Below are 144,179 nucleotides of genomic sequence, written 5' to 3' on the forward strand. Positions count from 1 at the left end.
ATGACTTCAAAAAACGAAAAAAAAATGGGTTTGGGATCCACTATATCACATTACGGCACTAATCAAATAGGAAAAAAATAATAGACAACTTTGTATAACACAAAATTATAAAATCAAGCATTTAGTGCACTAATAAGTGCTCAAGAGTAAAGTATCTTTATCTGCCGTAGGAGGTCTAACTACCTTAAGGGCTCACAAGTGGTCCCTGCCCCAATGTACCATACCATAAAGTACCTATTTCACAACTTGCAAAAGTTGTTTGCAATTAAAAACCATGTTGTTAGTATGCAATTACATACATCCTTTTAACTGAAAAAAATTTAGTTTTTAAATCTTGTTTTAAATTACTGATATGGTTCAAGTGGAAATCGGTGGGACTACGCATTTTATCAATGAAATTAGATATGTCTCAGACACTACAGAAGCCGCTAACGATAAAATGTTTTAATATCGCATTAATCATTGTATATTATTCGACGGATATTAGTACAGTGCAAATAATAAGACGAGAATTTTACAATAATGATAATAAAGAATAAATTTAAAGGTTTTTCTACTTTAATGACAAAAAAAGAAAGCTCATTAGCAGAAACCAATTCAAAATTATTTTGCACATCATATTTGAAACATTATTTGGTTGAAAAATCTCATTTTTGTTGGCACAAAAATATATTAATTTGTCTGGACTAAATTACAGTTCTGTTATCTTATGTGGGATATGTTACTATCAACATTCATACAGTGTTGCCAAACTGAATTTTGATATTTTGGGTGTAAATTTTTCCACGGATCTCCGAGGGTACAATACCCAACATCATTAAATTTTCCATCATTTTGAATTTTCAAATTGTAAAGTCAAAGTGTATTCAAACAAAAAGAAGCAAGCCACGGGAGGTTACCATAAATAACAATCCTATTCCCATAACAACTGTGGTAAAATATCTTGGACTCCACTTGGATGAGAAACTGACATGGAAGACACACATAAAAGCAAAAATATGCCAACTTAATCTCAAAATCAAAAATATGTACTGGCTACTCAATAGAAAGTCCAAAATATCACTTGAAAACAAACTGACCATCTACAAATATATAGTAAAAGCGATTTGGACATTACAGATTGAGCTCTGAGGATGTACCTACCAAGCCATCTCATATCAAAATATTACAGTCATTTCAGTTCCAAGGCATTTCGTATGATATCTGGAGCACCTTGGTATGTAACAAATCTAACCTTATACAGAGATCTAAAAATCCTGTAATAAAAGATTTAATATCCTCTAGCCTGAATAAACACAAAGAACAAAAATCACATCATGGCAATCTGTTCATAAGAGCCCTATTCGATCCACCCTTGGAAGATAGAACATTGAAACGAATTTGGCCAGAAGACTTAAGTACTTGAGTGACTATACAGAGAAGCTAGCACTGATGGATGGTACCTAACATACGCATACTACAAAATATAAATTATTTACTTATTACTATAAAAATGTTAGTGTAGAGTAAGTAGATTGTAAATTTGCAATTATGTAAATAAATAAAAAAAAATTTAATGTCAGATTCAGATACTGTTCGGGAATCCTTATTTCTTTATTTTATATTGAATATCATTTTAATATTTAATTTATTTCGGGTAGAATAAGTTTTAGATAATTTAATAATTATATTTAGTGGCTGTTTTCTGCCCTCTTTAAAAATTATGCAGAATAACCTTGTGTGTCTTGTAATTTAAATAAATGCTCAATATCAATTTTTACTCATCCACAAGCACAAAAATTGCTTTGCGCATCATATACAGACATGCTCTGTTGAGTACCTTAAGGACAGAAGATACAACTTCGCTTCATACTTGATTTTAAATAATATGGTTCCACAAGCTGTACGCAAATTGCTTACCTTAAAATTGGTGTTCTTTAGGATTTGGTAAACTATGCAGACCCAAGGCTGACTACTCAATTCATCACTGCTCCTTTTAATGGACTCTTTCCATGGAATTCACGATGCATGTGCGATGCGACAATACCATCAAATCACGAAAGGTTTGGAATTCGAGAGTTCTTTCACCATTGAAGGCTTTTGTGATTTGATGGTACCATTGCGTTGTATGTGCATTGTGAATTCCATGGAAGGAGTCCATTAAAAGGAGCAGTGATGAATTGAGTAGTCACCTTTGGGTCTGCATAGTTTACCAAATCCTAAAGAACACCAATTTTAAGGTAAGTGATTTGTGCATAGCTTGTGGAACCATATTATTTAAAATCAATCTTTTTTCAAGTTTTCATATTTCCCACAGTTTTCACACAGATACAAGATAATCCAAAACAAAATATGTAGAAACATTTTTGATCAAAGCAAAATGATGAATTCACTGATATTTTAAAATTGTTTATACAAAACAGCTTTTAATGTTTAAATAATTAATAAACAATTAGCGGCTAAATGTGTGAGTCGAACTTTTTTCACTTTAACATACTTATTTTATAAACTAACAAAAAAGGTTTTGGAAAAATATAAGCTTGTTTGATTTTTTACAAAACAATGCATGTTTTTGATCTACATTGACTTCCCTATAAAGGGAGCATTTAGGATGATATAAGGCTTTGATGAACTACAACATTAAAAATAGAAGAGGTAGTGGTTAAATTCATGTATGTAAAAAGGTAATGAACAATTAAACTATTGTGGAGCAATCTAGAATGTTAAAAAAAGGTAGGTAGTAGGTTCATGGAATCAATTTTAGTTGGTAGGTTTATGAAAGTAAAGAAAAGTGAATGTTATTTCTAATAAAATAAGATCCATGGTAATGAGTTAAGTCAACAGAAAAATTCACATAATCAAACATAAAATTTTAAATGGAACTAACCTCTTGTAGGGAAGAATATCATCGTTTTCAAAATATGGTAAGTCACTCACAGGATGTTGTGTCCATCGAAGGGTAGTAGTATTTAACACATGTACATCCATAGATGTGTACTCCCGGGAGTTTTCTCCAGTGCAGTATCCCCCAAAAGAATAAATTTTATGACCCACAGCAACAGCTGCATGGTTAACTCTCTTGGGGCCACCTTCTAAGCAGGTTATCCAAGGCATTCTTACCGTCCAATAAATATTCCGAGTGACTTTCAAAAATTGCTGTGCATCTGACACAGTTTAGATAGGATGTCCCTTTAATAACACAATATCTGTTTTTATATTTATATCATTGTATTAAAAACTTTCTAATTTAAGGGCGATTAAAATCAACGAGAATCTAATATACATTGCCGACACAAAAATTCGCGACTACAACACTATGTAGATGTAGACTAATATCTAGTTTTTAGTTTTATATTTAAATAAAAAACACAACAACTTCTATCTTTCCCATTTGCTACGCAATTAAACGATCATGGACGATCAAAAAATCAAAAGTCAAAAATCGACAAAGTTTGACAGGAAACTGACATTAGTGACATGTGCAGAGAATAGGGCTTTTCATCGATTGTCATTTGTTTCGAGCTTCTGTCAAATGTCGTATAATCCGTGTATACGCTCTGAGCTTCGCTGGTGTCGCTCCTAGTGGATTATAATTCAACTTTTACCGGTAATTTTTAAATTTATTATTAAATTGATATCGCTTAATATTTACAACGCTAAAAAGTAATTAAATTGTAAAATATTTTTTTAAGATTTTGCTAATCATTTTGACGTTCTATTGATGAAATATTAATTTCTTACTTCAGATACTTTCACAATTATCGTGTAGATGGCGCTAAGATTAATTTATAATTACATATTACGGAACATTAAAAAAACGTAAATTGAGTATTTAAAACGTAAGTATATTTAAGGTAAAAATATATATCACAGCTTTGACCAACTAATATTTTTTATAATTAATGTTTTTAATTTTAATTGTAATTTAATCACTTAAGGCTGTATGACACTATGCATTTTCTTGTATCATTTCTAATATCGTTTCTGATATGTCAAAAAAATGTATAGTGTCATACACAGATACAAGAAACGATATCAGAAACGATACAAGAATTTGTGTCAGGCACAGATTCTTGTACAATAACTGCGCCAATTTCTGCGCAAAGAGCAAAAACGTAAAACCTGCTGGTAAAACTTCTAATAAATGTCATAATGGCGGCTTAAAATGAGATCATATGATTTATGTCTTGATGAATTTATTTGTGTTTTGTAGGTATTATTTATAAATATTTTATTGATACTTAATATACCGTTTGGTATGGACTACTGTTCTACTAATAACCATATATTTAGAATAACTTTGGGTTTCATATTGCATAATTTTTTAATAGAGGAAAATACAATAAGTTCCAATTTGGATCAAACTGAAGATAATTATAATGCAAATATTTTAGCACAAATATCAAAACAAAATAAAAAACACAAATAATCAACAGTCAACGTAAAATTTCTAGTTATTATAACATTAAAATATTTGTTTTTAAAAGTTTATAAATTTTATAAAATCCTTAAAATCAGCTGTAGACGCAGTACTACCATACCAATGGGTGCGTTCACCAGACCAGTGCGCTACGTCAGCGCTCTGAAACTGTTTAAGATTTTTCGGGTGAACGTCACGTCAATTTAGGCTAAACTTCAACGTATTGACGAAGCGGTCGCCATTTTATTGAACGTAGTATTTGTATCGCTTCAATATTGAACGTGTTTAAGAAATATATTATAATGGCGCGATTATTTGAAAATATTTATTTTACAATGGTTTTAATTATAAAGTAATTGAAACTTAGGAGATACATAATTGTATATGCTCACGAAATTGTAAATTTGTGTATTAATGAACAATATTTTCAACATAATTCATATTTACGTGATAATTATTATTTATTTATGGTGGTTCATCCAATGGTTCTGCTCTGCCAAGTCCAGCACAGCCAGCAGCACCAAAAATTATTTCTTGTTCATTTCATTCTCAAACATCAATAAAGGTAGTATATTATCCATTTTTGAATTAAATTTGTTTAAGATACGTCCAATTTATCGTTGAACGATAAGTATAATAAATCAACAAAAACAACGAATCTCGTTTTAGGTTAGGTTCATACATAACACAAAAAAACCAACTATGAAAGTGTCAAACGGAAAAATACCATTCACCAGACTAAACGTAGTTTTACAGCGCTGCAACATAGCTGTTTAGTTGAAACTTAAACCGATTATTTCTGGTGAACGCAGCCAATGTAACGTGACAGGGTGACGAACAACATTTCGACCAATCACGTGCCGAGTTTCATACAGTTTTCGATACAAGAACTTGCATAGTGTCATACAGGGCACAAATGTACGTACAAGAAATGATACAAGAAAATGTATACAAGAAACGATATCAGAAACGATATTAGAAATGATACAAGAAAATGCATAGTGTCATACAGCCTTTAGACATTTATGTCAAATTTCCAGTAAACGTTTACAGACTTGTCACTACTGGCGCTCGTGAATTTATAAATATCCCCTCTATGTACGAGCTCACAGCGTATAATACTAATATACACGGATTCATAGAGGTATATATTAACATAGAGGGAGCCTACCTTCCGCGCTTCCTGACGACAAGATCCCATGGACTGGTTTGCTGCATCTCTTTCTAACACATTGTATCGAAAATCTATGATGACATTCAGTGTGAATATAGGCACGGAAGAGGAGGACAACTGTAGCAGCTTTACTATGCGTAAGAGTGAAACAGAACTAATCCAAATAAAAAAGATGGTGTCGTCACTTCGCTCTGAAAGACACTCTCTCTATGCTAATATATAACTCTATGACACGGGTTATGCAAAATATGACAGAAGCTCGAAACAAATGACTGTGAATGAAAAGCCCTATTTCAGAAGTGTATACTAGCCCGAGGACCGTGCAGAAAAGGTGCGTCCAAGGCCCAAGGTGCACGCTGGTTTTCGGAGTCAGTTTCGGAGTCCGTGTGCGAATAATCCATCGTATTTAAGCGGGCCTGACCAAAGTGCACCTGCGCACTGACAACTGTATACAAAGAGTTATTCACACACAAACTCGACGCTGACTCCGTGTGCGAATAAAGTTGGATTTATAGTTTGACGTAGCGTAGACGTAGACGTAACGTAGACGCAATGGAAAAGTTCAACACCGAGTTTTGTGTACTCTTGTTTATAAATGAACGCAAGCGCCTGACGGAACATAAGAGAAACGTAACGTAACGGAAGAGATGACCAACTTTCATCTTTTACAGTGCGTTTCTTCCGTCTGGCCAATCATAAGGCAGAATTTTGTTCTGTCACTCAAAGTGGACCCGCCCCGCCCCCTCAAACCTTGTGTTGTGTAAAAAGTTGATTGTCAACATATTCGAATTTTGTTAATTATTTGTTAATACAATGGATGTTAAGTTATTAATTTAATAAAAATATATCATAGAGTCATTTCAATAATTCAGATAAATATGAGTTGTTTATTAGCCTAATTCGTGGTTATCCACACATACTATACGATAGGTAAATCCAATAAACATTTAAAGACCAGGAAATGAAACAAAATAGTTGGAAATCCCACGGCATGCGGCACCAAAGAGCATACTTTCGTTTATTTTATAATCCATGTAACACACAAAACAGATAAATATTATAACAAATAATAGTAGGGAGTTTTTGTGCACACAAATACGTAAACGTAACGCATCTTTTTGACATATACGCTTGCGCATTAATGGTTGAACTCCCGTATCGCGATACGTATTACCTAAGGTTACGGGCTGGTACGTTAGGTTCATACGCATCCCTATCGAGCCGAAACTCACCGAATGCACACGAGGATCTTGCCCAATTACCTACCAAATGAACATTTCATCAGCGTACTATCCGTTTATAAACATTTTAAGGTTATATTGGTTATTGGTTTAGTCTATTTGAGTAAAATTATTCTGTTTGTAATTGGAAATTGGAACTTCATAATAGATTTAAAATTTTATTGTTTTTAAGTTGTCTATTAATAAAGCAAAACAAACAAATCTTGTATTAATTTAAGAAATACAGAGTGATCACCACAATTAAAAACTAGATAAACAAATGACCTAGTTTCAGTAAAATTTTCAAATAAATATTACCACACTAGTTACATTATACCTACTGGAATTCTGATGTAGGTATACAATAATTTACAACTAAAAAGTAGGTATAAACAAAAATAAAAAAATTTTAACCTAAGGAAAAATAATATTTTTATATTTAAATAGAAGCAATTAAAACCATACAATTTCATTATTCATTTATCTTTTTTTACATTTGTATATTAATTGTATATTGTGTGAACATTGTTTTATTATTTTGAATGTCAACGGAATTTAAAAGCGACTTTACGATTTGCTTTACGTTACGTTAAGGCAGTTACAAAAACTACCTATTTTAACATTCATCCTCTACGACACGTTAGTTGCTTTACGTATACGGAGATGCGTACGTTACGTAGCAACAAAAACTCCCTATTATTATAAGTATAAATAAATAAACACAAAGTTTGTTTACTGTTCGTATAATTTATAGGCTATGTTGTTGAATTAGAATTAAGTCATTGTTTACTCTTTCTACTCATGCGCAAAAATTCCGCTACGTCGATCTATAAATTGACATAATAGGGAGTTTTTGTGTACACAAATACGTAAACGAAACGCATCTTTTTGACATATACGCTTGCGCATTAATGGTTGAACTCCCGTATCGCGATACGTATTACCTAAGGTTACGGGCTGGTACGTTAGGTTCATACGCATCCCTATCGAGCCGAAAGTCACCGAATGCACACGAGGATCTTGCCCGATTACCTACCAAATGAACATTTCATCAGCGTACTATCCGTTTATAAACATTTTAAGGTTATATTGGTTATTGGTTTAGTCTATTTGAGTAAAATTATTCTGTTTGTAATTGGAAATTGGAACTTCATAATAGATTTAAAATTTTATTGTTTTTAGTTGTCTATTAATAAAGCAAAACAAACAAATCTTGTATTAATTTAAGAAATACAGTGATCACAACAAGTAATAACTAGATAAACAAATGACCTAGTTTCAGTAAAATTTTCAAATAAATATTACCACACTATTTACATTATACCTACTGGAATTCTGATGTAGGTATACAATAATTATTTACAACTAAAAAGTAGGTATAAACAAAAATAAAAAAATTTTAACCTAAGAAAAAATAATATTTTTATATTTAAATAGAAGCAATTAAAACCATACAATTTCATTATTCATTTATCTTTTTTTACATTTGTATATTAATTGTATATTGTGTGAACATTGTTTTATTTTTTTGAATGTCAACAGAATTTAAAAGTGACTTTACAACTAAAAAGTAGGTATAAACAAAAATAAAAAAATTTTAACCTAAGAAAAAATAATATTTTTATATTTAAATAGAAGCAATTAAAACCATACAATTTCATTATTCATTTATCTTTTTTTACATTTGTATATTAATTGTATATTGTGTGAACATTGTTTTATTTTTTTGAATGTCAACGGAATTTAAAAGTGACTTTACGATTTGCTTTACGTTACGTTAAGGCAGTTACAAAAACTACCTATTTTAACATTCATCCTCTACGACACGTTAGTTGCTTTACGTATACGGAGATGCGTACGTTACGTAGCAACAAAAACTCCCTTTTCTTCCGTCTCCAGTCCGTTTCTTACGTCTACGTCTACGCTACGTCAAACTATAAATCCAACTTTACCCTTCCTATAGGGCTTTTCATCGCTTCCCATTCTTTACCAATCACCCTGTATAACAGAAGCTCGAAACAAATGAGAAGCCTTGAAAAGTCCTATACAAAGGGTTTTAGACATATGAGCCAGTAGAGGTGAAATTTGCTAATCATTTTAGGAAGATTTTTTGCGGTTACGTGGAAGAGCGCTTCTTAGCTGGTGTTTCTAGGAACATCATCTAAGAGCGAACGTCGCCTTTTGCTTTATTATAATTATTACTGTTTGTCTAGTTTGTATTTTTTTTTTGAAAAAAAAGCAATAAAGTCATTATTATTATTATTATTATTATTATTAAGATAAGAACCTGTAACTCAAATAGTAGAATCAACCTAAAAGAGAAGGTATGAACAATATGCCGTCACTTTTTAGTGGCACATGCGTCGACAGTGGCGCATCAAACTTTCCACTTATGGACGGGATAAATAAATTAAAAAGTACCCTCTCCTTTCCTCATTACCAGAATTCGTTTTTTTTAATTTCTATGTGATTAAAAAAGAATGTGTGTGTACTTTGTACGCACGTAAGAAGTTATACTTCTATTATATGATTTCAACGAAATTAATATGCTTTAAACAGTTTATTTATATTTAATTTAAATATTAAACTAATTTTAATACTTACTACTTCTCAAAAATTTCTCAAAAAAAAACACAGTGCCAAAAATTAAAAGAATAAAACACACATAAACAAACACATTAAAAAATGCCACAAATGATTTCTGAACAATTTAGGAAAAATTTTTAACTAAATACGTATTTTCTGAATAAAAAATTATATAATAAACTTACAATCATAAAATTTATAAAAAAAAAATAAAAGTTTCCATTGGGGTTAGAACCCGCTTATCAGCGCAGTTAGTATTGAAATTGATTCACCTTAAACTTTTACCCACGGAGACCACGTGTCATCATGTGCGAAGATCAACTAACTAAACGGATTAAACTTTTGACGGTTCTGAATTTAACCAAATTATTTTGATTTTGAATTGAAATTATTTAGAATTGAAAGAAATATTAGAACATACAACAAAACATAGAGTAAGAAAACAATATATTAGGTGAATATTGATAGAAATTTTGATGGTAATCAAATTATGTAAATCAAAGCATTACATACTATTTTAGTAGGTTCTTTTTAAATTTTCCAAATAGGTAGGTCCTACCTATGAAATTTTTTATTGGGATACTGAAACATTTACAATTATTACGTACCTGCCGCTTTTAAAAACTATTTAAAAAGTGACTACAATATTCTAAACTTGCATTTTTCTCTGCTATCATAACAATAAAAACTAATAAACAATGCTAATATACACAACATTAATTCGTTTATCCAAAATCTCCGGTTATGAGATGTTAGCACCTCATTGATCGAATTTCGTAAAAATAATTATACCATCCTTTTGCTCACGGTTTGTACAGCAATGATCACTAGGTTTCAGATTTTGATCACCTGTAGTTTATTTTTTATTAAGGGTTGAAAATTCAAGGACGAAAAAAAAGATGTTGGCACCTCATTGATCGAAATCTTTAAAACAAATGACTGTATTCGATAGGAAATAAAGCGCTGAGCAATGATCACCTATTTTGAACATTGATCAGGCTTTTTTTGCACTGAAAATAATTATTAAAGTTGCAATAACATTACCACGCACGCGCAGTCCATTAAAAATTTTATATCTAACAGGAGCCCAGTTCTTTAGCGCGGTAAAAATTTTAAACCTACTGTGAAATCAGTGCCTTCCCGAGTTTTGCTAAATTACTATGTTACGGCTAGTATTTCTGAAATATATTTATACCATCTGAAAGTTAACAAAGTGCTCACGAAAGGACACACATTTCCAGGGTTTAGTCATTAGCAGATAATTTTGTATTAATTATTTGAAAAATTTTCAAGGACAGTCACTCTTCCATCTCATCAAAATTCTTGCAAGCTTTTTACTCTTCGAACGAATCTTTTTCTTACAGTGTTGCGCGATTTTGAATAAGTAATAAATTATAAGTTCTGACCTAGAAAACTCAGAATTGATTTTTTACATTATAATCACACAAAGCGGTTATAGTTAAATTTGTTGCTATCTAGAGAATGTAAAGATTATTCGTGATAATAAGAATTGTAATATATTTCTTTGTTGTGGATATTAGGACTAATATAATCCAAGGAGACTAAGTCAGATCACACTATTGGCAACTGAGCATCTTAAAACATATGTCTTATTATATGCATTGTTGTCAGGTCTAAAAGTTACTTTTTCTCTTAGAGTTTTTTATACCTACCTAATAATATTATTATAATTATTATACTATATTATATTATATTATATTATATTATATTATATTATATTATATTATATTATATTATATTATATTATATTATATTATATTATATTATATTATATTATATTATATTATATTATATTATATTATATTATATTATAATATAATAATTATACTATCATTTTTTAAAAAGGAATTTCTTTTTTTAAGCAATGATACTATTATATAAAACTGGTGATTTTTTCCTTCGCCATGCGACGGGGGATACAATCAATTGCCCTGTACAGTCGCTGCACTCAATTTTTTTCTGGCATCCTCTAATTTTATTTGACAACCAACGTTTTCTGACTCGTACTTTTTTTTTTATTTTATAACTATGAGAAAGACTGGATTGATTTGGCTAATTTTGATTTTGAAATATTTTTAAAAGTCGTGTTCTCACCATAGATATAATAACACAATAGATTAGGCCAGGTCCGAAAAATAGCCTAACGCGGAGAAGTTCTGGTCGGTGGTCTATTTATCTCTCTTTACCGGCGCTTAGCTTTCTCTCTCTAGCATATGATGGCTGCCGCTTCTGTGTCACTGTCGTTCCATTAAACCCACCTCTTGGTAGATACGCTCACACTCGCACGACAGACAAATATAGCTAGACTACTGTACTTAACCCGCGAGTAGTCACGCCGTTAGATAGAATCTCACATTATAACATTTTTCGCGATAACTTGATGAAAAATTTTGCAATTTTGAAAAAATTTCGTAAGTGCCTCGAGGAAGGGTGTAGTAATACGTAGGACTTTTTTTATTTTTTTTCTTCTTCTTCTTTTGTGGAAATTATGGCTATGGGGACAGTAAATTAGCTTTAATAATTGTTATAAATAATATTTTTATTATCTGGACCAGAATAATATTTCATTGTTTATATAATATAATAGGTACAATAAAAAGTATTTTTCAACATTTACTCTGCGATAAAGTTTAAAATTCAAAACCCTCCAGTGATTGACAGACTCCTAAGCCTAAAAAGACTTTGGCCAGAAGACCAAGCTGCTAGGTCAATTCCAGAGAGTCGTCAATCGTCAATGGACGACACCTGCCACAAGCCAAGAACTTATACCATATAATTACGGGTGATTCCATTTCAAATCACTCAATTTTGGATCAAAAAAACTTTTGGATCTCCGATTTGTCTGAAAATTTGTATATATATAGCATCTGAGAGATGTAGAAATAAAACATTTAAGGTCGAATTGTCTTCTTCTTCTTTTCTCAAATTGTTATTTTAAGCGATTTTATAGTGATTTTGTATTTATTTAAACAAATTTGCATTTTCTATCGTAAAGTATCAATGGAAAACATACTATTTTAATACAAGGGACTCAAAAATGTCATTTATGTGGCATTATAGGTATAGGTAACAAGTTATTTGGATTCAAAACAGGTTTTTGATCAAATTTTATAGTGTAGAAAACGTTAAAATACCGTCATTTTCCTTCATTTCCAAAATACATCATAATCGATTTGGCTGAAAATTTGCCCACAGATAGCCAAAACATAGGACTTTAAGTGGTTAGAAGGATTTGAATTATATTACAATAATAAAAAAGTTACATGCAATATCATGGTCAAAAATATAGGCGGTTACTGTAAGTACAATTAACTCAGAAAATATCGACCTCACGACAAAAATTTTTAAAAAGAAATTGTAAATACGATTTATTTTTAACAATTTCAGTTTCTACCATTTTTGTGGAAAAGTTAAAAATGGCGGAGATATTGTGCAAAAACGGTTCTCCTTTAAAATCAAGATGGTGGCTAACGTAACGGAGGAATTCATTCGCGATTTTAAATTTAGACTACTTTTGACCCCCCTAAAGATAAGAAAAATAAAATTTTGAGCAGCTCGGCATGCAAGGTCAAATGCTATCCCGACTGGACTAATTATACTTTTGAGTATTTTGAGTTTGTATTGTAATGTAATTCAATGCTCCTCCTAGCGGCGCCGCTTGGTACACTTCGCGTCATATAAAACTGGTACACTTTTTTTCCCAATGTAAACCTGTGTTCAGACTGACAATTATTGTTCGTGAATCACTTCGTTGTTGCCATCACAGTTAACGCAAATACAAAACGCAAAGATAACGCAAAAAAATATCGTTTAAAATGTATATTTCGAATAATTGTAATACATATATTTAAATTACACACTTGTTCACTGTAAAAGTTATTCATTTTGTATTAATTTCAAATTAAATTTTTAATTTTTCCAGTGTGTTTTATGTATTCTACACAACTTAATGCAGTTTTGTCCTACAATTTACGAGAAACCAATCACACCTCTCGATTTGACATTAAACATAATAATTTAAAGTCATGCCAAGATTTATTATCTATCATTATTTTTGAATTGAAATATTTTTATAATTATAATAAAAACCGAATCAATGTATGGAAGTCTTATTCTTTATAAAATGTGGTGTGTTCGTTGGAGAATTGAGTAACGTAACTACTGAAGGAAATGCACAAATTTATTGAGATGTTAACAGTTAGAGATACAAAACGATACTGCCTAAATTAATGAATACAAACTACATATTTCTTAAAACCTTTCATAGTCCATGAACATTTCGCTGACACCGCGAAATTACAAGCGTTGGTGTTTATCATGTCACGTAGTCTAAATATTGAAATATAAACACACACAGTGGCGTGCTCGCCATAACATGGATACTTAATTTAGATGACGGAAAATTACAATTGTTTTAGTTTTTAGTGTATTAAAAAATGCGGTCTGTCGCACAGCCCCGTTTTTACCTAGTTTGATATAATATTTTCGTTGAACTGGCAACTTTTCCCTAGAAATTTAAATGACACTTGTGACAAGATCAACTTACACAACTTGAAAAACACGATTTTCGTTTTTTGACGCGAAGTGTACTATCGTATCTCGGTTAACAGAATCCTGACTCTTGGTCGAAATTTATTTTTATTCATTTTGTCATTCCCCGTTAGAGGATAGTCTAACCACACTCTGCTGCAGATATTTTAATATATGCAGTTCTTCTTCGTTTCGAGTTGATTCAATTCAGTCTACTTGCATAGCCTCTTTGATAAGGGGTAGAGACCCCGAAACACGGTGTCAGAGGATGGCAAGAGACTCGAATTGAATCAAAACGAAAACGATTATTTTCTTTTCTAATTCAAATCATTCTAACCACTTAAAGTCCTATGCTTTGGCTATCTGTGGGCATATTTTCAGCCAAATCGATTATAATGTATTTTGGGAATGGAGGAAAATGTAAAAATAGTTATTTATGATCATCATCATCATTGGCTCGACAGCCCTTTCTGGGTCTTGGCCTGTTCCAGGATTCTTCTCCACTCTGATCTGTTTCGTGCTTTTTTTCTCCAGTTTTTTATTTTTAAGGTTTTTATATCATTTTCTATTTGTTCTAAATATCTCAGCTTCGGTCTTCCTCTTGTTCTTTTTCCTACTGGCATCTGTTTGAATATTTTGTTTGGTATTTCGCCTTCTTCCATTCTTTCTACATGTCCCATCCAACGCAGCCGTCCTATTTTAATGAATGTTATGATATCTGGATCCTGGTATATTTCGTATAGTTCAAAGTTGTACCTTCTTCGCCAAATTCCATTTTCTTTTGTGCCCTTATATATGTGTCGCAAGATTTTTCTTTCAAAGGTGGCTAGCAATGTTTCCTCTCTTTTAGTGAGTGTCCAGATTTCTGAGCCGTATGTGAGTACCGGTCTTATTAGGGTTTTGTATATTTGGCATTTTGTTTTCCTTGCGACGTTGTCTGATCTTAGTTGCCGAATTAAGCCATGGTAACTTTTATTGGCAATAAATATTCGCCTCTTCACTTCCTCTGCTACGTTATTATCAGATGTGACTAGGGATCCCAAGTATGTAAAGTTTTTTACCCCCTCAATGTTGTATTCTCCTATTGTTATATTTTGTGGCTGCCTTATTTCTGTGTTTTTACTTACCTGCATATATTTTATTTTGTTCTGGTTGATTTTCAGGCCACTATTTTGTGCAGCTCGTTCTATTTGATTGAATGCCTCTATCATTTCTCTTCTTGATCTTGCGATTATGTCAACATCATCTGCAAATGCTAGTATTTGCACGCTTTTATTAATTATTGTTCCTCGAGTATTGACTGTTGTGTCCCTCATTATTTTCTCGAGTACAATGTTAGTCCCTGGCGTAGTCCCTTTTTCACATCTATTGTTTCCGTTAGTTCGTTTTGTATCCGGAGTTATTTATGATATTAATATTAAAAGTACACGTTTAAAGCACGCATGTGAAAATTTTCAGAATGAGCGAAGCGAGTTCTGCAATTCACATGAGTGCCTTAAAAATGTACTTTTTAACACGCATATCATACAATATTTTTTCTACAAACGTAATTACAGGGCAATATCCACAAAAACTTTTACTTGAACTTGACTGACATTCCATTTTTATATTTTTTGGACATTACATCAAAATTGCCTATACGGTCAATACGAACTGCAGTGCCATATAAATTTTAAAGCACTAATAGTGCCTTAAAGTTTAATGATCGTATGGAGTGCTAAAAATTGCATTTTTAACACGGTTGTAGAAAAACGATATTTAAACGTTTTATACACTATAAAATTTGATCAAAAACTGATTTTCCATCAAAATAACTTGTTATAATGCCATATAATGATATTTTTGAGTCCCTTGTACTAAAATATATTTTTTTCATTGATACTTTACGATGTAAAATGCAAATTTGTTTAAATAAACACCAAATCATGTATAATCGCATAAAATGACATTTTGAGAAAAAAAAAGAAGAAGACATTTGACCTTAAATACTTATTTTGTATTTGCTGTCTTTTTCTATAACAAAAGTTTGTTATTTATAGAAAAAGACAGCAAATACAAAATAAGTGATTGATGTGATCGTTCATGGGGCTTTTCATTCAGTCATTTGTTTCGAGCTTCTGTCATGTGTCACATAATATTAATATATCAACGTCATACGTTATTGGTATTGCCAATGATACAAACCAAAGACGTATTACGTAGATATATTAATATTATGTGACACATGACAGAAGCTCGAAACAAATGACAATCGATGAAAAGCCTCTTTCTACTTTTTTACATATTACACAGCAATTTTTTTGTATGTTTGTTAATAAAGACAAGTTACATTTTCCTACTATTCTTTGTATGTCCTGGTGGCCGGTGGGAGGGGTTTTAACACCCAAACCACCCCCTGGGTGCGCCACTGGTGCCATTAGTATGAGATTAGTAACAGCCATAACAGGATGTTTCTGTCGCAGCTTAAGGTCTGTTAAGAAGACTTATTCTGTCTGTCGATCTCACTCTATCTATATATTTAATATCGTTCTGTATTTTCTTGTTTGATAAGATCTACGTACCCAATCGTCATTATTATCATGCACAATTACCTTTTTGGAATCCCTAGTTTGTCCATAAATACCTATATAAGTAGTACACGTTGTTTTTTAATGCAACCACATTTTAAAAATTACGTTTGTTTTCTGTTATCCACCTTGTTTCAAAATATAAAAGATTGAATATAAGAAATAAAACAAAGCAGGATTCGTCCTTTAAATCGCTGATACGGTAGCGAGGTTTGATAATTGCATTGCAATTTGCAACCCAGAAAATAAGCTAGCTTCCAAAATAAGCAACTTGTTACAGAATATGTTTGTCTTCAATCAGAATTGTATTGATAATTTTCAAATAACAAGTTCAATAGTTAATTTCAAAGTAAGCTGCTTATTATTACAATGTTAATAAATGCTGAAAGTTATACCTACTAAGTGAATAAAACGTTAATGGAAGCCATCGAGATGAATTATTACATATTATTTATAAATATTTACTTAAAAACGTAACTTATTTCAAACAATTTTATACTGTATTGTTCTGAAGCTATTTTCTTATGGCAACTTAGGATAAAACTCCAAATAAATTTAATTTCACACTTAAATTGTGGCTGATAGATAAATAAAATAGTAAATTATAATTGGTTTAACGATATAATACTGAAACTTAGGCAACAAGGCAACACTGTATAATCAGCTGTCTATCAAGTTAGCCAACTTGTACATTCATAATAATCCAGTAGAAGGGATAGAACTATTAACAGAGAGAGAAAAAAATTACTTCTAATGCAAATTGTTGTTACCATCAGCAGTGTTGCCTGAGTTTCAATATTTATTTAAATCAACGAACTTGGTTGAAATATTACATATAAATGTAAATATTTACAAGTTTATCTCGATGGCTTCGATTAATGTTTTTTCCATATTATATATAAGTTCACCATTTATTAACATTTTAACAATAAGCCCCTTACTTACAAATTAACTATCGAATATATAATATATGTATTTATTAAACCGATTAAAGGCAAATTATGCACCTATATAGGTATATTTTTTTATTTTTAAAAATAAAATGCAAATATTGAGCATAGTTATTTATTAATATTATCTTGCCCAAGCATACTTTCGATCTAAGTATACCTTCCCAGAATGCAGACATTTACTTAAAATTAACGATACAAATAACATACACTGGACAAAGGACAAACAGATTAAAATATTTGAACGAGATAACATTGTTCAGAGTTTGGTGGTAAAAATATACGGTGATGAGTACATTAATAACTGGCAAAATAACGGAAAACATATTACGTTGTGAAATAAATAGATATGAAACCAGTAGAGGTGGGAAATTATATATAAAAACCTAGAAATTTACCTTATATTGATAGTTTGGCCACGTATCGGAGTCAAATTATGACAGAATTTATAAAATTTTCCTGCCACAGTTTGACTCCTATACGTCGCCAAACTCATCCGATACGTCTTAAGGTGAGAAACTATGAATATAATGTAAATTTATAGATGTCTATTGATAATTTCCCACCTCTACTAGTTTCATCTCTTTTTACCTCTCAACGTATTATGTTTTCCGTCTTTTGCGTTATTTTGCCTGTTCTTAGTGCACTCATCATACTGTATACCTATTCAGCAAGAATGTTGTTATTATAGAAACTAGCTTCAACTCAATTCAATTATCAAACCTTGCTTACGCATGATAACGCAAAAGATTGAAAACATAACACGTTGTGTAATAAAAAGAGTTGAAACTAGCAGAGGTGTTAAACTATCGATAGGAACCTATAAATTTACATTACATTACATACTTCACCATCTTTAGACAATTTTAGTATGAAAGGAGTATGACAAGCAGAGATATGTAAAGAAAATAGATCAGGCTAGTCATATGCCACTCAATGCATCGGGGTGTAACGCCGATATCAGGTACGGTGGTCTAGCTATCTTTGTCTGTCGTGCGAGTGTGAGCGTATCTACCAAGAGGTGGGAATAACGGAACGACAGTGACACACAGGCGGCGGCCATCATATGCTAGAGAGAGAAAGCTAAGCGCCGGTAGAGAGAGATAGATAGACCACCGACCCGAACTGTTCCGCGTTACGCTATTTTTCGAACTGGCCTAATCTATTCTGTTATATCTATGATGGCAAGTGCCACACACAATTTTATAAAATTCTCCTGTCACAGACGTCTAAAGGTGAGAAACTATGTAATATAAATTTAAGTATAGCTTCCTATTGATAATTTTACATCTCTACTAGTGTCATCTCTTTTTATTTCACAATGTGTTATCTTTTCTCTCTTTTACGTTATTTTGCCCGTTATTAGCTCGCTCATCACTGAATATTTTATAAATTCTTGGCTTGTGGCAGGTGTCGTCCATTGACGACTCTCTAGAATTGACGTAGCAGCTTGGTCTTCTGCTTCTGGCCAAAGTCTTTTATAGGCGTCTGTCAATCATTGGAGGGTTTTGAATTTTAAACTTTATCGCAGAGTAAATGTTGAAAAACACTTTTTATTATACCTAATAAATAAACAATATTTTAAACTTATTTTTATTTATAAACATATTTTCCGTATATTAATTTTCGATATTGTCAAAAATAGAGATATTCTTGAACAAGGAGCACATTATTTAGACACTTTCTATACAACTAATAACGCATTTGATATCTGATGAGATTCAATGTATAGAGTAGGTATAGAGATCTTCTTCCTTACGTGCGGTTTCATAATCAGTTAAAGTGGACTTTAAATTTTAAGTTGGTAACCTTATCATATGGGGCTTTTCATTCACAGTCATTTGTTTCGAGCTTCTGTCTTATGTTGTATAATCCGTGTATATTAATATTGTACACAGATTATACAACATCTGACAGAAGCTCGAAACAAATGCCAATCGATGAAAAGCCCTATGGGTAAATGTCAATTTTAAAGTGTTAAACATCAACAAAAGTTCACTTTAACGTTGACATTTACCCATATGAATTATTGCATTGATAAAGGTAATATGAATAGTCTCCCGTTTTATACCGCTCACGTGGCTTTGGGAGTATAGCAGGGTAGTCTGCTATTGACTCCGTGCGTCTCCCCTCTACTTACAGTCACGTGACACGCTGTCAGATTTTGTCAGGACGTTTTAACATTGAGTCTTATGGGATTATTTTGTTAAACTTGAATATTTTATTTTGTAGTGATAATAACCGAATACAATTGTTAGAATTCATTAGTTATTAATTTATACTGTAATTTATAGTGCATCAAAAATATTTTCTTTTTCGTTAATAAAGATTTATTGACATAAACTGCGATAGTGAGGTTATGTATACAAAATCAAACTGATAATCAATATTGGAAATAGAAGAATTTATATCAGATTAAGCGCGTTTTTATTTTCTGTTTATATTAATACATAATATCACTAGCGTGACACGGCATTTTTTTTAAATGTCTCATTTAAACATACACAAAGCGTCCTGATAAAATTTCAAAAAACCGCCACCATGAGCAGGTCGGTCGATTTTGTTTTGACACTTTGTTAACGCTCAGAGCGAATATCTAGGGCCTACGGTATACAAGGAAGGTAACACCTTCAACCACTTTCAACAGCGTGCCACGCTTCAACTGCCTATTATTACCCCTGGTTTTACCCAAGGTACTCATTTTATTCAGGCTGAGTCGACCTGGGGCCTATAAAAATTTTAAAAATGTCTAGTTGTTCTTGCCGGCGGTAGGATTTGAACTCCGGACCACCGGCACGCGAGCCAAGCACACTACCGCTTAGCTACGCCGGCCCCGACGTAGCCTTAGCCATTTATTTATTAGCCTTAGCCTTTATTTACAGTATCATGGCCTTAGCTATTGATAAAGGTACCAACTTAAAATTTAAAGTTCACTTTATCTGATTATGAAACCGAGCGTTAAGTCGTGTTCTCACTATTAAATAATTTGATTAAACAGTTTGAGCAAACTCCGGAAGTACGTCAAAGTGGCGTCACAATTGCAGTTTGTTAAAATTTTAAAATCTGTGTTCTCACTATCAGTCTAGTTTGATCAAATTTTTTTTATTGAGTTGTCTAACTTGTTTGTACTTTACTTAAAATTAAAATTTTTCATTATTATCCTTATTATCCACAATGAAAACTCAGAATGTGACGTCACTAACTTTCAGTTTGCTCAAACCAGATTGATCAAGTGGACCGTAAAGACCGCGTCCCACCATCAAATAATTTGATCAAACTGGTTTGAGCAAACTGAAAGTGACAGTTAGTGACGTCACATCCTGCGTGTTCATTGTGGATAATAATGAAAAATTTTAATTTTAAATAAAGTACAAACAAGTTAAGGCTCCGTCTCACCATCAAATAATTGACAGTTATTTGATCAAACTTGACAGTTAGTGACACAAAGTGACAGTTAGTATGTATAGTTTGTGTCACTAACTGTCAAGTTTGATCAAATAACTGTCAATTATTTGATGGTGAGGGGGCCTAGACAACTCAATACAAAAAATTTGATCAAACTAGACTGATAGTGAGAGCACAGATTTTTAGAATTTCAAAAAAACTGCAATTGTGACGTCACTTTGACGTACTTCCTCAAGTACGTCAAGTTTGCTCAAACTGTTCGATCAAATTATTTGATGGTGAGACGCGGCCTTGATAGTCGTGACGTCAAATCAATGTTGGCTACTCTGAAAAGTTTCCAAACAAAGCAAAAATTCACACGTGGTGTTTGTTTTGGTTTTTATAATTGGAATATATTGCTTATTGTAAGATGTTTAATTTTTACAAAATGGTAATGTGTTGGGTGTTGGGTACCCGTGATTGTAATCAATGCTCATAGTATATTTCCCACCATATTTCCATATAGGACTGGTTAAGAACCTGAAGAGCAGTAAGTACTATGTAGTGTGTAAATCCTTGATTTTGTGTAAGGACATTTATAAAATTAAAAGCAATATGATTGATATGACTAACAAGGATTGTGTCTTAAGAAAAAATGTGCAGATTATTGTTAAAATAAAATAAAATTAAAATGGATTACACAAATCACGTGTATAAACAATTCACAGACGTCAAACCTTTGCTTTGTTTGGAAACTTTTTGGACCTTTTGACGTCGCACTATCACGGTTCATTATTTGATAGTGAGAACCAGAGATATGTCAACAATAGATCTGGCTAGGGATATGCTACTCAATGCATCGGCCTCCTATTGGGACCGTGCAAGTTCGGCAAAGCGACCTCTATTTCTACGCTCTGTACTTTTATTCGCACTTTTAATTATATTGGCCAATTATATTAGTCCTGGTTGCTGGATAATTGTCAAGACCATAGTCCAAAAAAATAATAAGAAGAAAAAATAAGATGCAGGTTATGTTTAGCAAACGTAAACAATTGTATGTAGTAAATAAAATCAGTTATTAAAATGCAATACTGCAAGCAAAATACAATTAATTAAATTTACCTTTATATAATAATTGCATATCATATCAATATTGTGGAGAAATATATAATTTTTCTGCGTCAATGACAGAAGGTATGAAATATACGTCAATTTGACAATTTCAATTGACAATATCAATTATTTAAGATAGTTGCAATATTTCTGCGCGACTCGCGCACGGTCGTTTCTCGTTTCCCTTTCCAAGTACTTGCACACCGCGAATACTGTGGCATCGAGGGGTAACCAAAGATATTATACACATAGATTTGGTCAACTCCGAAAAATAGCGTAACGCGGAGCAGTTCGGGTCGGTGGTCTATCTATCTCTATCTACTGGCGCTTAGCTTTCTCTCTCTAGCATATGATGGCTGCCGCCTCTGTGTAAAGGCCGCGTCTCACCATCAAATAATTTGAGCAAACTCCGGAAGTACGTCAAAGTGACATCACAATTGCAGTTTTTTTGAAATTCTAAAAATCTGTGCTCTCACTATCAGTCTAGTTTGATCAAATTTTGTGTATTAAGTTGTCTAACTTGTTTGTACTTTATTTAAAATTAAAATTTTTCATTATTATCCACAATGACCACTCAGGATGTGACGTCACTAATTGTCACTTTCAGTTTGCTCAAACCAGTTTGATCAAATTATTTGATGGTGGGACGCGGCCTTAACTGTCGTTCCATTACTCCCACCTCTTGGTAGATACGCTCACACTCGCACGACAGACAAAGATAGCTAGACCACCGTACTTGATATTGACGTTACACCCCGATGCATTATTTAGCATATCCCTAGCCAGATCTATTCTTGACATATCTCTGGGTGTAACGCCAATATTAACCCGGAAGTAGTCGCGCTCACTTCTGTAACGTGAATAGTCGCGTGTTAGATTCTATCTCAAAATTGGAATTTAAATACGGATTTACAACAAATTTTTATTTTATATTATTTCTAACAATTATTAAAGCTAATTGGCTGTCCCCATAGCCATAAATTCCACAAAAAGAAGAAGAAGAAGAAATAAATAAATAAAAAAATCCTACGTATTACTACACCCTTCCTCGAGGCACTTACGAAATTTTTTCAAAATTTCAAAATTTTTCATCAAGTTATCGCGAAAAAGGATAAAATGTGAGATTCTATCTAACGGCGTGACTACTCGCGGGTTAAGTACAGTGGTCTAGCTATCTTTGTCTGTCGTGCCAGTGTGAGCGTATCTACCAAGAGGTGGGAGTAATGGAACGACAGTGACACACAAGGTAGATTATTGCATACTATCTATGAACCTTGAGTGACACAGAGGCGGCAGCCATCATATGCTAGAGAGAGAAAGCTAAGCGCCGGTAAAGAGAGATAGATAGACCACCGACCCGAACTGCTCCGCGTTACGCTATTTTTCGGACCTGGCCTAATCTATTGTGTTATTATACCTATGGTGAGAACACGACTTCTAAAAATATTTCAAAATCAAAATTAGCGAAATCAATCCAGTCTTTCTTATAGTTATAAAATAAAAAAAGTACGAGTCAGAAAACGTTGGAGGTTGTCAAATAAAATTAGAGGATGCCAGAAAAAATTGAGTACAGCGACTGTACATGGCAATTGATTGTATCCCCCGTCGCATGGCGAAGGAAAAAATCACCAGTTTTATATAATATTATCATTCCTTAAAAAAGAAATTCCTTTTTAAAAAATGAAAGTATAATTATTATAATATAATATAATTATATAATATAATATAATATAATATAATATAATATAATATAATCTAATATAATATAATATAATATAATAATTATACTAATATTATTAGGTAGGTATAAAAAACTTTAAGAGAAAAAGTAACTTTTAGACCTGACAACAATGCATATAATAAGACATATGTTTTAAGATTCTCAGTTGCCAATAGTGTGATCTGACTTAATCTCCTTGGAATAAAATAGTCCTAATATCCACAACAAAGAAATCTATTACAATTCTTATTATCACGAATAATCTTTACATTCTCTAGATAGCAACAAATTTAACTATAACCGCTTCGTTTGATTATAATGTAAAAATCAATTCTGAGTTTTCTGGATCAGAACTTATAATTTATTACTTATTCAAAATCGCGCAACACTGTAAGAAAACGGTTCGTTCGAAGTATGGAGACCTGTAAGAAGGAGTGGAAACGCAATGCATCGTTTGTGGGCTAACTTTTCAACCTCTAATTCAACTTTCAGCAATCGCCGCTAGAGGCGCAAGTGTTCGAATAGGTAGTACAAAACTAGAGTCTGTAGCACCAAACAAAAAGAAATTTCGCAAGGCTATGATTGGCCACAAAATCCCGGCTTGCGATTGGTTAGAAAGCTGACTGTGATCATAAGATAATATAACCTACAATTTAAATTTTATTTGACAGTTGTTTGTTGTTTTAATGTCTGTGAAATATTCAACAAAATAAACAAAATATAGAACAATAATAATAATAATTATAATGATTTATGATTTCCTAAAGAAATATATGCTTTAGAAAGATGTAACATATTTAAATAGAAAATGAGATGTAAAATCTTGAGAACCCAAGAGCTGCATATGTCTGAAAGCAAAATAAATGAAACTGAGGGCATAGATGTAGATAACATTTTACTGGTAAGTAATGAAATATTTTAGAGGTATAAAGAATTTATAAAGCCTGTCACATTAAAAAATAATTGCTTGAAATACAGAAATTGCTACAGAAATGTTAATTTTCTAATCAGATATACTATTTTTAGAAAGACAATGAATAAAATATCACTGAATATGAGAAGATAGTTCATCAAAAGTTGGGGATGTTTAAGAAGAATTTTGCTGCATCGAACAATCATAATCGCTGCTGTCAGTCATACAAAGTAAAAAGTAAACTGCGAAAGTTTAGTCCTATCAAAATTTAACTATGGTGATGTTGTGTATGGGCCATTCCACAAATATACGTCTGTTCCAGACCATCGCGACAACAAATATTTTAGTGTGCAACATAAGAAGGACGAAAGTAAATGGCTCTAAACATTATTACAATAAACAAGAATGTAATTTGCAATTTAGTTTCGTACTTCTTATGTTGCACACTAACATTCGTTGTCACGATGGTCTGGAACAGACGTATATTCGTGGAATGGACATTGTATTCGATCAGATGACAGAGGAAGAATTCGGGGGGTTCAAAAGACACCAGCCTATTTGTCACAAATTTAAAACATGTAAAATGGTTGAGCATGGAAAAGAGAAGATTTCTACATGCTGCTTGTCTGTTCCACAAAATTATCAAAAACTAACTACCAACATATCTTTTTAAAAAAGTTATACAGTGATGAGCGCCCTAATAACCGGCAAAATAACGCAAAGGTAGGAAACATTAAGTTGTGAGATAACAGAAATGAAACTAGTGGAGGTGGGAGATTTAGCGATAAAAACTTATAAGTTTACATTTTACTTATTGTTTCCCACCTTCAGACGTATCAGATGAGTATTTCAACTAAAACTGTCACAGTGGCAGTTGCCAAACTCGTCCGATACATCTAAGGTGGAAAACAATAAATATAATATAAATGTATAGGTTTGTATCGCTAAATTTTCCACCTACACTAGTTTTATTTCTTTTTATCTCACAACTTAATTTATTACACTCATCACTGTTTATAGAACTGACATAAGAGGCACAGAGCAACAGTGGCCTGACACCAAAAAAACGAAGTTTTGAGATAAATGCAATCTTTTCATTCATATTTACATTGTGCTTATGGGATGATGCTACAAATTATGTAACGATATTTATCCAAATATACAGGTAGGTTGTGTAGGCCCTTGTTAATCTGAAGATTTACGCCCGGTTTCATAATCAACTTAAAGTGAACATTAACTAAAGTTCACTTTAACGTTGACATTTACCCATATGAATTGCATTGACAGGGGTACCAACTTAAAACTTAAAGTCCACTTTAACTGATTATGAAACCGGGCGTTAATGTTGCTACTTTTATTGATGTATTAATCTAAAAATGCTCAATTTGTGCTTTTTTTCTCTTGCTTAAGATGAAAAGTCTAGGTGCTGATTTCTTGAAATCGGTACCAACTGATCTTCAGCATTTTTTTCTTAGTATTTTGTGCATAGAGGTATATCGTCATCGTCAGAGCCAAACCTCATATGTACATTATTGATAAAATCCACTATTTTTTTATTTATAATTAAAACATAATACAGTCGAACCTCGATTATCTGTCTCTCCATTAACCGTCACCTCTGTTAACCGTCAGGGTACATACAGAAGTTGTATCGACTACATAAGCAAAACTTTTAATGGAAAAAAACAAAAAAAAATTAATTTGATTTGTGATGAGGACACAAACGGCTATCCATTGCTGACAGATAAAGAAATCGTTGAAATGGCAACAAAGGCGGACCAAACAGATTCAGAAGCTGACACAGACTTGGAATTTGACTGTAGCTATGTTGATGAACTTATTGTAACTGACAAAGATTTGCATAAATAATCTAGAGAAGCTGCATCGAATATGCAATAATTCATCAAGTGGTATTCTCAACAAGAAGCCAATAAAGTAGATTCCATGATCTTATGCCGATTAAGAAATTCAGCTGTCGCAAAATGTGAAGCAACAGTAAAACAAACAAAAATTTCAGAATATCTTAAATCTATTCAATTGTACGAACACAAATCCGTCTTATATTGTCAAACAAACCATACAAATGAAATTTGAGAGTTGTACTGTGAATTTTTAATTTTTTTTAATATTCTGTTAACCGTCTTTTCGATTATCCGTCATACCATTGGTCCGGTGCCCTGACGGATAATCGAGGTTCTACTGTACTGATATAATCTTCTTAATATTATTTCTAAATTTAAAGAGTATAGTACTTTTTAACACATTTCAGCAAAATGATATTAATTCTGATAAAGATAAAAAATATATGAGTTTTTTTCATTTCCTGAAAAATCTCACAACATGCACATATGTACAAGATTTGGCACTGAGGCCGACGATATATGAATATATTTTATCATGTTATATTTTGTGTATTGTTTGAATTTGAACAAAAAATGCAGACCTTTATTGTTATTATTAGATGCAGATATTTCCTCTTGTATAATATAGTAAGACAAAACATTGAATATAACAAGTGTTACCAAAATAGTTCAATTTCAAATTTTTATTTTATTATTGAATCCTATGCAGGAACAATGTTGTAAATGCCAAATCAGATTTTGTCGACAACTTGAGAAAAATATGCAAGTAGTAATGATTTGAAAAAAGGATCTTTATGAGGATAACATGATAGACTATAGGATGCATCAAGTAAAGTCTTTTAATATTCCCAATGCTCGGCAGTACATTATTTTGCACATGTAGAACTTTGTTCCTGGAAAACCAACATACAACTATTGTGGTTACGCAAACATTGTTCCAGCATGGGATTCAATTATTTTCATAGAAGACACAATTTTTTCAAGACATGACTACTATCTGATGTATCTCTTTTAATTTGAAAAATGCCAAATGTAATATTTAGTCAAATTCTTAGTGTTCTGCACACACATACACACACTTTGTCTAGATCTAGAGTGACCCGTAGCTATTTTTCCACTCTATTTATGAGTTAAAGATTAAGGACAGGTTGTTCTTCCAACATGTTTATTCTTTTCTTGAACCAAATGAATTGAGGTTTGTCAGGGTTGACAGCTATCTTCCACTACATAAACTTTATTAAATTAAAAGCTTCATGTAGATTTGTCGCAGTACATACTTCATTTTGTATATTTGGCAGCTATTAATGTATTTCATACATACAGAATTGCAATAATCGTGGCAGTACTAGCTGTTCTCATGTTTTGAATAAATATTATAATTTCCAACTAATAACATATTAAAATAATATAATATCACCAGGGGTTTTCTGTAGCTTGTAGATTATAATAATATGTGTAAGTATAAAGCACTATTTTCCATAGTTAAAAATATTATTTTATGTAAAGTTTTATGAAATAAAAGCACATACTTATCTAAAAGAAATTTATTTTATTTTACAAAATTTACAAAAAGTACATCTTAAGTATATTTTGAAATATTACATAGAATGAGTAGAGAATGAAAGAGCATATCTATTGGAGAATACACAGGAATACTGAGAACAAATAGAGAAGCAGGGATCTATATAAAGATGATCAACTCTAGGAACTCATTCACTAAACCCCTAACAAAACAGAAAACAACCTGATATACTTGAAAATTAAGTCAGACTGGTGATCAAACTCAAATTTAACAAACCACCAGGTCCAACAATTAAAATACTTTGAAGATGCTATAAGACCAGATACCTACAGAAAACATGGAAACACTCATAAAGAAACGTAACTAGAAAGCAATAGAAAATTTTAAATATTTGTTTACGAAAACTAAAGATTGGTTCCTACAAAATAAATTTGTGTACAATGAACAAAAGCAAATGTAATACTGTTTATAGAATAGAATATCTTTAATAATTCATTTAGATGACAGTGTGATATACCTACTGCCATAATTAGCGAAAACACCATATCTGCATAGACATCACATTTGAGTAAAATCGATTTTTGTTTAAGTATTTGTATACATTTACACAAAATACGGCATAAGATGCAGTGTGTTTAATGTGTTTTGGTTTAACTTACGTCATTTTTAGTAAGCAAATAAGATATATATGCACATTTGGGTTAGAAAGAAGTAAAAATTTAATTTTTGCAGATACAGTGTTTTCTCTAAGCACAGTAGTATAGGACAAGCCATATATGTAGTTACATAGAACATAATCAACAAGTCATACAGGACAATTATATAAAACATAATCAACAAACTATAAATTAATAAAAAAAGATATTATGCAATATAGAGCGTCTCTGAACCCGTCGGTCCTCATTCCTTGTAGTCTTTTATTAAGTCAAAGTAATCATTTAGGTTGTAAACACATAATTTGATCAAGCATGATTTTAATTTATTTTTGAATATTATTTTCATTTCTCATATCAAGTGGCAAACAATTGTAAATTTTAGATCCTGTAAAATCAGGACTAGTATCAAAAAGAGTTGTGAAATGTTTACACACACGCTTATCAACCTCCCGTGCCTTGTCGTGTAATTATGATAGACAGAGTTGAGAGTAAAATTTTGAAATTTAGTTTTAACATGAATAATGCACTTATAAATGTATAAAGCATTTAAAGTCAGTCTTTGTTCAATAAAATATTTACATGATTGTCTATTATCGATAGATATTAAATATCAATCTAAGAATTCTCTTTTTAGTTACAAAAACTCTAGAAGAGTTTCCCTACAAGACAACATTATAGGCTATAATATGACTCATATATTATATGAGTAAACCAATGCATAGTACACACTTATCAATTGATTGGTATTAAATAGAGTTTTCAACTGAAGGATCGCATACTAACCCTTATTCATTTTTTTGCAGACTTTAGTAATGTTTTCATCCCATGTCATATTACTTTCTAGAATGCTACCAAGAAATACTGTTGTATCACTAAAAGGTATTTCCTCAGAACTAACTGTGATCTTATAATCATGGGATGGCTTACTGCACGAGTAGCACTGCATACAAATAGTTTTCTTTGCATATACATATACCATTAAAGAGTTCATTTTACACCAGGTTGTAAATTCCTGTGCTACCAAGTTAATTTTGGATATGAGTTCTGACTTCAGTTGAACAATAATTGTTGAATCATCTGCATAGAGACCTGTATGATCTGCAGTTAAAAAATTTATCAAATTCATCATTCTCTTTGCCTTATCCCTATGCGGGTCGGCTTCCTTAATAATCTATGTTGGGATTATTTGTGCTTTTCAATTATCCATGCTAGGTTCAGACATCATTTCATTCTGTGTTAGTAATTACTGTTTGTGTGCTGTGGTTATAACACATCTTTCTAAAGCATATATTTCTTTAGAAAATCATTATAATTATTATTATTATTGTTCTATATTTTGTTTATTTTTAGTGGATATTGCACAGACATTAAAACAACAAACAACTGTCAACTAAAATTTAAATTTTAGGTTATATTATGTTATGATCACACTGAGCTTTCTAACCAATCGCAAGCCGGGATTTTGTAGCCAATCATAGCCTTGCGAAATTTCTTTTTGTTGGGTGCTACAGACTCTAGTGTGTTACTAATACATTAGCTCTTATGGACTTATTTAATATTTAACTCATTTTATTTTTGTTTTTAGCGTAATTAGACATTAATTTATTGGTGGATTGTAGCTGAATATGTTTTATGCCAAAAATAAATTATTTTAACCTTATAACATATCGACGTGTGGTAAAAAGTGTATTCTTTTTATACCATTGTAGATGGAGATGTGACATCAAATTTAAATTTGTCATTACTTTAATATGTAGGACAGCTTATTTTGAAGCGGAAATATTTTGTCACATTATCTAACTGCCACATTTATATAATACCAATGGTATTTCAACTGCAAATTAATTTTTTAATATCTTTGTAACTGATATTAAAAAGTTTGTTTTGAAAAAATTGACTTACTGTACGTAATTGTTTTTAAAAAGTTTAAAAAGTTATTTAAATAATTTGAAGTTTATTGATCAATTCTTTTTAATTATTCTTTTTATCAAAATTTAAACTGCTTTTTCTTTTGAATACTTCATTTATCTATATTCTGAAAGCTTACCTATCAGATGTTTAAATTTAGTTAATAAAAATATATGTCTATAAACTACGCAGACGATAGTCTGACTTTTATAAAATTAATGTTAATTTTTGTGAAATATTTTGTCTCAAAAAATGTATTGTTTCGACAGAAAAACTTTCAAGATCCTCCTACTATTATCACTATAATTTTCAGGTTAAAATAAAAACCAATAATAGGCACAAACTTTATTTACACCGAAGGAAATAACATACAAACGAATAGGTTTAATCCACGAACGTTTTAAATAACATAAAGACAAATCTTTATAAAAAGTCTTTATTAACTTCATGAAGTTCCCTTTTGAATTTTTTATCGGAACGATAACTCGATATAAATCCCGTTACGAAGCAAGTTCTTTTAGTGTAAGCTTTCTTGGCACTCATATTTAAATAATATTAACCACCAAAACCAATAATCTTATATTAACTACGAATAATTAATTATTTTCGAAATTTTCACATTCACTCCAATGCAAAAGTAGCATCTATTTCTACGCCACCGCCGCCCTAGCGAGAAACCAAGCAAACAGGCAAAATCGTGTACAAAAATTTCAAGGTCGTCCTATCTCGATTCCTCTCCTCTGTGTAGGTCTCCATAGTTCGAAGAGTAAAAAGCTTGCAACAATTTTGATACTCGATTCTAGATCCTGACCCGAATATTAGCGGCGTGTAATTTGTGTTGATAAACTTGAATCGCGAAATGGCCTGTTTATTATCGGTGGCAATTATGTAGTTCACTTTTTCAGCAATAAAACGACACTAGCATTTGTTTCAAGCTCTATTTTATTCTTCCAAGAAATAAAGTCATCATGGTTGGAAAACTCTATTGTATCCTATTGCATAGGAATGCTATGAGAAGTTTCATAATGTTTAATAAAGTCCTTTTTAAAAGTTGCATGATAATTACACACAGAACATTTATGATGAAATGTTTTAGTTTCTGCATAAACTGATACATTTGTGTGCACTTTTTTGACATGAAAGTTTAAACTTGACTTATATCTAAATTGTTTATCACAATGTGTGCACTTATAGACGTTGCCTTTAAGCACTTTTAAAGGGGCAATTGCATCCAATTTGTCGGGATGCGAACTTTTTACATGTCTTTTTAAATCATGTTTATGTTTATACACTTTTTCGCATTTCACGCACTTATTAATTCTTTCCACACCTAACATTTTCGATGTCAAGAAAATGAAATACATACTCAAAAGCAAACACAAACACACAACTGTAAACAGTAGAAATGATTGAATCGGAAAATTGATCTAACAGCTTCACTGTTCAATTGGTAATTATACAAAGAGTCTACATTCTACCACATCCAATAATATTTTAATATTAAATATCATGTAACCGCAGTAAATATCGGTTTTTATTATCACTAACTAGTCTTTTCAGCGTTTTAAATAACTCAAATTTCGTCGATGTTTATATAGGCAACCCAAATTACACGCCGCTACCCCTCGGGTCAAGATTTAGACAGAATCATTTTACTCGGACCGAAGAGTGACTGTCCTTGAAAATTTTTCAAATAAAGAACAGAGCTCCTGTTAGATATAAAATTTTTAATGGACTGCGCGTGCGTGCTAAGGTTATTGCAACTTTAATAATTATTTTCAGTGCAAAAAAAAGCCTGATCAATGTTCAATATAGGTGATCATTGTTCAGCGCTTTATTTCCTATCGAATACAGTCATTCGTTTTAAAGATTTCGATCAATGAGGTGCCAACATCTTTTTTTTCGTCCTTGAATTTTCAACCCTTAATAAAAAATAAACTACAGGTGATCAAAATCTGAAACCTAGTGATCATTGCTGTACAAACCGTGAGCAAAAGAATGGTATAATTATTTTTACGAAATTCGATCAATGAGGTGCTAACATCTCATAACCAAAATCTCCATATTGAACAATTATTGACAGATGATTTTGACACCCAATCAGATCCCGTATAACTTTTATACGCTCTGAGCTTCGCTGGTGTCGCTTCTAGCGGTTACTAATTTAACTTTCACCGGTAATTTTTAAATTTATTATTTAATTGTTATCGCTTATTATTTACAATGCAAAAAATTAATTAAATTGTAATCGATTTTTTTAAGATTTTGCTAATCATTTTGACGTTATATTGATAAAATATGAATTTCTTACTTCGGATACTTTCACAATTATCGTGTAGATGGCGCTAAGATTGATAGGTTGATTTATAATTACATATTACGGAACATTAAAAAAACTTAAATTCAGTATTTAAAACGTAAGTATATTTAAGTTAAAAATATATACCACAGCTTTGACCAACTAATATTTTTTATAATTAATGTTTTTAATTTTAAATTAATCACTTTGACATTTATGTCAAATTTCCGGTAAAGGTTTACAGACTTGTCACTACTGGCGCTCGCGAATTTGTAAATATCCCCTCTACGTACGAGCTCACAGCGTATACTATACTGTCTGTGTGCGCATGCGCGCAGAATTATGAAATTTTACTCTCAATCGCGCCTAAAGAAGTATAACTTCAAAAATAAGACTCAGCGTAATTTTAACCCACCACCCATTTTCCTTCCCCCACCGTCAAATACTTCATTTTTCGTTTTTATTTTTTTTACGTGGGACGCAATCAATTTTTAAATTTCAAAAAATTCACACGCATAGGTTGAGGCTTTTACTAAACATGTCTATTTTTTATAAACGTGTCTATTCTTCAAGTGCCATCTTCGTTCCGAAGGTTGGCGATCATCATGCTATACGTATTTTCGAAACTGCTGACCGAAACAATTCGTTGTTGCTAGAGCTATACCATTCCCGTAGATTCTTTAGCCAGGAGTTTTGTCTTCTTCCTATGGACCATTTTCCTGCTATCTTCTCCTGCATAATTATTCGAAGCAGCCCTAATAGCACAAGGACGTCCAATGGACGTCCATTGGACGTCCTTCACGGACTTTAGGGACGTCCATTGGACGTCCGTTTTCGTCCGAGGAACGTCCTTTATACGTCCTATTTTGGTCCAAATGTCGCGCTACCGAACGTCCATCTAAGGTCCGAGGGGACGTATATTGGACCTTAATCGGACGTAATTTGGACCTTAATCGGACGTCCTAGGGGACGTAAATTGGACCTTAATCGGACGTAAATTGGACCTTAATCAGACGTAAATTGGACCTTAATAGGACATAAATTGGACCTTAATCGGACGTAAATTGGACCTTAATCGGACGTAAATTGGACCTTAATAGGACGTAAATTGGACCTTAATGGGACGTAAATGGGACCTTAATCGGACGTAAATTGGACCTTAACCGGACGTAAATTGGACCTTAATAGGACGTAAATTGGACCTTAATCGGACGTAAATGGGACCTTAATCGGACGTAAATTGGACCTTAATCGGACGTAAATTGAACCTTAATCGGACGTAAATTGGACCTTAATAGGACGTAAATTGGACCTTAATCGGACGTAAATGGGACCTTAATCGGACGTAAATTGGACCTTAATCGGAAGTAAATTGGACCTTAACCGGACGTCCTAGGGGACGTGAATTGGACATTAACAGGACGTCCAATTTTGGTCCAAATGCCACGTTGCCAAACGTCCAATGGAGGTCCACTTAACATCCGAAGGGACGTTCGGTGGACGTCAATTGGGCCTTCATAGGACGTCTTAGTTTGGTCCAATGTCTTGCTGCCGAACATCCATCTAATGTCGTGGGAAATAAAAAATATATTTTTTAAGGAACTTATATTACATCTTATATTAAATTACAATTATTGGATATTACATTATTTACATTAAATTACAATACACTTCTCCAAGAAATTAACGCACCACCTTAAATATGGGGTATTTTTGATGTCTCGTATTTCCTAAACCTGTTGTTTCATCTAAGTGATTTTTTTATAATATTATAGCCTAGGCTATAGGTTACCTCCTTAAGCTTGTCACGCACAGGGAGCTATGCTGTAATATATGTACATTATATCATATCGCTCTCTATAGTAATGAGTGAGCCTGCAGACAGGAAACAAATGGTTCCGTATGTACAGGCTCACTCATTACTATAGAGAGCGATGTGATATAATATATATTACAGTATAGCTCCCCGTGCATGACAAGCATAAGGAGGTACTTAACCTATAGCCTAGGCTAGAATATTATAAAAAAATCACTTAGATGCAACAACAGGTTTAGGAAATTTGAGACATCAAAAATGCCCAATTTTTAAGGTGGTGCGTAATCGGCTGTATATACAGGGTGTAACAAAAATACAGGTCATAAATTAAATCACATATTCTGGGACCAAAAATAGTTCGAATGAACCTAACTTACCTTAGTACAAATATGCACATAAAAAAAGTTACAGCCCTTTGAAATTACAAAATGAAAATCGATTTTTTCGATTATATCGAAAACTATTAGCGATTTTTTATTGAAAATGGACATGTGGCAGTATTATGGCAGGAATATCTTAAACAAAAATTATGGTGAAATTTGTGCACCCCATAAAAATTTTATGGGGGTTTTGATCCCTTAGATCCTCCCAAACTTTTGTGTACGTTCCAATTCAATTTTATTATTGTGGTAGGTACCATTAGTTAAATTCAATATTTTTGTTTCTTAGTATTTTTCAGATAAGGCAGTTTTTATCGAGTTGCGACTTCTTTTTTAACATGTCTACATAAAAATTTTATGGGGGTTTTGTTCCTTTAAACCCCCCAAATGTTTGTGTACGTTCCAATTAAACTATTACTGAGGTACCATTAGTTAAACAGAATGTTTTTAAAACTTTTTTGCCTCTTTGTATTTTTTCGATAAGGCACATTTTATCGAGATCTGGCTTCTTTTTTAATATGGTTCAAAATATACCTAAAAATGTAAAGCATAAATAAGTCTGCATATTATTACCAAGTCTCCATAATCGTACTTAACCATATACAAATATGTGGTGGATTTGACAAATATTCAAAATATTTCGATAAAAATTGACTTTTCGAAAAAGCAATAAGAGGCAAAAAAGTTTTTAAAACGTTGTGTTTAAATGGTACTACAATAATAATTAAATTGAAACGTGCACAAAAATTTGGGGGGGTTTAAAGGAACAAAACCCCCATAAAATTTTTATGGGGTGTCCAAATTTTACTATAGTTTTTTCGTAAGATAGTTGCAGCCAAAGGGCTGCAACTTTTCTTGTGTGCACATTTGTACTAAGGTAAGTTAGGTCCAATCAAACTATTTTTGGTCCCAGAATATGTGATTAAATTTATGACCTGTATTTTTGTTACACCCTGTATATATCTACATACTTCGTCTAATTTACTAACTGTTGTGCGTCATCCTCGTCGTAGTCTGTGAGGTCGCATGATACCAACACGACATATTTAGGCGGTAGGTGTGTTCTTTTTTAGAATCACTTTGCTGAGTACACTGGAAATACAGACTCTAGACATATTTTATTATATACGCGTAGAAATAATATTTGAAGATTTCTATTAATGTTAACCTAAAGAAATACACAATAATATGTTTCATTTAATTTGTATAAATGGATTATAAAGCGTTTTTATGAAGCAGATTTGTTCGGATCACACTGTAACTGTAATCGAACGAAGGTGACATTTTAGAATAAATTGGTAACATTTATTTGACAGTTGTGGTGATGACACTTCATATTTGTTTATATTCTTTACTATAAGTATCTGTTTTATTTATTATATTTACTGTCTTTATTATTTACTTTACTATAAAAAGATCCTCTACTATAAAAATATAAATTTCAACTAATTTTATAACGACTTGGAATAATCATCGTGGTATCTGACAACTTTTTTAGTTGTTATTGTAGACATACTTATACAAAGAAACCTACCGGCTTTTTGCCAAGAGTTCGGAGCCGTTTTTTAATTATTAACAATGCAGTGCAAAAACGCTTGCACGCAAACCTTAAAAGATTATAACTTAATTCTTGTTCTCTATTTCTTAAGTTTTTACTTATTTACATTGAATATTAATTTGTTTTGTTGTATAATCCACGTTTACAATAATTATGTGATATATTTGATTTAAAATGGATTCAGGATCTTTTTATACTTTGGCAACTATGTCAACTTAGATCTCTGGCGTAGATAATGACATGCAACAGTAAGTAAATTAGATGGACTGTAGGTTATATTTGGTTCTTGGGACATCAAAGTATATTTTTTAGACATTCCCTGGATATAGTCACAGATGTGACATACCTCCGATTTGTTTTTTCATGAGTCTTGTAAGAGAGACTAAAAACTTTTTTTATAGTCACCTCCTGTTTTCATATATTTTTTGACATGTTTTGTAGTAAATTCAACTATCTATTTACTACAAAACATGTCAAAATTTACATGTGAAAGCAGATGATCCTAAAAATGGTTTTTCTTCTCCTACAAAATTCATGAAAAAGCAGATAGGAGAATTATTGTACATTACAATTCTCTGATGTTTGGGAAAAAGGGCTTAAGTCAGAATTGCACATCGATAATGTTTTGATGATTTCTACAGTACTGTAGTAGATTCTACTGTACATACAGTTTACATCTACAACAGTTTTTTTCTGGTCCAGAAATCATCAAAACATTATCAATGTGCAATTCTGACTTAAGTCCTTTTTGCCAAACATAAAAAAACAATCTGGTCATAACTGACCAAGGAGCAATTTTAATTTAACCTAAATGACTACTGTTTCTTAAAATGAAGAGCTTACCCCATAGCGTCTCTTATCTAATCTAACAAGATCGTGCACTATTCTAACATACACAGGCACAGCACACAAGCACTATGCTCCGTTTTTCACTATCACCTATCACTCAAACTAGTTCAAAAGGCTTTGTCCTCTTCAATCTTCTAGTTTGCCCAGTAGTATCGAGGAGCTGGATTTCCTCGATATTCTTGAACTTATGAAGTTGTTCAATTGCTCGTGTTGCTCGTGACTTCCTGCTATCTTCTTGATATTTGTTGATAAAGTAATAACTTATTATGCATGGACAATGTGGACTTTCTTCCAACTAGCCAATACACTTTTTATATCTCTCTTTTGCCTTTCATAGCCACAAGGCTATACATTTCCTTCTTGTTTTTTTTTGTAGACCACTTTCAGCTGATTCTAAAAAAAATTAAAATGAACGGTAATTTTTCTATTCTTTACAATTAAAAATCAAAAGATATAGATACTATTTACAGGTAATAATATGCATGCATAAATGATTCGTTTCAAGAATAAAGAAAATTGAAAACGGATTTTATAATACTTACAAAATTGTTTAAACAAGAGATCCAGCCAGATCCCAGAGCAAAAACTAGCACACAGTACAGCAAAAAAGCCACTAATTTCCATTTCCCACACCCCCTTATCAATGCATTTTTTTCCAATCAAAATTTTTACTAAATTTTTAGGTTATCGGTTATCTTACGAAAATGAAATTATATGAAATGTGATGACCAATGACCACGCGACGCTACATAGATATTCGCGCGGCAAATTTGAAAATGAACGCAAATTGAACAGTAAATGGCCTCTAAAAATCTTGTAATGGACAATTTTACCCCTCCAGGAAGACATTGTACATAGAATATCTTGTGGTAACTTTCCACCCATAATTTAATCAGATAGATGTTCACGGAAGAGAACGGTAGTACCTACCTACATTCCTGGAATGTTTTGTGTTGTTAGGATTAAACTTTTATTTTATTTATTCTTGAATATTTCCTATTGTTAAACATTGTAACCAATAATTTACAAATAAGATTTTCTTTACATTACATAAAATCAAAAACATGTTTTGGATATTAAACTATAGTTTATAATTGTAATAATTGTATATACAATTTTGAATTAAGATTTAATCTTTTCGATTTAAACTACAGTAAAACCTGTGTTACCGGCCCCCTGCAAACACCGGCCACCTGTACTAACGGCCAGTTTAAAAATTCCGCAAACCAATTACAGTAAAACTTGTCAGTAACGGCCACTAAAAATGAAAAAGCTATTGGCCGATATAGAAAGGTGACCGGTATTGCCAGTTTTTGTAGTCTAGATATAATTGGTTTGGGGAATTTTTAAACTGGCCGTTAGTACAGGTGGCCAGTAACACAAGTTTTACTGTATATCTAGACTACAAAAACTGGCAATAACGGCCACCTTTCTATATCGGCCAATAGTTCTTTCATTTTAGTGGCCGTTACTGACAGGTTTGACTGTATTTCATTAACGTAAAGTTAACGCCTAAGTTAATATTTTATTGAATTATTTTGCTATTTGATCCCGTTAATTGGTATAATGTGTCCAATATAATATATAAGCGTTCATAAAACGTCCGTATTTCGTCCAGTATGGACGTCCAAAGGACGTTCAACGTCGGACGTCCATATTTATTCCGTCCGAAGGACGTCCAACGTCGGACGTCCAAAGGACGTCCATATTTATTCCTTCCGAAGGACGTCCAACATGGGACGTCCAAAGGACGTCCGTTTATAGTCCATGGACGTAAGGACCAAAAATGGACCTATTTTGGACGTCCAAAGGACGTCGTGTGCTATTAGGGAGTTCATATCTTTCGCCTCTTGTAATGTGTCCCAAATATTCCAGTTTTCGTTTTTTGATCGTAAATATGACTTCCTTTTCTTTATTCATTCTTCTCAAGACCTCGACGTTTGTGACTCTCCGTCCATGATATTCTCAAGATTCTGCGATACATCCACAGTTCAAATGCCTTCAATTTTTTGATATCAATCTTTTTCAGCGTCCATGACTCCATTCCGTACAACACTCTCTTCATTTTAGTGAATATCGATCTGGCTTTTTCTATTCTTATTTTGATTTCTGCTGAGATATCGTTGTCTTCATTTACAAAAGTGCCTAAATATTTGTATTTGCTAACTCGATCGATAATTTTATTGTGTAAATATGCCAGATTTTGGACATTTCGTGTTGGTTTCGATATTACCATAAATTTACTTTTCTTTATGTTCACAGATAGTCCATATTCTTCGCTGCAGTCTGCTATCTTATTCACCAATATCTGTAGCTCTTCAAGTGTTTCTGCGATCAGAACGATGTCGTCGGCAAATCTCAGATTGTTTAATCCAACACCATTTATTTTAATACCTATGGATTGCTCAGAGAGTGTTCGATTCATTACGTCTTCGGAATAGAGATTAAACAGGGTTGGTGACAGTATACACCCTCTTGTCTCACACCTCGCTTTATTTCAATTTCTTCAGTGGTATTATTCTCTACTCTCACTACTGCTTTCTGATTGTAGTACATATTTGCTATTAGTCGGATGTCTCGTTTATCTAAATTCTTTTCTGCCAGGAGTCTGATTAGATGATCATGCCACACTTTATCAAAGGCCTTGTTATAATCTATGAAACACATGAATACATCTTGATTTATGTCAAGACATCTTTGAAACGTGTAGGTTGAGTGTAAATAACCTAATTTTTTTTATTTTTTGAAAAAAGTGTATAACTTTAATTTATACAGGTTTAATGCAGGCTGCATTTAATGTTTTTGATCTTGTTTAATACAGGTTGTTTCATTGGGAAACGGAAATACTTGAATGGCGAATAGAGGTCACTGAGGCGGTTGTACATATACCACATTTATTGCCTTACCGATTTTTATAACCTAGTTACAGGGTGTTTTATAGATTTTGCCCATTTCTTTCTGGCCCCATAACTTTAGAACCACCCTGTATATTTTTTTGATATTTGGTACACATATGTCTCATTTAAAACACAAACCACCGAACTACTAATCACAAGAAAAATCCAGGTCCGGACTAAAAAAAAATTCTTTGCGACCTTGAAACAACACCCTGTATATTGAAATTTTTAAAATCCTTTTGCATATTTGAAAAGAGCACAAAAAAATAAGTTTAACGGTTCGCTCAAATTTTTCGGCCAGACAATTTAATGACATTAATTTTGAAATTTTATTGAAGTTTTAAAGAACTTTTAAGGCCGCGTCCCACCATCAAATAATTTGATCAAACTGGTTTGAGCAAACTGAAAGTGACAGTTAGTGACGTCACATCCTGAGTGTTCATTGTGGATAATAATGAAAAAGTACGAACAAGTTAGACAACTCAATACAAAAAATTTGATCAAACTAGACTGATAGTGAGAGCACAGATTTTTAGAATTTCAAAAAACTGCAATTGTGACGCCACTTTGACGTACTTCCGTAGTTTGCTCAAACTGTTTGATCAAATTATTTGATGGTGCGAAGCGGTCTTTAGAGTAAAGAGTAGGTATTATTAACCTTTAATAATAAATTATTAAAGTTAATGAACAAATACTCATTTTAAAAACAATCAATACCTATTTACTACATTAGAACAACCCATTTACTAATCACAAGAAAAATCCAGGTCCGGATTAACAAAAAACATAAAGTAATTGTGACCTTTAAACAACACCCTGTATATTGAAATTTTCCAAATGGGTTTGCACATTTGAAAAGAGCACAAAAAACTGAGTTTATAGGTTGGCTTTAATTTTTTGCGCACAAAATTTAATAACTTTAACTTTGAAATTCAATATATTGAAATTTTTTATAACTCTGAGATTAAAAATAAGGTATTACTGGTATTAGTAACTTTTAATAATAAGTTAACGACTAAATACTCATTTTAAACGTAATTAAACGACCTATAGTAATCAGTTACTACATTGGAAGACCCATTTACTAATCACAAAAAAAATCCAGGTCCAGATTAACAAAAAAAATATAAGGTAATAGTCACCTTGAAGAAACACCCTGTATATTGAAATTTTCAAAACCCGTTTAAACATTTGAAAAGAGCATAAAAAACTAAGTTTAATGGCTCGCTTTAATTTTTGCGCAGACAATTTAATGAAATTACTTTTGATATTATATCGAAATTTTTGTTAGAGTTCTTAAAAATTTCGGCATAATTGCAAAATTAAAGTCATTAAATTGTCTGCGCAAAAAATCGGAACGAACTATTAACGTAGTTTTTGTGCTCTTTTCAAGTGTTCAAACGGACTTGAAAATTTCAATATACAGGGTGTGCTTTCATGATCACCATCACTTTAAATTAAATTTTTTGGGTTTTTCCGGACCTAAATTTTTGTTATGATTAGTATGTGGTCGTTCCAATGTAGTAAATAAGTATTAATTTATTTTAAAATAAGTATTTGTTCATTAACTTTAATAATTTATTATTAAAAGTTAATAATACCTGCTTTTTAATATAAGAGTTCTTAAAAACGTAAATATTATTTCAAAATAAAAGACATTAAATTGTCTGGCCGAAAAATTTAAGCGAACCATTAAACTTTGTTTTTTGTGCTCTTTTCAAATATGCAAAAGGAATTTTAAAAATTTCAATATACAGGGTGTTGTTTCAAGGTCACAAAGTATTTATAATTTTCTTTAGTGCGGACCTGGATATTTTTGTGATTAGTAGTTGTGATGGGTTGTGTTGTAAATGAGAAATATGTGTACCAACTATCAAAAAACATACAAGGTGGTTCTAAGGTTATGGGTCCAGAAAGAAATGGGCAAAATTGATAAAACTCGGTTATAAAAATCGGTGAGGCAATAAATATGGTATATCTTGAAACGCCTTAGTAACCTCTATTCACAATTCAAGCATTTCCGTTTCCCAATAAAACACCCTGATGACTTTCTCTGAATGAACTAAAACAAGTCCGATTACTAGTACCGAATTACAGCAAAATAACATGCTACGGGTGCTGAGGAAAAGAAGGCTAGGGCAGCTCTATCAATTACATTTCACTTCCTAAAACTTGGTCCGGCATACTCTGTTAGGAGTAAGCTAATAGAAATAAATAATAGTTTTGATGTAAAACGAAAACTAGAGACGTCTTATATTTCAATTAATTCAGAGAGTGCCATAAACAAATAAACATCCTAACCGGTTTCCAGCTCCTAAAGTTATCATCACGATATGAGAAATCAGCACCGTTACTCCCTGCTGGCAGTCCATATTGCAAGGTAAGATCAAAGGTAACCAAGGACCGGTAGAAGGAGAATATCATGGCTGCGAAATTTGATAAATTGGTTTAAGAAAACCTCAATACAACTGTTTCGAGCCGCAGCTAGCAAGGTTATGATTGCCAATATGATTTCCAACATCCGAAACAGATAGGAACCAGAAGAAGAAGAAGCTATCATTAGAGAGTGTATGTATGACTTTCTCTGGATGAACTAAAACAAATCCGTCTGCTAAAAGAAAAGTCAAACAATAAGGAATGCACGACAATTTTCCCCTTTTTGTCTTATTCTAAATTTGAAAAAATATATAGGAAATAATCAGATTTTTGTGACATGCCATTCCTATAAGGCTTTTCTTCATCGATTATTATTTGTTTCGAACTTCTGTCATATGTTGTATAATATGTGTATAGTATTAATATACACGGATTATACAACATATGACACAAGCTCGAAACAAATGACTGTGAATGAAAAGCCCTATTACAGCGAACATTTTATTAGCTAAAATTAGTGACGATTTTAAATATGACGTCTGTATTATATTTGGTGAGATTGTAAATGGTAACTGACGTCTGTCATAATATTGGAGGTTAAATATAATGTCAAATGATTGTTTTCAAATTATATTTTATTTAAAAAAAGACTAAGTTTTCACTCTAATGGCATATAAAACAACATAATGCTATTCTACATCCCAGCAGAATGAAAACAATGGGAACCTTCTCTGGTTACACCTCCGAGGCTTCTACAATTTGCAAGCCATACGGATGCTGAGACTAAGGAAGATGAGGGAATTCTACAATTTACAATTCACGTCCCATCTGCTCAGCGCGGTAAAGTTCCAACGAGAATGGTTCCCTTCGTACTCAAATCAGAGTATATGTAAATCAGAAATGAATAACCATTTTCAATTTCGTTGCAAAACGAAAATACAGCCGAACCATATCCCAGTCCAATCAGAGAGTGCAGCAAGCACCTCTACCGGTTTCGAAACTTATGAGTATCTCATCAGGAGGCACATCGGAGGTGTAACCAGAAAAGGTTCCCATTGTTTTCATTCTAGTGGGATGTAGAATAGCATTATGTTGTTTTATATGCCATTAGAGTGAAAACTTAGTTTTTTTGCTAGCAGTTGCCGCTAGAGCATCTATGCCATTTCGTTCGTTGCAATCCGGGACTGCACGCTGGGGTCTGTTTTGGTTGGATCAGAGAGAGCAACATATGTGCCTCCTGATGAGAGACTAATAAGTTTCGAAATCGGTAGAGGTGCTTGCTGCACTCTCTGATTGGACTGGGATATGGTTCGGCTGTATTTTCGTTTTGCAACGAAATTGAAAATGGTTATTCATTTTTGATTTACATTTACTCTGATTGGAGTACGAAAGGAACCATTCTCGTTGGAACTTTACCGCGCTGAGCAGATGGGACGTGAATTGTAAATTGTAGAATTCCCTCATCTTCCTTAGTCTCAGCATCCGTATGGCTTGCAAATTGTAGAAGCCTCGGAGGTGTAACCAGAGAAGGTCTCCATTGTTTTCATTCTGGTGGGATGTAGAATAGCATTATGTTGTTTTATATGCCATTAGAATGAAAACTCAGTCTTTTTGCTAGCAGTTGCCGCTAGGTCTATGCCGTTTCTTTGTTGCAATCCGGGACTTCACGCTGGGGTTTGTTTTGGTTGGATCAGAGAGAGCAGCATATGTGCCTCCTGATGAGAGACTAATAAGTTTCGAAACCGGTAGAGGTGCTTGCTGCACTCTCTGATTGGACTGGGATATGGTTCGGCTGTATTTTCGTTTTGCAAAGAAATTGAAAATGGTTATTCATTTGTTTTTTTATATTTTATATATTTAGTTTATATTTTAACGACAGGTTATTTTTTAACCAACTTCACTTCCCCTTCCCTATTCTTGATTGGTCTAATTAGGTTGGTAATAGTTTTGTCAAAGAATACTTACTATTACTGGTCTATTAGGTTTTGTTGTACGGTAGGTTTAGTTAGACGTTAATTTTAAGAAATGTTGCTGGCTAAATGGTCACAGTTCCCAAAGACCATAAAAGAAGAAAAAAACAAACAAAAATCTTACATAACCTTCTATAGGACATGACTTTGACACTTATATTACAGATAGTTATTTTTGTTTCACACTCTTAAAGAGGAAGAGTAACAATGTAGCCGGTAATTGCTGTGGTAAATACATATAGGTTTTTTATTTGGAAACAGCGCTTTGCTGATAAACTTGACGGTAGCGAAAAAACTAATATATGAGGAAAAATTTGCTGAAGTTGTTTGCCGTCAAGTTTGTACCGGAGGGTTATGATGTCATTAAATATATGACGTGTATTCCTAATAGTACTTTTCAACGCTTCTCATTTGTTTCGACCTTCTGTCATATGTCGTATAATCCGTGTATAATATTAACATACGAAATATGACAAAGACTCGAAACAAATGAGAAGCGTTGAAAAGTCCTATTGTTTGAGTTTTTAGTTTAGTACTGAATTACAGCAAAATAACATAATACGGGTGCCGTGGCGGCATCTGCTCACAACAATCGAAAGTTTTAGTTTAATAAAATTAAAATAAAACTTTTATTGAGACCAAGTTTCTGGTAACGCTGTCGCGGTTTCTATAATTTGCAAACCATAAGAATGCTGAGGAAAAGAAGGCTAGTGGAGCTCTATTAATTGCATTTCACTTCCTGCCTGCTCAATGTGGCAAAAATTCCAACGAAAACTTGGTCCCGCATTATCTGTAAGGAGTAAACTAATAGAAATAAATAACAATTTTGCTGTAAAACGAAAACTCAAGTCAAGCAAGTCAAATAAGTTTAAGAAAAAGAACTACACTGAAATTTTTATTAAGAAGCTTGTATTGAAGATTGCTTAGATTGTATCGAGTTATTTTGAGAATTAAAGTAAACATACAGAACAACAGCAGACAGTCTAGCTTGTAAATCTTGTTGACTCAAATCGTGAGCCCATTCAACTCGTCCCCAACGACCACTCTGGTATTCTTCTTCCAACCTCGACAGCAATACTGCTTTCTCTGGGCTTATAAATCTCTCAGTGGAAGCCATGGTTAAAACTACTGACTTTAGCGTATCTACTCCATACATGAATCCTGAAAAAGGTGATGAATGTTAAATTATCTTATTTACTTAGGCAAAATTAAATTATCTTATTTACTTAGGCGAAATTAACATATAATATTAAAAACACTTTGACAGTGTAATAAGGGAGGAGCTAATTAATGATATGAATCAACTAGGCATTCAAGAAAAACTAGTAAGTCTCATGAAAATGACGATGAAGGAATCCAAGGCACGAATCTTAACAATGGAAGGCCCGTCAGATGAAGTACAAATGGAGGTAGGTGTCAGACAGGGAGACTCCCTGTCAACAATATTATTTAACATTGCCATAGAGGGGGCAGTAAGAGCAGCCAAAATTATGGGAACTATTATCGAATCTTCAGCCCAACTGATAGCGTATGCAGATGATATTGCACTGGTTACTAGAGATTTAAAAACCATGCAGAATATAATATTAATACTAGATAAAGAAGCAAAGAAAAGAGGGCTAGTAATAAACCAAAGCAAAACAAAATACCTCAAATGCTCAAGAGAGAATACGATCATCGAGAAATAAATTAAGCTTGGTGCATATACATTTAAAAGAGTTTGCAAAATACCTCAAATGCTCAAGAGAGAATACGATCATCGAGAAATAAATTAAGCTTGGTGCATATACATTTAAAAGAGTACACCGTTTTAAATACTTGGGAGTGATGGTGAATGGCAGAAGCGATAGAACGGATGAAATAAATGAACGCATCCTACTGGGTAATAAAACCTACTGGAACTACCAAAAATTCTTGAAAGAAAAACACATTAGTAAGACAACAAAATTAAAAATTTTATAAGACTGCAATCAGGCCAGTAATCACCTACGGTGCAGAGACGATGTGCCTAACACAAAAAGATGAAATGAGGTTAGAAATCTTAGAGGGAAAATTCATTCGACGAATAATGGGACCGGTGAGGATAAGTGTAGGCGAATTTAGAAGATTAACCAATGGAGACATTAAAGAAGTCATCCAGGGTGAAGACATAATCAAGTTCGTGAAGGCGCAAAGGCTCAGGTGGCTGGGACACACAAGAGCTAACCCAGACTCTACGCTAAAGCGAATAACTGGCTGGAGACCAACAACAAAGAGACCAAAGGGAAGACCCAAAACAAGATGGAGAGATCAAGTCTTAGGAGACATAAAGAAGCTGAGAATCTACAATTGGAAGGAGCGTTGTAGGACACAAAAGAATGGAGGAAAATTGTACACAGGGCCAAGTCACACACGCTGCTATAATAATAAAATACAACAGCGGACTGATTCTCCGCAACAAATGAGTCAGAGAGCCCAAAAGGGCGGCAAACACTCCGCCAGGAGTGAATAAGCCATAATGATGATGATTAAAAACTACACTTGAGAGCAAAAAAATCGACCCACTCAATGAATTATGCACGTTAGATGTCTCGAAATTCCTAAACCTGTTGTCCGAGTTGAATGGTTTTTTTAGTATATTATAGCCTTATTATTAAGAAAATCCATGTAATAATATTGTTCCCAGACACGTAAATGTCATTTTATACCGGGTGTAACAATCATAATGTGTTTTTTTCTGGACTATGCGACGGCCAATGGCAGCTATGTACGCCGTTGCTCCCGCTTGGCGGCGCTAGTGTAGTTGGGGGTAGTTTTGACAATTCGTGAGGTTTTTATATTGTGGTTTTGTTTACGATTTAATAAATAATAAATTATGGCAGAAAAATACGGATCTTGGGCTGTTTGTGCGTTGACAAACGAACTGAGAAGGAATGCTAGAATTACTGGAAAAAAGGAGGCCCTTATCGAAAGGTAAACTACATTAATCACCGTCTTAATGTTTTATTTCTATAGCTCAGACCAAAATAAAAATATTTATGTTGATCTGAGCTTTATAGTGAAGTATTCGATTTTTTACAGTCAAATCTAGGGGCAATACGTAATCTGTTTCCACAAAATGTTTATTGCAGATAAGTGCATTTATTGTCGGCACATATTTATTCCTTCTTATTGCCACAATCCACTTTTTTCATATCAGAATCTCTTTGAGAAACCTGTGACCTGATGTTCTCGATAAGCACAAAGGCACAGCACAACATTTTGGCATTTTATTTTCTCAAATTAAATTCACACAGCGAAACAAATATGCAATATTTACTTATAAATCACTGTGTTCAAGAGAAAATCTAAATAAAAGTTGATCGAACCCCCTATTTTTTTTGCTTTTATGCTAGCAGTATCCCTTGTAGATAAAAAATACGTCAAAATTAAAATCGGCCACGGGGCACTTTTTTGCGCATGCGTAAAAGAAGATTTTTTCTATTTATTTTTCTGTTTTTTTATTTTTCTTTATCTGTATAATCAGATTTTCATATATTTTAATATGTGTGAGTATGTATATGACATGTATACACACCCACACATATACACACAGACATACACACACAAGTATACCGGGTGTTGAATACTCAAACGGGTCATAGGAAACAAAGGGGAATTCTTAACTGTTGCATTCCTGCTTCCCTAATTATTTTAAATCAAAAGTTATGAGAAACTATTTGTAGAGGACTAAAATCTGTAGATATTAAAAACAAATGTTAAAATTGTTCTACGAATTAAACACATTCCAAAATTTTGCAAAAACCTTAAACAATTGTCACAGTATTAATAGTCCAATTGACCTCTAAAGCTCACGATTTTACCTCTAAACTCTAAAAACCATACGAACTAGCTGAATTTTGCTAGGAATATCAATTTTGGGACCCCAAAAAAGATTGCCACTCCTACCTCCGAGCTTCCCCCTAAAAGCACCCGTCTTAGAGGGGGAAACCGAAAATTTCATATTACCAAGAATATGTTTACGCCGTATAAAAAAACTATTTAAACAAAATATAGCTGAGATTTTGAACAAAAATGTTTGTTAGCATTTTTTGTGCAGAATGAACCTTTCTTTCAGAAGCAACGCTTGAAGCGACCGGCGATTTTAAATGTCAGTTAAGCCCCCTTTTGACAAAAATCCAAATGCGTTTTAAAGATAAAATATGTTCAGCTTTGGTGTCTAATTTTTGCATTTTGTAGCAAATGAAGTCAGTTTCTGTATAGCTGTTAAATAAATAAACATTACTCGATTTTTACCACATTCTTTACGATTCTCATGAGATCAATAAAATTTATTATTTCTATTGGCTGGTTGCTTTGGAGTTTCCATTATTAAAGCACAATCTTCAAATCTTCAAAAATTCGATTTTGAGTTTTGGCAACAAATATGAGGCATTTAAAATATGCCTAAAACACGCTGAATTTAAACTTTCACGTAACAAACGATCTAAAAAGTTGAAAACTGCTTCTGTTCGATAACACAAGTAAGTTTTTCGAAATTAAACAACTTTAGTTACAAATTCCACCCACGTCTACGTGGAAGGATTTTCCCTGACGTGAGATCATTTTTGTAATGTGATAGTTTAAATTTAGCGTGTTTTAGGCATATTTCAAATGCCTCATAGTGGTTGCCAAAACTCAAAATCGAAATATCATGTTAAAATTTTGAAGACTGTGCTCTACTCTAATAATGCAAACTCCATACCAGTGAATGAAAATAATAAATTATATCGATCTCATGAGAATCTTAAAAAATGACTTTTATATATGTCGTTTATATAGAAACTGACTTCATTTTCTCAAAATGCAACAATTGGATATCAAAGCTGCACATTTTTTTTATTTTAAACCGTATTTTTATTTTTGGTAATAGGACACTCTGATCAAAAGATATCGAATTTTTACCGTCGATCTGATACAAATTATATTTAAAAAATTGAGTTCGCGCGCTTAACTGACATTCAAAATCGCCGGTCGCTTCAAGCGTTGTTTTCAAAAGAATGGTTCATTCTGCAGAAAAAATGCTAACAAACATTTTTGTACAAAATCTGAGCTACATTTGTTGTTTAAAACATTTTGTTTATACGGCATAAACATATTTTTGGTAATATGAAGTTTTCGGTTTCCCCCTCTACGAGGGGTGGTTTTAGGAGGCAGCCCGGGGGTAGAAGTAGCAAACAGGTTTGCATCTTTTTGGAGTCCCAAAATTGATATTCTTAGCAAATAACAACTTGTTCATAACATTTTTAGAGGTCAAATCTGACTTTTAGAGATCGATTGGAATACATTTTTGCAAAATTTTGGAATGTGTTTAATTCGTAGAACAATTTTTACATTGGTTTTTAATACAGATTTCAGTCCTTTACAAATAGTTTCTCATGACTTTTGATTTAAAATAATTAGGGAAGCAGGAATTCAACAGTTTAGAATTCCCCATTGTTTCCTATGGCCCGTTTGACTATTCAACACCCGGTATATTTGTGTGTGTATGTGTATGTCTGTGTGTATATGTGTGAGGGTGTATACATATCATATACTTACTCACACATATTAAAATATATGAAAATCCGATTATACAGATAAAAAAAAAACAGAAAAATAAATACAAAAAATCTTCTTTTACGCATGCGCAAAAAGTGCCCCGTAGCAGATTTTAATTTTGACGTATTTTTGATCTACGAGGGATACTGCAAGCATGAAAGCAAAAAAATAGGGGGTTCGATCAACTTTTATTTAGATTTTCTCTTGAACACCGTGAAATATATTGATTTGAAGAGTTTGAATAGATTGACGTAAGTTAACGTGACCTCCAACTATACAAGCGCCACCTACACTTAGCTTTCCAGATTAGCTGCCATTCAAAGTCCGAAGTTTTACCTGCTGTAAATATTCGGTTACAGTTCGTGAACGTGAGGTCTTGCATTATCGTGCATTAGCAAAATATTGTTACCAATATAAGGAGCCGATAGCATGGTAGCTAAGTCTTCACTATATAAGATCACTGCTTGAACACACTCATAGCGGGTCAAATTCCTTGTAGCGCGTTCCATTTCCACCAAACAACAGAAAAATACGGACTTAATTGAAATTTAAATAATAAATCTACTAATTTTCACAACAAACCAGACACTTTTGACTGTTAATAATTTGACATCCAATAAATTGTTAATTTCTCATAGCCTACCTTAGGCTTGTTTATTAAACTAAGCAGAAAATAAGGATTTATTGATGAAAAACATGGCTAGTTGTAAACGTACCTAACTTTTTTATTATACAACACAAGCAAATTAATCAAAAAAGAAAATGTTAATAAAGCCCAAGGCTACAATTGAGTTTTAATTTCAATATTTTATATACCTATGTTAGAATATTACACAGGGTGTTCCGAACTTTAAGGAAAAACACAGTATGATTGTTACACCCGGTATAAAATGACATTTATCTGCTTAGCAACATTTTTATTACAACGGTATTGTTAAAGAATAAAGGTTATAACATATTAAAAAATCACTTAAATCGGACGACAGGTTTAAGAAATTAGATACATCTAACGTGTATAATTCATCGAGTGAGTCGATTTTTTTGCTCTTAAGTGTAGATTTGTTGCAACCTAAATTAGTCGAGGAAATGAAGCTGGAAAAATGGCAAAACCTCGCAATTTTTTCGTCCAACATCGATTTTTACAAAAAATTGGGATTAGGCTCATTTCACCCTCTAGTTCATTTTCTATATTGAGCCGTTGTACGCTTTTGGTTTTTTTAGGGTGAAAACCATCCCTAATTGTAAAAAATTATAAAATAACATTTTAAACTTTAATATTGTCAACATTTGCTTCTTATTAGTTACATAATGATTGTTTTGTGCTTTAAGATATAATATCACAATATTTCAACCCTTAAAATCACCCTTGTTTGAGCTGTATATGAAAAGTTTACTTATCCTAAAAGAATAATTTCGGCTTGCATCAATTTATATAAAAATTTGGGGTTAGGATCATCTTACCCCGTACTTCATATTCTTCTATATCATGCTCAAGGGCGTTGATTATTTTTAGGTGCGTAAACTACCCTTATTGTCAAAAATTATATAAAAAAATTGTAAACTTTAAACTTCTCTATAAAGGGACTATTCGAATTTTTCGAAAAAAAAATTAGTTTTATAAACATAGCTCCTTCATTTTTGACGATAAAAAGTTTTTTCAGTAATAGTTTTGTAGGATTTTTGAAGAGTAATAAGACTGTGTAAATTAAATTCTGTAAAATCCCTTAATTTTTAATTGAGGTGGGTTTAAATGGCTCGAATAAGGGGATGTTTGCTCGTAAATAGATGTTTTAAACAGCTATATCTCGCTAACTGTTCACTGTAATGAAAATCTATGCATAAGGAAATTTTAGCTATTAAAAAAGCTACAATTTAGTAGTCCATCATTTTTTTCGTATCTCCAGTATTTTCGGAGATATTTTGAAGAAAATGATAAAAAATGCAAAATTGCAAAAAATCAATTTTTATTTAAACTCCAATTTTTCTAATATTAGACCTTTTAAATAGGTCAAACTTCTTGGGTGTATTGATAATATGAATATAAAAGGAATTACAGAAAGGCGAAGACCAATTTTTAGTTACAAGGGTAGTTATGGGGTTGTTTTCACTGTTTTTTTCGTAGAGAAAAACAGGTACCGACTTTTTTTTATCATAAGTTGCCCAATTTTTATGCTAGAAACTTTTTATTATTATTTTTTGAAAGATCTTATTGTATGCTTGAAAAAACATCATGTAAGTTTTTCTGGAAAAATGCAAAGTTTTCCCGTTATTTGGCTTTGATTATTTGAAATTATGCATTTGACGAAAAAAGCTAACCTTTAACATGCTGTATCTCGGTTTGTATTAGTCGTAAAAATATTAGAGAAAAACAGTTTCGTTTGTTACTAAAAGATACAATTTTGACACCCACAGTTTTTTTGACTAAATGCATATTTTTCGAGTTATTCTCAAAAAACCCTCTAAAAAAGTCGATTTTTCCGTTGAAAAGCTGTTACTTTCAACCACGAATAACTCGAAAAATATTAGTTTTACGAAGAAAATGTAAAAAACATTTTTTTCCTAAAATTACTTTTTACATCGATTTACATGGTTAAAATGTAATAAAAAATTCCCACCCCCGAGATGGGGTGGCAACTACCCCAAGGTTTTAGCGTACAGCAGCATGATATAGAAAATAATCCTTACACTATTTTCTACCTTCTGTGAAAATTTTAAGTAAATCCATGCTGGACGAAAAAATTGCGAGCCAAAATGCTCCATTTCCTCGACTAAATAGAGCGACAAAAGTTTTATTCGAGTACAGACACATTCGCAATTGTCACGGGTATACTTTTCATCTAGAAAGACGTCTTAAAACTTTTAGTATTTTGACTCTTTCGCATTTTGTTTTTATTTGTGTGGGTATGGTAGTACGGTGGTTGTTAGCCCCGATGATGGGGTTGATTTGTTTAAACACTATTTACCAGAATATATTTATTTAGAACACTAAATACGACAGTAACTAGTTGGTGGACAACGTCTCTGATCTAACCACGTCGATGTCTGAATAATGAATAATCTCTTCTTTACTTTCTCCCTATCTATAAATAAATCGTAATTGTTTTGTTATGATTGACTATACCTGAATGTGACCGTGAAAATACTAATAGTAACATAATTGCTGACTTCGATGTTTTTAAAACGAGTGGCCTACATTGCAAAACCAATATCACCCATTTACGTAATGTAAACAATACATGTAAATAATATTTGTTTGAGACTTCAAAAATTAAATCGATATGGATTACTCTTATTGTTTGGATGCTAATATAAATCCTGTACATGGGTATAATCTAATCGATCTTATCTTCTATAATAACTTCATTTGCTATCTGCATAAACGAACGCTAAATAAACCTCGACTTTAATTTAAAAACCCCGTAATTACATGTTAGAAAAATTTGTTTTAATAGTTGTTAAGTATATAGATTTACGAATTGTAGGGAAAAACGTTAAGAAAATTGAATACACCCTCTAAATTAAAAATACAAAATTATAGGCAGCCCCTAGTTCGATCATCTGAATTCCTTGCATCGCAACACAACAGTTGGGCATAACTAGGAACAAGCTAGCGTCCATCGATATGTGTTTTCACGTCGGAATCAGAAACTCGTACCTATTAGGTTTCTAGAATAGGTATTTGACTGGAATAGGTTCAGTTTCAACCTATTGTCCCATCCCTAATTAAGAAAGCTCTAAATGAATTTGTATCCTTACCATTGACCGCAGCAAAGTTATGAGACGTTAAATGTTTGAGAAATTGCGTCTTATCCTTTTCACTAGCTGTTGGTATATCCATTTGAACTGATTTCTTTAAATTCACTCCATACTTTTCATTGAACCATTGGATAATCGGATCCCATTCTTGAACTTGAAAACTAAATAACTCTTCATCTTCCTAAAATTTATTTCTTTATAAGAAATGAAACGTAAATATGGGGAAAGTTAACTGCTTAACTAACAGTATTTAATATTGGGAAGAACAAAAAATAAATAAACAAAAGTTAAAATTTGATTCCAAAAGGTAATAATAATACAGAAAGAAAATATAATACCAAAATAAACCGGATGATAATGGCTGAATTGAAAAGTGATGGAAAAGAGATAGAAACAAATAGGAAATAAATGAAGATAAAGGAAAAAAGGAAATTTAAAAATAAAAACATGGAATAAAATGAGGCTTATAAAATTAAATATTATTTGGGAAGCGGCATAATTGACCAACTAGATCCATACATAGAAATAAAACGCTGAATAGCAATGACTTTAACCACTTCTCTGAAAAAGAAAACATTTCTTTGCAGTAACCATCTCAGTTTCGAACTAAGACAAAGAATAATTAAGCGCTTTTTTTTGGTCTGTATTTCTGCATGACACAGAAGTATGGACCTTAAAAGTATCAAGAATGAATCGAATTGAAGCATTAGAAATGTGGATTCATATACGGATGTTGAAGATACCTTGGACGGCAATGAAACAAAGAAGTACTACGGAGGTTCAACAAAGAGACTGTTAAACACTGGATAATGTTTTATATTGGGCATATATTGAGGAGAAATCGATAGAGAATGCTAAAACCAATTCTCAAAGGCAAAACAGAAGGTCGGAATGATATAGAAAACAGGTTTCTTGGCTAAAAACCATTCATGAATGGAGTCAGGTATCAAATCCAGGACAATTATTCATGTTGCAGAAGATCGACAAGTCTTAGCAATAGTAATTACAAACGTCAGACAATTCTGATATAGCACGCGAAGAAGAAGTGTTGACAGAACCTAAAAAACTGAGACAAGATATTCAAGAAATTACCTACCAAATCTGATTTAATGGCGGAGAAGATAATAGAGTTTTACGTAATGGTTTCGTGGTTAGTAAAAAATTAAAAAGCGTAGTCATTTGAGGCCTACATCAGATATATTGTGTACTTGACGCATTTGGAAAATGCAAACATACCAATTGCATTAATATTAAGACAAAAGAAGATCGTTTGAGTGAGAACTTGTGGTTTATTTCCATTAAGTATAGTAGTTAATATAGTAATGTTTGAATAACGGCAATTCGGTCAGTTGAAAGAAAACTCTATTTGTTTTAAGTCTCAATATTTCGTCACTATTTGGTGACTTCTTCAGGAGAAAACTGCAAATTTATTAATATTAGACATGCACAAACTTAAATATTTCGATACTTACAACTATAAGAGTAAAAATTTAAATTTCTTTAACATTATTTTGAAAATTGATTTAGAAAATGACAGATTTTATTTTGACTTATTGGGGAGTTATGGAAACTGCAATATATTTTATATTAATAGAATGTTATCTGATATATACAATTTTTAGTGAATAGGTCAAAGTAAAAAAGGAAATTATACATTTACGAAATTTTAAGGTGGAAAGGTAATAGTAGAAAACTAAGAAAGGACCTAGAGTAAGTTAAATTGATTTATAAAATGTAATTGATGGTACTTCATGAGTTAGTGTAAGACTGGTATTTAGAAATTTAAATAAAATTGAGGTAGATTAACTATTAGAAGATAAATTGGGTAATTTGTTTATTTAAATGTTATGTATTAGTTAGAATATTACAGTAGATATTACTCAAATGGTTAGTGTCAGTCTTATAATTAATTGATTCTGGAGTTTTGTTAATATATACCATCTCAAGGAAAAGTCGCTTTTTATAATTATCAACTTGTTCCAATATTTTTACATTATTAAAATCAAATTTATGTCCTGTATTTATGTGGTGATCTACTAAGGCACAACAGTTCTTTCTTATATTGCAGTCACTTTTATGTTGAGTGACACGTTGCTTAAGCCATTGTTTACTTTGACCAATATAACAACCTTGACATCCAATGCAATTTATTTTGTAAATTATGTTGCTCTTCAATGTGTTTGGAGTATTAGCTTTAGTTTTTGAGAACAAACTTGAATTTAGAAGTGGATTGTACTTAACTAATTTGATGTTGGGAAAAGTTTTCAAAAGTGGGACAATTTTGTCTGTTAAAAAAAAAAAATTTAAAAACCACTTTTAAAAACTTTTCCCAACATCAAATTAGTTAAGTACAATCCACTTCTAAATTCAAGTTTGTTCTCAAAAACTAAAGCTAATACTCCAAACACATTGAAGAGCAACATAATTTACAAAATAAATTGCATTGGATGTCAAGGTTGTTATATTGGTCAAAGTAAACAATGGCTTAAGCAACGTGTCACTCAACATAAAAGTGACTGCAATATAAGAAAGAACTGTTGTGCCTTAGTAGATCACCACATAAATACAGGACATAAATTTGATTTTAATAATGTAAAAATATTGGAACAAGTTGATAATTATAAAAAGCGACTTTTCCTTGAGATGGTACATATTAACAAAACTCCAGAATCAATTAATTATAAGACTGACACTAACCATCTGAGTAATATCTACTGTAATATTCTAACTAATACATAACATTTAAATAAACAAATTACCCAATTTATCTTCTAATAGTTAATCTACCTCAATTTTATTTAAATTTCTAAATACCAGTCTTACACTAACTCATGAAGTACCATCAATTACATTTTATAAATCAATTTAACTTACTCTAGGTCCTTTCTTAGTTTTCTACTATTACCTTTCCACCTTAAAATTTCGTAAATGTATAATTTCCTTTTTTACTTTGACCTATTCACTAAAAATTGTATATATCAGATAACATTCTATTAATATAAAATATATTGCAGTTACCATAACTCCCCAATAAGTCAAAATAAAATCTGTCATTTTCTAAATCAATTTTCAAAATAATGTTAAAGAAATTTAAATTTTTACTCTTATAGTTGTAAGTATCGAAATTTTTAAGTTTGTCCATGTCTAATATTAATAAATTTGCAGTTTTCTCCTGAAGAAGTCACCAAATAGTGACGAAATATTGAGACTTAAAACAAATAGAGTTTTCTTTCAACTGACCGAATTGCCGTTATTCAAACATTACTATTTAACACAGTACGGTCGATAATATTTGTACAAATACAAGTAGTTAATATAAATATAATATAAATATACCACAAGAAAATGATATCAGAACAGAAAAGTTTGTTATAGAACTCCCAGGACCTCATGCTCATTAAAGGAATATTAAGCCTAGATGTACATGGCCCAAAGAGCTAATTTAATATACAGTAAGCGCCACTCTAGTAGGCACACGGTACCTATGTAATTACTAGGCTTATGGGCTAATCCCATGTGACTTTCATGTCTGTCATGTTCATGTTTTCACATGTGACTTTCATGTCTGCCATGTCATGTGACCGTCATGTCGTGTACATACGTCATGTATTTTATACTTTTACTACCGTAGTTTTAACTTTTACTACCATAAACAGTGTCATGTTGAGCGAAGTGATGACACCAGCTTTTTTTTGGATCATTGTTGTTTCACTCTTACACACAGTAAAGCTGCGACAGTAGTCCTCCCCTTCCTTCCTATACCACCACTAAGTTTCATGTTAAGTTTCTCGATACAATGTGCTAGAAAGAGATAGCATCAAACCAGTCCCAGAGATCCTGTCGTCAGGAAACGCGGAAGGTGCGCTCAGTCTATGTTAATATACCTACAGTGATGAGCGCGCAAATAACCGGCAAAATAACGCAAAAGATGGAAAACATTGTGAAATAAAAAGAGATGAAACTAGTAGAGGTGGACATTATCGATATAAACGTATAAATTAACATTTCATTACACAGTTTCCCATCTTTTGACGTATCGGAGGAGTATAAAAACTGTCAATGTGACAGGAGAATTTTATAAAGTACTCCTGTCATAGACGTCTAAAAGGTGGGAAACTATGTAATGTAATGTTAATTTATACGTTTATATCGATTCACTAGTTTCATCTCTTTTTAATTTTAAATTTATTATGTTTTCCATCTTTTGCGTTATTCTGCCAGTTACTAGCGCGCTTATCACTATAAGTCCATGTTTACAACTTAAACACATGACAACAATTACAATAACTATAAACTTTAAATATAACTGTTCTACAAACTGTCAACTTTCTATGTTTATATACATTTTATGACCTTTTAGACGCATAGATATAATACTAGGGCAGTCCGATACGTACTTAGCCTATCTTGGGCAATTTGCATCCATTTTGACCCAGTGTGTTTCTTCAGATCATCTGACCATCGCATTTGTGGCCTTCCCCTTTTTCGTTTGTGGTTCCATGGTCTCCAATGTATAATCATCTTAGTTCATCTTTCATCCTTCTGCCGTAGGGTGTGTCGGGCGAACTTCCATTTAAGCTTTGCTACTTGGGTAGAGATGGCCCCACTACCGCAAATGAAGTGGAATGTCATTTAATGCGTTCTCGTAGACGGCTATTGTCAAAATTTCAGCCAAATCAAAATTATAGTATTGTTGTGATTGCGTGTGAAAGTCAGCGTCCGCGGATTTAAATAAAATGGAAAAAGAGCAATATCGGTCGGTGATTCGATTCTTGTTTTTGGAAGGGAAATCACCCACCGAAATGAAAGAGCGCTTGGATGCTGTGTACGGTGACTCTTCTCCTTCGATGGCAACTGTCAAAAATTGGTTTAATTAGTTTTAACGTGGATGAACGTCGTTTCTGATGAGCCACGCGCAGGTGTCCCGAAAATGGCTACCACGGAGAATAACGTGACAAAAATCCACGATCTTGAATTGACAGATCGCCGACTGAAGGTGCGCGAGATAGCTGACACAGTAGGCATCTCAAAAGACCGCGTAGGTCATATCCTGCATGAAATTGGTCATGAGAAAGCTGTCGGCGCGTTTGCTCACTTCAGACTATAAGCGCAACCGTGAGACCACTTCAGAGCAGTGTTTCACGCTATTCAAGTGTGATCCAAAGAAGTTTTTACGTCGTTTCATAACCGTCGACGAAATATGAATTCACTGGTATACACTAGAAACCAAAAAACAGTCAAAAGAGTGGACAGCACCCGGCGAACGTGCTCCGAAGAAGGCGAAGACTGTCCAATCGACCGGAAAGGTAATGACCAGCATTTTCTGGGATTCACAAGGTGTGATCTACATCGACTACTTGGAGAAGGGCAAAGCGATCACAGGGCCCTATTATGCCGAATTATTGGGCCGATTCGACGCCGAATTGAAGAAAAAACGACCCCATTTGGCAAAGAAAGAAGTGCTCTTCCACTATGACAACGCACCGGCTCACACCTCCGCCGTCGCCATGGCCAAATTGGTCGAATTGGGATACGAACTGTTGCCCCATCCAGCGTATTGTCCAGATTTGGCCCCGTGCGACTACTATTTGTTTCCAAACTTGAAAAAGACACTCGCTGGGCAGAAACTTAAGTCGAATGAGGAGGTCATCGCCGCCACGGAAGCCTATTTTGCAGACCTCGAGATAACGTATTTTTCAGACGGGTTAAACAAGTTGAAGCATCGCTGGGTCAAGTGTATCGAGCTAAAAAGAGACTATGTAGAGAAATAAATTGCCACTTTTCCAACATTTTCCTTTTTCTTTTGTAGGCTAAGTACTTATCGGACTGCCCACGTAACTAGTAGATTAGGCAAAGTATGGGCCGCTCTGTGCATCGAGGTGTAAAGGCTGTATGACACTATGCATTTTCTTAGTATCATTTCTAATATCGTTTCTGATATTAGAAAGTTATACATATTTGATCGGATAGCTCAGTGCGACTAGCGGCTGACCCGCACTTCACTTCGCCGTGAGGTACGAGAGTTCAAGCCCAAGCCAGGCCATCGGAAAAACAAAAAGGCTAACGCGTCAGTACAAAATTCTAAATATGAATCTGGCGCTTAGACTGGAATATGCGGGCATCTGATCGACCTATGACGGAGCAGTACGGCAAGGGATAAGGGCTTGCGGCTCGGTGATACTCCCCCATAGATCCCTACCGAAGGGCGTTGACGCCTAAGAACGGTGTATATACATATATATATTTTCTTGTATCATTTTTTGTACGTACATTTGTGCCCTGCATGACACTATGCAAGTTCTTGTATCGAAAATTGTATGTAATTCGGCACGTGATTGGTCGAAATTTTGTTTGTCACCCTGTGTGACGTTACATTGGTATGGTAGTACTGCGTCTACAGCTGATTTTAACGATTTTATAAAATTTATAAACTTTTAAAAACTTATAAATTTAACATTTTAATGTTAACCAGAATTTTTACGTTGACTGTTTGAGGTTGATTATTTGTGTTTTTATTTTGTTTTGATATTTGTGCTAAAATATTTGCATTAGAACTATCTTCAGTTTGATCCAAATTAGGAACTATTGTATTTTCCTCTATTAAAAAATTATGCAACATGAAATCCAAAGTTATAGTTTGAACTTTACTAGGAGCTAAATATATGGTTATTATTAGAACAGTAGTCCATATATTTTAAATAACTATTTACATGGGAAATAAGCCACAATTAAATTGAAGAAAATAATTTTATTAACAATAATTTTATTAATAATACCTACAAAAACACAAATAAATTCATCAAGACATACTGATCCCATTTTCAGCCGCCATTATGACATTTAGATGTTTTACCAGCAGGTTTTACGTTTTTGCTCTTTGCGCAGAAATTGGCGCAGTTCTTGTACAAGAATCTGTGTCTGACACAAATGATTGTAACGTTTCTGATATCGTTTCTTGTATCTGTGCATGACACTATGCATTTTTTTGACATATCAGAAACGATACAAGAAAATGCATAGTGTCATACAGCCTTAACGCCAATATTAAGGATTGAGTGGTCTAGCCATCTTTGTCTGTCACATGCGCGGGATTGCTTGGTTAAAAGAGATAGATAGACCACCGATTGACTGCTCCGCTTACGCTTTTTTGCTCAGTATGCCTTGTCTACCCTTAATATGTCTATGTCTAGATGTTTCTAGATATTTCAAGGTTATTCAATGACATTTCGAATATTCTCCAAATGAATACTTCTTCTTTTACGTCAAGGGACTTTTTCTACGTAGGGTCAATATTTTTAGTTCTCGACATAAAAGTAAACAGTGCAACAAGTGAAGGGTTCAGGACTGTATTAGCTCAATGTACCCATGTGTCTACTAGCGTAACGGTTACTGTATAGGTACATTTATAAGAGTAATTATTAATGTTTAGAGCTACTATAGTTTTACATTTTACTTTATACTTACATTAGCCTGAAATAGGACAGTATCAGTATCCAAGTAATTTACAATATAATTGGCAATATCATATTTTGTCAAGTTATTAGGATTGTCCATGGTGGTATTACACAGAGTTGTCTAAAAAGATAATATATTTACATATAGACAATGTATGTAGTTAAGTAAGAATTCATATTACATTAGAACTATCGTGTGGTGTATTAATAAAATTTTACATCCATTCTACTCTCCCATATAGTTTCGACACTCTGATAATGAATAAGTACTGCTGAGTGGTATAGCAGCAGTCTTCAAATAAGTATTGTAGAAATCCTGTAACTGTATTCAAAAATACCTGTGATAGCCAAATTTCTAAACGGGAAGTAACTCAAGAAGAATATGGTGTAATAATGTAAATAGTTAGTAATATCAAATACATTAGACGATAATACATCCAACTCCCACAGAAAACTGGAAGCACGTTGCCACTAACGCATCTGTCGGCAAGAGTTGAACTACGTTTTCTCAACGTAAACATACAAATTTAATTTTGTTAATTTTTGGATAATTAATTGGCTAATCTTGGTAAATTGTGTTTGTATTTTTACACAAAATGTCTTATAAAATAGGTTCGATAAAATGGATTCTCAGCAAATACCTAGGATGGCAACAAAATTAAGTAAAAAGTGTATTACTTTGCCTCCATTCACCCCGATGAGAGGGCGTTTAGCTGCAATTTCTTTTTACAAGAAGGCTAACCCCAAACTGTATAGGAAATTTATTTTCTATTATTAGGGCTAAGGATACACCTGATAGGGTGAAATTTAGGTGTAACTTATAAAGGGAGCTTCAGATAAAATTAATGATATTAACAGGTATTTTTAAAATTATATACAAGAGAGTGTTGAAAATGTTAAATATAATTTAAAATTAAAATGTTACAAGAAACTCTCCAAAATGTATGTACCTTCCTGAAAATTGTCACAAAACTTTTATAGATATGTATTTTGATCTTTTAATAAAAGCGTATTATGTTAATAAAATTAACGACAGTAAAAAGGAAAAATTATGTAAATTAAAAAGAATATAAAATTAAAGAAAATAGCTCACAACTAAATTTGTATTTTGATTTAATCCTATAAAAAACCTTTCTTTTAAATGCATAGTTTGTGGTTACAACCCATACCACTAGATGGCGCTATTTTGTTTGATCCCGAAAATATATTATAAAATGTCAAGAGTTGTATGTATTATCGTCTAATGTATTTGGTAATATTTATAGAATATGTACTAATAATAATCTTATTACTACAAAGATTACGGTCCTCGGTCAAAATAAAATAAACGATTATTCAGAACATTCAAATTAAATTAGTAGTTACTCAAAAACTTCGAACTTAATGGAAGACAAGTGCAATCTGTTAAACCTGAAAGAAGATTTTTAGGTTCATCTTATAATATATAACAAAGAAGCATGACACATAAAATTCTCGTAGGTAATATTAGAAAAATTCGTAACTCTTAAAAAATGAATCATATGCTTACTTGCTTACTTTAATTTAATAAATACATGAAGTTTTCAAAAAATTTAAATGCAATAATTTGAAGAAGAACGAATTCAATAAAGAGTTATGCAAATGAGTCCGTCTTTGACAATAAAAACAAAAATATTCTATTTGATTTGTTAGAACTCACTTTAAAAATAGTTGAACCCTGGAGATTATAAATATGTTATGAAAAACCAGGTATACGCTTGGGAATGATGCAGAATAAGGTTACTTTTACCCTCTGTAAAAGACCCTTCACCCTTTCTCTTCTCATCAGTAGAAAGACAAATGCAAGCTTTCTGTTCATGAAGTGACTTCGTCTCAAGCGACCATTCTCCTTCTTTTTAAAATATTCTTCCCATTTATTTAGAAGATTTATGTAATTTGAGCCACTTTCTTTATCAAATTTTATTACTAACCGGACCATATCTGATATATCTTGATTGAAATATGATTCACGAAGAGCTAATAATTTTTGATTGGGAGCGTCTTCTACGTTTTGAAAGGATATATAATTCCCAAATTTTCGTCTCCAGTCCTTGAACTGTAAGTAAATTAAGATTTCTACCAATTTTTCAGGACCAGCCACGGCATTTGATAAATGTAAGTTGTAGTTTATACTGTTAGTCAACGTTTTTAAACTCTCAGCCTCTTCTACTATTGAAGATGTTGCTGCGGGGTTATCAGTCGAGACAACAGTAGTTTTTGATAAAAGTACTTGCATCATATCTTACAAAGATTTGATGCTATCTTGTGTGGAACTTACAAAATGTTCGAGAATTGTAATCCGATCATTGGAACTCTTTTCTTCATTAAAAGACATACTGGTTTTGGTCTTTCGTTTTGGCATCTTCTATTTTGTATGTTTTAGAACTGCGCCATATGTTCGTTAAGTATATTTTATTTAATGGAATAGGCAGGAAGACAATTAATGCAGCCACGATACAAGAGAGAGGTCCTAGAGAGAGACAGGCAAGGTGCTGGAGACTTTGACAGGCCGTGTAATTTGAGTTGCCTATATCAACTTAAACGGGGAAATATAAAAGTAAAATTCTAAATATAAAAAAAAGTAACATAAAAACATAATCAAGGACTTCTTCACTTTATATAAAACAGTCAGTAATTTAGTATTTAAATAGTTTTAAAATTATTTAACTCCCAAATACTTTAGGAAAGTAGGTATTTGTTTTGATAAATACAAATAACAATTCTGAAAAGTATTTAAACTGATTTAAACACCAAATATGGTAATCTGTACTCTATTTACTCTGTAAATACAAAAAGTATTTAAATTTTGAAATATGTACTGCCAATCAGCCCTGAAAGTTAAAATATGAGGTCCATTCAACGAAATGTCAATACTGATTTAATCGGGTCCATTTATATAGGCAACTCAAATTACACGGCCTGTCAAATTCTCCAGCACCTTGTCCGTTTCTCTCTAGAACCTCTTTCTTGTATGTTGGTGGTAATCTCGCTTCACTATTTGAATGGGACAGGGCCATTCCATCCGTATTGACAGTTCATTGTTAATGACACTGACAATCAACAAACTAAACTAACCTAAGTACATAGTATAAATCTAAATATATATTAACTATAACTACAGTCAACAATCAACATACAATCAACAGCAGACGACGCACATAGGGGTATTTATTTAATAAAACCGGACAAAAGTCGAAATCGGCAACTTAAATAAAACCCTGGCTAAACCTCATTTTCCACTACCTAAGTAACCGACCCATCTAATGGTAGGTATAAATCAACCTCCTGGTGTGCACCTCTCAGCTAGGTCAGTTGGAACTTAGTTCTTAGCGAAATCGATTGCTTTTGATCTCGGCGTTTTTAGTTTCTGTGAATTTTAAATTTAATACTGTGTTTTTCTGTAGAGAAGTTTAGTGGAAAAACTTTGTGAATATGGCAGAAGAAGATATGTACTCTATTTTAAAATTACAATTGAATGAATAATTAATTATTTTTCATATTTAATAGTCATATAATAAAAGTAATTATTTTGGTATATATTTTTACTTAAATTTATCAAACAGCAGTGTTTTTGTTAATGTGTCGGGTCTTGTCGGGCTACAATTTATGCATAGTAGTACTAATAAACTTGTTGGCTAACAAACAACGTTGTTAAATCATCCGCCTACTTCCGCCATTTTGTTTACTCCAACTACATCTCATGAAGAGGATAGCGACGATAATACAGATCAGGAAGAAAATAAAAGCGAAGAAGAAGACGATTAATATTAGCTAAACAAATATTTAAAATATATTATAATGTATGCAAAGTCTAAATACACTTTAATTATGACTATTTGTTGTGTTACAGTCTTATTAGACTTATTTCAGTAACTCGTTCTTAGTAACACTTAATCCCTAGAATGCATTATGCTATCAACACTTAATCCGATTATTTGCATAAACAATTAAATAAGTTCAAAATTCAAAGCATATTAAACAGGTCATTATATATAAAGTATTTACCTGACCCAAACCCAGCAATTAGTCTAAATGTACGAAATGGCAGGTAGAATAAATTAAATTTACGTTATTATAGTTTTGTCCGGTTTTGTTACCCAAATACTCCTATGTGCGACGTGGAAAATTTTTACGCAACTTTGGAGACAACACTCGACAAAATATCAAACAAAGACATTGTAACGATAATAGGCGACTTCAATGCCAAAATTGGTAGAACTCAGCTTGATCATCATATGAGATTCACCTTGGGCCCATTTGGTCTTGGGGAAAGAAATGAACGAGGCGATAGATTAATAGAGTTATGTGGCCAAAGAATGTCTGTAATGAATACCTACTTCCAACACCACCCACGAAGACTCTACACTTGGAAATCCCCGGGCGACAGAACAAGAAATCAGATAGATTTCATAATGATCAATTCAAGGTGGAAGTCCTCAGTTACTAACGCAAAAACTTATCCAGGTGCAGATTGTGGAAGCGACCACCAACTCCTTGTAGCTGTATTCCGAATATGTTTTAGAAACAAACACAAACCCACTCCTAGAACTCCCAGGTTTACAGAGACTGAACTTTTAACTTTCAAAGAAGGAATAAACCCAGTGTTAACTGAGACAAGTACTACCCCCATAGATGATATCGAGACTTTCTGGGGAGGTTTTAAAAGAGATATATTAGATACAGCTAAGCAAAGTCGCCAACCCATAAAAAATAACAGTCGTAAACCATGGATCAGTGACCAAACATGGAAAATTATAGAACAAAGAAGGCAACTTAAAGTTGGCAGTTTTGATTTAAACGACTATCGAAGCGTATCAAGAGAAATCCAAAGAAATTGCCGGAAAGAAAAAGACAAATATGTGTCTAACATTTGCCAGGAAGTAGAAATCCACTTACATCGAAATGAAACAAGAGATCTCTTTCAGAAAGTAAAGTTACTGGCTCGGGAATTCAAACCCAGAAATTACGCTATAGAGGATGAGACAGGTAATATGGTAGGCGATATGGATGCGGTTCTGGAGACTTGGAAGAAATACTGCACAGAACTCTATAAAGCTGAAACCTCTAACATTAATCATATAACAGCACTGCAAGTCTCAACAACAACCCTACAACCAGATATTCTAAGGTCTGAACTCGATGAAGCCATAAAACACCTTAAAAGAAATAAATCACCTGGTTGCGATGACATCACAGCAGAACTTTTACAGAACATGGTCTCCAATTAATGTGGAGACTGTGCAATCATGTATGTAGAATCGGTAAATGGCCCAGTGATTGGTGTACCGCACTATCTACTCCCATTCATAAGAAAGGCGTAACCACAAAATGTAGTAACTACCGAACCATTTCACTAATTTAACACCCAAGTAAAATTCTGTTGAGAATCATCAAGTGTCGCATGCAGACATACCTGGATAGACAAATACCACAAGAACAGGCAGGCTTCGTGAAGGGTAAAGGCACAAGGGAGCAAATTCTTAATATGCGACAACTCATTGAGAAAGCACGAGAATTCAAAATTCCGATGATCATCTGCTTTCTAGATTATCAGAAGGCATTTGACTGTGTAAACTGGACAGTTTTGTGGAAGGTTCTACATGAGATGGGGATTCCTGATCATCTGTCAGCTCTGGTGAAAAGCCTATATGAGAACAGTGAAACCAGAATAAGAATTGAAAACCATAAGTCCGATCCTTTTAAAATAGGTAGAGGAGTCCGACAAGGATGTATATCTCCAAGTCTTTTTAATTTCTATGGGGAATATATAATGAGAAAAGCACTCGGCAAATGGAATGGCGGTATTTCTATCGCAGGAAAGAAGATCTCAAATCTCAGATATGCAGATGATACAACATTAATAACTGCATCCGAAAAAGAAATGTCCAGCCTGCTGCAGCTAGTGGAAGCCGAAAGCAATAGATGTGGTCTCAAGATCAATAAACAAAAAACAAAAATTATGATAGTAGATTATTCAAATTCACTTCAGACAACAGGAGCCTTAGACCAGTTTGAAGTGATTAACGAGTTCAATTATCTAGGATCTTACATCAGTAATACAGGATCTTGTGAAACAGAAATACGTAGGAGAATAGGCATGGCCAAAAACGCTATGAGTCGATTATAGAAAATCTGGAAAGATCGCTCCTTCGAAAGGTCGAAGAACACCAAAATAAGATTAGTATGTGCCTTAATTTTTCCCATATTTAATTACGGATCCGAAACATGGACAATGAAATCGGACGACAGAAAAAGGATTGACACCTTTGAAATGTGGTGCTGGAGAAGAATGCTTTGGATCTCATGGACGGAACACAGAGCAAATCACTTAATTCTCCAAGAGCTTAATATTCAGTCTAGACTTTCCTCTATTTGCCTCTCCACCGTCTTAAAATTTTTCGGCCATATTGCAAGAAGAAGTGATGATAATTTTGAGAGACTTATAATTTTGGGAAACGTTGAAGGGCGCAGAAGTAGAGGTCGCTCACCTACTCGATGGACGGATCAAGTACAGAAAGCCAGTGGAAAAACATTCTCTGAATCAATGAGGGAAGCTCAGGACAGAAGCCGATGGAAAGAGATAGTTGCTCGTATTATAGGGAATCACGACACTCAACAATGAGGAAACGACTGAGGAGGAGGAGGCATTAATATGAAAACTATAGGTAGTAACTTGGAAGTATCACATACCAAATGCATTTTACTTCTAATAATTTTATCTTTCTGAGAATTCCATTCTGTTGCCACTGCTAATGCTAAAGCTTCACTCTCAACTGCAAAAATATTTCCCTTGGGTGTTTTTAACTTCCTTTGATCAAGGGTGATCTCAAATTTACCATCACTACGTAATATTCCAGTATTTTTATAAAATCGTTTGGGTGGAGTGGCTGTAAATAAAAAATTATTTAATTATTTGTTAATAAAATTTTTATTAATATTATAACTTTTAAGAAATATTGCTAGATAACTATATAAATAATTGACATTCCGTTTATTTAATTTCCACTTTCTGAAATCTTTGAGTCTATAAATGATCTCAAGAATAAACTCAGTTATGGCCCTGATAATATTCCAACATATTTCTTAAAAAGATGTGTCTATAGTTTATCTAAACCGTTACATGTATTATTGAAGTTATCTTTGAGACTACATACCTTCCCTAGTAAGTGGATAATTACGTATTTTTTATGGGAAATAAGCCACAATTTTACTAAAAAATGAATTTATTAACGTTTCGAAGCCCAAATCGGGTTTCGTTGTCAAAATACAAAATACTATTAAAATAAAACAAACATGTTGTTGCTAAGTAAAAAAATTCTTCTAATAATTTATTTAATCTGACTCATTTATATTGGCAATTCAGACGTATATTATACATTTTAAAGTAGAAGACTTTAAAATGATATCGCCAATATTTATGAGTTGCGTTCCTGGGACGACTTTACTAAAAGATAGTTCATTCGATTACATGAAATCAATCCCAACTCAAGAATATCCGTCGCAAAAAAATCATAGCATGTGATCTGTCTTTAAACAGACAACCAAATGCAACGATGACAGTAAAATTCTCGCGTTAGAGATTCCATAGTAAATCACGAGGGAAAACCAGGAAAAAACCTCGTGATACTATCCCGACATCGTAAGTATTTGGTCTTACATTTAATCTACCTTCAAAAAACTAATACCAAATTCTGACTTTAATATGTTTAAATTATAAATAATATTAATATTACATAAATATACAATAAGTAATACTAAAATATAAAATTTGTACTAACTCGATATGTTATTGACTTACTAATCGTGGTATTTTCTTTCTATTGACTTCCTCTTTCAGTATGGGTAACCACATCCTACTGCATTCTACCGAGGAATTTGCGACACAATTGGTTTCATTTAGCATAATTAGAGCCGCTTCTTTGATTTTTCTCTTCTTTGGAATCTCTAACGCGAGAATTTTACTGTCATCGTTGCATTTGGTTGTCTGTTTAAAGACAGATCACATGCTATGATTTTTTTGCGACGGATATTCTTGAGTTGGGATTGATTTCATGTAATCGAATGAACTATCTTTTAGTAAAGTCGTCCCAGGAACGCAACTCATAAATATTGGCGATATCATTTTAAAGTCTTCTACTTTAAAATGTATAATATACGTCTGAATTGCCAATATAAATGAGTCAGATTAAATAAATTATTAGAAGAATTTTTTTACTTAGCAACAACATGTTTGTTTTATTTTAATATTATTTTGTATTTTGACAACGAAACCCGATTTGGGCTTCGAAACGTTAATAAATTCATTTTTTAGTAAAATTGTGGCTTATTTCCCATAAAAAATACGTAATTATAAAAATGCCACAAGGAAATAGCTTCAGAACAACTATAGTTTATTTTTTAACCAGGAGGAGTAACCTAAAAAGACAGATTCACACCCAAGAAAGTCACTAGAATAATAACCAAATACATCTTCTGTTTTGGTTGATCTAGTCGGCCCTCAACGGTAATCCATAAATATTATATTAAATTAATACGACGCTAAAGAGTTCCAAAAACAACTGCTTTTTATATAAAAGCAGACTAACAATCTAAAAATTAAAGGAATCACACAGAAAACACAAAAACCGCCGATATAACTTAATTAACCTATGAAATGTCACTAGTGTCAAAATTTGATAAATGTCATTAGTGTCAAAACTTTATAGCAATGGAGTAAACTTGGCTGCGGTTGGACCAATTACAAACAAGCAATACAGCGCGGTAAATTTGAATCACTTCTCTTGGTTAAAAAACAAACCATAGTAAGTGGAGTGACAGTTATACAGGGTGTAACAAAAATACAGGTCATAAATTAAAGTGCATAGTCTAGGACCAAAAATAGTCCGAATGAACCTAACTTACCTTAGTACAAATATGCACATAAAAAAAGTTACAGCCCTTTGAAGTTACAAAATGAAAATCGATTTTTTAGAATATATCGAGAACTATTAGAGATTTTTTATTGAAAATCGACAAGTGGCATTCTTATGACAGGAACATCTTAAACAAAAATTATGGTGAAATTTGTGCACCCCCTAAAAATTTTATGGGGTATTGTTCACTTAAACCCCCCCAAACTTTTGTGTACGTTCCAATTAAATTATTATTGTGGTACCATTAGTTCAATTCAATGTTTTCAAAACTTTTTTGCCTCTTAGTATTTTTTTGATAAGGCAGTATTTATCGAGATGCGGCTTCTTTTTTAATATGTTTACATAAAAAATATATGGGGGTTTTGTGCCTTTAAACCCCCCAAATGTTTGTGTACGTTCCAATTAAACTATTACTGCGGTACCATTAGTTAAACACAGTATTTTTAAAACTTTTTTGTCTCTTTGTATTTTTTCGATAAGGCACCTTTTATCGAGATGTGGCTTCGTTTTTAATATGGTTCACAATATACCTAAAAATGTAAATCATAAATAAATTTTCATAATATTACCAAGTCTCCATAATCGTACTTAACCATATACAAAATATGTGGTGGATTTGACAAATATTCAAAATATCTCGATAAAAACTGACTTTTCGAAAAAGTACTAAGAGGCTAAAAAGTTTTTAAAACATTGTGTTTAGCTAATGGTACTACAATTATAGTTAAATTGGAACGTACACAAAAGTTTGGGGGGGTTTAAAGGAACAAAACCCCCATAAAATTTTTAAGGGGTGTCCAAATTTCACTATAATTATTTCTTAAGATACTACTGCCATAAGCATGCCACATGTCTATTTTCAATAAAAAATCTCTAAAAGTTTTCGATATATTGGAAAAAATCGATTTTCATTTTGTAACTTCAAAGGACTATAACTTTTTTTATGTGCACATTTGTACTAAGGTAAGTTAGGGTCAATCGAACTATTTTTGGCCCCAGAATATGTGATTAAATTTATGACCTGTATTTTTGTTACACCCTGTATAATTCCGGTATTTAAAAATGGTGACAGAGACAATATAAAAAATTATAGGCCTGTTGTTATGTTATCTGCCATCCCAAAACTTTTTGAATTAATTCTAAACAAATATCTTACTTGGCACTGTAGAAATCACTTGATTAATGAGCAACATGGATTTAGGCAGGGTAAATCTACGTCTAAAAATCTTGTTCTGTATTATGATTACATTGTCAGGGCTTTCGAAGATGGGTACCAAGTGGACTCCATTTATACTGATTTCTCGAAGGCCTTTGACACAGTAATCCATTCTTTACTCATATTTAAATTAAGATGTATTTACTTTCCTGAGTGGTTTCTTTCATGGTTGGGTAGTTATCTTGATGAAAGAGTTCAGTTTGTTTTTATAAAGGGTTCACTTTCGATTCCTATCTTGGTCAGTTCAGGGGTCCCACAAGGCTCACATGTGGGTTCTCTTCTCTTTAACATACCGTAATCTAGGTTTTATTACAAGAAACTTTCGAGATCTTTCCGTACCCACATATAGAATTTTATATCTTACTTTCGTCCGTAGCATCCTGTCTTATGCTTCTATAGTATGATCACCATACTATTTTAACCATATTTACACCCTTGAAAAAATTCAAAATAAGTTTCTCCGGATATGTGCTTATAGATTAAACTTGAAAAATATGACTTTGGAGGAACTAAGATCAAGGCTAAATATTAGTTCATTGGAAAACTACAGAACTAAACGTGATTTCATTTTTCTCTATAAACTACTTGACCATACCACTGACTGTTCTTATTTATTAAGTCTTATCAACTTTAGATGTAGCACTAGAATTCTTAGCGACATGCCTGTATTTTATATAAAACACTATCACACAAACTATGGCAAATTCTCTCCAATTAACAGGATTCGGACACTGGGAAATGACTTTAGTCAATCTTATGATCTGGTGGATATAGAATCTGTACTGCCCGACTGAGTATGTTAGGAATCGAAGATGAGTGACCTTTACCTTTACCTTGGAGTCTTCATTTCATTTTCATTTGAATTTTCAGCAATTGTCATTTTAATAATATTTTCAGGAAATTTAAGTTACTTAAATTATAATCATTTGTTTAACAATATTTAATTATTTAATACTTAGTTTAGTATTTGTGTTATGGTTAGGATACTTTATTTTTGTTAAATTTTTGTAAAATGGGGACATCCCGTTTTCTTGTGTCATGTTTCATTTAGTATTCTGTTTATATGGGATTGAGCCACAATTTTTGGTGCAATGAAAATTACATTTCTTAATTAACTATTGTTTGAGGTTTTAATTTGCACTCCGAAATTCGTCATCAGAAAATTAAAAATCCTAGTCAATAAAGAAAAATGCGTAGCAAACCCATCAGCAGAATGCAACAGGCATTGGTGACCAATACTAAAAGAAGAAGTCAAGAACAAGAAAATACCAACCTTAGCCGAATCAAGAACAGACCATTGAAAGTCTCATACCAAATACATATGCAACAAGCAACATAACAAAATATAAAATCCAGGAGCGGGAAAAATATATCGTATTGAAGATCAATAGGTCACTCACTGTCTTTGACTCCTATCAAAGTCATGCACAGCGAATGTGTTAAGGTATGTATACATATTGTACTCTGCTCCGCGCGCCATTTACGCGCAGCATGTTTGTTAGATTAGTATGTGTTTTCAAGAGGTTCGAACAGAGCTATCTGCTACAATAAAATAATTTTGAAGTCTATGGTTGAAGATCTAAAGATTGAGGTAGAGACTTAAGTGTGCTAATGAAAAATCCTTACATGAAAAGGATAATCAGATTTGTGATCTAAGGAAGACTATTGATGAACTGAAATGCAACTCCAATGCGCCAGGTTTGCCATTTGAGGAAATGTTCATAGAAATAAATGATAGAATTGTAAAATCTAACAATATTGTTATTCAATGTTCCCGAATTGAATTCTGTGAATATTGAAGATAGGATAGAACAAGACAGAGCCAAAGTCGAGGAAATTATGAAACAAATGGGAAAAGATGAAGCGTTGGAGGATTTAGTGAAAGTTGTTCGAGTAGGAAAGAACACGGGTAGTAAGTCTCATCCACTTAGAGCTATTTTTTCCAATAATGGTGTTGTTAAGGACATTTTAAGGAATAAGAAAAGACTACAGAATTCAACAACCAAAATAAATAGTGATCAAACAAATATGCAAAGGGATATGTTCAGTAAAGCTTGGAAAGAATTAAATGACAGACAAAATAAAGGCGAAAAAGACATTGCCATAAAATACAGAAATTGTGTACCAAAAATTGAATCATTCAAGAAAGAATGAAAAAACTAATTTCATCCCCATTACAAGTTTATTGTCAGAACGTCGGAGAACTTCGTACAAAAATTCAAGATCTGATTAGTTCTATTTTATGTTCTGATTATGACATTTTTATATTTGTTGAAAGTTGGTTACACGAGGATATTTTAGATAGTGAAATTAAAATACCTTCATATAGAACTTTTAGATGTGATCGTGATAATAGTTATAAGTCAAGAGGAGGAGGTATTTTGATTGTTGTTAAAGACTACATTAAGGTAACTGTGCTGAAACCCTTGTACAAATCTATTGAACAACTTTTTATTTTATGCTCATTTGGTAAAGAAAATTTTATAATTAGAGGGGTACATATTCCACCAAAATCCGTAAAACAAATATATGAACAACATTGTTTATCAGTCGAAGATATATCCCAAAGGTATGATCATCATAAGACATATATATTCGGAGACTTCAACCTTCCGGAAGCTTCATGGGATAACAATGAATCAGGTGTCCTGGTGAATTGTCCTCAAGGTTCACATGCATTGTACTTAGCTGAGTTTTATGGGTTCTTGAATTTTTTCCACATGATTAATATTCCAAATGAAAGAAATGTGTTTTTAGACTTAATATTTACAAATGTTTGTGATTTACAAGTAGCAAAAGCTTCAGATCCGATTTTTAAAAATAGTTATCATCACATAAGTTACACTTACAATATTAGTTTGTGTGAATGTCAAGGTAAGTCATTAGAATATACTGAATTTTATCATGATTTTGTAAACGCAGACTATGAAGGTCTCAATAACTATCTTTCAATGATACCTTGGGAAGACCATTTGAATTTGTCAAATGTTGATGATAACTAACTTTATATCTTATTTTTGAGTCATCATTAAAGACATCAGTTTTCCCAACTTTATGGAAGCACTCTTATATTTGCCCAATTTTTAAATCAGGTAATAAACAAGACATAACAAATTATCGAAGCGTTTGTAAACAATCCTCTATACCAAAACTTTTTGATAGACTAATGCATGATCAATTAAAATTTTATTTTAAAGAGCGTCTAATACACAATCAACCTGGATTTTCTCAGAATAAATCAACTGTAACAAATTTAGTACTCCTTGAACAAAAAATATTAAACGCGTTGGAGAATAAAAGTCAGATGGATACTATTTATACTGACTTCTCCAAGGCATTTGACAGAGTAGATCATAACATCTTATTAGGAAAATTAAATGCTTTTGGCTTTAGTCATCAATCCTTACAATGGTTCAATAGCTTTTTAAGAGACCGCACACAGCAGGTGGGAATAGGTTGTTTTAATTCAAATATAATTCATGTGACATCAGGAGTACCTCAAGGAGCTCACTGTTCACCTTTATTATTTAATATATTTGTGAACGATTATTTATCAAGAAGATTTAGACTGGTTGAGTATTTGGTGTAAGAATAATATTTTGCATTTAAATGTTGCTAAATGCTGCTATATAAGCTTTTTTAGAGGTAATAAAAAATATGATACTTCTTACACAATTAATGAAAATGAACTGTCTTATGTTTAAACAATAAAAGACTTAGGAGTCACATTTGATGAGCAGTTGCGTTTTGTGCAACATATAAATAATGTAACAGTAAATGCATTAAAATCTTTGGGCTTTATCATTCGCAACTGTCTGAGACTATCTGTATGGGCTTTAAGAACGGTATATTATGCTTTGGTTGTATCTAAAGTGGAATATGCATCTATTGTATGGTCTCCACAATACCAAGCTCATTCTACTACGTTGGAGAGATTGCAGAATAAATTTTTGAGATATTGTGCATACAAATTAAACATACGCATTACTAATCATTCATTGAATGACGAGAGACTTCCAAAACAATGTCTGGAATGGCAACCTCCTGAACATCGGAAGCGAGGGAGACCGAAAGTTAATTGGACCACCGGCATCCGGAAAGCGATGAGCGCGCGAGACCTCAGGGATGACCTGTGGCAAAATAGGAAGGAATGGAATTTGGGAATCGGACAACGCCGCAAGACATTCTAAACCGATCATATATATATATATATATATATATATATATATATATATATATATGAAAAAACAAAAGATGTAGATCCTTGAAACACACTCAGTGATCAAAAGATCCACAGGTACTGGTTTGGACGACCACTCGTATTTTTTTCTTATATTAAGATATATTAATTATATTTTATATTTTCTTATATTTCTTATTATATTCTTATATTTTTCATTTTTCCCAGCCCGAAGTAGTGGATGTGTGAATTGTTCGTAAGGGGATTTTTCCGCATTCTCTATTTCATTTGTTTATATATATTGTTAAGATATGTAAAATTTGAATTAATATGGTTTCGATCTTAATATTTTAGAAAAGTTAAAACATATAATAAAAATATACCAAAATTCATTTCGAAGAAATGAAAGTCAATTATCTTTGGATGGCCGTAGGTAAACAAAATTTAAATAGGGATTAAGTATTTTCTTTGTACAGTTAGTATGATAAGAAAGTGGTTATGTGTTTGGACAATGAGACCGGGTTTCCCAAATGGACTTTTGCGGCGAGGGAACAATTGTATTTAGAAATTTAAATGAATGTAATCTTTGTTTAGATATTAAGAAAGGAAAAAAAAACCGATTGGCATGTAATTAGTTTTAGGAAATTTCTAATGGTAGGGAAAATTGGTGTTTGTTATCTGAAAGGTAGATGGGGATAAAATTGAGGAACTCGGATTGGTGAAGAAGGAAAAAGGAGGGGCTAGGTATGAAGAATGGGAGTTTAGCGAAATGTTAGAGGGTGGAAGAAGAGTCAGTTGTTAAATGATCGTTAAGTCGACTAGTGGTGATCTCTAAGAGTCTCCTGAAGTAGTAAGGCAGATAAGTGAATAGTTGTGAGTTTGTTAAAATAAGTGTCCTGACGGAAGCTCATCACGTAAAGCATTGTAAGTTATATTGTTCTACTTATATTCCAAGAGTCACCGTTGCATGCCGGAACGAGAAATAGATTCAGTTTATCGAGAGGAGAAAAGGCTAGCATTGTTTTTTGAAAGATACGTGCATCTGTAGGGGGTCATTAATGACAATAGGCTTGCAATAATTTGTTGCGAGATTGCTGACTACATAGGGGGCTGCTAAGAGTAAATTGTTGGCGACCAGAGACAAGAATTTGGACAACTCATCATCCGAGAGACAGTTTTATTTTTTTTGTAGAATTATTCATAACGCAAATTTCAATAAGTACTTTAGATAGTGGTAGGGTTATTTCAATAATCAGAATAGGAGATATTATTTTTAGAGGATATTTTGAGGGTGAATTTATTTCAATAGATGCTTTTGTACCATATATGTGTTTTATTCCGTTAATCTTTGACCTTATTTATCATATGTAAAGCAAAGGAGATATTGAAGCACGAGAATATAAAACCCTGAGATTAGAGCATTAAATAGTGTGATTAAATCATAAGTGCATCATTAAAATTAAATTTAATTAATTAGTTAATTATCTAATCAAGTGCTTTGAGCACACCGATCTTTGAATATCACATTAACTGGAGCCCAGAACGTGGTGGCTTAAAAATATCGCAGCTTTGCATTTGATGGCAGGGAAAGAGATAAGGAATAACTACAGGTGATCCAGAGATAATTTGACAATTTTTCCAGGTGTAAAAATAATTTTGATTTATGGATTGATCGTAGGTATTTGATATTTACTGCCATTGAATTATTTGATTTTTTTTTACCAATCGTACATTTGATATTTATTTTGAAATTTACTGATTGCATATTTGATATTTGTGGAGAAAATTTATTAAATTTGGGGAGAAATATTTGTCGTGTTCTGCAACTTATAGAGTGTTGTAAAATTTCACATTTGGCGGGGACAAAGAAAACAGTAACGAAAAGAAACAACATGTCGACCACAAGGAGGCAAAGCAAAATGCAAGAAAACAGAGAAGAGGAAAAAATTGTTGAAGAAGGATTGGATAATGAAGGAGATACAACGATTATGGAGAGAAAAGAACAGGAATTAACAGGAATAGAGAAACTATTGCAACTGATGCAACTCCAATCACAACAAATGGATAGAAATCAACAGGAAACAAAAAGGACAATGCAAGAAAATCAACAGGAATCAAAACGAGCCATGGAAGAAACACAACAAAAAATAGAGAAAAATCAACAGGAAGCAAAACGAGCCATGGAAATAACACAACAAAAAATGGAAGAAACACAAAGAGAAATATCACAGAGAATAGAACAGAAATTGGAAGAGAATGATGGCAAATTGGAAAAGCGTTTGGAAAAATATGAAAATGAAGTGAAAGCCTGTTTAGAAAAAGTTAGAGAAGAAACAGAAAGGAAACTGAAGATGCAACGAGAAGAAATAGAAACTAAAATGAAGAATATTAAGACTGTGCAGAAGATGGAATTAGAACAGTTAGAAAGCAAATTTGAAAATGCAATACAAGAAGACAGGCGAGAAATAGAAGAAAAATTTAAGCAAAACGAAAAACAAATTGCGGAACTCAAGAATCAACAGAATTGTGGAGAAAGAAGGGAAATGATTATCCTTGGTACAAGCGACGCGAAAATACAATTTGGAGGGGATATTAGAAAAACACACCCAGTACCATTTGTTAAAAATTTGAAAACCAAATTGCAACATATTAGATATTTTGACGACTGCAAAGAAACAATTAGAAACCATCTGAAAGAAGGAGCAGCGTTATGGTATGAAAGTAAAGAAGATGAGTTTGAAAATTGGACAGATTTCGAAAATAAATTTCTCAACTATTTCTGGGGGAAAGTTAAACAGAGGGAAATCAACCAAGAGCTACAGAATGGAAGATATCACGAGAAAATGGGAATATCGGAAGAAAGATATGCTTTGCAGATATATAACAATTCCAAATATCTAGACTACAAATACTCTACCGAACAACTGGTAGAAATGATAAGCAGACATTTCGAAGAAACGCTGGAGGACCACGTGATTTTGAGAAACTATCAAGATATTGATAGTTTGTGCCAATTCCTTCAAGTAAGGGAAGCAAAAAGAAGAGAAATGCGAAACAGAAGACAACATGAACAATATAATGGACCGGCAAGAAGGTATCAATCAAATTATGACCAGAGAAACCGACATGCCCAATCAACAAACGAAGATAGGCCGAGAGAATACCAAAATTACAATAGACAACAAAATTATGATAACAGGAATCACGCAAAAAATAGAACATATGAAAATCACAACAAAAACAGAGATGCACAAAATCCTCCGACTAGGAATACGAACGAACAAAGGGACGGTAGAAACAATCAGAATTTCCAACGAAAAAATAGAAGGGAGATGAATCATGTAACAATAGAAAACGAGGAAGAAGATGTATGCAATGAATCCAGACAGGATTTTCAATAAAGCATCCACTGAACAAACATAAACAACTCTCCGGTATATTTTGTCATCCGAGAGAGTTTATACAGTTGGCGGGAAATGAAAGACAAAGTTCTAATTCAAATTTAATATTCTTAGATGCATTTATAAAACATAAAGCGATTAAAATTTTGATTGATTCTGGATCGGAGATATCGTTAATCAATAAGAAACTAGTAAAAGAATTAAATTTGGACAGATTTGTGTATAAAATTCCTAGGGTTGTTTTAGTGGGTGCAAACAAAAAAAATTGACGACAGTAAATGAAGGTTTGGGAGTGCGGATCAGAGTGGGAGACAAATACTATATTATGCAATGTGTGGTGATCGAAGATTTAAACCATGATATGATAGCGGGAATTGATGAATTGAGTGAAAAACATATCACCATAAATTTTTCGGAGAATCAACTGGAAATCAAAGCAGAACCAGACAACATAGAAGAAGAAACGGAAATAGAGAGGAAAATAATTGTTGAAAAGATAAATGAACAGGAAAAACATAAAGAAATCAATATGACTGTAGAGGAAAAACCGAAAGTACAAGAAAAAAATCAACCAGAAAAAAAAAGAAGGAAGAAAAAGAAGAAGAGTTCAAAAAGAAAGAAGGAAAACACGGTGGATACAAGAGAAAGACAGGAAATCGAAGATACGGAAGAATTGTCGGCAATCGACGATAAAACAGAAAGGAAGCAGGAAGAAAAGGAAGTTCTCATAAGAGAAATGAAAGCAGTAGAAACATGGTGCTCGGGATACCAAATGGAAATTGAAGATAAAAAAAACAGAAGAAGAAATAAAGGATGAGGACAGAGAAGAAATGGCAATAATGGACGAGAATCCAGAATTTTATGAAGAAATATTATGGACAGTGAACACATGCGAACAAAATGAGGATGAAAGAAAATTAAAATGTGGAGAAAACATGGAAAAGGAAGTAGAGAAGATTCTAGAAAATTATGGAGATTTGATTAATGAAGAAAGCCGAGTGGCTAAAAATTATGAACATTCTTTTAAAGTTAAAAACTTAGAAAATTTTAAATCAAAGACATATCCAATCCCGTATAAATACAGGCAAAGCGTCGGACAGGAAATTGAAAAAATGATCGAAGACAAGGTGATAGAAAGATGTGACTCTCCATATATCAACCCGATAGTATGCGTTAAAAAATCGAGTGGTGATTTGCGATTATGTTTAGATGCAAGAAACATTAATTCACACACAATCGCGCAATACGAAGCGCCTTTGAACATCGAAGCCATATTTGGACGAATCACAGGGTCACACATTTTTTCCAAAATCGATTTGAAACATAGTTTTTGGTTAATACCTTTGGCAGAGAAATGTCGAAATTATACCGCTTTTTCGATCGACGGAGTGGTATACCGATTTAGGGTGGTACCATTTGGCCTACAGAGTGCATGCGCTGCTTTGGTTCGCGCATTGAACACAATCTTAAATAGGCATGAAGAATTTGTTGTACATTACATAGATGATTTATTAATTTTCTCACCAGATATAACAAGCCATCTACGACATATTCACACTGTGCTAGAAGAACTGGATCAAGCGGGATTGAAATTAAATATTCAAAAGTGTCAGTTTTTCCAAAAGGAAATACTGTATTTAGGATTCAAATTAGACACAAAAGGGATTAGTCTTGCAGAAGATAGAATCGAAATTATAAATAACTACGCTAGGCCAACCAATTTAAAAACATTGCGGGGATTTTTGGGAATGGTAAACTATTTCAAAAAACTAATACCAGACATCAGCACAAAAGAAATACCGTTGATAGCATTACTTAAGAAAAATGTTAGGTGGAAATGGGGAACGGAACAAGAAATGGCTTTCAAAAATTTAAAAGGAGCTTTCTCCACAGCTGTAAGAGTACACCACCCAAGATATGATCAACCTTTCATTCTCCGGACCGATGCTTCCATAACAAAATTCGCAGGGGTGTTATCACAGATCCAAGACGATGTAGAGGTGCCAATCTGTTTTGTCTCCCGTGTAACCAAAACATATGAGAGAAAGTACAGTGTTACTGAATTAGAGTTCGCCAGTGTGTTATTTTGTGTAAATAAATTACGGTTTTACCTACTAGGGGCAAAATTCACCGTTGAAACAGACCATGCAGCTTTGGTACATATAATGAAAAATAGGCTGGTAAATAATAGAATTCATAGGGGCATTCTTTTACTTCAAGAGTATGATTTTGAATTTAAATATATCAAAGGAACTGACAATATCTTGGCTGATGCGTTGACGAGAGATGAACAATTCCGCAAAGAGGACCACAAAACTCTCCACGTTGGCATGAACATAATGAGAGAAGAAGCAGGCTTATTTTCTTTGGCTCAGATCAGGGAAAATCAGGAACAACTGGATGAAAGAGAAAAGCAAAGGGCCGAACAAGAAGATAACTTATATTTTAAGAGGGTCGATGGTAAAGAACTATATGTAATCACGGAACAGATGGCAAAAGAAGTTTTAGCAAAATTACACTGTGACAACGGACACATTGGAAGCAGGAAGGTGTGGCTTATGTTCAGGGAGAACTACATTTGTCGACAGGACTATACAATAGCCAAAGAGATGACTCGAAATTGCGAGACATGCCAAAAGTGTAAAAGTAAGAATTTCAAAAACGAAAACATCACAAAAAACGTCATAGCTCGGAAGAAACTGGATATTGTCGCCATTGATATGTTGAGCGATTTAATAATAACAACACAGAGGAATAAACACATATTAGTTATGGTGGATGTTTTCTCAAAGTATTTAAAACTGTACCCATGTAGAACCACGAAAGGAGCTGAAATACTTCGGAAGATAGACGATTTTATCGAAACAGTGGGAAGACCAGACAATATTTTGTTGGACAATGCGACATACTTTAGGAATGACCGTTTTAAAGGGGAATTAAGAGAGAGAGGCATAAATACAAAATTTGTAAGCATCCGACATCCACAGAGCAACCCATCAGAGCGTTTTATACAAGAAGTCACAAAATTTCTAAGAATTGCTGCGGAAGAACATCATCGACATTGGGACAGAAAAGTGTTTGAAATAGAGACGTATTTGAACTGTGCACCAAATACGGTTACCAAGGAGACGCCTTTATATGTAATGAAAGGAACAATGCCTACGAGACCGTGGGAAGACACCGCCCCCAGACAATACGAAGAAGTGATCGAGGTGGTTCAACGAAGATTGAGACGAAGTGGAGAGAAATATCTCCAAAGGCAAGAGAGGACCCGAAGAAGAAGGCCGGTTACATTCCAGAAAGGGGATAAAGTTTTAGTGAGGGCACTGAGGGTGTCCAATTTACAAAATGGTATTTGTGCTAAATTGATGCCGGTATTTGAAGGTCCATATAGGGTCAATACGGAAAATGGGGTAAATAGTTATGAATTAGCGCATATAGAGACAGGCAAGATACGGGGTATTTTTAACATTCACGACATTTATAAGTATCATGAGTAGAGTTTGGTAACATAATGGAATAATTTGATCCTAAAAAAAACTTGTGTCATTTAAATAAATAACAGAATTTTTTCGGCAAATCAAATGGCGGGGAGTTGTTAAGATATGTAAAATTTGAATTAATATGGTTTCGATCTTAATATTTTAGAAAAGTTAAAACATATAATAAAAATATACCAAAATTCATTTCGAAGAAATGAAAGTCAATTATCTTTGGATGGCCGTAGGTAAACAAAATTTAAATAGGGATTAAGTATTTTCTTTGTACAGTTAGTATGATAAGAAAGTGGTTATGTGTTTGGACAATGAGACCGGGTTTCCCAAATGGACTTTTGCGGCGAGGGAACAATTGTATTTAGAAATTTAAATGAATGTAATCTTTGTTTAGATATTAAGAAAGGAAAAAAAAAACCGATTGGCATGTAATTAGTTTTAGGAAATTTCTAATGGTAGGGAAAATTGGTGTTTGTTATCTGAAAGGTAGATGGGGATAAAATTGAGGAACTCGGATTGGTGAAGAAGGAAAAAGGAGGGGCTAGGTATGAAGAATGGGAGTTTAGCGAAATGTTAGAGGGTGGAAGAAGAGTCAGTTGTTAAATGATCGTTAAGTCGACTAGTGGTGATCTCTAAGAGTCTCCTGAAGTAGTAAGGCAGATAAGTGAATAGTTGTGAGTTTGTTGAAATAAGTGTCCTGACGGAAGCTCATCACGTAAAGCATTGTAAGTTATATTGTTCTACTTATATTCCAAGAGTCACCGTTGCATGCCGGAACGAGAAATAGATTCAGTTTATCGAGAGGAGAAAAGGCTAGCATTGTTTTTTGAAAGATACGTGCATCTGTAGGGGGTCATTAATGACAATAGGCTTGCAATAATTTGTTGCGAGATTGCTGACTACATAGGGGGCTGCTAAGAGTAAATTGTTGGCGACCAGAGACAAGAATTTGGACAACTCATCATCCGAGAGACAGTTTTATTTTTTTTGTAGAATTATTCATAACGCAAATTTCAATAAGTACTTTAGATAGTGGTAGGGTTATTTCAATAATCAGAATAGGAGATATTATTTTTAGAGGATATTTTGAGGGTGAATTTATTTCAATAGATGCTTTTGTACCATATATGTGTTTTATTCCGTTAATCTTTGACCTTATTTATCATATGTAAAGCAAAGGAGATATTGAAGCACGAGAATATAAAACCCTGAGATTAGAGCATTAAATAGTGTGATTAAATCATAAGTGCATCATTAAAATTAAATTTAATTAATTAGTTAATTATCTAATCAAGTGCTTTGAGCACACCGATCTTTGAATATCACATTAATATATATATATATATATATATATATATATATATATATATATATATATATATATATATATATATATATTACTAATCATGATTATACCTATATTTTAAAAACACTCAACATGAATTTATTAAAAACTCGACGAGATAACTCTGATTTGGTATTTGTGTTTAAATTAATAAATGGTTTAATTTGTTGTTCTGAACTTCTCCAATCTATTAATTTATATGTTCCCTCCAGAAGTCTCAGACATGTTGATTTGTTTTATATACCTTTTCATCGAACAAACTATGGTATGCATTCGCCCATTGAGAGAACACTAAAAATTATAAACGAGAATAACTTTGAAATGTTTGGTGTCTCCTTGGCTGCTTTTAAGATCGGATTAAAAGAGCTTGACAGGTACTTTTTTGTTTATTTTAACTGATTTGTGTAATAGATGTAATATGTGTAATGGATAACTATTAATATTTAATTTTTGTTTAATGTGTAATTAAGATTTATTTTACTCTAGTTTAGTAGAAATTACAGTGATTGATTTTATACTGTATATTTTGTAATGGGGGTAATCCCGTATATAAATAAATAAATATTTTATTAAAAAACAAGACTAAGTTTTCAATCTAATACCACATAAAACAACAACAAAAAATGCTGTTCCACATCCTACCAGACTGAAAACAATGGGAACCTACTCTGGTAACACATCCGAGGCTTCGACAATTTGCAAGCCATAACGGATGCTGAGACTAAGGAAGATGAGGGAATTCCGTTATGGCTTGCAAATTGTAGAAGCCTCGGAGGTGTTACCAGAGAAGGTTCCCATTGTTTTCAGTCTGGTAGGATGTGGAATATCAATTTTTGGTGTTGTTTTATGTGCTATTAGATTAAAAACTTAGTCTTTTGCTAGCAGTTGCCGCTAGGGCATCCCTGCCATTTTGTTTGTTGCAATCCGTGACTGCACGCCAGGGATTGTCCTAGTTGGGTCAGAGAGAGCAGCAGATGTGCCTCCTGATGAGAGACTAATAAGTTTCTAAACCGGTAGAGGTGTTTGCTGCACTCTCTGATTGAACTGGATTAATGATGCGGCTGTATTTTCTTGTTGCAACGAAATTGAAAATTGTTATTCATTTTTGATAATATTTTATTATTTACAATATTATAGTCTGCCTAAACAAGGTAAGTGCCAGTTAGCTTATTTTTGCTGTACTATGTTGGGTTAAAGGCACAAATTGCATGTGATGATTGTACTTAGCTGTCAACTTAGTGTGATATTGTACATAGACAATAATTTGTAGAGATGTACATTATCCTTCAGTAGAAGTCTATACCGTATGTCAAACATGCTATGCAGTGTACAACGACAGCCCCATGCGAACTAAATGAGAGTTACTTTACTTTTTCGTGCCTGGATCTGACTACAGTTTTTCCGCCCAGTATCGGGCTACGTCCACACCCTTTGTATTTGCGAGCCATATACAGTGGGTGATCATATTATTAGAGCCACCTAGTAAAATTCAATGTTTTAGAGGAAGGGTATATAATTGAGCTGTATCATATATTAATGGATTTGTTTCCATTTGGCTGTCTGGTTACACTTTATGAAAGTGCAATAAATAGTCTGACAATAGTGGCAACACGCATGTGTGGCAATGCGTGACTCAGATGCCATTGTTTGTCAGTGCTGCCCAGCCTAGCATGCAACTCGTGTGCCTAGTATTTTGTATTCTTGGTGTTTAGAGTTATAATAAACTTTGCGAGTTTCCATTGCTCTCTAGTGATATTCTGACAGGCCTATACTATTTTTTGTGAAGTTAGTAAAAATTGCGCGTTCATTACACTAGTGGTACCAGAACATCATGGGAAATCCAAAGACATCTCACCAAGGGAAATAGCAGAAATAAAACTTTAATATTCAATACTAATCACTCCAACAGAATCATAACATCCATTTCTAGAGTTTCAAAGGCAACGTGGACTGTATAAAGAAAAAACTTACATACCGTTATTAAACAAAAGTAAAATTTTCTGAGGTGGCTCTAATAATATGATCACCCACTGTATCATGGAGGGTGCATTTTGATGGGCAAAGTCTGCATACTCTCAGATGCTCCACGTTCTGTATTTCCCCACATTCACAAAGTGCGCCGTTACCTGTTTTGACGTCCCATTTAATGAGGTTCTGTTTTACAGGGGCAACACCTGTGCGTATGCTGTTGAGTGTCCACCAGGTTCTCCAGTCAAGGTTCATTCCATTAGGTAATTCTAGATGTAGGGTGAACAGTTCGGGTGGTTCAATGCTACAAGTCTCATAAACTTTTTCCTTGATTTAAGTCGGCTGGTTCGTGGTGGTTCATCAAACCCGTATAATTGGTGCCTTTCATAGAAAGTTTGCCTGAACTTCTCCACATATTGTGAGGCGCATATATGGTCGTCTGGTGATGCGAATCCAGCTGCCCGCTAAAGTAGGGGTAGAGGGGTAGGCTTCATCAGAAATTCTAAATGAGAATTTTCTGACAACGTTGCCACTCTTCACAACTTTGGCCATGAAAGGTAGTATTAGGCAGTTACTTGTAGAGAATGATCGCTGTTAACTGCTGCGAAATACTAAAGGAGGATTTATTTATGATAATTCACAGAATGGCAAACCCACTTGCAATATACAACCATACTGACTCTAACATTTTGAAACGGAGATTAGACTTGTTGTTATCCAAATTAAATGAAGCATTGTATTGATTACAATTTATGTACTTAAGTACAACTAAAGAACTGTTACTTTCAGTTTATTGATAAATAAGACTGGAAAGATAAAATGTTTTATCATAAGATAGGAAAGGTACTTTTATTCAATATAATTTAATACAAATTTAACCAAATCATACATACTTTGTTATTCTGTTGAGTAACACATCACACATCTTGAAAAAGGGGTCAGAGTCAGAGCTGTAAAATTATGAATACAATAATCAAAATTAAGAATTCTTACCATAATGTCTATAGTAATTATTAATCCTAGATCTTTTAGAACTAAGTAAAGATTCAGTTGATAACTTAAGTATTCTAAAACCTTTGGTGATAACTTCCATGGTTATATATTACTATTTAAAAATTTCAATTCTATTTCACATTCACAGTTTATTTCACATTTCACAAAAATACATTGAGGTTATGTATTTGTTATGGAATGATAAAGGTGGACATATGGTGAATAATACCAATTCCGTTCCGCAACGAAAAACACAACAATTTTCACGACAGGTGAAACAAGATCAAAATTTAAATAAAAAGAATAGAAACATTAATTTAATGTGTGAAGAAGAGCTTATATTTCCAAACAAACCAACAATGAGCAAAAATTAATATTATGAGAACCGTACTTAAATTATTATGAAGATAATACCGTATAATACTATAATTATATAACAAAACAATTATTGCAGAAAATAAATTAAAACCAACGACATCAACACATATTTACACATGATCACATCACAACATCGCAGACTGTCACAGCTCCAAAATATTCGGTGACAACAGTTTTTCTAAGTGTCTGTCTCTAATAACCACAAAATATTATGAACAACAAGAAAAAGAAGAAGAACAAGGTTATTTTTATATTTTTATAGGTTAGGATTCAAACATTTAAAATTCAAAATGATTTCTTCAAAAGTAAGTAATTTAAAGTATACACATAAATGAATGCTGATTTCTTTATTTTAAGGTTGTGAAATGTTTACCTTCCCTTTTAAAACAAAGAGCACCTAGTTGTATCAGCGCTGTTCGCAACAATGCTACTGTTCAACAAGAACCTCCAAGGATAGAAAAAAGTAAGTATACTTTTAATTTATGTACTTGGATAATATAAATGTGACCATAATGCGTCGATTAAATGTATACCCAATTTGTATTATGAAGAATTCTTTTATTAAGACAAAGCAGTTTATAATAAAATATAGTGCAATTTTTTTAAGCAGGTAACATGTTTTCTTTCTTCTTTATTGACTGGATTTACAACTCCGAGTGAGTCTTTTCCGCATCCGTCTTCTATGATCTTATGTTTCCATTTTCCACTCTTGTACCACAATCCTAGATAAATTAGCCTCAACATTATCCTTCCATTTTTTTCTGAGACAGCCAACTGATCTACTGTCTGGTCCCTCAAAAAACACTGTCTTTAACACTCTGTCTTCCTCTGATCTTTCCACATGACCTGCCCATCTTCTCCGGTTATCTTTTATAACAGCGTTTCCCAAACGGTGGGTCGCGACCCACTAGTGGGTTGCAGGCAGATTTCAGATGGTTAGCGGAGTGATTCTTACAGTAGCTGAATAACATACATATATATCATCATGGGTGAGGGATGGGTCGCGAATATGAAAAAACATCAGAAGGTGGGTCGCCAGACATAAAAGGTTGGGAACCACTGTTTTATAATATAAATGATAGTTTAAATCTCAGAATGATATTTTGATAGGAAAGTGAAGAAGGCTCCACAATGCTGAATTGGTGACTTGCATAAATTTTTAAATATTAAAATAATATTAAAAAACATAAGGTAACATGATCTTAAAACGCTTGCATGCGAAAAAAACAAATATTTTTAACCCGTACGCTAATTATGGCGCTTTGAAAATGCTATAAAATTCAAATATCTTAGGAGGCTCTTGAACATCCTTCTATTGGTCTGACGTCAGAGGCCACAGTCATCTACATCTACGATTAGGTATTACGGGTGTATTACATTTTAATCGTATTTAAATGGATATTACCAGCTATTATTTGTATTCTTGCATAGTTCTACAATCAGTTTATTTACTTTAAAGTCAAAGGACATCGCACACATCTTATGGAAAATATAATTTATTTATTTATTTATACGGGCAAGCCCAATTCGGTAATACATTAATAAGATATTGATAATTACAGTGTTGAATATATAAGAATAAAATGAGAGAGTACAAAACATTTAAAAAGACATGACAAAGTAAAATAATTACAAAACATTAATTACTAACAAATAACAAGGTTATAATGTCACTCAAATTCAATAAAATTTATACCAATAGATTCGTTTTAAATTAACGATCAAATCTTATCATTGCGCCAACTCTCTATTTTCAAAAATAGGAGCAGAAATTGATATAAATAAATCTGAAATCAAATGGGTAGGTACATAAGTTAGAGAGAGAAAAAATATTTTAAAATACCCAGATTTTCGGTACTCCATAAATCAGCGGATTAGTTTCACTAATCCGCTTAGGCCCAGCGGGATTTAAGCTGTTATGAATAGCACTCAGAGCAATAATGATTGTAAACTAACATTTTATGGACTCCAAAAATGTGATTTCGATAAACTTTAATTGCAATTTGCGCCGTAATTAATCATAATTAAGAGTTGGCGCAATGATAAGAATTGATCGTTATATTAAAATGAATCTAATCGTGTAAATTTTATTGAATTTGAGTGACATTATATTTTCCATAAGATGTGTGCGATGTCCTTTATAAATCTTTAGAAATTACTAATGTGTTTATAACGTATAAGTATTATTACTCACGAGGGTTTTCAAAAGAAACCGATTAAGTACAACAGTTCATTTTAATCGTCTTTAATTGAAAATTCCTACGTATTATTTATGTTCATCTTATATATTGTAAGTAGTTCCCCAATCAGCTTAATTTCAAACTGAAATTGGTACCATTATATGTATTATAGTAAACGGTTTTCCCCGTGGGTTTCATCTACCTAACTCTAATCGAAGGAGTTCGTATATCCTGGAAAAGATTATGGTGTAATTTGCATAATAATAAAGAAACTAAATTTTTATGAAGTTTATTATATTTGATTGTAATGTTTATTAGTACCTACTGGAGCCTTTCATTATTGTGTTCAAAGCCTTCTGAGAAAAGATTATGATGATTAGCAGACGTCCCGATAGCCAACAAAACCCTTCTTTACAAAGTTAATAATACGCATAAATAAGAAGAATCATTATTGTAATTTTACAAGTTAATTACTTTATCATCTCAGCTTATATGGGCCATTCCACGAACATACGCCTGTTTTGGATTACTTCGACAACGAATATTTTACTGTACAACATAAGAAGTACAAAAGTAAATGACGCTAATAATTATTCCAATAAACAACAATGTAATTTGCAATTTACTTTCGTTCTTCTTATTTTGCACAGTAAAATATTCGTTGTCGAAGTAATCCAAAATAGGCGTATGTTCGTGGAATAGGGTATACTCACACAGCATCCCTCGGTAGACTGCAAGCTATAGTAGAAACATGACTGTAGACCGCATACTATAGTAGCACCAATACTTTTTAGTTACTCTTACTTCTATTACTAAGTTTTGTTTATTTTTAAGTTACTTGTTTCTTTTTTCAACACAAGAAACGACAAAAGTAATTTCATAAAAAAGAACTTTTTGATGCATCCAGGTGCATCCAGGCACTATACAGTACTTATATTGTGCAGATTTGTTTTCCATTTTGACAAAGTATATTACACACTAAATACAATAACATAAATACCGAGCAAACGTCACAGTTACTCGACACGCACAACTGGCAATGGCAAACTGCATTCAAAGCAAACGGGCGAAAACGATAAATGTGGCCTGTGATGTCAGACTCAAGCTCGCGCTTTTGAAGTTGTTTGAAACGGAAATTTTAGGCGCGGAACTTTGATCAGATGTTGTACGTACACTATTCATTGTTAAGACGTAATATTTTGAATATAACATTTTTAAACATAAATTAACAATTTTATGCAAAAAAATTTTTTAGTGCAAGTTCCCTATTGGTGACTGTATGGTACTGAAAACATTCTTAGACATATGTATGTTGATTGTCAATTGAATCGCTTATTGTATAACGGGAATAAGTCCACTTTCATATGAAATTAAAGTGAGATATACATTTTGTTAAAACAATGTCGACGGATCAATTAGTTTGTAAAGGAAATTTGTATCTCTCACTGTACGTGAAATATCGCACGATAAAATTTTTGTTGAGCGTATAAAGGGAACTAGTCAGGGACTGATTACCTTTATACAATAATTCTTGTGGCGCCACCATCGTTTGTGGCACTTTGTTGTTTAATTTATTACTTCGGTTAGCTTACATTAGTTAGTCTTACGATGTATTTTAGGTCTTGTTTGTAATAATAAACATTTTTTTATAAATAAATTAATAATTTAACTGTAGAGAAGCAGCACTATTTCGTCTTTTATTCATTGATTGTATAAAGGAATCAAGTCCCAGCCTTTAAAAACGACTTTTTGACCTTAATCGTTTTCAAAGCCAAGTTTGTTGTATCACATGTCACTCTACTAGTCTTCTTCTACATTTCATCTGTAGAACAAAATTTGATAGATCATCAAGTTTCTAAACTGAAGAGTTTTTTCGTTTTTCTCAAAACTAAGTATTGTGGACTTATACCCTTTATACAGTAAGCGCTTCAATTATAAGTTTAACATAATGTTTGCAGTACCATACAGAGTCACCAATTCAGCATTCCAGCACCTTCTTCACTCTCCTTTCAAAATATTGTGTCTAACAACGTTTTCAGTGCCATACAGAGTCACCAATTCAGCATTGCAGTGCCTTCTTCACTCTCCTATCAAAATATCATTCTGAGAACTGTCCTTTCAAATACCAGCAGCTTATTTATACCGCTGTTGTAGAGTCCATGTTTCACTTCCATATGTAACAACTGGGCAAATAATTGACATATACAGTCTTAATCTAGATTGTCTTTTTAGCAGCTTGGATCTTCAGAAAATGATAATAGGGAGTATAATGCTCTATTCCCCACACCTATCCTTGCTGAGATTCCTTTTCTAGGTGGTTCCCATCTATGATTACTGCCCCCAAGGGGCATTCATATACAACGAGAAATATTGAAGATTTTGACATTACAAAAACTAATAAACATAGCATAATGACATCCTTGTTTTACAAATGTATGAATGAATGTAACCATCTTCCCCCCAGTGTTAAGAATGCAGTGACAGTTAAAATTTTTTAAAAGTTACTGAAAACATATATTTTACCTGGATAAAAAATTAATAATTTTTAATAAGTCTATGTGTTGTATATTGCATGTATTGTATATTGTATGTTACATTTAATTAAGCAAATTCATATTTAAATATTGTTATAGTCGGTTCGCTAAACTCAGACGCAACTGGCTAGATATTTTAGTCGATATTTTTTTGTTTTTTGCTAATTTTGAGTAATTTTGCTAATTTAGAAAGTTGCGTCTGAGTTTAGCGAACAGACTCTAGTAGGATTTCTATTTCAATAAAGTATTTCAGATATTTAAAACCTTTTACTACTTCGAAGTTGTGATCATTAATAGCTATGTTCTGCCTAACTCTTGGTCTTGGTTTTTTGGTTATTAACATGTGTATTTCATCTCCCCTTCATTACAATATTTTATGCATTGTATATTCTGTGGCCAAATTGAATAATAATGGTGATAAGTGGTGTCCTTGTCTCTGTCCTGATGTTTTACGAAATGGCATCGATGTTCTGTTTCCTATTTTTACCTGTGCATATGATTCTGTCATGCACATTTGAGTTAGCTTCACTAATTTTCTTGGTATTCCCATTTCTAGCATTGCTAGCCATAGTCTGCTTCTTTTTATCTAATCATAATGCTTGCTGGAAATCTGTGAAAATTTGGGTATACATCTTGGTTGAACTCCCAGTTTTTTTCTAATATTTGTTAGATCATAAATAAGTTTTCAGAGGTAAAATATTCTAATGTTATCAACTATTGCATTTTTGATATTTCGAGACTTATTTATGCTTCAATTATACAGAGTGAGTTTTATGTATGGAAACCCTCAACGATCTCAGAAACAGCTTTCACGATTTTTATAGATTTTGGTGGGTAGGGGTTTTCTAATATTATAGTGATAATTACATTGTTGCCAGATCTTCCGTTATTCTGGAAATCTAATGAACTTTCTTATTTCAAATGGAACACCCTGTATATTTTTTGCGTTTTAAAGTCCTTAAGAAATACTGATTATTTTTGATGTTATATTCAAAATTTTAAACAAATTTTAAGATCAATTTTTTTGGCCCGTGTAGACATTATTTTACTTTCATTGGGAACAAAGAAGATCGTTTGCAATTTTTCTGTAAAGTTAATCGGTTTCGAGTTATAAACAATTTAAAACTGAAAAAAAATCGAATAATGACGATGTTCAAGGTTCAAAAACACAAATAAAAAATATTTTTGAAACTGCGGAGTACCCAAATTCAAGCTAAACTCTTCTCCTAGGGGCTTGCTATAAAATTTTTTGGGACGTTTTATTCTAAAACATTGCTTTTTAATAATAGTTAATTATTTTGTATTTTGACAACGACACCCCACTTGGGCGTCGAAATGTTAATAAAATAATTTTTTTGGTAGAATTGTGGCTTATTTCCCATTGAAAATAGTTGATAATAGTTAATGAAGCGCATATGAGGGGACGGGCCGATCGGGCTGCATTAACAACTAAAAAACAATATTTTAGAATGAAACAAGCTCAAATTACTTATTGGTAACTGATAAAATTAGGCTTGAACTTGAATTTTATTTGTGTACTTCGCAGTTTCAAAAATAATATTTTTGATTCGTATTTTTGAACCTTGAAAATCGTCATTATTCGCTTTTTTCAGTTTTAAATTGTTTATAACTCGAAAACGATTAACTTTAGAGAAAAATTACAAAATAACTTTTTTGTTCGCAATGGTCCAAAGAACGTAAAATAATGTCTACCCGGGCCGAAAAAATTGATTTTTATAATTTGTTTAATTTTTTTTTAATAAATGTAGCAATAACTCCGAAATTATGGCCTTTAGGTATAGGGAATATAACATGAAAAATAATCAGTATTTCTTAGGGACTTCAAAACGCAAAAAATATACAGGGTGTTCCATTTGAAATAAGAAAGTTAATTAGATTTTCAGAAAAACGGAAGATCTGACAGCAATGTAATTATCACTATAATATCGGCCGCATTAAAAAACCCCTACCCACCAAAATCTATAAATGTCGTGCAAACCGTTTCCGAGATAATTCAGGGTTTCCATACATAAAACTTACTCTGTAGTGTTGGTATAATTACAAGTATGTAGCTTGTTAGTAAGCAGGATAGACACTTTATGCAGTTTACCTAGAGGGAAAAATCAATTGCAGATGTGGGATTCACATGCAGTAACTCAAGAGCTCAATTTATGATTCCATGTATTAAGGATGGAGTATCTGTTTGTGCATTCTTTGTCGAAAGAAGCTGGATGTGTAGGTAGGGGGAATGTGATCTGAGTTCAAGATATATGCATATGTGGGAAAATTTTAGGCAATCATTTAGATTGTGGGTTTAGAAAAAAAATTCTTATCAATTAGGTCATTTCTATTGTCTGTTAACTAAATGCCTAAGTACTGCAGTCTTGCCACTTCACAATTAAAAGTTACTCTTTATAATAAGAGAATCAGCTCAAGGTTCAGAATTGTTTATAGAATGTAGGATGATATTCAGAGGCGGCTGTATCAGACATATCAATTATACGAGGCCCCCGACATTCAGGGGCCCCGCGCGGCATGTTGAAACAAAAGTTTTATTTAAAAAAATTGAACAAAATTTCTACAATTTCACTCTTAAAACGCCTTGAAACAGTGTGTATTGTTTGGATATCGACATTTTCGTGTAATGGATTCTTTATCTTTCTTATTATAAATTGTATATACCTATGTATATCTATTTGATGTCGCTCGCCGTTATTCCATAATAACAGAGCTTTTTTTGTTTTCAAGCTACTTTTCATTGTCCATTCACCGTTGGCTGTGTGTGAAACACTGTATAATGTATAATGACAAATTGCAATTTTTGTAATCGCTATACCTTTGAATATTTTTGAAACAGTGTGTATTGTTTCGGTATATTTGGCTGTAATCTATTCTTTATCTATATATTGTATTTATTTATATAAATTTCTACTGAATTCGAGGTATTTCTTCTTCGAGGTAACAACTGGTTAGAACAAATAATACTGACTTTAGTCTCACATACATTGTATGTGGGGTACCACATTCTTCAGTATTGGGTCCTCTACTTTTTCTTATCTTTATAAGTGACATCTGATCTGATCTATTTACAAGAAAAACATGGTCCGATAGTAATATTTACTCTCTTTTAAGGTAGATAAGACAGTAGCATTATTCAACCCTTGCTTCTTAAGAGGAAACAGTAGCGATCAACAGGTAGCAAAACGCGTTCCAAGATTGCGGCTGTAATTTTGAATATTTTTTCGAGATATTTGGCACACATATTCGTAATATAATTAAGAATGGCGGTACAGAGCCCAATTTGAAAAATATATTAATATGTGAAAATTACTCTGTAATTAAACACAATATTAAAAAAACGAGCCTGTACTGCCATTAAGAAGAACAAAAAAATACACTTTCTTCAAATAAACTTTTTTATCCGATGCCTAGATTTTGTCATTTTGGAACTACTAAAATTTTTTATTTCATTAGTAGTTCCAAAATGACACAAAATCTAGGCATCGGATAAAAAAGTTTATTTGAAGAAAGTGTATTTTTTTGTTCTTCTTAATGGCGGTACAGGCTCGTTTTTTTAATATTGTATTTAATTACAGAGTAATTTCCACATATTAATATATTTTTCAAATTGGGCCCTGTACCGCCATTCTTTATTATATTACGAATACGTGTGCCAAATATCTCGAAAAAATATTCAAAATTACAGCCGCATTCTTGGAACGCGTTTTCGCTACCTGTTGATCGCTACTGTTTCCTCTTAATAACAGCCAGATTAGTACCGTTGATTCTGTAAAAATTTTTTAGTATTTTTTTAAACAGCAATCTTAAATGGCCCCTTCTTATCGGATTGTTGAGTAAGAAACCAGCCTCAGCTTGCTATGCAATAAGAAATAACATATTTTTCTTTGTTCGAGTCTCATCTCCAATATGATCTTCCTTTTTGGGGTTCAAGTACAGCTGCCCAATCGGATATTATTTTTAAATTACAAACAAGAGCAATAAGGTATCTGTTTGGCCTGAAAAGAACAACACATTGCAGAAACTACTTCCAAGATTACGGAATTTTAACACTTCCTTCTATATTCTAGAAACTGTTTGCTTAATTTGTTAACACCTACATGTCTTTCCAGCAAGACCTAATCATGACTACCTACTCCACCAGAAATTTAACCTTTGATATCTATTTACCGATCCCGTCTGTCTACTGAGTCAACCATCAACATACAACATATATCCATCCCCTTTACAACTTAAATATTCAACACCTTTCCCCAAGTTGCGTAAAATGACAAAGGCCTATCTATCTGAAAGACCATATTATTCGACAGAGGAGTTTCTGAATGAATAATTAAGAAAGTACAGTTACCTTTATGTACAAGTAACTAAATCTATATTTGTGTGTGATAGGGAGAACTTATTGGTTCCTAAGGTTGTATTATGCAATTTGCAATTTATTTAAATTTTGCAATATATTGTTTTTGTTATATTTTGTAGTATTGACGATTTATGTAATTATTGTAAACTGTATTTGTTGTTTTTTCCTGCTCTTTGTCTTTGTACATAAAATTTTAAAAATTTCAGTGACGGTAAAGTATATTTCTATTCTATTCTATACAAGCGTTTTTGCTGCTTTTGTTGAACATTTTTTTAATACTATCCATTTTTTTAATACTATAAAAGAGCCCAGCGACAAACTTTGATAGGGGGCCCCTGTAGGGCTAGCTACGCTACTGATGTTATTGTTATTTTTTTAATCACATAATGCCATAAGTGAAATAAATACTTACACCCAAGATTGCACTAATTTTTTGATCTTGTGAAAGTACTTTGTGACTTACTTAATAAATAATTTAATTATATAAAAAATAAGCCTTGCGGTATATTTCTAATGATAATAAATAAATTTATTTTTTTTAAGCTATAAATGCAGTTCAGTTGTTGGGAAGGGTTGGAGCAGATCCACAGAAAAAGGGCACAGAACAACATCCTATAGCAGTATTTTCCTTAGCTACACATACAAACTACAGATATGAATCAGGAGAATTTATGCAAAGAACTGAATGGCACAGAATTGTATGTTTTAAACCAGGTCTTCGTGAAACAATCCTGAACTATTTAAAAAAGGGTCAGAGGGTTCATGTTAGTGGTAGAATAACATATGGAGAAGTCAGGGGTGAAGACGGGAAGCCAAAAACAACAACAGCGATAGCTGCTGATGATGTAATATTTTTTAATTCCAACCAGTAGATAAGATCTGTTATAGAAGTAAGAGCACTTATTTTGTAAGTTTCAAATAAATTTTTTTAATCTGTTGTAGTCTTTTTATAATGTATACAGTGCGGATTAGCCAATAGACATTCAAAAAATCCCGAAAGCACAGCTGCCTTAGATTTTAAAATTATATCTTGTATTAGACTTAGACTTTCATCATACGGGATATCTTCCAACCAATGTACAATTGTATTGCTCGGAAGAAACAATTTCTTGATTTTGGATAGGTAGTTGGGTTCCATAGATGTTCGAGCATGCTGGACCTCTCCTTTTCTCTATATGCGGCTGCCTCCCAGGGGATCATGGATGGTGCGATTCCTGCCAGGTGGTACGTACTATCTGCGGGAGTTGGTTGCAAGCAGCCGATAATAAGCCTGTATGTTTCGTAGAGTGCTACTTGTGTCAGATGGGGGAGGCACACTCACTGGCAGGGAAGCTGTTATTGTTCTTACGACTTGTGGTTTAGCGCCCCAGCTTGAGCCTTTAATTTTGTGTAAGATATTGTTTTTGCGTTGACTTTCATCTTGGTGTTAGGATAGTGTTGTCTATATATCTTAGAGCTCTATTTCAGGTGACACCCAGATACTTTGGGTGTGGGCAGTGCTTTAGCGGCGTTCCTTTCCATGTGACGCGCAGTTTTCGGGATATGTGCCTGTTACAGAGATGAAAGGTATAGACCTGGGACTTTGCAGGCTTTGGGGTGAGTTGTTTCTGGCCGTAGAATCGATCGATCATCTCTAAGCCTCAGTTAGCCTCTCTTCAACCTAATATATAAAGTTGGTAGTGTGGTTAGGTATTGATTCGTCTTTGGTGAACCTTGTTAAAGAGAGTTGTTCTGTATTGGCCACCTGCTCCTCCTATCCTGGAACTCCACAAAGAACATGCGGTTCGCTAGAAAACTCCCGATTGCTAAAATTAACGTATTATAATCTTTAGTAATAGAATATATTTTTAGGAGGGGCAAAAGAAACACAACTCAGGCTGCAGGTGTTAAACTGTATAGGTAAGGGCGGACGTAGGAATATTAAGTAGATAGTGATGAAAATGTAAATATTTCTATATAAATAATGCATTCCCCCCCCCCTTGTAAATATTTCTATTCCACTAATATCTCTGTATTTTAGTAATAAACTTATACAATCTTACCTTGTGCAAGAGAAATCAACACGATGACTTTCAAAATAAAATGGATCAATTTCAATCACTCATCAGAAGCCCTCAGGTAGACTCTAGCCTATTTTATGGGAATGCCGAGAAATCAACAGAGTGACGGAATATAGCAGGGTTACCCTTGTGTGAGGTTACCTGGGAATATACATAGGTACAGCTATTAAAGGACTGATAAACTTGCCAGAAGCAGATATCCTGCAAAATACTCCGATTCGTCGTCTTCCTAATGTATCTGTCCATGAAAAATGTTGGCGATCATCATGGCAGTCTTTATCTTGACTGCAGCAACACGGAAATGTTGTACATTTGTGTTGAACCAGGTTCTGAGGTTCTTTAACCAGGATGTCCAGGATTAACCAATTTTTTTTTGCAGGATGACTTGTAGGAGGGCTTTTGTGCATTGATTTTGCATAGGTGTTAGAAGTATTGTAGCCTCCGAGATTTTATGGTGGTCAGTACCTCTCGGGTTTTCTTCATTCTTCTGAGGACTTCCTCATTTGTCACTCGGCCAATCCACGGGATCTTAGGTATTCTCCAATATAACCACATATCAAATACTTCCAATCTTCTGCACATATCTTCGTTGAAGTTCCACGATTAAACATAAAAAAGGACAGAGCTTTACCATGAGCTTTGTCTTCTTTACGGTCATATTGAGTCCATATTGTGGACTGTAATACGTGACTTATTGTTCATAAGGATTTGTAGGTTTAAGCTACTCGATCAGTACTGTAGTTGGTAAGCAGTAGCTGGACTGCATAAGCTAGTAGAGTTTCCAGAATGGGAGATGTACAATAAGCCAACTGGTGGTGGCAGTACGACCGGTTTATAACAGAAGCCTTCCATAAAAAGCGATTGTAGCCATATAGAGAACCAAATATCATAAAAATACTTAAACTCAACATATTTAGTGTTCGGTAGATGTTTCAAAAACGATGAACGAAGCAACACGGAAGAAAAAACGTTTCCTGGAAGTAGATCTACATTTTATTTAGCGTATGGCTACATCACAGGTTCATATATATACATATATATAAATTACAAACAACAGTAAATACAAAAATATTCTACAAACAAACATCTAGATTATAAATATATTCGATTGACTCTTTTGTAGCAACCAGGAAATCCGAAGGGTTGCCGTTATAGGATCTAATCGGGCATTCCTCTACCATGTGTTTTACTGTTTGCCTTTCGGCGCCGCAGTCGCAATTTGGTGATTGTATTTTTCCCCACCTGAAAAGTGAGTCGGAACTTCTGCCACAGTTCGTCCTTATTCTATTGAGTGTGGTCCAAATTCCTCTCGGTTGGTTGAAGCCCTCAGGTTTGCTTGTAATACATGGCATGTTCCAGTTAGCTGGTGCAGCGTTATTCTCCCATTGTTCTCTCCACCGTTCAGTTACATTAAAGTTTTGATCTACTAGCCTTTTTGCTGTTTTTAGAGGCGGGTGTCTTGAGCGGAGCCTATTTATGTCTCTGGCGGAAGTTCCGACATGGGAGCGGAGCTCAGGATCAGTATTGATTTTTGTAAATTCCCTGACAAGGGCATGTTCCCGGCGGATGGGTGGTGGAGCTATATGACTCAAAGCTGGTAACCAGTAAGTGGGCGTGGCCTTGATTGTGCCCGATATAGTTCGCATGGCTTGGTTGAGTTGGACATCAACACGGTGAGTATGTGGACTGTTTATCCATACTGGTGCGCAGTATTCCGCTACGGGGTATACCAGTCCTAATGCTGTCGATCTAAGTGTGGGTGCTGAGGAGCCCCATGTAGTGCCGCAGAGCTTTTGCAGGATGTTGTTACGAGTTCCGAGTTTTGCAGCAGTCTTAGTAAGATGCTCTTTAAAGTTTAGCGTTCTGTCAAGTGTAACACCTAAGTATTTTGGGTGTTTATTATAGTTAAGGAGTCTGTCCTCAAAATGGATTTGAGGTTGATAGTTGGCCATCTTGTTGTTCAAATGGAAGCAGGACACTTCTGTCTTAGTTGGATTGGGTTGCAATCTTCATTTGCGGAAATAATTCCCTAGGGCATTTAAATCGTTTGTTAGAATGCGTTCAGTGACCTCGAATTCTTTATGACTTGCGGCAAGCGTCCAGTCGTCTGCGTATCCAAACTTTTTTGATGTGGTTTCTGGCATGTCTGCTATGTAGAGGCTGAAAAGCATGGGAGCCAGCACGGATCCTTGTGGAAGTCCATTATTCAGTTTTCTTTGGGTACTAGTCTTGTCTCCCAATATAACTTTAAAACATCTGTTGGATAGCATGGCGTTAATAACCTCAGTGGTCTTTCTGCATGGGATTATTCGCATTAATTTATATATTGCCCCTTGTCGCCACACAGTGTCGTAAGCAGCAGATAGATCGATGAAGACAGCGGTTGTTTTTAATTGCTTTTGAAAGTTTGATTCCACATAATTGGTCAGGGCGAGTACCTGGTCTGTGCAGCTGCGGTTTGGCCGAAATCCTGCCTGTTCCACTGGTAAGTGTTGGAATATGGTTTTGCTGATTCTATTATACAACAGTCTTTCGAATAATTTGTATACCATACTTAAGAGTGCGATGGGGCGGTAGTTTTTCGGTGAATTATTACTTTTCCCTGGTTTTAAAGTGGCGACGATTTTTGCATTTTTGAGTTGGTGGGGGACGTTTCCCGTTTGAAGGATGTCAGAAAAGAATTTTGCGAGCCATTGCCTAGTGAATCTGCCGCTATGTTTGAGGAACTCAGCGTGAATGGCGTCGAAACCCGGCGCTTTTCCTGTTTTCATTTCATTTAGGGCTTGCGATATTTCTTCATGCGTAAATGGGTTGGAATATTCTGTTGAGGGTGCAAGACTAGATTTTATGGTTTTGAGGTGTTTTTTTACTTTAATTGTATGTAAACGATTTTGAGGTGCCCTAGAGGTTGACACTATGTGCGTAGCTATTTGGTCTGGAGTTACTAGGTTGGTTTGGCGAGCGGGTGGGTTGCTACTTCCGAGTTTCCGTAGTAGGGACCAAGCTTGTCGACTTGACTTCTGAAAGTTTAGGTTTTCTACTGTCTGGGTCCATTTAGATCTACAGTAGATCTACAAGTACTGGGAATAACAACATGGAGAAAACTGGTTCTGAATGGTGAACGCTGGAAGCATATTTTAAGGTAAGCCAAGCTCATTAACGGTTGTACTGGATTGTGGTTTGAACGTATGTCGTGAAATTTTTAAGTTTAGAACAAAATTGCGTACAGAAGTAATTTCGAAATCTTGATATAGTATATAGGTTCATTTTGGATAGTTTATACAAAGTATTAAGAGCCAACATATTGTTTTTTAATAGAATTCAACATAGTGTGTTACCTATGTCTTGCACTTGATTCACAGACCATAGGTTTTAACAGCGGACTTTACCTTATGCGTTACTATTTACTTTAAATAAGTTTCTTGGACTCCCTTTTAGAACCCCGCATATCTATAGATATATTTTTCTTCTGCCTACCGTATCAAATTCTATTATCCAATCTAATCAAATATAATCAATATTAGCCCATTAAATGAACGGAAAATTCGGCGATACCGTGTAATTTTCAGGGGCAACTCCGAATTGCATGAAAATTTGGATTTAGGTTCTACTTACCCTCCACTTCAAAGTTGAAATTGTGCTGTTGGTTGCTTTTACTTGGGGGGTGACAGTCACCCCTTCTCGGGGGTGAAAAAACATACGTTCAAGATAAGATCGGAAATGCATAATTTGACTGATTTTAAGCAACTTTTGTTCTATAGAGTTTTTTACGTAAGTCAATACTTCGAGTTATTTGCCATTGAAAATGTTGATTTTTCGACAACAAAACTACGTTTTCAGACGGTTTTTTGCAAATAACTCAAAAAGTAAATATTTTATCGAAAAAAATATCCTTAGCAAAAGTGTAGCTTATAAAAACCCCAAAACAATGGTGTATCAGTAAAGTCTATCAATCAAATAAAAACAAAATTGTAGCTCATGAAAAATACGTTCTTATTCGTCTAATTTCAAATCGAATATTTCAAGGTGAAATCACCGAAAAATTAAGCACTTTCGGGAAAAGCCCTCTTTTTTTTTTGTAAAAAATTATGAAAATCTCGCGGCTTTAGCTCCCCAAATGAAATTAATCGCTACCGCTTTACAAACAATTTACTTACCTACCTATTTTTTATATGATCTGTCAGTCTCACCGGTTTAAAGTGTTTATTTTTGAAAGGGTTATAATTGAGAAAGCTTGAATTTGTCAATAATCATAAGTGTATGCAAATTTTAAACAGCCATATATTAACCCATTTTTGTCTTGCGGAGAAACAAAATAAACTAGCATATTTATAATGGCAAAACCTACATTTTTTTACTCCTTAAGATTTTTCTTATCACTAATACTTTTTAAGTTATTTTGAAAAAATGAAATTTTTCAAAATGTTTTAGAAATTTTTTTTTTAATATAAAACCAAATGTTTTTAAAAATAAGCACTTCAAACCAATCAAACTTATAGATCATATAAACAATACACATACAGTTAAAATAGATGGTAAAGCCAAACGATTAATTTCATTTAGGGTGCTAAATAGAGGGAGGTTTTCACGATTTTTTTACCAAAAAAAAAGGGGCCAACTTTTCTTTTTCAGTGTAACTCTTTTATTTTTGACGCTGTAAACTTTTGTAAAAAACAAATAATAAGCTTTTTTTCGATACTTTAAAAATGTTAATAAGGTTTTCCCGAAAAACGCTTTTTTCTTCGGTGATTTCGCGTTGAATTATTCGATTTGGAATTAGACGAATAAGAACGTATTTTTTATGAGCTACAACTTTGCTTTTACTCAATTTGTAGACTTTACTGGTACATCATTTTTTTCGTTTTTTTTATAGGCTACACTTTTGCTTAAAATAGTTTTTTCGATAAATTTTCAGTTATTTGGGAAAAACAGTCTGAAAACGTAGTTTTTTTGTGAAAAAATCAACATTTTAAATCGCGAATAACTCGAAAAGTATTGACTTAAGTAAAAAACTTTATGGAACAAAAGGTGCTTAAAATAAGTCAATTTATCCATTTCCGGCCTCATTTTAAACATGCGTTTTTCACCCCCCGAGAAGGGGTAAATGTCACCCCCCAAGTAAAAGCAACCAACGGCACAAATTCAACTTTGAAGTGGAGGGTAAGTAGAACCTAAATCCAAATTTTCATGCAATTCGGAGTTGCCCCTGGAAATTACACTCCAAAACGGTCATTTATTGGGCTATATGTATGGAGACGTCAAAGAGATTGTCAATTTGTAATATGAATTTGAATTATATATTAAACACTTTAGATTCTTCAGGATATTTTGGCCATGTAATTAGTACAGAAGAAAGTATAATCCTACAAAGTTCTCTTTTGATTCTTCAAAACGAAAATCATTTTAAGGAAATATATTTTTGGGGTAAAATTCTTGGCGCCGAGAAGGACTATTACATTGCTTACGGATATCAGAAGGATATTTTGCACGGAAGGGTTTTTTATTATAGTAGGAATTGTGTAAATTGGGGATTATTGCCGAAACCTACTCAAAATGGACTTTCCTTGACACCTCTTTGCACTACAAAATTTCAAGGTAAGATTTTTTTCAAAAGTTTAAAAATATTGTCTAAGTTGTCTATATTCTTCTTCTACTTATCTCGTTCTTCGTGCTTGGCGTCTTGCATATGCATGATTTTTTTCTATTTGTTATCCACATAGTGTTTTTTGTTTTTCAATAGTTATCCACATCTTCAACTATATCACCTGTACAGTCCTCTAGCTTAAGTTCCAGACTTTACTCGAATCTCTTGGCTATCACAGAGTTATTTAACGCTTTTACGTTAAACTTTTCCTCTTTAACTCCTCTAACTTTCTTTGTATTGTAGATTCTAGCTCTTATTTTCGTTTGGACTAGGTAGTGGCACAGTATAAAGAGGGACAGTAGAACTACTCTCCGAAAAATTGGAAGTAAAATCTTTTAACGCGCATGGCGACCGCGCAAGGTTCCCAGTCGCTAGACCACCACTCTTGCTGTGCTAGTCACGTAGAAACGTACGGGTTTTAACAGGGAAAACCTGCATCCACCACTGGTGAATTACCAATTGCGTACTACCGGTATTACTTCTTGAGATCAAAGTGCCTACATAGGAGAGCTTGGTTTTACTGTCCCTCTTTATACTGTGGTAGTAGTATGAGTCCAAGGTATGGCACGTAATGTTCCAAAATCGGTTGCTTTCGCGTATGACGTAGTAAAGATCCTTTTTCACGCAATATATTTGAATATAGTTTTATAGGAAAGACTGTTTAATTTTAAATTTTTAATAAAATTTGGCTAATATAATTATATTAATTATAAAGAAATGAAACGTTGTGTTATTATAATCTTTAATAATAAAAAATTTTGTAGCTAATTTAATTTTGTTGATTTTCGGGTAGTTATTTTAGCGAGGTTTTGAAACTGATATTTTAGAAACTTGCTATTTTGTTAACACAGATATCCATTATAAAGCATTTTTTAATTATTATTTGTTTATTATACATACAGGTTGATCAAGTGGTACTCCAGGGTTCGATATTTCAGTTGTTTAAAGATACAAAAAAAGTAATATCCACATAAAAATGGGTCGCTACAAATTTTAAAATTATATTCAAATATACAGGGTATCCCACTTCTTAATTTGTTAATGATCACTTTGTAATTTAGGTAAGTACTCAAAATTTGTAGCTACACTTGAGTCCAGACTTGAGTACAAACAAAAAACACAAAAACAAACAAATACACGAAAGCAAATAAAAGTATATAGACACTAACGAGTAAATGTTCTTAAATTAGTCTATACAAACTATAACACATATATACTATCCAAAAAACTGAAAAAAAAATGGCTAAAGACGAGTTAATTATAAGAATTTTGCAAAATAATCCTCATCATAATAGTAACTACCATTACAAATAATGGCTCACAGGGATCTTTGCTACGTCACACGCTTGACCTCAGCTGTCAAATGTCATGTGCAAAATTTTACCATGGTATGAGTCTATGTTTGCCCCGCGTCTTGTACGTACGTCTATTATGTCGCTGAAATGTCGCGCGTCTACCACTACGTGGTCGATTTGATTTACTGTATTCCTATCAGGGCTTCTCCTTCTCCATGTCACCTTATGAATATCTTTGTGCATAAAGTATTGCCACCGAGTATGTGCTGGCAACTACCATGTTCATTAAGACAGCTAGGTGTATCAAGCGAGTTCCGTTGTTGTTTATTTCTTTATGTAAACTGTGGTTTCCAATGGTTGGCGTGTATCGCCTTTTGACTATCTTTGCATTAAAATCTCCTAATAATAAATTAATAAACTTTACGTCATTTTTAGGACAGCCTTGTGTTATGCTTTCTAGTTGTTCGTTAAATTCTTCTTTTTTCCGTCCGGCTTTTCCTCAGTTGGTACATGAGCGTTTATTATTGAATACCTATTTAAAGAATTTGCCTCTGATTCTAATTTTGCATAGTCTTTCGTTGATAGGCTGGGAGTCTAGATATTATAAAGTGTTTCACTCATTTATTTATTATGAAGCCCGTTCCTAATTTATGTTCTGTTAGGTGGCAGCTATGTATCGTGGAATTCCTTTTTTCAAAAATTATCTTTTCCGACCATATAAATAAGCCTTTTCCTAAATTGCTAATAAGCGTCTGTAAGGCATCTGGCCTGTAAAGAGATCTTTCATTCCACGTTAATAAACTTAAATCTTTTTCCTCTTTTTCCTCTTTTAATTAACAAAGTTGAATATTTACAAAACATAGTTTTACTGTTTTTTTTTAAACCATAAAATCCTTTATAAAAGGAACATTTTTTAAAATCCCTATACAGGGCTACATCACAGAACAGAACTAGTTTTCATCATCATCATCAGTGTTTGCGTGAATCTAACATGCTAACCACCAAAGTAAAAATATTTGGGTAAAAACCCTTTACAATTAATCCGTCATAGGAACATAGAAATAAAGTGTGATATTTAACTTGGATGTTTAAAATATCCAATGTTTCATGCTCTAGGTACTATTGAGCTCGAAAATGACTTGTTCACATCATGACTTTATGGTAGCAAGTCAAGTGTTTTTATAGGTACCCTAAATTTTGTTTTAGGTGATCCTTCTATGATTATCGAAATAGTAATAGAGCAAGATGAAACATTGATTAGTGGTAAAAGAAAACAGCCAGAAATAAGAAAACTTAAGGAAGAAGATCGTCTTGCTAGCACAGTTTATTTGATAATGGAAGAATCAGCTGTCATTCCTAGAGCAGGTATATTTCGCCAACCAGATGGAGTAATAGTAAATAATCTGGGTTTTGAAGGACTCCATTTGTTAGACGCGCGTGAATGGAGCTCATTTTTGCATTTGCGAGTTCCTACTAGAAAGCAAAATACAAATCTGTTAACTAAAGATGATTACAATTATGCAACAGACTTCTTAGATCCCATAGACAACGATATACCTGAGGGTTGTTGGATGATTCAAATAACTCAAAGTGAGGATCTTGTTATATTGAAATCAATGTATTGGCCTGGACTTATATTTTTTCACAATATAAAAACACCTAAGCACGGATTTATTTATTTTGGCCATGGTAAAAAATGCTTGGATGTTCCATTTATGCTTAGCCCGTTCTTTACTTAGTTTTTATATTCACTTAATATCAATTTAATAAAACTCTTAAATTTTATACAATTGTTGTCTTTTTTGTCTTTTTCCTCTTCCTCTTTTCTTTTCTTCCTCTTCTTTTGGCATAACTCTGGATGGGTCTTTGCCTGTCTGGCTATGTCGTTCTATTCAGATCTCTTTTTTTTAACCTGCTCCTCCCTTCTCTTATATTAATTTTCTTTTTTCTTTATTTTTGTTCCAATAACCATTGTATTCGCAACAATTGAGTTTTACAAGGAAGGGTCGTTAGTCCTTCGCTCAACCCCTTATTCATCGGAGGACCAAGGCTCTCTTCTTAGTCAGCCCAGACCCCACCTTCCACTGGTGGTTGGTTTTCCAATCTCAAATGGGGCGTTGATCAGGTTACTGGTGTGTACCAATTTGGAGGTGAAGATAGAAATTGAGTAGGAGAGGCTAAGTGATATATTCTTTAATATATTTACTTTTGATTGAGACTGGCTGAATGGACTATAGTCCAAGCCAACTATAGTCCAAGCCAAAAAAATCATAAGCTAATATAGCCTAAGCCTATGAAAATTGTAAAACGTGAAAAAAAAAATGGTAACATGATGGATTCTATAGAAAAGGGAAGAAAACAAACAAAAATTAAAGGAAAAATAATTTACGGGCAATCTGAGTTTGGGAAATGAAAAGGGGTAAGTTTATAAGGGTAAAAAACAGTTTATCATGATTTTCGGGAAAACTATAATTCCTATGGAAAAAACGGCAAAGTTGTAGGTAATTTTTTAAAAGACCATTTTTTTATTCCTTTTTGTAATTTTTAAAATCATTTAGTGTATTTTATCTACGACTGATACATAATATATGTATTATACTTGTGGTGTTTGCAATATAATGCCATATAATAATCCCTTAGGGATTAATAATTCGGGATTAAAATTCACCACGGAAACAAAATAATCAACCTCAAAAAGTGTCACTGTCAAACGAATAGTATATTTGACAGTTTGTGTTGAGATGGACGAAAATGAAGAATCTTTTAATTGTACACCACCAGAAATTGTAGAACTAGCTACAGCAACAGCATGAAGATATATATATATATATATATATATATATATATATATATATATATATATATATATATATATATATATATATATATATATATATATATATATATATATAGCTGAAGGATACATTGATCAGTCTATGAGAAACAAGGCAACTACAGCAGATACTATCGCTAAAGAGATAAACAGTAATGTACCATCTTCTTGTTCTACAGCAATCGAGATCCCAAATATTTATATTAAAAACTCTACTAAAGTTAATGATAATTCTCAACCAATTCAGTTTATTAATTGTACTATTACTAATTTTAATGTTTTTAACAAATAAAGTTGTTCATTAAAAATCTTAAATTAATTAATTTGTCGTAGATAAAGTAGAGTATACTACTCGCAATAATGGCTCTCATTCCCTCGGAATGTTACTCCCTCGCCGCTAACGCGGCTCGGTTCGTAAATATTCCTCGGGAATAATAGCCATCATTATTGACTCGTGGTATAATCTACTATTATAATCAAAATTTAACCCTCACGTACAAGTTGTACGTACAACTTCAGTGAGGAACTGAGTTTATTTTATCATGTACAATTTATTTGCTACAAATAAACTCCATTATTATTATCCAGATTTAGCCATACGGCTCACACTCCCTCTTAGGGGAAATTTGACTCATCCCAGATACCTACGGTATCAAAAGGATTGAGCTCTGGTGGGACGTTTTCCGTGTTATCGAGCCCTAGGTGACTTGGTACCTATGCAGGTGTATCTCCCAAAAATTTTCGTACACATCTGGCCGTTGCGAGTAGTACAGCTTCGTGCATGGTCTTATAAAGATGTTCATTCAGACCCAGCTTTTTTATGCTTTCGAGGAGGGTCTTCGGAATGACTCCAGTAGTAGACATAATAATCAGTATCGTCTGGGTACTTTGCATTCTCCATTGCCTTCGTATTTGAATTTCCAGATCTCTGTACGTTTGAGTATTGTGGACAAACAATATATAATAATAATAATAATTATTATTAATTAAAATATCTACACCTTTTGTATTTACAGTTGTTTTTACGTCACCTCAAAATTTATCCGATAAACTAAAATAACCGGGTTTTTGGTTTTTTATTTTTATCATCCACAAAAAAAATGTTTACGGAATTTGGTGAAAACTTTCCTTTTTATGTCTCTACTTTCTGACAGTGCCAGAAATATACATTACTATGGCCAGTTTTCTCAGAAAATGCAAAAAACCCAAAAAACTCGAATTCAAACATTTTGTCTTTGATCACCATGTAAAATTTTGAGTTGTTTATTAAAATTTTTAGTTTAATTACCCGGAAAAGTATAGTCCAAATAATGAAGCTTAAAATAGGACAAAACCTTGAAATTTTTACAGAATAGATGGATTTGCTTGAAAATTTGAGAATAAGTAGTGGATAGTCCAAGGATCAAAATCTATATGAGGCCGAAAGGCGCTTTTACCATGGGGGTGGATGCCACCCCATCTCATCATCATCATCATCATCATCATTTGGCTCTACAACTCTATGTGAGTCTTGTTGTATTGTCTTGTCAATTTATTGTTGTAGTAATTTCAATAATTTACGATAGATAAGAGCGGTCACGTCATAGCGGCTTCTAATCTTTGTGTGTAAATCCGTACAAGAACAAATTACTGAATATTATTATTTATTTATTGTAATATTCAACAATTTTTTACCAGTTATGCTAGTAATAAATAATAATATTATCTTAAAATTAACATATATTTTCTTTTAGATTAACGATTTTTTGAGAAAATATATAACAGGTAAGAGTTGTACCTATGCCGTCTGTTAACGGTGTAAAATTATGCCGCTCGACAAAGGTTAAACTATGGGTACACCGTTTTGTTTCACAGTGTATACGTTTTTTATGTTTGATAACATTATTCTGCTTACATTTTAATTTTATTATACTGTTGCATTTACCAAATATTTATTTTTGCTGTCTTCCCTCATGGATTTATAATAAATGTTTATTATATTAAACAGTATGAGATCGCAATCATTGTGGACAAACAAAAGCGTAGAATCGCATATAGCTTCGAATTTCTAATTTATTTGCGTTAGACGCTTGCGTAGGTTTATCCTTAAATTTGAAAACAATACCAAATAACGTATTATATCCGCATGGATTTCTAAAATTTTAAAATAAAATAAAGACATGCAGATATATCTGCTGTTAGTTAGTATTTATAAAAAAGTGTTACAATAGGCAGTAGGTAGGTCTATATACAAAACCTCACAATTTTTACAGAATGGATAGATTTGCTTGAAAATTTAAGAGTAAGTAGTGGGTAGTCCAAGGATCAAACTCTATATCATGCCGAAAGGCGCTTTTATCATGGGGGTGGTTGCCACCCCATCTCGGGGGTGGAAATATTTTATTATATTTTAATTGCGAGAGTTGGTAAAAACGTTAATTCTAAGTAAAAAACGTTCTATAGATTTTTTTGATAAAATTGATAGTTTTCGATTTATTCGCTATCGAACGTGTTAGTTTTATATCGAAAAAATCAATGTTTTTAACAAGTTTTCTGCTAATAACTCCAAAAGTTTTCGTTTTATCAAAACAACTTTACTTAACAAAAATGTACCCTTTGAAAAAATGAACAAAACCGTTTCTTTAAATTTTCTTTAAGACCAATAGTAATCGAGCTATACTTTATTATATGTTGGCTATTCTTCTTCAAATGCTAAATATTGTAGTTTCAAAGTCAAAAGACGAGAAAACTATGCATTTTTCGAGGACAATTTGTTTAAACTAATTTAAAGTACTTAAAAATATCTATCTCCAGAAATAAAAGAAAAGTCTCTAGCTCAAAAATTAAGTGACTTATAAAGAAAAGAATGTCACTCCCTATTTTTTTCAGCGAAAAAGTGATCGCAAGCAACCCCCTAATTAAACCCTAATTAAACCCTAATTTAATTAACCCTAATTAAAATTAGTCATTGACTTTATCTGGTCTCTTTTATTTATGTATTATTAATAGGGTCTAGAAGTTTGACCGGCTTAGAATGATAAGTTTTAAAAAAAATGGAGTTAAAACGAATAACGAAGTTTTTGTAATTTGGAAAAAAATGGCCTTTTCTTCAGAATAGCAAGATTAGCATCAGAGATACGAAAAAATGTTTAAATCTGAAATTGTAGCTTATTTAATTCCCAAGACCCTGGCTTGCAAAAATTTTTTCTGCGATAAAAATTGAGTGAGCTATTGACAATTAAAACTTGTAATAACATGTAAAAACCACCTTTACCAACCCTTTCAAAATTACCTCTTTTTGCGACTGAGGATTTTAAAAATATTTAGTATTAATAGGCTTAAAACCCTACAAAACTATTTTTTACCAAACTTTCTAAGATAAAAAATAAAAAAGTTACGGTTAAAACATCAATATATTTTATTGAAGAAAAAAGGAGAAATCCAATTGGAAGTATAATAATGTAAGTTAGCGGTGTTTTTAGTCAATGGCCTTATTCATTTTTATTTCTTTATGTATTATTAATAGATTCTAGAAGTTTAACTCGCTTAGAATGATTAGTTTTAAAAAAACTGGAGTTAAAAGCGAATAACGAATTTTTGTAGTTTGGTAAAAAATACCATTTTCTTCAGAATAGAAAGATTAGCATCAGAGATACGAAAAAATGTTTCAATATAAAATTGTAGGTTATTTAATTCCCAAGAACTTAGTTTGAAAAATTTTTTCTACAGCAAAAATTGAGTGAATCGTAAATGAGTAGGTATATCGAAAAACATTGATTTTTCCTATACAAAACTTTCGATAGCGAATAAATCGAAAACTATTAATTTTATCAAAAAAATGTATAAAATATTTTTTGCTTACAATGAATGTTTTTATCAACTTTTGCGGTCAAAATAAAATAAAAAATTTCCACCCCCGAGATGGGGTGGCAACTACCCCTATGGTAAAAGCGCCTTTCGAAATCATATAGATTTTGATCCTTGGACTATCCACTACTTACTCTCAAATTTTCAGACAAATCGATCCATTCTGTAAAACTTGCGAGGGGAAAAGTTTCAGTTCCTGGCCTATTTTATTACAGTGGAACCTCGATAAGTCGGCCCCCGATAACCCGGAAGTCCGGCTAACCCGGACCGATTTTCATCGGACAAACATTTCAACAATAAAAATGTATGTATTATGTTACACCATTTTATCTGCAGCCGCTTCTGGAATGTCTTAAAAATATCGAATTTCATTGATAAAACTTCCCTTCAGTCATAATATAATATTTGAGAGATAATGGGTATCTGTGTAATTTGAACTATATGATAGTAAAAATGACTCATGCACACGGCAGCGGCAGAGCGACATTCATTATCGCAAACAACAGGCACCTGTTATTCCTTTATTTATTTTCAACTGTCTTTTAAAAAATTGTTTTTTAAACAATGGTCTTTTAAACAATGAAAGAGTCACTGTTCTTAAATTACATAAGCAGACCAGACGAAATTATTGACACAACCAAACTGACTGAGTTTTTTTACCTAGAAATTAATAATACTCTATATTGTCTATACTAAACTCTATACAACCATAGGTAACTGTGCATATATATTTCATATTATTTTGCTTATAAGGGACTTTATCTATAAGTATACCGTATTTTATTAATTTTTACCATGCTCTCCGGCTAACCCGGATTTTCGATAACCCGGATCGGCCGCGGTCCCGATTAATCCGAGTTATCGAGGTTCCACTGTATTTATTTATTATGATTTTTATTTAGTTCTGCGGTCACTTTTAACTGGCATTTGATCTGTCCAAAACCTCATTATAGGTACCTATTATACAATATAGTTCTGACGGGTACTTGTAGTCCTTAAAAAAATGTACCTCTGTATATTATGGGATCATCTTCGTATATTTACTGCACTAAAAACCATAAAAACCAATATTGTACCTAATAAGTTCATATTTTCGAAAGTTTTTAACAAGGCACGCGTGATTGCTATAATATTCAATATAAATATTGATACGTTTTGTTTACTCTATTTTTGCTTTTACCTTAATACAAAATATATGAGCAGATTTCTTACCTCAAGGAATATATAAATAAAAAAAAACAAACATATTGATTTTTATCTGTTCTGTTTTTATTTAATATTGTAAAGTAATTTCACTCTGGGAGTATTTGGAAAGAATTATCATCGGAAAAATACAGCACAAAAATTTATACTTCACACTATTAATGGCTTCAATAATAATGGGGGTTTCTTTTATTGAAGTAAGAAGAATAATCATAAATTATGGAAGTGTATATTAGACCCATAATATTTTTATTTCATTTTTTATTTAGCGTATGGCTTAAGTACATCACAGAATACAGTTAGATTTATGCATTATACAATGCATCACAAACAGATGTCCAATTTTTTTATATATTCGATTGACCCTTCGGTTGCTATTACAAAGTCTATAGGGTCACCTGTGTATGCTCTGCGTGGGCAGTCCTGAACAATGTGTCTGATCGTCTGTCTTGCAGCGCAGCAGTCACAAGAAGGTGAGGGGAGTTTACCCCATCTGTAGAGGGAGTCGGCGCATCTTCCACAGTTTGTTCGAATTCGATTAAGGGCTGCCCAAATCTTACGGGGACGTTCAAATTCGCCAGGTTTCCCTATGATGTCCGGTAGACTATGGTAATGCGGATCTGTCCTACTTTCCCAATCTTCTCTCCATCGGGTATTTAAGTCAAAGTTGGATTGCTGCAGCGCTTGAGCAGATTGTAGAGAGGGTAACCTGGATCGGAGACGGTTTCCAAGAATATCGGGGATGTCGTTGTGGACTAGAAGCTGGCGACTGTCCATTATTTTGTTATATTCTTTAACCAATGCATGTTCGCGGCGTAGGTTGGATGGTGCTATATTACTAAGGGTAGGTAGCCACATTGTAGGGGTGGGCTTAATTGTGCCTGTTATCATACGCATAGCACGGTTTAGTTGGGTGTCGACCAGGTGGGTATGCCTGCTATTTAACCACACTGGAGCACAGTATTCTGCCACCGGATATATCAGGCCAACAGCAGAGGATCTTAATGTTGATGCTGTGAACCCCCATGTAGTGCCGCAGAGTTTCTATATTATATTGTTGCGTTTTTTCAATTTTGCTGCTGTTTTCGTCAGGTGTTCTCTAAATGTGAGCGTTCTGTCTAGAGTAACCCCAAGGTATTTCGGGTATTTATTGTGTTTTAACAGCTTTTTATTAAAATACACTCGCAATTCCCTGTTTGCCAGCTTGCTGTTGAGATGAAAAGCTGATACCTACTTCAGTTTTTGTAGTACTGGACCATTTCTTAAGGTATTCGCTGAGGATGGATAAGTCATTCGTGAGAGTGATTTCTGTAGTTTCTAAAGATTGGTGGCTTGTTGCAAGGGTCCAGTCGTCAGCATATCCAAACTTCCGAGATTCGGTTTCAGGCATGTCAGCAATATAGAGGCTAAAAAATAAAGATGCAAGGACAGAACCCTGTGGAAGACCATTGTTAAGTTTCATCTGTCTACTCGTCTCCTTTCCCATTATAACCTGGAAGGCTCTGTTTGTCAGCATGTTGTCAATGAGGTTAATTATCTTTCTGCAGGGATAATACGGGCCAGTTTATATATTAATCCCTGTCTCCAAACAGTATCATATGCTGCTGTTAGATCTATAAATACTGTTGCTGTCTTTTAACCCATAATAAATTGCGCGTCATAGAAAACGGGCACCCTAAAAAATGGATAATTTTTGAGGTTGCGTATCTCCTAAACCTGTTGTCCGATTTAAGTGATTTTTTGAACATATTATAGCCTTATTCTTTGTCAATATCCCTGTAATATTTTTGCTAAACAGGTAAATTTTCATTGTATACCGGGTGTACGAATCAAATTGTGTTTTTTTCCCAAAGTTCGCAACACCCTGTGGAATATCCTAGCATTTATAAAATACTGAAATTAAAACCCAACTATAGCCTTAGGTTTTCTCAATATTCTGTTTTTTGACTCATTCGCTTATGTTGGATAATACAAACAAATGGTACTATAACAATTAGTCATGTTCTTTTTCAGTACAGGGTCTTTCTAAACAAGTGCGACAAACTTTAAGGGGCAATTCTGCATTAAAAAATAATGACAGTTTGCTTTATAATCGTATGTCCGCAAATGCTTCGTTTGCGAGATACGGGATGTTAAATTTTTTCTTACAAACTGATGATTTATTTATTGCTTTAAAACCGGTTGAGATATACAAATGAAATTTGGTGGGTTTTAAGACGTAGTTATTGCACATTTTTTGACATACAATTAAGAATTTTATATTCACCATTGGCGTGCATACGGGTAATATGATCGGTCATATTACCCGTATGCACGCCAATAGTGAATATAAAATTCTTGATTGCAAGTAAAAAAATTCGCAATAACTATCTCTTACAACCTACCAAATTTTATTTGCATGTCTCAACCGGTTTTAGGGCAATAAAATAAATCGTCAGTTTGTAAAAAAAATTCAACGTCCCATATCTCCTAAACGAAGCATTTGCTGACATAAGTTTATAAAGCAAACGGTCATTATTTCTTCATGCAGAATTGCCCCTTAAAGTTTGTCGCACTTATTTACAAACAACCTATACTGATGAAGAACATGACTAGTTGTTAAAGTACATAACTTTTGTATTATCCAACATAAGATAATGAATCAAAAATCAGAATGTTCAGAAAACCTGAGGCTATAGTCGGGATTTAATTTCAGTATTTTATAAAGGCTAGAATATTCCACAAGGTGTTGCGAACTTTGAGAAAAAAACACAGTTTGATTCGTACACCCGGTATACAATGAAAATTTACCTGCTTAGCAAAAATGTTATTACAGGGTTATTGACAAAGAATAAGGCTATAGCATTTTCAAAAAATCACTTAAATCGAACAACAGGTTAAGGAGATACGCGACATCAAAAATGACCCATTTTTAGGGTACCCGTTTTCTATGACGCGCAGTGTATTTTCTGTATATATTTAAAAAATATATTTCAGTTGTTATCGTTTGACGCAAATCTGCTAAGTAGATATAAATGAGTCAAATGTTGTCAAATTATTTTGCTTTGCTAAATCCTGATATGATATCATAGCTGTTAATAATTCGTCTTTTGCAATGTAAAAAGAGAATGTGTGTGTACTTTGTACGCTTTTAAGAAGTTATACTTCTATTATCTATTATATGATTCCAACGAAATTAATTTGTACTTTAAACAGTTTATTTATATTTTATTTAAATAATAAACTAATTTTAATAAGTACTTACTACTTTCCAAAATTTTTTATTAAAACAATACCAAAAATTAAAAAAAAATAAAAGAGTAAAACACACACAAATATATTGAAAAATTCCTCAAAGAAATGATTTCTGAACAATAATTGTTGGCAAAAATTTTAACTAAATACGAATTTTCTGAAAAAAAATATATAACAAATATACTTACAATCATAAAATGTACAAAAAAAATTAAAAAGCAAAAAAATAAAAGCATTGGGATTCGAACCCGCGTTTATTCGGGTGCTTAGCATTTGAAGTCGAAGCCTCTACTCATTTAGCCACTTACACATACCTGTCATGTGGGAAGATAGGCCAACTGAACGTTTTACTGTTTGACAGTTCTGAATTTAATCAAATTAGTTTGATTTTTGTGGAATCAAAATATTAAAATACAACAAAACAGAATAAGAAAACAATATATTAGATGAAGATTTATAGAAATTTTGTTGGTAATCAATTTATGTAAATTAAAGCATTACCTACTAGATAGGTAGGTACATACATTTTCCAAATAGGTAAGTACCTATGTAATTTTTTATTACAATACTGAAACATTTACAATTACGTACCTGTTGCTTTTAAAAACTATTTAAAAAGTCACTACAATTATTATAAACTTGCTTTTTCTCTGTCCTCACAATAATAAAAACATATACTTACATAACATTTGTTTACCCATAACCGACGTATTGAACAATATTGTTGACAGGTTATTGTAATTACCCAATCACAGCCCGTATAACGTTTGAGCTGCGCTCAGGACCAAGACTTTTGATGAATTCGCGCGCATATAAATTTACTCCCGACGCGCCTAAAGAAGTATAACTTTAAAAACCAAAATTTGGGTTAGCAAACCTACCTAAAATGATTGCCCGAAATGCAGAAAACATTTTAACGAACACTCAAAGCGATAGATATTCTGAGCGGGAGGAGGGTTCAGCCCAAATGGGGGCTACAATAACAATCACAGCTTAAAAGGGGGTAACTAGCCAATAAATTCAATCCAATCGTAGAATTTAAAGGGGAGGTAGTACCAAGCGAATCTGGGGAGATGTAGGTCGGAACATGGTACGTACTTATATTCGCGATAAAAAGGGGATGAAAGCAAAGGAATATGTATTGTAGACAGAACAAGAAACAGAACCATCTATATCAGAAAGGGAAATAGAAGTGAAAACATTCCTAAAGAAGGAGGGAGTTGTGAATACAAAAAGGGTGTGAAAGGTAGCTAGTCATGCAGCAAGAAAAAAGAAATTATATATTACGGGTGACACAGAATGATGACAGAGGAGATATGAGAGATGAGGTGATCAAAGAAATACGCCTATGGTCCCTTAACAAGGGCAAACCAACCTTCGTTAGAAAGGAAAGCCAGACCTATATACAGGGTGTCCAGAAACTCTACCCACAAACGAAGACAGGAGATTGTTCAGATAATTTTAAAACAATTTAGCTCAATTCACCTAATCCGACAATGCTTGCTAAGGGAGCTAGAGCTCTTTGAAAATGGCGTTTTGTAATTAGTTTTTCTTAAATACCTCTAGAACGCTTCAATTTAGAAAAACTAAAATCGGTGCGTATACTTATCTTACAGAGATAAATCGATTTCATCCATTGCAAATTTCTAGTATCGATCACAGGCGTCCGTTTTGGGTAGGGCAACGGTTATTTTATCACATAACTTTTTTGTCTTTAATTTTTAAGCATTTTTGACACTGGATTATTACATTTAGCAGCACTTATGATGAAATCTTTATTTCGAAAACGTTGTGTGATGTAGTTTGAAAGGGATTTTTTAAATTAAATTTTCATTTTATAAAGGATTTTAATTAATTTTTTTCCTCTGTTCATAATATCTTCTTTAGTAGAGTCATTGTTTTAAGACTATGTATTTAATTTCGATATTACTTAGTCGTTTAATAAAAATAATGTCCTGCCCTGTACATTATTCTGGACGTTCATCTTTTTTATAAAAATAGTAGTAGGCTTAGTAGAATCAGCTTATACGGGAAAACATACTTCACCTTACATGCCAAGGTTCTGTATTATTAAAATCCTATTACTTTTTATTGGGGTGATTCAAAATTTTCTCCTTAGTTGGGAGGTCATCTATATTTAAAAACAATATTGGGAACGAAATCCGCAGAAATAATGTCGGAAAAATTAATAAAAGAGACTATTTTTGAGTTTCCAGGAATTTACACCTTTCATACAATTTTATCAGTGTTACAAATACTTTGATGTATATTTTGCATGTTTTATCTGTATAAATATTATTTTGATTGATACAAAAGCTATTTTAGACCAGTAAGGATCTGCAGCAATAACAGAACAATTAACAAAATTAATTAACAAAATCATAAAACACAATAAAATACCGGAAGAGTGGAGAACGAGCGAACTAATTCTACTATTCAAAAAAGGAGATAAAAAGCAGCCAGAAAACTACAGAGGTATCAACTTGTTAAATACTACCCTAAAACTTACAACTAAAATCTTACAAGACGTAATGAATCAGAGGATAAGTTTAGCAGATGAACAACAGGGTTTTCGTACTGGAAGATCGTGTACAGATGCAATATTCGTCATAAAGCAAATTACTGAGAAATCACTAGAGTATAATAGACCAGCATTTCTATGTCTGATTGACTTAAAGAAAGCATTTGACAGAGTAAGACTCAAAGATGTAATCCATCTTCTGTATAATAGAGAAGTCCCTCTAGATATCATAAAAACTAATGAGAATATCTACCAAAACAACAAAATGGAAGTCAGAATAGATGGACAACTTACAGAACCTATAGATATAGGCAGAGGAATAAGACAGGGAGACTCATTGAGTCCTATGCTTTTCAATTTAATCATGGATGAAATCATCAAAAACGTCAACAAAGGAAGAGGTTATAGAATGGGAAACACACAAGTAAAAATACTCTGCTACGCAGACGACGCAATATTGATAGCCCAAGATGAAGATAGTCTGCAAAGATTAGTACACAGATTTAATATAAGAGCAAAAGAATTCAATATGACAATTTAATCTCAGAAAACCAAAACAATAGTAATCAGTAAAGAACCAATCAGATGCAAAATAGAAATTGATGGTATCAGTATTGAACAAGTAATGGAAGTAAATTACCTTGGAATTACATGGTCAAGTTACGGAGACCTAGACAAAGAAGTGAGAAATCGAGTACAAAAAGCAAATAGATTGGCAGGATGCCTTAATAACACTATATGGCGAAACCGACATATTAACACTGAGATGAAGTCAAGAATTTATAAAGCCAGTGTAAGACCAATAATGACATATGCATCAGAAACAAGACCCGATACAGCCACAATACAAAGACTACTGGAAACGGCAGAGATGAGAGTGCTGAGAAGAATTACAGGAAATACACTGAGAGATCGAAAGAGGAGCGAAGATATTAGAAGACAATGTAACGTACAGTGTATAAACGAATGGACACTAAATAGAAAAAAAGAATGGAACAACCACATAACCAGAATGGGGGAGACACGTGTGGTCAAAATAGCACGAGATAAATCACCAATTGGCAGAAGAAGTATCGGCCGACCGCGCAAAAGATGGACTGACAACCTTCCGTAGAGGTATAAATCCGCCAATGAACAAGCAGAATTGCTTATAAAGAGGAAGAAGAAGAAGGATCTGTTTTTAGGTGGATGTGAGAGGTGGCATTCAGATTTTTGCGGATAAAGTTAGGTGATAACTTCGTTAATAATAATTGAATTATGCTCCTTCTCAAATATTCCCGGAACATTAATAAAAAAAAAAAAATATTTAAAAATTTCAAAAAATTTCGTTTTTTTTTCTACTTTTTTTGCTTATAACTTAAAAACTATTCATTTTAGAACAAAGTCGTAGAGGAATAAAACAAAGATAATTAAATTTTCTATCAGATTCGATTGGTTAAAAATGTCTTAATTTATCACCTTTGCTTCAAAATAGCAATAAATATAAAATAAGGGACAAAACAAGCCTGTCTTTATTCAATGATTTTCCATCACTTACGTTACACTTGGAACCTTCCTAATTCGCTTAGAAAATTTTTGTAATGTGCTAAAACCGTAAACCAAATTTCATTAAAATTAACTTACTAGATTTTGCATAATAATTTTGCAATCTAAACTTTTTTTAAAAAATTAAAATTTTTTAAAAATCTTGCACAACAAAAACCAGAACATACAAAGATTTGTCAATTTGTTTACGTATAAAGAAGTACTCCACCTATCTAACGTACTTTACAGAATTGAAATCGGATTATTTAAGCAGCCTCAGCAATGTTTTAAAGTTATAAACAATTTTTTGGCCTATAAACAAATTAGTGCTGTGGCCAGGAGAGGGTGCTACGGGCTCCTTTATTTAGATGGACTTACCCAAGTTTTTTATGTATTTTGACCCGTATAACACGAATTTTTTGGGTAACAATTGATCCGGATGTCGATAAGACTGTTATAAACAAAGAACTTGAGGAATTACATAACATCGATTTTTCGCAAAATAAAACATTTTTTTGTATTTCTTGGGTAATTCTAAGCAAAAAATGTTCTTACAAATTTTTTCGTAGGATGCATAGTTTTCGAGATAAACGCGGTGGAACTTTCAAAAAATCGAGAAATTTCAATTTTTGAACGCGAATAACGTTTGAACAAAAAATAAAATAGCAATTTTGCTGACAACATTTGAAAGTTTAAGTCAAATTATACCGGTTTTAATTATTTGCATTGCTAAAAATTAATTTTTTTATTATTAAACAAAGCTATTTGTTTATAAGCCAAAAATTGTTTATAAATTTAAAACATTGCTGAGGCCCCTTAAATAAACCGATTTTAATTCTGTACAGTGTATTAGATAGGTAGAGCACCTCTTTATATGTAAAAAAATTAGCCAACTTCTAACTTTTTGTTCAAAAAGATTTTAAAAAATTTGAACTTTTTTAAAAATATTTAGATTGCAAATTTATTATGCAAAATTTATTAGGTCGATTTTAATGAAATTTGGTACACGATTTAAGTTTGTTACAAAGAATTTTCTAAGTGGATTACTAAGGTTCTAAGTGCCACCAAAGTGGTTAAAAAATATTGAATAACAACTGACTTATTTTGCCCCCTTATTTTGTATTTATTGCTATATTTCAGAAAAGGTAATACCTTAATACATTTTTTACCAGACGTATATCACACAAAATTCAATTATCTTTTTTTATTTCTTTACGACTTTGTTCCAAAACGAATCGTTTTAAAGTTATAAGCAAAGAAAGCAGAAAAAAATCGATTTTCTTCGAAATTTTTAAATATTTTTAATTAATGTTCAATGCATATTTGAGAAGGAGCATATAAGTCAATTATTATTACTGAAGGTGTCACCTAACGTTATCTGCAAAAATCCGAATGCCACCTCTCACATCCAAAAATAGACGTTTTTTCGCAGATCCTTGTGTGTGTGTGTGTGGTTGAAAAAAATGACTGCGGATTACTGGATCCATTCGCCCAACCGATTTTTATATTTTGATCTCATGAATTGCTGCACTTTATAATTTCTTTTTCATTTTTTTTATTGTGGTTAACAAAAATGTTTTATTTTTATATATTATATTTTTTCTTATGTATATATTTTTTCTTAATCAATTGGCGCCAAATTAATTAAATAATTATTTTTTTTAATTCTATTTTTTTATCATTTTTTTTCTATTTTTTTATTCTATTTTTTTTATTAATTTTTTTTATTTTTTTCCTATTTTTTTATTCTATTTTTTTTATTAATTTTTTTTCCAAATATATACATATAATTTACAATTTTAAACCTATATTACAAATTTGTTTATACAGTGTTTTATATACTTTTATATCTTTAGATATAAGTAATTGGGCAAGATTGTATGGATTTTTAATACATTTGAATTTATTCAATTCATAATTTAATTCGCAGATTCTTACCGATCTATTTATGATACTGTTTATTTATCAAATGTAATTTATTGCACGAAAATTTGAAGTTAAAAGGGGATTAAAACCACTGGCGGATCCAGAAATTTCTTTTGGGGGGGAGGGGTCATGGATCTTGATAGTGAATAGTTTTCTCTGATGCAAGGTCATTTTAGTCTTACCACCAATAGGATATTCAAATATTTTTGGGGGGTCATGACCCCGTGACTCCCCTCTGGATCCGCCAGTGATTAAAACAGGGAGATCCGCTGTCCAGATTACTCTTCAATTTTTTGTTGGAGGCAATATTGAAAGAGAGTGGAATACGAACGAAATATGTGATCTATGACAACAGAAGCCAGGTTCTGGTCTTTGCGGACGATGTAGTGTTAATGGCAAGAACTGAAGGGGAACTGCTGAGGATTTTCAAACTCTTTTTAACGAACGCAAAAGCTACCGCAAATAACGAGAGTAATGAGTATTGCTTCAAAAAGGTGAAGGAGTTTGAGTATCTAGGAATAACTCTAACAAGAAAAGGGGAAGAAAGCCAAGAAATTGGGAAGCGAATTTAGAGAGAAAGGAAGACTGTCGGAGCCCTAAACAAACTACTAAGAGCAAAAAATATCTCAAGAGTTGCAAAATTGAGACTATACCGAACAGAGATCCATCTCTCAGTCCTTTACGGAAGCAAAATTTGGGTTATGAACAAAAATCAAGAAAATATGCTGAACATCTGGGAGCGAAGTGTCCTAAGGAAGATATTCGGAGGAGAAAATGACATGAAGACGTTTGGAGAGGATGAGCAAATCCAAAGATCAGAGAGCTGTCCCGGAAACCAGATATTAGTCAGATAGTCAGAACAAAGAGGTTAGGGAGGTTAATTAGGTTACCTTGCGAGAATGACTGACGAAAGTTAATCAAAGGGCTTGCTACTGAGAGGGGAAGGAAATAAGACAAGAGGACGACCACGGAAAAAGTGGCTATTATAGAAGCGTGTAAGAAAGGCCTGGCAACAATCGGGATAACAATTTAGAGACTGCAGCAATGGACAGAAGAAAATGGAGGAAATCAGTGGAGAAATTCTAAGCGCAGAACCTTTAAGGCTTGCTAAGCTGTGTACATATTATATACTTATTATTTTTTATTTGGGCGATTAAAAATTGTCTCCTTAGTTGTGACGACGCGGTCGTCTATATTCAATATTGGGAACGAAATCCGTAGAAATAACGTCGGAAAAATTAATAAAAGAGACTATTTTTGAGTTTCCAGGAATTTACACCTTTCATACAATTTTATCAGTATTACAAATACGTTCATTTATATTTTGGGTGTTTTATCTGTATTAAATATCGTTTTGATTGATACAATGACTATTTATGATGCGGTTTATTTATACAATGGATTTTATTGCACGAAAATGTAGGTTTCATCGATTACAGCAATAATAAAAATAAAGTAAACATTATGTGACATCACTTGGACAAGAAATTTAGGTAGGAGTAGGAAGGTAGGAAAAACTGAAAATGAATATATTTGAGAGCTATTGGCGAGTCCTTTGGTTTCTTCTTCTTCAGGTGCCATCTCCTCTACGGAGGTTGGCAATCATCATAGCTATTTTAATTTTTGAGGCAGTAGCTCTAAATAGTTGTTTTGAGCTGCATCCAAACTATTCTCTCAGGTTCTTCAGCCATGAAATTCTTCTTCTGCCATCTATCTTCCCTTGCAGGATGCCATAATTCTCGCCCCGCATCACATGTCCGGGATACTGCAGTTTTCTTTATTTAATTATAAGTTTAACTTCCTTCTCTTGACCTATTCATATTTATATAATTTATATACACATATACATATTTATATAATTTAGTGCCATTTAAATAGAAACATTTGTGTAATTTAATTCAACATCAAATTAGTGAGTTAAGTGTAAGAGTAGTCTAGGCTAACCTTCGCTCATTGCGATATTTGTATGTATATTTTTCTTATAATAAAGAACTTTATTATTTTTATTATTATTATTCTTCTCAGTACTTCTTTGTTCGTAACTCTATCTACTCAGGAAATCCTCATAATTCTTCTATATGTCCACATTTCAAAGGCGTTAAGTCGTCTCATTGTCTCTACATTTAAAGTCCATGATTCCACTCCATAGTATAATACACTGTATACGTAGCCTTTCGTTAGGCGTACTTTAAGAGCTAATGTTAAATCTTTGCTACATAGGACCTTTTTCATTTTCACAAAATTACAACGTGCTTTTTCGATTCTGACTTTGATTTCTGCGGTGTACTCATTATTTTCTGTTATAGGTGTTCCTAGGTAAGTGTACTTTTTTACTTTTTCGATCTGCTGGCCCTCTACTATCAAGATTTCGTTAGATTTGGTTTGGACATGAGAAATAACAGAGTTGAACGTCTCTACGTTTGCTAGTTATAACAAACTGGTGTTAACAAATATAAAATATACTTAACTAAATACAACTAATAACTAAATAAATACAACCCAACTAACTGACATAACTATTATCATAAGCTGCTAAAATGTAACTAAAGTATCAGACTACACAGCTTAATGTCCTAATGAGTGTTGAGAATAAGATGTTTTCATGCTTTATACCATGGAATAGAAGCGTGAACTTTAAAGAAATGTATGATGGATAAACCGGAGCCATTGAAGGTATAAATCTACAGAAATATGCCAAGAATAAATTGGGAGGAGGTGTTAGAAATACCGAGGTGTCGAGAAGAATGGAAAAATAGAGAGAAGTGCTGAATACCATTAAAATTAGAATGTTACAAGATTTGGGACATTTTATGGGAGGGGAATTTTATAATTTGATTAAAGTGATAATACAGTAGGTTGGATAGAATACGTATCTAGTGGTTAAATAATTGAATATTCAGAGCAGTAGCATCCAAAATTTTCAAGATGATTGCTAACTTTCTTAGAATACATGAAGTTCTTCAAACATTTTACTCTTAAAATTCCTTTTATTTCTCTTTTGGATATATTTCTCAACTGCTACCGTTTCGATAAGGATAGAAACTTTTTTCATTTATTAATTTTTAATAAACTAAAATTTTCCCACCCAGCTGATATTCGAACTCACAATCCTTGGATCCTCTTACCACTGAGCCACAAAGAGGGTTTGACAATTTTGATTTTATCTAATTGAACTTCAATAGGAACCAGAAGAAATTTAAAAAATATAGGCTTTATAAAGGTATTATAAACTTTATTTCGCAATAGATATAAAACCGCAGATATTTTGGTTTATGATGGCTACAAAAAGGCGATACTTAATATGTTATAGATTACGTCATCACGCCCAGCTGAATGACGTCAGTAATAATAATAATAATTTATTCAACAATAATAGGTACAATCTTTTTAGATATTTACAGCTAAAGTGAATAAATTAACCCGAAGGTCTCCGAGAGGTGTGGATACACCTGTTTCGGTAAATAGGATATAAAATAATAAATAATAACATACTAACGTAAATAACATAAATAACATAAATAGTAACATAATACAATATAATATAATACAATAAATAGATAGGTACGTTTTTTTAATTGTAAATACACAGTTATGTTTTAGTAAATATGATACGTAGAATAAATAATATAATGAAAACAATAAAATAAATACTTAGTTTAACAATAAAGCACAAATAATTATTTTTTTTTTAAACAATTATGTATGGCTCAATTAGTTAGTAATATTTTTGAAGAATGGTGTATATACGCATGTTTTATTAAATATGATAAAAATAATAAGCAAAATAAATCAGTTTAAAACAATATAAAATTTGAAATATAGGTATAAAAATTGGTAGTGACTCTAGAGTTTCATTTATTTTTTTTGTTTTTTAATGTATGTAAATTCAAGCTACTATAATGATGTCACAAAAATTTCTTGTTTGTTCCATCAGAAATGATTTTAATTTCTTTTTAAATAGAAGAACATTCTTAGTATTTTTGATATCACTGGGGATATGATTATATATTTTTGGGGCCAGAAATAGAAAACTTCTTTGACAGAAGGATTTTGTCATTTTCGGAATCATATAGAGGTGTTTGCCTCTTGTATCATGCTCATGTGATGGTAAATTGTTGTCTGTTTTCATGGTGTGATATTTTAAAGACACACAAAGAAATACCTGTTTCAAGTCAAATATATTACTATCCTTATATAATCTATCTGTAGAGTAGGTGTATGGTTTAGACATAATAATTTTCAGAAATCTTCTTTGTATGATTTCCAGTGGGAGAATGTGTGTTTTCAGGGCGCTTCCCCAAGTCAGTATACCATAACGGAGATGACTTTCCACTAGTCCGTAATATAGTGTGCGAAGGTATATATTAGTTATTTGTTTTTTAAGATGTTTAAACTTATACAGGATAAACTGTAGCTTTTTAATGATATATTTAATGTGAAAGTCCCATTTTAGATGTGTATCTATAAAAACTCCTAGATATTTAACATTTGTTACGGGTTTAATATAAAAATTTTGCTTATTATGTGATATTTGAAGGGGTTTGAAAAGATCAGTGGTCAAGCTGGAGTTAAATATTGGTAGATAAACAGTTTTCTTAAAATTGATTGTTAGTATTTTGTAGTCAAACCATTCTTTTATTAGTTGTAGATCACATTCTGCTTTTGTTTTTAATTCATACCAATTCTCAGCATCATAAATAATAGCAGTATCATCAGCAAACCCAATTATATGCCCCGTACTCTGTAATGAAAATAATCCATTTATATATAGATTAAACAGGACAGGACCTAATACTGTTCCCTATGGCACTCCATATGTTATACTTCTTTGTCCGCTTATTACTTCGGAGACCCTTACTACCTGTTGTCTCTCAGAGAGGTAACTTCTAAATAATTGTAAACAGTTGTCTCTTATACCAATTTTCTCTAAGGTTTGTAAGAGGTTATTGTGACAAACAGTGTCAAATGCTTTGGCCAAATCAAGAAATATGCATAAGCAAACTTTATTTTTGTTAATTGCTTCATATGCTTTGGATGTTAAATTCAAAATGGCATCTTGGGTGGAAGTATTTTGCTTAAAACCAAATTGGTGAGGGGAAATTAAAATTAGTACAATATATAGATAATATATATCGTATATATTATATATACCAAAAATTAGTATTTAAAAACAAAAATCGACCTGATTCGGGATTTATTTCCAAAATTACCCATTCAAGGAAAAATTAATTTATGCAAACCTTTACGTCCTCACTGTATATTTTTTATAGGAAGGCATAATAATGCACCAGAAATCATGATTAAAATAGACTTCGACATCTAAATATAACCATAATCATTGGGCTAGTAGGTAATAGGTATGTAATGTTGATTATAAAGACTGTTATGCACGTGATGTGCATGATCAGTTTTGTTTTATATTTCAAGAGCGCCTTGCTACTGGCATAATGACATACATCTCAATCTATTATAGAGTTAAGTATTTCACAACATTTATTAAGGAAATATTATCGAGGAGGTTATAAAATATTTGACAAAACATTTTGTATAGTTAAATAATACTTTCATGCAAAGTTATATATTGTATGTATATTGTATACAGTCGGAAAAATGAAAGAACACCCATGAAGGATCACATCAATCACATATTTTGTATTTGCTGTCTTTTTCTATAACAAACGTTTGTTGTTTATAGAAAAAGACAGCAAATACAAAATAAGTGATTGATGTGATCGTTCATAGGTATTCTTTCACTTTTCCGACTGTACGTGATGAGTGTCCTAATAACCGGCAAAATATCGCAAAATACGCCAGTCAGTGGGGGCAAGAATAGGATATTACCTCCGAATTCTATTCTACTGGATGGATTTTAATGAAATTTTGAGAATAGCATTTACTTGTGAGCATGTGAGCTTTATCTTGAGGGTGGTTCCCACCCCTCCTCGGGTGTGGAAAATTTTTTGATTAAAATAACTACGGAAGTGGCTATAGAACCTAATTCTAAGCAAAAACTGTTCTATATATATTTTTTTGAAAACTCAATACTTTTTGAGAGATTCGTGGTTGAAAATTGGGCATTTTCATTAAAAAATGACACCTTTTCGGACGGTTTTCTGCTAATACCTTAAAAACTATGCATCTCACAAAAAAACTATATAAAACATTATTGTAGCTTATAAGAAAACAAAGAGATTCGTTTCTTCATAAATATTTTGTTATATTACAAAAAGAGATGTGGTAGGTGAGAAGAGTTTGTTTTTTTGGTGCATGCCCAAATCGGTGCATTCAACTTGAAATAACAGAGAAACGGTGGATTTTAGGTGTATAATGCTACTGATGCCTTTTGTAGTTCTTGAAAAGACCTTTAAAATGAACAATATTGAATGTCGATTACATTCAAACTAAGTGAGATATGCTGCAAAAAATTTGATGACTAATGTATTTTAAGAAAAAATGAGAAGTATATTTAACCCCTCATCCACCAGAATTTAAATACAACGTTTTCCTTCTACTATACCTTTTATTATAGTGTTATTTCTATGTTCAAAAAGTTGGGCGGGTTTAAAACGAATTGCTTTTGAAAAAACATAAGATTAAATTATAGAGTTAATTTTTAAATTTTCTTAAAAATCTTCCTTTTTCTCCCTGTAACTTGAAAACAATAAGAAAAACAGTAATGAAAAACAAAAACAAAATTTTTATCTAAAAAAATCTTACATTTTTGTTCGGTATAATATTTTTTCGTATCTCTTATCATTTATATACATATATTCAAGTTACATGGTGAAAAAGAAGATTTTTAAGAAAATTTAAAGATGCGCTCTATAATTTGATCTTATTTTTTTCAAAAACCATTCATTTTAAACACGTCCAACTTTTTAAACATAGAAATAACACTATAACAAAAAGTATTGTAGAAGAAAAATTATGTATTTAAATTCTGATGGATGAGGGGTAAAATATGCTTCCCATTTTTTCTTAAGGTGATACAGTAGCGATCAACAGGTAGCAAAAACGTGTTCCCAGATTGCGGCTGTAATTTTGAATATTTTTTCGAGATATTTGGCACACGTATTCGTAATATAATAAAGAATGGCGGTACAGAGCCCAATTTGAAAAATATATTAATATGTGGAAATTTCTCTGTAATTAAATACAATATTAAAAAAACGAGCCTGTACCGCCATTAAGAAGAACAAAAAAATACACTTTCTTCAAATAAACTTTTTTATCCGATGCCTAGATTTTGTGTCATTTTGGAACTACTAAAATTTTTTATTTCATTAGTAGTTCCAATAGGACACAAAACCTAGACATCGGATAAAAAAGTTTATTTGAAGAAAGTGTACTTTTTTGTTCTTCTTAATGGCGGTACAGGCTCGTTTTTTAATATTTTATTTAATTACAGAGTAATTTCCACATATTAATATATTTTTCAAATTGGGCTCTGTCCCGCCATTCTTTATTATATTACGAATACGTGTGCCAAATATCTCGAAAAAATATTCAAAATTACAGCCGCAATCTTGGAACGCGTTTTCGCTACCTGTTGATCGCTACTGTTTCGTCTTAAAATACATTAGTCATCAATATTTTGCAGCATATCGCGCTTAGGTTTAATGTAATCGACATTTAATATTGCTCATTTTAAAACTCTTTTTAATCACTCTAAAAGGTGTTGGTAGCATTATACACCTAAAATCGACAGTTTCTCTGTTATTTCAAGTTTAATACACCGATTTGAGCATGCACAAAAAAACAAACTCTTCTCACCTACCATATCTCTTTTTGTATTATACCTAACTAGAAGATTCATGAAGGAACGAGTCTCTTTGTTTTTTTTTATAAGCTACAAAAATATTTTGTATGTATTCGCAAAAATCTTTCGAAAAGGTGTAATTTTTCAATGAGATTGGCCAATTTTAACCACGAATAACTCAAAAAGTATTGAGGTTTTCAAAATAATATATAGAACAGTTTTTGCTCAGAATTAGGTTCTCTAGCCAATTCCGTGGTTATTGTAACCAAAAAATTTTCCACCCCCGAGAAGGGGTGAGAATTATCCCCAAGATAAAAGCGCAGATCGGAATGGGGTAGACTTCGTTTACTGATCTATTCCCTACCAACTCTGAAAATATCAAGTAAATCGATGTGGTAGGATGGAATGTCCTCATTGACTGCCGTAAAACACGGAAAACATGTGAGACAGTCGTAGATACATATTTTAAGACCAATTTGTCAAGAAATATCCAAATACAGTGGAACTATAAAAGCGTACTGGGCTTAATGGGAATCTCTCTTATCTTTCGAATGGTCTGTAAAATTCTATCTCTGTATCTTTTCGGAAGTGCAAAAGTCCCGATGTAGTACGTACAGTTCAACGAGTGGTACTGCCAAAATCACACATTAAAAGTGTGTTGCAAGAACTTCATAATAGTCTGTCTGGAAGATATTTTGGAGTTAAAAGAACACTGTCCAGGGTTCAAGACAGATTTTACTGAATTAATAGTCACCGAGATGTAGCAGATTTGTGTAATAAATGCGAAGAAATTGCCCTAGAACAAGAGGTCGTAGTAAAAAGGCACAATATCTTTCCGGAGAGCTTTTTGAATGACTTGCAGTGGATATTCTTGCTTCATTTCCGACGATAGAGAGAAGTAACAAGTACTTAATGATTGTAATGGATTATTTTTCAAAATGGACCGAAATTGTATCTCCTCCTAATCAAGAAGCGACTACAGTAGCAGAAGAAGCATTCATAACACGCCGTATCATGACATGGAATTCCTTTTGCATTCTTTTGGCAGTTACATTCTGATCAAGGATGAAATTTTGAATCAAAACTATGGCAAGAATTAATGAAAATCTTGGGTATTCAAAAATCTCGAACTACGTCTTTCCATCCACAATCAGACAGAATTGTCGAGAGACACAATAGAACTATTTGTCAATATCGCACTTAAAAACTGAATAGAAAAATTGGAAAAAGTCAATGAATTTGCTCGTAAAAGTTTGAAGCTCCAAAGTGATAAAGCCAAGTCCAGGCTCGATGTGCGTGCTACTGGGACAATTTTCGAAAGGGGTGACCCAGTATGGTAATACAATTTCACACGCAAGAAAGGACTTTGTCCGATAGTCCAATGAAACTGGAAAGGTCCGTACAACGTATTAAAGAAAATAAACGATCTACTCTACCGCATCCAGTTTTCAGCTAGAAGTAAACCCAAGGCTAGAAGTAAACCTCAAAAGATCTAAAAACGGTAAAGCAGCAGGACCTGGAGACGTCCCAATTGAGTTGGTAAAGTACGGACCAAACATATTACATGAGATGTTGGTTCAACTATTTAATAAAAGTCTTAAAAGGACAAAATATCCCTGATGATTGGAATGTTAGATACATCAGCTCAGTATACAAGAAAGGGGATAAACGCATATGCTCTAATTATAGAGGAATAACTGTTACCAGCTCAGTAGGGAGGTTGTACGGTCGAATAATAAAAAAAGAATAGAATCAGAATACGAAGACATGGAAGAACAAAGTGGATTTCGTGCAGGAAGATCGTGCACTGATAATATATTCGTTCTGCAGCAGGTAATAGAAAAACGGAAGGCAAGGAATCTATCTACCAACCTATTGTTTGTAGATTTGGAGAAGGCATACGATACGGTACCTTTGAAAAAACTGTTTCAAACATTGACGAAGGTAGGTCTCAGTAGAGAGTATGTGGATGCTATCGCAAATATATACAAAAATGCAAGAAGTGTCGTTAAAGAAGGAAACTTTATATCTAAATAATTCCCTATATCAAAGGGGCTTAAACAAAGATGTTGTCTGTCTCCGACTTTATTTAAAATATATATTCAATCATCGCTAGAGCAGTGGAGGAAACAAGTATCCGCAATGGGAATTGACATAGGCAGTGATAAATTTCTAACAACTTTGTTTTTTGCGGATGATCAGGTGGTCGTAGCGAATGATGAGGAAGACATGGACTACATGTTTAGAAAACTAAAAAAAGAATATGAAAAATGGAGCCTCAATATGAATATGTCAAAGACAGAGTATCTTAAAATAGGGGATGATGAAGAAGATCCAGAGTTAGAAATTAGAACCACAAAAAGATGTAATGAATATAAATATCTCGGATCTATGATATCTAAAGAAAGCACTACCAAAAGAGACATCGAAAAGAGAACGCAGCAGGGCAAAAAAGCGGTAAACATTCTAAGCTCTCTACTGTGGTCTAAAGATATAAGACAAAAAACGAAATTGACAATCTATCATTCCTTGGTAGAGCCTATTATGACTTATGGCAGGGGTCGGCAACCTTTTTTGGATGGCGGGCCATGTTCAAAATAAAATTTTTAATGCTGGCCGCATATTCAAATGTAGCTTAAATAGTCTTCTTATTCAGTCTGTTTGCATCCATCCCTGGACAAAAGTCTCACCATGAGTTCTTCAGATCTCTCTGTTTTGTGCTATTTAGTGCCAGTATCTACCCATTTTTGCTTTGACCTCGTATAGCCATCGTTTTTGTGGTTTTGCTTTAGTATGACCGGGCTCGTGTGGTCTTCAATGTATAATCTTTTGCTTTCCACATTTCATTGCTTTGTCATGGCCAGTTCCATTTTATTTGCGCAATTTTTCCAATTGCATTTTCCACGTTCGTCCTGCGTCACACGTCCTTATTTTCGTTTATGTCCTTTCAGCTTAGTCCTAACATAGCTTGTTAGATGAACCTCTGTGTTGATTTTAATCTATATTCAACTTTCATCAATTTTAAGGCATTTATAACGTCCTCGTTAGTAATTTTGGTAGTTCAGATTTTACATTTAATATTTCCATACCGCAGTTTTCTGGTTTTTCTATGTTGAACGAGTATAATTCTGTATAAATAGTACTATTCTATAATACAGTGCGTCCATAAAGTAACGCATAAATTAATTATTTCGTAAACCGGAGACTTTAAGAAAAAAATCCCGAAACAGGTCGATTTGTATTTTTAAATTACGATTTTTTGACATATATATCATACTAGTGACGTCATCCATCTGGGCGTGATGACGTAATCGATGATTTTTTTAAATAAGAATAGGGGTCACGTAATAGCTCATTTGAAAAGGTATGTAATTCTCTATTCAGTAATATAAACATTAATATAATTATTTATACAGGCTGTCCAAAAAATGTTTTTTTTTAAATTAAATTAATTGGTACAACAACATGAATGTATGTAATTTGTTTAATTCTCAATATATTTTATTCGTGTCATAAAACATAAAAATGTTTAATTTAAAAAATAAACATTGATTTTCGCGATTTATTATTTGTCAAATAAACATGTATTCTTGTTTTCTGACTAAAGTAAAACGAATTTTGAATTAAATAAGTTACATACATTCTTCTTCTTGTCTCAATTAATTTAGTTAAAAAATTCTTTTTGGACACCGTGTATAAATAATTATGTTATTGTTTGTATTAGTAAATAGAGAATTACATACCCTTGCAAATGAGCTATCACATGAATCCTATTCTCAGTTAAAAAATTCATCGATTACGTTATCAAGCCCAGATGGATGACGTCACTAGTATGATATATATTCCAAAATATTATTGTAATTTAAAAATAAAAATCGACCTGTTTCGAAATTTTTCCTTAAAGTCGTCCGTTTACGAAGTAATGAATTTATACGTTACTTTATGGACGCACTGTATTTATTAAATTATTTTTGTCATTTATAGTGATTCCATTTATATCTGTTATCAGGTGTATTTGTTGTCGGTCTTTCCTATTTAGAGTTTTTAAAATTTTCATACTCTTGATTTTCCCTATACTATTTTCGATTTGTTCGGTATTTTAGTCCCTTATGTCTTGTCTTATTCCTTTTTTTATTGCCTTATTAAGTATACCTTATATTTTAGTGAATTTCGGTCCATACAACTGTTGCCCTTAAGCGTCTGTAGTCTTTCTGTCTTTAATTTATTTTTCATAAGTTTGTTGATTTATCCTCAAATTACATTAGTGCATTGACGGGCCGCGCAAAAAGTTTCAAAGGGCCGTATGCGGCTCGCGGGCCGCCTGTTGCCGACCCCTGACTTATGGGGCAGAAGTTTGGCATATGACAAAAAAAGATAGAGAAAGAATAGAAGTAGTAGAAATGGACTATCTAAGGAGAGCGTGTGGTATATCTAAAAAAAATCACATCAGGAATGACGATATTAGAAGGAGCACATACTGTATATTCCAGTGTAGATAGAATTGAAACTAGACAACTAGTGTGGTATGGTCACGTGAAACGAATGAATGAAGATAGATGGCCAAAGAAAGCTTTGAATTACATACCACACCAAAGAAGAAGAAGGGGAAGACCTTCAGTTGCCTGGGAAGAAAATGTACGGCACATCATGAAAGATAGAGCCATCAAAGAAGACGAATGGATGGACAGAAAACGATGGCGGTCGAAGTGCGAGAAGCGGCAGAGGCTGTAGGAACCTTGCTTATAGATATAGAGTAAACCCAAGGTAGTTCGTATCGAGAGACTAGCCCCATATCATGTAACTGATCCACCCTGTTGGCTTCAACCAGGCCCTAATAGACCAGTTATTCGAGGCGAATAACTATAAAGGAGGGAGCAGTGTTACGACAGTTCCATAGATTGATCTAACATAGAAAAGTCCCTTGACGCGAAAGAAGAAGTAGTCACGTACGAGAATGTTCTAGATATCATGCAATAATCCAGAAATGTCTGGTGGCCTCTAGAACGTCAGAAAATCTATACAAACATATTATGTGTTTGACATTTTTAGTAGTTGTTGTATTTTGAAGTTGTGGTTGTCATTGAGTTAAAGAATTGTTTTCTTATTAGTACTCAATAAATCGATATAAACCAGAGCAATAACAACATATATCAATATTTTACACACATTTATAATTATAAAGGGTGTTTCATTGGAAAAGTAACATACGTTAACTGTAGAAAGAGGACACTTAGGCTCAAAAATATTATACTTAATGGGTCTTACTCCATTAATAACAAAGATACTGGGTGTTTTATCTATTTTGCCATTTTCTTAATTGGTTCATAACTTTTTAACCATACTGTAAATTTATTTTATATTTGGCACGCAAATATCATTTAAGGTGTACAATAAATTAATATATTTAAAATTGTAAAAAATCCAGGACCGGATTAAAAAATATTGAAAAATATTTCCGACCCAAAAACAACATTACATTAAATTTTTTTAAAATGGATTTTTCAGTTGAAAAGAGGATAAAAAACTAAATTCAGTGGTATACTTTGAATTTGGGCAAAATGATTTTTCTGGTGAAATTTTGAATTTGAATTCTGAAATTAAGTGAATTGCGACTTGCGAGAGCTCTAAGTGGAAAAAAATTGAAATACAGCTTACAACTTGTCAACCACACTATGTATTGATTTTATATTTAACACGCGAATATTCCTTTAGGTGTCCAATCAATTAATTTATTTACAATTATAAAAAATCCAGGTCAGGATTAACAAATATTGTATAAACTTTCCGACCCAAAAAACACCTTGTATATTAAATTTTTTTAAAATGGATTATGCATTTGAAAAGAGGATGAAAAACAAAATTAGTGATATACTTTGAATTTTCAGCAAAATGATTTTGCTGGTAAAATTTTGAATTAGAATTCTGAAATTATGTGAATTGCGAAGCTCAAAGTAAAATAAATTAAAATATGACTTAATTTTAATTAATATGTACCATTATTTAATCTAAATTGGTAAAATATTAACATTTACACACATAACAATAATTTTTGATGACCTCTCTGTGGCTCAGTGGTAAGAGTGCCTACCTTTGGATCGAAAGGTCGTGAGTTCGAATCTCACCAGGGTCAGAAATTTTTCGTTTATAATAAATTAATAAATGAAAATAGGTTCTGTCCTTGTGGGATCGGTACTCACCGGAGGGACCGCAGACGTTCGGATACAATTAGCGTCTCTTTACAAAAAAAATGACAATTTGCAAAGTAACAAGACACTTACTCAACACACACACTACACATGACACTAGGTACCTAACTACAAAAATTTACCGTATCTACGTATAAAAAAAATAATTTTTAATGGTGATAATTTTGAATAAGTACTTTAGTTTTGAATAGTTATTATGCTGCAAATTTTCGCTGTTTTGTTATAATTTTTAGATATTTTGTTGATGAAAGTGATGTATTATTTATTGACCCTTTATTATTTATTCATTATTTAAGGATGAATATTCGCCAAAAACTATTTTTCACACATAATAAAAAACACTAAAATATTAACATTTTACCAATTTAGATTAAATAATGGTATTAATTAAAATTAAGTCACATTTTAATTTTTTTTACTTCGAGCTCTCGCAATTCACCTAATTTCAAAATTTAAATTCAGAATTCAGAAAAATCATTTTGCAGAAAATTCAAAGTATTTCACTAAATTTAGTGTTTTTTATCATCTTTTTAAATGAAAAGTCGGAACATTTTTCTATTTTTTTAATCCGGCCCTGTATTTTTTATAATTGTAAATAAATTAATTGATGGACACCTTAAATAATATTCGGTGTTAAATATAAAATAAATATACAGTGTGGTTAAAAAGTCGCATTTGAATTTTTTCTACTTAGAGCTCTCGCAATTGACATAACTTCGGAATTCAAATTCAAAATTTTACCAGAAAAATCATTTTGCCGAAAATTCAAATTATACAACTAATTTTGTTTTTCGTCCTCTTTTCAAACGCAAAATCCATTTTAAAAAAATTTAATATACAAGGGGGTTTTTTAACTCGGAACATTTATACAATATCTTTTAATCCGGACCTGGATTTTTTATAATTGTAAATAAATTAATTGATTGGACACCTAAAAGAATATTCGCGTGTTAAATATAAAATCAATATACAGTGTGGTTGACAAGTTGTAAGCTGTGTTTCAATTTTTTTCTACTTAGAGCTCTCACAATTCACTTAATTTCAGAATTCAAATTCAAAATTTCACCAGAAAAATCATTTGGCCGAAAATTCAAAGTATACCACTGAATTTAGTTTTTTATCCTCTTTTCAACTGAAAAATCCATTTTAAAAAAATTTAATGTACAGGGTGTTGTTTTTGGGTTGGTATATTTTTCCAATATTTTTTAATCCGGACCTGGATTTTTTTACAATTGTAAATAAATTAGTTTATTGTACACCTTACATGATATTTGCGTGCCAAATATAAAATAAATATACGGTGTGGTTAAAAAGTTATGAACCAATTAAGAAAATGGAAAAATAGAGATAAAACACCCAGGATCTTTGTTATTAATGGAGTAAGACCCATTAATTATGGTATTTTTGAGACCGCCTAAGTGTCCTCTTTCTACAGTTATGTTACTTTCCCAATGAAACACCCTGTATTACCTCAGAATATCAAGTTGCTTTTCTTTGAATGTAGGTAGGAGTAGAATAATTAAAATATAAAAGTTTTATCGTTGCTACATTTTCCCGTTTTACACTTTTTACTTTTTTGTAAACATGGAAACGCGATAAAAATAAAATATCTATTTTTAATTTACTTCATATTTTTAGACGGTTATGCACCCTGATTTAAATGCTTTTGTGTTGGTGTTACGGATTTATTAAGACAACCGACATATTTAAAAGAAAAGGTTACGAGAGAAAAGGATACAAAATGTTATGAGATATAATCAGAAATATATCTAACAGAAGTAGGATTACAATAAATTGTTACATCACTTATTACATTCACTACACTCACTACACTGAAAAGAGATGGTTATACAGGGTGTCTACAAACTCTCCTGGCAAACGAAGACCAGAGATTCCTCAGATAATTTTAAGACAATTTAACCCAATTCACCTAGTCCGAAAATGTTTCCTAATGGAGCTACAGCTCTTTGTATGGCACCTTGTAATTGTTTTTTTAATACCTCCAGAACGCTTCTTTCTATTTACAAAACCCAAAAATGGTACGCCTATTTATTTTTTAGAGATAAATCGATTCCATCAATTGCCTGGTACCGGTCATGGGCGTCCGTTCTGTTTAGGGCAACGGCTACTTTATTCGATAATTTCAAAGTATTACTGTAATACTTTGGATAGTTTATGAAAGAAGAAGATTTACACTATTAATTTAATTTAAAAAAATGACAAAAAATAATTCTAAATATTGCAAAATTATTTTGCAAGAACATGTGAATTAAAAAAGGGGGGCTAACTTCGTTCCTTATTGTCCTAGGACAATTGTTTTTCTTTCTAAATGTGTAGTCTTTAAAAAATTAAGTCTTTCTAAATATGAAAAAATAATTTTTCTACTGGTAACGGTTAAAAAGTTATTCTTATTGTTTATAAGTAATCAAAAAATCGACGTGTTTTTGCAAAATAATTTTACACTGTTTAAAATTAATTTTTGTCATTTTTTAAATTAAGTTAATAGTATAAATATTCTTCTTTCATAAACTGGATGAAGTATTACTGTAACCTTATAATTTTCTGACTTATAGTGTTGCAAAAAAACTATATGTTTAGTTATAAGTTTAGTGTTTATAACTATGTATATCATCAAAATCGGCTGCAGGAAACATATAGGTTATTATTATAGATCAGTAAGGATCTGTGAAAAAACGTCCATTTTTGTATGTGAGAGGTGGCATTCGGATTTTTGCAGATAAAGTTAGGTAACACCTTCAGTAATAATAATTGACTTATGCTCCTTCTCAAATATGCCCGGAACGTTAATAAAAAAAGTAAAATATTTAAGAATTTCGAAAAACTTCGATTTTTTTCTGCTTTCTTTGCTTATAACTTTAAAACGATTCGTTTTGGAACAAAGTCGTAGAGAAATAAAATAAAGATAATTGAATTTTGTATGATATTCGACTGGTCAAAAATGTCTTAACGTATTATCTTTTCTGCAATATAGCAATAAATACAAAATAAGGGGGCAAATACGCCTGTTGTTATTCAATGTTTTTAACCACTTTGGTGGCACTTAGAACCTTAGTAATTCGCTTAGGAAATTATTTGTAACATACTTAAACCGTGTACCAAATTTCATTTAAATCGACCTAATAGATTTTGCATAATAAATTTGCAATCTAAATGTTTTCAAAAAAGTTCAAATTTTTTAAAATCTTTCTGAACAATAAGTAGGCCATTTAGAAGTTGTCTAATTTTTTTACATATAAAGAGGTGCTCTACCTATCTAATACACTTTACAGAATTATCGGATTATTTAAGGGGCCTCAGCAATGTTTTAAACTTATAAACAATTTTTTGGCTTATAAACAAATAGCTTTGTTTAATAATAAAAAAATTAATTTTTAGCAATGAAAATAATTAAAATCGGTATAATCTGACTTAAACTTTCAAATGCTGTCAGCAGAATTGCTATTTTATTTTTTAATCAAAAGTTATTCGCGTTCAAAAATTGCAATTTTTCGAATTTTTGAAAGTTTCACTGCGTTTATCTCAAAAACTATGCATCCTACGAAAAAACTTGTAAGAACATTTTTGTTTAGAATTACCCAAGAAATACAAAGAAATGTTTTATTTTGCGAAAAATCGATGTTATCTAATTCCTCAAGTTCTTTGTTTATAACAATCTTATCGACATCCGGATCAACTGTTACCCAAAAAAATCGTGTTCTACGGGTCAAAAAATACATAAAAAAGAATGTGTGTGTACTTTGTTCGCACGTAAGAAGTTATACTTCTACTACATATTATGTGATTTTTAAGACAATACCAAAAATTATAAAGTGGCATAACTTTAGTTTTATTAAAATGTGCCGGAAATGAAGGGAAATATGCACGTGGTACAACTCTATCTAGGGGATTCAATGCAAGCTACCTTTATGCCGGTTTTGTTCAATTATGAAGTGAAATTTCGTAATTTTTAAATAGTGGTTATTACAAAACACCATTTTCTGAAAATGTGCCACTATAGAACTCAGTGAGCGAATGAAGCATTTTAATAAAGTGCATGGTGTGTGAAGGATTCCAAGAAAATCACTTTTAGGCCAGGGTAATAAGACAAACATATACCCTGTTCGTGACACTTCAGCATCCAGGGTACTGAAGCGTTTTTTCGACAGGTATTCTTTTTCTCATGATCATCTTTCAGTGCGTCACAGTTTTTCGATTTCTTTCTAAAGCATTAAATTGTATGTGACAGAAAAAAAGGCACGTCGGTGATTACTTCTAGTTCTGTGATTATTCTAGTTGTCGATAGATGGCGCCATAATTAAAAAAAATAATTTTTTTAATTAGATAATAATATTACAAATATAATCTGTATAATTTATAAGACTATACAAATCAAAGAAAATACCATTTTATAAATGCAAGAAACACATTTGATTTGTTTTTATTCTAAATTGAAAATAAAATGTGACAACTGTCAGATTTAACTAAAATGTCATGTTAGAATAAATGCCATAAATGTGTATTATCACGGACTTACCCTTTTTCCTATCATTTGTGACGCACTGAAAAATGATCATGAAAAGGACAATAATACCTATAGGAACAAATTATAACTATTTCCTGCGTAGGATCTGGCGGCCATTTTTATTTATAAACAAATAACTGTCAAAAAATGGCAGTTTCCCCTTTTTTTCAAATCAATGGAAAACAGTGAAACTTACGATTTTTTTAGTACAAATATCTTTGAGACTATGGAAAAATCTTTAAAATGACATATTACAAAGTTTGATATACTTATTTATTGTTAATATAATTGCGAAAAAAGGTCGGAATTGCAAAAAAAATATTTTTGCAATAACTGTTGTAAAAATTAGTGTACAGATTTGAAATTTTTGTCAAATGAGGTTTCTTTGGTGCTTAATATGTGGTAAAAATTTCAAAGCGATTCATTCAATTGTTTAAATTTTATTTGAATTGTTTATCTCAGAGAGCATTTTTTTTGCAATAACTAAAGTCAGAAAAAAAATAACGTTAGAACCATATCACAGGTGTTAAATGGAAGAGCATGAGTTATATTTTCAAATTTGTCTAAAAAAAGCGAGTAAAAAATGCATTTATTAGTAATAAATAATTATGCAAAAGTATCGTAAATCTTTCCTCATAAACTTTTTGAATAACTTTTTCCAAAAAAAAAATGGAACTGCACAACTACCAAGTAATATTATTTATATCATAATATCATTTTATGATATTATGATATAAATGCATTTTTTATTTGCTTTTTTTTAAACCAAGTTGAAAATATAGCTCATGCTCTTTCATTTGACACCTTATGGATGGTTCTAACGTCATTTTTTCTCTGACTTATGTTATTGCAAAAAAATGCTCTCTGGGATAAACAACTTGAATATAATTTAAACAATTAAACGAATCGCTTTGAAATTTTTATCACATATTAAGCACCAAAGAACCCTTATATGACAAAAATTTCAAAGCTGTATACTAATTTTTACATTAGATATTGCGAAATTAATTTTTTTTTTTGCAATTCCGACTTTTTTTCTCAATTATACTAACAATAAATGAGTATATCAAACTTTGTAATACGTCATTTTAAAGCTTTTTCCATAATCTCAAAGATATTTGTACTAAAAAAACCATAAGATTCACTGTTTTCCATTGATTTGAGAAAAAATGAAAAATGCCATTTTTTGACACTTAATTGTTTATAAATAAAAATGGCCGCCAGATCCTACGCAGGAGATAGTTACAATTGGCTGTTATAGGTATTACCTGTCGAAAAAACGCTTCAGTACCCTTGCTGCTCGAGTGTCATGGAATAACCTTATTACCCTGGACTATTTCTTTATTAATTCTCCTTTTTTGGGGTGGTTCTGAAAAAAAGGGGTGCATTATAGAAATTTTTAAATGACAACAGTACATGGATAATCGCTGAAAGTGTTTTATACTCTAGCATAGGCGGTTCAGATGGTATAAAAAGGGGTTTTTTTTTAAAATGTAACACCCTGTAATTAAAACATTTGCAATTGCCCTTAAATGAAACCTATACTAAAAAATCAGCTATTTATTTGTGATTAATTGCCGCAGAGTTTCTCCTTAATTTTCATTACAGTTAGGGAAAAATATTTTTTTTAAACATCTTTTTTTTTTTTTTAATTTGTCAACTTTTGACGCCACCCCCGCTAAACGGTGGTTGATAGGCATATGCTGTCGAGAAATAAATAGTAGGAGTAAATTTTTTGCAATATGTATACGTGCAATACGTACAGGAAAGGCTACGTTTCGCAAAAGCCACAAATTACCCCCTTCAAAGGGATGAAAAGGGGGGTTTCGGGGCGAAATTATTTAAGGAAAAGTTAGTCTCATAATAAGCACCCCTTGATATACCAGAAAAAAAATAAAACCGGACTTAAGTCCATTTTGCGAGATTCAACCTCGATTTCCTACACTATAGAGTATTATTTATTTTAATACATTGATTTAGTCGGAGAGATAGAAGCGGATTTTGTGCGTGATAAGTAATATGGAAAAACTATACGGGGATATGTTGAATTAGTTGTGTACGTGACTTTCACCAACGGCCGGAAACCAGAGTTGGGGCCGAGGGTAGTTATAAGGGGTCAAAGTCGCGGATTTTATTATTTTTTTTATGACGCTTATGATCGAGATAGTGCACCAAAATTTGGAAATAAGTAGGTTATGACGTAACTAAGTAAAATCTCTAGGGGCGGAACGCTGCGTGGCCGACAAAGGGGTGGGGTAGGGGTGAATATAAAAAATATAAAGGGTTTTTTGCGACGTTCGAGATTGAGATAGTAGAAACAAAATTTGGGAATAAGTAGATCATGACATTACTAAGTAAAATCCCCAGAACCGGAAACCAGAGTTGGGGATGAGGGTAGTTATAAGGGGTCAATATCGCCATTTTTATTATTTTATTTGTGACGCTCATGATCGAGAGAGTGCACCAAAATTTGGGAATAAGTAGGTCATGACGTAACTAAGTAAAATATCCAGGGGTGGCACTCTGCGTGGCCGACAAAGGGGTGGGGCAGGGGTGAACACAAAAAATATAAGGGGTTTTTTTGCGACGTTTGTAATTGACAGAGTGCACCAAAATTTGAGAATAAGTAGACCATGATATAACTAAGTAAAATCCTCAGAGCCGGAAACCAGAGTTGGGCATGAGGGTAGTTATAGGGGGTCAAAATCGCCGTTTTTGTTATTTTTTTTGTGACGCTCATGATCCAGATAGTGCACCAAAATTTGGGAATAAGTAGGTCATGAGGTAACTAAGTACAATCTCCAGGAGTGGAACGCTGCGTGGCCGATAAAGGGGTGGGGGTAGGTGTGAATATAAAAAATATAAGGGTTTTTTTGCGACGTGCTAGATTGAGATAGTGCACCAAAATTTGGGAATAAGTAGACCATGACTTAGCTAAGTAAAATCTCCAGAGCCGGAAACCAGAGTTGGGGATGAGGGTAGTTTTAAGGGGTCAAAGTCGCAGTGTGTATTATTTTTTTGTGACCCGGCACAACATTTGTCCCCCACGCAGCGTTCCGCCCCTGGAGATTTTACTTAGTAATGTCATGATCTACTTATTCCCAAATTTTGGTGCACTATCTCGATCATGAACGGCAAAAAAACCCCCATATATTTTTATACTCACCCCTGCC

At 32.7% G+C, this 144,179-nt stretch overlaps 4 protein-coding genes and 1 long non-coding RNA gene across 5 annotated transcripts in view; 2 read left to right on the top strand and 3 right to left on the bottom strand.

Annotated features, from left to right (window-relative positions):
• Positions 1 to 3,396, bottom strand: part of LOC114332403 (kelch domain-containing protein 3) — a 21,914-nt gene extending 18,518 nt beyond the window's left edge. The window contains exon 1 of the mRNA XM_028282204.2: positions 2,867 to 3,396. Coding sequence (XP_028138005.1) covers positions 2,867 to 3,093 — 227 coding nt within the window. The 5' untranslated portion in view covers positions 3,094 to 3,396. The remainder of the gene's footprint in view (positions 1 to 2,866) is intronic.
• Positions 3,397 to 31,449: 28,053 nt separating this feature from the next.
• On the bottom strand, positions 31,450 to 40,522 carry LOC126886611 (uncharacterized). The gene is made up of 2 exons (XR_007698719.1): positions 37,970 to 40,522; positions 31,450 to 37,820 (listed from the first exon to the last, which is right to left on the bottom strand). It is a non-coding gene; the product is annotated as an uncharacterized LOC126886611 (long non-coding RNA).
• A 5,030-nt stretch (positions 40,523 to 45,552) lies between these two features.
• Positions 45,553 to 87,153, bottom strand: LOC114332401 (ATP synthase mitochondrial F1 complex assembly factor 2). The gene is made up of 5 exons (XM_028282202.2): positions 86,967 to 87,153; positions 68,148 to 68,344; positions 61,450 to 61,560; positions 53,986 to 54,166; positions 45,553 to 45,831 (listed from the first exon to the last, which is right to left on the bottom strand). The coding sequence occupies exons 1-5, from the start codon at positions 87,064 to 87,066 to the stop codon at positions 45,569 to 45,571; spliced, it is 852 nt and encodes a 283-aa protein (XP_028138003.1). The 5' UTR covers positions 87,067 to 87,153; the 3' UTR covers positions 45,553 to 45,568.
• A 378-nt stretch (positions 87,154 to 87,531) lies between these two features.
• On the top strand, positions 87,532 to 97,370 carry LOC114332402 (single-stranded DNA-binding protein, mitochondrial). Its single transcript, XM_028282203.2, has 3 exons — positions 87,532 to 87,649; positions 87,702 to 87,807; positions 96,977 to 97,370. The coding sequence occupies exons 1-3, from the start codon at positions 87,635 to 87,637 to the stop codon at positions 97,303 to 97,305; spliced, it is 450 nt and encodes a 149-aa protein (XP_028138004.1). The 5' UTR covers positions 87,532 to 87,634; the 3' UTR covers positions 97,306 to 97,370.
• Positions 97,371 to 103,737: 6,367 nt separating this feature from the next.
• On the top strand, positions 103,738 to 107,222 carry LOC114332396 (radial spoke head protein 9 homolog). Its single transcript, XM_028282195.2, has 2 exons — positions 103,738 to 104,088; positions 106,639 to 107,222. Exons 1-2 carry the CDS (start codon positions 103,743 to 103,745, stop codon positions 107,169 to 107,171), a joined length of 879 nt encoding a protein of 292 aa, XP_028137996.1. The 5' UTR covers positions 103,738 to 103,742; the 3' UTR covers positions 107,172 to 107,222.
• Positions 107,223 to 144,179: the final 36,957 nt, after the last annotated feature.

The sequence above is a fragment of the Diabrotica virgifera genome, chromosome 6, assembly GCF_917563875.1.
Source record: "Diabrotica virgifera virgifera chromosome 6, PGI_DIABVI_V3a".
NCBI classification, from domain to species: domain Eukaryota; kingdom Metazoa; phylum Arthropoda; class Insecta; order Coleoptera; family Chrysomelidae; genus Diabrotica; species Diabrotica virgifera.

Excerpts from the sequence above, each read along its gene's own strand:
- LOC114332401 (XM_028282202.2), bottom strand. The coding sequence starts at position 87,066 with ATGGAAGTTATCACCAAAGGTTTTAGAATACTTAAGTTATCAACTGAA. Across the intron at positions 68,345-86,966 it reads TAATTACTATAGACATTATG|CCACTCCACCCAAACGATTT; the intron begins GTAAGAATTCTT and ends TTTTATTTACAG. Across the intron at positions 45,832-53,985 it reads TAACTTTGCTGCGGTCAATG|GATTCATGTATGGAGTAGAT; the intron begins GTAAGGATACAA and ends CACCTTTTTCAG.
- LOC114332402 (XM_028282203.2), top strand. Across the intron at positions 87,808-96,976 it reads ACCTCCAAGGATAGAAAAAA|CTATAAATGCAGTTCAGTTG; the intron begins GTAAGTATACTT and ends ATTTTTTTTAAG.
- LOC114332396 (XM_028282195.2), top strand. The coding sequence starts at position 103,743 with ATGGAGACGTCAAAGAGATTGTCAATTTGTAATATGAATTTGAATTAT. Across the intron at positions 104,089-106,638 it reads TTGCACTACAAAATTTCAAG|GTGATCCTTCTATGATTATC; the intron begins GTAAGATTTTTT and ends ATTTTGTTTTAG.